The sequence below is a fragment of the Rhinoderma darwinii genome, chromosome 1 (assembly GCF_050947455.1).
Source record: "Rhinoderma darwinii isolate aRhiDar2 chromosome 1, aRhiDar2.hap1, whole genome shotgun sequence".
In the NCBI taxonomy this organism is placed as follows: domain Eukaryota; kingdom Metazoa; phylum Chordata; class Amphibia; order Anura; family Rhinodermatidae; genus Rhinoderma; species Rhinoderma darwinii.
In genome coordinates this window covers 435,433,231-435,577,409 of record NC_134687.1, presented here as the reverse complement: position 1 = coordinate 435,577,409, position 144,179 = coordinate 435,433,231, and positions in this window count along the sequence as shown.

Genomic DNA, 144,179 nt, shown 5'->3' with positions numbered 1-144,179 from the left:
ATGGTTCACAAGAGGTGCTGAGAACAGTCCCTATCATGTTACGTATATTATAGTAATCATTTAGTTTAATTGACACTAAATGAGGTTGCACATGTGTCATTTTAGGATAATTTTGTATACATCATAAGAACATATATCATTAAAAAAAAGTATCAATTGTAAATTTTAGAATGTTTTAAAAAAATGTCAATGTTGTATTTATCAAAGAGGAAACTTCATTCTATACTTTAGTACTGAACTTAGAATTGTCCCTATTGTTTTCTTCATTTTATTTGCTTATTACTCTGGTTCTAAAGAAACTATGTTTAATGTGTATATATTTGTTTAATACCTACTTGCTATGTAGAACCATGTAGAATAAAAAACGAACTCTAGTTAATTTATTAACGTTTTTGCTGCAGGTTTTTTCTGCAGCGTAGGCATGAGATTTTCAAAATCTCGCCCACTTTGCTCCTACTGTAAATGCTGCAGAATTTCTGTTAGAAACCAAGAGAAAAAGGAGTCATAGACTATAGGTACACAAGAAAATATGATTTTATTGTAACACTCAAAAAATACAAAAATATATAAAAACACAAGTACACAACGAGGTGTATAAAATTGAAAGTCGATAGGTGGATCAGATGTCAAAAACCCTCAACACGGGCATGCCATATGTACAACAGTATAAGCGGTTCCGTTAGTAAATAAGTATATGGGGGAGAGAGAGCACCTCACCGTCACATACAGACATTGCTGGTTCACTGCAACGGCAGTAGTGCAATCTCACCACCAGATAGTACATGCAAGTCAGCAGCAGATGAAAGTAACAACCAATGACTATTACCACAAGAGTTACGTCTAACTCTTCAATTGCATGGTCCCAGAAATAGGTCAAGGGAAAAGGAGCCGGCCTGCTAGAGCCTGGTGAACCAAACGTCCGTTTAACAGAACCACTGATGTAACAAAACTAAAAATGAAGGCTTACCCATGGAGGTGTTTTGGAAGTGAAGTGACCCACCGAGTGTTGAGGCACCCCGACGCGCGTTTCGCGAGCATCGCTTCCTCGGGGTGTGGATTGCTGTGTGTCCTGTCCGTATATATCGCCCCTAAATCTGTCTATGAATGTAATCAGCTGTGTCCCTTTCCTAGGTCCACGGCGCATGTGCGGAAGTGCTCGGGGTCACGCAACCTCCATCCCCCGTCGTCATACAAGCACCGCGCCTGCGCGTCTCCAAAGACGCATCTCCAGGGAGACAGCGCAGGCGCAGAGCCAGCGACCAGACGAAGGGAGACAGAGACGGGCACCCGGCATTCACGCTCCATGCGCAACCCCAGGGAAAGGGAATAGGGTAAGTGTTGCCGCCCATGTCTGTAGTCATTACGTTAGAGTCCTTTCCCTTGTACTGTGTCTGAGACCATATAATGTGAAGGATTGGATTGTAAAGGACTCAGCAAAAGTTGAAGAGCCCCTATATAAATATTATGTGTCTTACGAAGTGGAAAACAGGGGAATAGAGACAAGGAGAGAAAATAAATAACAAGAGAAAATAAGGCAATGAAAAGAGTATATACATATACAGTACATGTAACTAAAACATATATACATTCAAACACAAAACAGTGTATATCTGAAGGGATACAAACTAGCACATCCCTATGGAAGAATATGATATTAAATCAATCATATACAAAAGTGAGTACACATTCATAATAAATGAAAAATGAAAAAGTATATATAAAAAAATAGTGTATATATAAAAAATAATAAATAATAGATAAATAAATAAGTGCATAGTAATAAATAGTAATATTAATAATAATTCATAATAAATTACATAAATGGGTGAGTGCATAAAATGAAAAGTGTTGGAATACAGAATAGTGAAAAAACACATAAACATGTGACTAGCTGTCATCTCTACACATCAAAAAGCTTTTTGATAACAGAATAACAAGAGTCAATGATAGGGTGATACGTGGTAAAATGTACCATAGACCGCCAATTACAAATAGTAAAAAAGACGAACACATATAGTGAACAAACCAATGTTCATTCACTGGATCAGTACAACGAATTAAAGTACATGGGAAGGTCTCCACGAAAAGACCTATACACAACACAGCGATGTTACAATGATGTTAATAAAATACAATAGTCAGATGACTAGATAAAGGATCTCCCTTCTCCGGTGTCCAACATAGATGATCAATTAAACATTCATCAGGATACTATTGTTCACATCTTCCCTGAACATCCATGAGGTCAATGTGATACGAAGATAATTCAGCAACTAAACTCAAAAGCATCAAAAAAACATAGTTAATATCAGATACAGGACAGAAAAAACACATTTTTTAGCCTCTATATGATAAAAAGTTACTTAAAAACTTATGGTGGGTAGATAGAATATTATAAGAAGGCGGAGAAACTCAACTGTTCATTTAATCCAAACGGAGTCAGGGTGCCTAGCGTGGTAATCCACCTACACTCTTTCTGTTCCAGGATCTTCTTTGCATTACCACCTCTGACACCACAATGCACCATATCTATCCCCCAGGCCATAAAGGTTTTGGGATCACAGCCATGGTGTACTTTGAAGTGTTTAGGGATAGTTTTTAGTAGTGACAGATCGTCAATATCTTTTGCAGCCCTAATGTCTCTAACATGCTCCCTAATCCGAATTCTCAGTTGTCTTGAGGTTAAACCAACATAAATCTTTGGGCATCCACATTTTGCATAGTATACCACATGAGTCGAACTACATGAGATATAGTGTAAAATTTTAAAGAGACGTCCATTGACGGAATTAAAGGTTGTTGTCCGTGCTATATTGGCACATGCTACACAGTCCCCGCACGGATAGCAACCCTGAATAGGTCCACGTTTTGTGAAGGGATTTGGTTGTACAGGTGTATAATGGCTTTTTACCAGAATATCTTTGAGGTTTTTGCTCCTCCTGGCCGTCATCTGAGGTTTAACGGGTAAAACGGTCGCTAGAGCAGATTCTGTGTTTAGGATAGGCCAATGTTTTTCTAATATCGATCTCATGACTTGCCACTGGTTGTTATAAGTGGAGATAAATCGGATTTTATTATTGGCTGGACTGTTCTTATTTATTCCCGTCGAGTGTAGGAGTTGTTTTCGTTCTGTTTTTCTGGCCCTATTATATCCCTGTTTAATACTTCTCTGACTATAACCCCTATCAAGGAATCTATCTTTGAGATCTCGGGACTGATGTTCAAATTTCTCATCAGATGAGCAGATCCGCTTCATCCTTAGGAACTGACCAACTGGGACAGCCTTTATCGTGGAGTATGGATGTGATGACGAGGCGTGTAGAAGGGAATTGACAGATGTCTTTTTTCTAAAGACGTCCGTCTGTAAAGTTCCCTCCTCATCTGCCTCAATGGACACGTCTAAGAAATCAACCTTTCGTTTATCAAGGATGTATGTCAATTTTATGTTAAATGAATTCACATTTAACTCCTGCATAAACTCAGTCAGCTGGGTTTCTGTCCCTTGCCAAATCATAAGTATATCGTCTATGTACCGTAGCCAGCACAGCACATGGTCGGCGGCGCAGGCGCCGCCACCCTGCAGAACCTGCCGCTCCCAGAAGCCGAGGAACAGGTTAGCGTATGACGGCGCGCACGCCGCGCCCATGGCCGTGCCTTGCCTCTGTACATAGAACACATCCTTAAAAACAAAATTCCGTTGAAAGTCAAAGGCTTTCTGCTGCAACAAAAACGCACAATTTACTGCAGTTTTTACAGCAGACAAATTGTGCGTAAATTGCTGCATTTTTTCCCAATGTTAGGAGATGGAGACATCTCCTCTGAAAAACGCAGCAATTCTGCACACTTTCCGTAGAAGGAATTGACATGCTGCGGTCCGAAAACAACGCACTGCAGGTCATTTTCGGCTCTGAAATTTTATGCAGCATGTGGATTCGATTTGTTAAATCTCATCCACTATTTTGCTACTGTATTCTGCTCGTTTTTTCCGTCCGAAAATTCTGGCCTGAAAAAACGTGGCAATTCCGTAGCGTGTGGACGAGCCCTAAAGGGGACAACTCTTGTGTAGATGACTCCTGCTGGTAAGGACTATTAGGAGTTCACATGGGGTGGATACGCTGCGCAAAAGAATGCAGTGTGTCCGCCCTGTGCGCCGCAGGGAATTCCGGGTGAAAAAACACACCAAACAGTGGCGCAGTTTTTCGGCTGGAATGTCTGCTGCAAAAAACTGCAGCATTAGTCTTAGGCCTCATTTACACGAGCATGTGCGTTTTGCGCAGGCAAAAAAACGCAGCGTTTTGCGTGCGCAAAAGGCACTTGACAGCTCCGTGTGTCATCGGTGTATGATGCGCGGCTGCGTGATTTTCGCGCAGCCGCCATCATAGAGATGAGGCTAGTCGACGTCAGTCACTGTCCAGGGTGCTGAAAGAGTTAACTGATCGGCAGTAACTCTTTCAGCACCCTCGACAGTGAATTCCGATCACCATATCGAGTAACCTGTTTAAAAAAAAAGAGGTTCGTACTTACCGAGAACTTCCCGGCCGTTGCTTTGGTGACGCGTCCTTGGTGACGCGTCCTTGGTGACGCGCCTCTCTTGACATCTGGCCCCACCTCCCTGGATGACGCGGCAGTCCATGTGACCGCTGCAGCCTGTGCTTGGCTTGTGATTGGCTGCAGCTGTCACTTGGACTGAATTGTCATCCCGGGAGGTCAGACTGGAGGAAGAAGCCGGGAGTTATCGGTAAGTCAGAACTTTTTTTTTTTTTTACACGTTCACGTATATTGGGATCGGAAGTCACTGTCTAGGGTGCTGAAACAGTTTAACTCTTTCAGCACCCTGGACAGTGACTGTCTCCTGCCGGGTTCGGTCATAACGAGTTCGGCCGAACCCGGTGAAGTTCGGTTCGGTCATCTCTAAGACACTCCGTTCGGATGTTTGTAAACAGAAAAGCACGTGGTTTTCACGCAGTTCGCACGGAAGTGCTTCCGTGCGACCTTTGTGGTTTTCACGCACCCATTGACTTCAATGGGTGTGTGATGCGCGAAAAACGCAGATTTTTAGAACATGTCGTGAGTTTTTTTCAGCGCACTCAAGCTGAGCAAAACTCATGGACTGTCTGCATGCCCCCATAGACTTGTATAGGTCCGTGCGACCCGCGTGAAAAGCACGCGAGTCTCATGGACGTATATCACATTCGTGTAAATGAGGCCTTAGGGTATGTTCACACGACAGCGTCCGTAACGGCTGAAATTACGGGGATGTTTTCAGGAGGAAACATCCCCGTAATTTCAGCCGTAACGGCATGTGCAGGCGGTTGAACGCCGCGTCCATTACGGACGTAATTGGCGCTGCTTTTCATTGGAGTCAATGCATAATGGCTCCAATTACGCCCAAAGAAGTGACAGGTCACTTCTTTGACGCGGGCGTCTATTTACGCGCCGTCATTTGACAGCGGCGCGTAATTATACGCCTCGTGTGAACAGACAAACATCAGCCCATTGCTTTCAATGGAAAACACTGAGAACAAAGGAGTCATAAACTATTAGGATAAATTTGCCAATGGCATAGAAAAATAAACTTTATTAGGACAATACAAATTACATACAATTTAAAATTTAGACTACAAAATCCAAGACCTGTACACCTCCCAAGTGGCAAAAACGAACACAGAGGAAACACCTCTTATAAATGCAGCTCCGGGAAGAAGGAGGTCATTATACCAAAATAAGCTAGGGCTCGAGCAACATATTATCAATTCAGTGTGATTGAATATCAGTTAAGGCAAAACAACGCCAGAATATGACATGTAAATGAAATTGTGTCATACATTCATCCAGACTCATAGTAGCATTATAAGTGAATCGTTATATGCTGGACTCAAAAAATGACAATGATTTGTTTACATAAGCCCACATCAGGCAAGATATATCTTCCCAGCAAGTAAAGCGACAAGAGGAAAGGCAGGTAGAAAAGGTATAAGGTAAAACCTATAGTGCTACTAACCCATATAGTTCCTGTAGTTCAGTGACTTCCCGAGTACGGAGGGACCTCTTGTCGCTTTACTTGCTGGGAAGATATATCTTGCCTGATGTGGGCTTATGTAAACAAATCATTGTCATTTTTTGAGTCCAGCATATAACGATTCACTTATAATGCTACTATGAGTCTGGATGAATGTATGACACAATTTCATTTACATGTCATATTCTGGCGTTGTTTTGCCTTAACTGATATTCAATCACACTGAATTGATAATATGTTGCTCGAGCCCTAGCTTATTTTGGTATAATGACCTCCTTCTTCCCGGAGCTGCATTTATAAGAGGTGTTTCCTCTGTGTTCGTTTTTGCCACTTGGGAGGTGTACAGGTCTTGGATTTTGTAGTCTAAATTTTAAATTGTATGTAATTTGTATTGTCCTAATAAAGTTTATTTTTCTATGCCATTGGCAAATTTATCCTAATAGTTTATGACTCCTTTGTTCTCAGTGTTTTCCATAGTTAGTTTGGAGTTTCTATTTCCACAGTAGGGAGGCCTGTATCCGCACTTGCTGGTGGTCTAACCCTGATAACCACTTTCCTGTTGAGACATATGTTGATATCATTGCTTTCAATGGGCAGATGTTTGTCAACGCTATTGAGGCGCATTTTTCAGACCTAATTCGGGGCAAAAACGCCCGAATTACGTCCGTAATTAGTGTGTGTGAACATACCCTTAGCATTGTGTTTGGCTGCAGCGGACACATGGGATGAAACTTCATCCCAGGAGGCTGGCCTGGAGGAAGAAACACAGACTCCTAAGTAAGTATTTTCTTTTCAGAGATTTGCGTTTTTGCGGCGGAATCACTGCGAACCTACCGCAAAAAATGCAACAACTGCTATTGTTTGTGGGTTTTACCTCCACATTGAATTCATTGGGGAAAAACCACAAGAAATAAGCAGCGTTTATGCAAATACAATTGACATGCTGCGGAATAAAATTCCACACTGCAGATCAATTTCTGAGCGGTTTTACCACTCAGCATTTACGCAGGGTGTGGATGAGATTTGTTTTATCTCGTCCACTTTGCTGCTACTGTATTTGCTGCAGATTTTCAGCAAAGAATTCTGTTGCGGAAAATCTGCAGTATTTACGCTACGTGTGAACTGACCCTTACACAACTGTATCTGTGCTACGTGCTTTCATATTCTTTCAGATTCCAGCAAGACAAATAAGGTTTTCATTAAGAAAAAGTTGACCTGAGTTCATCAGCAGGTATTAAACGGGGCTAGTTGCTAAAAACCCCTGGCACCCAGCTATTAAAAGTTGCTACCGCTATTCAAATTAGTAGTAGTTGGTGGGATATTAGCGGAGGTGGTACTAATATTAGAGAGAAGCAATTTGCAAGCAGAGCAATCATATGTCATCTGGACAATGCAGTTTTTCCACCGCAAAAAAGCTAAGCCACTGCAAAACACCATGTGTGAACTTGGCCTAAGGGCGTCATCAGTGAGAAAGAGGATGTGAATGGCATTAGCTTTCCAATCAACAATTGTGAATTTCATTCACTTACCTGAACTTCTATTAGTGGATTCTTGCACCAGAATATAAAGTATATTATTAACATAGCATTGGTGAGCATTTTACATTATATTAATATTAACCCTTAATATTTGAGAGATTAATAGTCAATTTGCATGTGTGTGAAAGGTTTTAGACTCAGTGAGGGTATGTTCACACGAGGTCATTACGTCCGTTACTGTAATCATGTTTTCAGTACGGGACAGTTGTCAGGCAGCGAGGCAGGGACTCCTAGCGTCGTACATAACTATGATGCTAGGAGCCCGGCTCCCTGCACTGTGTTCGGTCCGGTACTTGCGGCCGAAATACGTCAGTCAATTACGGACGTAATGACCTCGTGTGAACATACCCTAACTGCTATCTTAGAAATATTGGGCTGTTAGGCCTGATTCAGAGTGATTTAGTGAGCTTTCCATGTGGCGTCAGTGTTCCTGTTTTTATCATAATTTTTCTATAGCAATTGGGACGTCAAAACCACGGACAGCACACAGATGTCGTACGTGTGCTGTCCGTGTTTTTCACGCACCCATTGACATTAATGGACGACGTAGTATGCAAAATCAGACCAAAATAGGACATGACATGAGTTTCAGGCAACGTACACACGCTGCGTGAAAAATCACACGTGTGTGAATAGCCCCATTGATTTACATGGGTCTGTGTGCTGTCAGTTATTTCAACGGAAAGCACCTGGATGTAAATTACATTTGTCTGAATAAGCCCCAGTGTGTTCAAAATGGTGAACCTTGCAGCTCTGGTGACATAATCAGTCTCATAGTAATCACGTGATCTACAGTCAAATATAATTCTTGCCTCCTCAACATTGTGGTGCAGTTTTTTAGCTGGAATTTCAGCTGCGGTAAGCAGCGAAGAAATTAAAAAAAAAACTGCCCATACTTACCTCGGCTGTTGTCATGATGTTGCGTCCCTCCGTGGCTGTCCGGTTCGGCTTCCCTGGATGACGCTAAAGCTTATGTGACTGCTGCAGCCTGTGATTGGCTGCAGCAGTCACATGGGATGGAACGTCATCCCAGGATGCTGGACTGGAGGAAGAAGCAGGGAGTTCTGGATAAGTATGAATTATAATTTTTTTCTGAGTTGCGACTTTTGCAGCGGAATCGCTGCAATTCCGCCGGAAAAGTCGCAACACTAGGCTTTCTGCTGCGGGTTTTGCATCCCCATTGAATTCAATGGGGAAAATACACAACAGAAAAGCAACGAAAACACAGTATCAATTGACATGCTGCAGATTTAAACTCTGCGCCGCAAGTCAATTTTTTTTTTTTCCGCAGCGTGGGCATGAGATTTTCATAATCTCATACACTTTGCTGCTACTATATATGCTGCAGAATTTCTACACGGGAATTCCATTGCTCAACTTCCCCAGCATTTACGCTACGTGGGAACCCGGCCCTAGGGTGCAGTCACACGCGGCAAAATTTGTTGCAGAAATTTTCTTCAATGGAAAATCAGTTCCATCCATCTGAATGCGGTTATTTCTGGGGCATGGATTTCTGCAAGTACTATTCAGATAAATAAAACGGAGATATTTCTGCAACAAAATCTCAAAATTCTCAGAAACCTCTTTAATGGGTTTTATGTGGTTTGCAGCAACTTCTGTAAAATATGCAATAAGGTTAAAGAATTGGACCTTTAATCATAAATCAGTATATAAATATATATACATATATAATATGTAAAGTATACACTATAGGATGACCTCTGCACAGACAAAGGATTTTCTGATATATTTACAGCTGAAATTAGACCACTGCTCATATTCAGATTGACTCCAGATAGTGTTCGTTTTCCTTCCATTAGTTACAAATAGAACGGCATTGTGGAAAGGAGTAAAGTGAGCTAACATAACATCAGTAATCCAATCATGCTTTCATGGCACAGATGGATCTTCAGATTGATTGTTCAGGAGTGCTGAAATTCCTCATTACATGCACTGCCTGAGGCCTATTATAAAAGACTTCTCTGGGAGTGTCGACCCCTCTCTTTTGAGAGAGCTTCAATATAAAGTATAGGCATTATAAGGTAAGGAAAGCATTATTTTACTGTGCTATAGTATTGCTACATAATGTATTTGTAATTATATTTCAGGCATATTCATGCATTTGCCACTGTTTTCTGCAGGTTCAAAGATCAGTAGACATGTACATTAAAATACATTCCGCTGAAGCTCATTTTTCATTTGTACAGTGATGTGAATCAAGGCTTTCATTAGGAAGGGAGCAAGAAGCAATGTGTGAGCAATGGACACATAAGGTATATGACAAATGTTTGCATTAAAACAATAAATCTTTATAGGAAGAAATCCAGAGCTATTGCAATAACATATGATACCCCAGAAAGCACAGTAAAAAGTTTCCCTACATTACATATTAAAGAGGCTCTGTCACTAGATTTTGCAGCCCCTATCTGCTATTGCAGCAGATAGGCGCTGCAATGTAGATTACAGTAACGTTTTTATTTTAAAAAAACGAGCATTTTTGGCCAAGTTATGACCATTTTTGTAGTTATGCAAATGAGGCTTGCAAAAGTCCAAGTGGGTGTGTTTAAAAGTAAAAGTCCAAGTGGGCGTGTATTATGTGCGTACATCGGGGCGTTTTTAATACTTTTACTAGCTGTGCGTTCTGATAAGTATCATCCACTTCTCTTCAGAACGCACAGCTTCTGGCAGATCACGCTGTGACGTCACTCACAGGTCCTGCATCGTGTCAGACGAGCGAGGACACATCGGCACCAGAGGCTACAGTTGATTCTGCAGCAGCATCAGCGTTTGCAGGTAAGTAGCTACATCGACCTTAGTGACCTCCACCATTCACTAGAATGAAGGGGATACACAGTCTGTAAAAACACAGCAACCTATTTGGTTTCTTCACTAGACGGCACCAATTCCAACTCAGCGCTATGCAGATAAGAACTTGCCTGCTATTTAATTTACCAAATGCTAAAACCTGCAAATAACTTATAATGTAATTCTGGAATACAGACATATAATACCCACCACCATCTAACCTAGCCCACCTTATAACCGCGTTCTTCTCTTCTTCTTTTTTTTCCCCCATGCCATCCCTGACGTGCTTTAAAAAAGGAAGTAATCCATTTTCTGTTCACCATCTGGACTGTAGAAATAACTGTCTTTAGGCAGTAGAATTGGTCCATGATGCTTTTCCCAGGCATCACAATTGTAGGTGTTGCCATATCACATCTAGCAGACATATAGTCAAGCAGATTCTTCCAAAATGGGAGCAGGATGAGCTGAAGAGCTACAATTGGAGGTCTAAAGACAAGAGAGTCTGCAGACTGAGCACTGAAGTATCATGCATGTCACAAATTTCCAAAAACATTGAAGTTTCTCTGGGACTACAGTTTTTTTTGTCACTAAGGCCTTTATTGACATCCTGTTTTTGGTAATACATTTAGCGTATATGCCGGGAAAAGCTCCCAACGCATGTGTTAAACAGAGGCTGTAATGTATGCCTAAGGCTCTGTTCACACGGGGGAGATACGCTGCGTAATAGCATTCAGCGTATCCCTCCCTATGCGCTGCAGGGAATTCCGGGTGAAAAACCGCACCAAACTGTGGTGCAGTTTTTCGCCCCGAATGTCCACTGCGGAAAACTGCAGCACCTACCGGACTGCTAGCACGCTGGCCTCCTGGTTTGACGTTTAATCCCAGAAGAACGCTGCAGCCTGTCAGCAGCGGTCACGTGGGATGAAGCATTCTCCCAGGACGCTGGCCTTTTGACGTCCTACAGGCCGGCCTCCTGGGATGATGTTTCATCCCATGTGACCGCCACAACAGCCTGTGATTGACTGCGGCGGTCACATGGGATGAAAAGTCATCCCAGGAGGCCATGCTGGAGGGAGGAACACCGTATGTATGACATTTTTTTTTTTTTTTCTGAATTGCGTTTTTCGCGGCGGGATCACTGCGAACCCACTGCAAAAAACGTAACTGCTATTTGTTGCGGTATTTACCTCCCCAATTGAATTCAATGGGGAAAACCGGCACCATTTAAGCAGCACTTACACAAATAAAATTGAAATGCTGCGGAATAAAATGACGCACCGCAGGTCAATTCCTGAGCGTTTTTTCCGCTCAGTGTTTACGCAGTATGTGGATAAGATTTGTTTTATCTCATCCACTTTGCTGCTACTGTATTTTCTGCGTATTTTCCGCAACAAATTCCATTATGGAAAAACCGCAGTATTTACGCAACATGTGAACAGACCCTAAGGATACATTCCCACACACAGCATACGCTGCAGATTTTCTGCAACAGAAACTCTGCAGCAGAATCTCTAATTTTTAGATTTTTAATTCTGATTTTTACTGCGTTTCCGCTGCGTAAACACTGTTAAAACCGCAGCAACGTGAATCTGTTGCGGAATTTCTGCATCCCATTGAAGTCTATGGCCCAAACACGCAGCATCTCTGCACAGAACATGCAGCCTAAATTGACATGCTGCGGAATTGAAAAACGCACCGCAGAACACTTTCAGCACGACTTTTGTGCGTGTTTTTGTCCGCAGCGCGGTCATGGGATTTTTTTAAATCTCCATTCACTTTGCTGTTACTGTAAATGCTGCGGAATTTCCGCACAGAATTCCGTTGCGGAAATTACGCAGCGTTTTTGCTACGTGGGAACCCAGCCTAATAGTGGCATCTGTTTTAGGCAATTAAGACATCTGTTTCATGTATATGTCATAAAAAGCTCATGGTTTACACGTTAATTGGATGTCTGGGATGGATACCATACAGTGTCATTCGTAAGCCCATAGGTGTGCTAGGCTATTGCATACCTTTTTTATTTTTCCGGTATACTGGCCCCAAGGTGGCCAAAAGGACACAGATACAGTTTAATCCAATGCTAAACCATCAGCTTCCTGCTTCAGCATTCAACTATGGAGTCCCCGTCCAGAGCAACACAATTTCTCTGGCAGGGTACTCCTCTCTTGGGAAAGCCCTTGACGTCCCTATCCATACGTGTGCAGTGACGTCAGTGGCTCCTCCAGGGGTGGAATCCCTAGCCAGAGCGTCGCTATCTTCTAGGGGGAGGGGGGTGGCACTATCTATGTGGGCACTGTGGCACTATATAGGCACTATCTACAGGGGACACTGTGGCACGATCTACATGGGCACTGTGTGTGGCACTATCTACATAGATACTGTGGCACTTTATATGTGGGCACTGGTATGTTATATGTGGGCACATATCTGTATTATGTGGGCACTGGCACCATCTATGTGGGCACTATCTACAGGGGAATTGTGGCACCATGGTGGCAGCTATGGGGGCATCTGTGGGCATTATACTGTGTGGGGATTATACTGTATGCTGGCATCTAGGTAGGCATTATATTGTATTGCGCAGCTATGGGGATTATGCTGTATGGGGGCAGCCATGGGGCATTATACTGTATGGGGGCATCTGTGTTGGCTTTATACTTTATGGGGACATTATACTGTATGGGGCAGCTATGGGGCATTATACTGTGCAAGGGCAGCTATTTGGCATTATACTGTGTGGGAGGCACTATGGGGCATTATACTTAGTGGGGGGCAACTATAGTTGCATTAAACAGTGTGGGGGTTATATGGGGGCATTATACTGTGGGGAGGCACTATGGGAGCATGATACTGTGTGGGCTGGACTGCGTGTGTATGGGCAGTGATTGGGCGGGGTTAGAGGCATGGCTCAAAAGAAAAAAAAATGACCCGTCTGTTGTCCCTTTTTGCAATATTTGAAAGTTGGGAGGTATGCATTAAGTATTGTATTGTCCCAAAGATATATGTAAATTTAATGCACTTTCTGGAATATGCTTAGTCTAAAATTTCACACAAATTTGCTAAATAAATTAAAAGTCTCATCTGCAAAAATTATGTAAGAGCTAGTAAGACCAAGATCTGGAAGGTTAACTGTGGTTGTATTGTGTCATGACAAAAGATGGAAAGATCACTTGAATAACCTATCATAGCACCACATTTGTTGTCAAATGTTCCACATGGGTTCTCTCATCAAGAAAAGTGTTTTTACAAATGAAGCCAACCAGGCCATCAGATGATCGCTGCTGAAGCAAGTTGTATCTGGCCATATATTTCCCCTGTAGTGGCTACGTGTTTAGATACTGTAGCTGGGCCAAGTCCACCAGTGCGAAAGCCACTCTTTGTTAGCGTCTTTTAACTTTGGGTAGTCTGGATTTGTTCTCTCTTATTTTTGCTTGAATTTGGTTAAGGACTCCAATTTCTGATAAAACCATTTCAATACAATATCACGACATGCTTGTAAGACGCCTGACAGGCTCCAATTCCCATCACAACCACTCGGTGGCCAAACGTAGACACGTATAAAATAGATCTTGTGAAAACATGTTTTTTTTTTAAAAGCTGGTCATCTCGCACAACACATCTAAGGATATGTTGAGATTAGAGGAAAGGTTAGGAATAACTTATCTGTAGAGAGTGGTTGCAAGCGGGAGACTCCCTCTATAACGTCCATATTAGCTCATAGGGCATATGCAAAAGGCTCATCTTTTTCAGTTAGCCCCTTTAAGGTGCTATAACTATAGTTACAGGCATCAATGAACACCACTTATTAAAAACCTTACTTATACAATTTTAGGTGGTATTATTGAAGACCGTGCCAGCGCAACAACGTGTAGTTTTATCAGAATGGATAAAATGGATAGAAAAATAGATAAAAATACTCAATTATTGTCAAAACGCAGACAGTGATGGTAGCATTACACAATGATGGATGAACCACATGGGCAGAGGAATTGGTGCATTATTCCCCTTAACTGCAGCAAGGTATACTAGGGCAGATTTAGCAGCACAATCTATCATAATGTAGATAACGCAAGCTCCTTAAGGCCCTGCAGCAATTTTGATTACAAGTAATGGATTTAACAGCTTAATTTTTGTTTTAATTTTCCCATGGAGGGAAAATATGCAAATTTTATTACAAAATAATCCGCTAATATCCCCTTTAATGAGTTGATTATACAGAAAATGCTGCCTCGAAGTATGTATACATGCCCTGCATTCAAGGCATAGGTCTGGCCACCGTGATTACTGGAAGGTGATCTCTGCTATTATTCAATTAGTTGTGAATGTCGACGTGTGCAATAGGATGATGCTGAACAAAAATTAACCAGCATTAAACAGAAGTAAAATACATGCAATTTAAATCTAAGTATATTGAAGTCTGGAAAACAATATCACACCTTCGAATGATATTGCTTTGCTGATAAGATAGCTGGAATCTGATACTCTTAGTAGATATAGACAATAACAGGCCATTTCACTTGCCAGCATGAGGGAGAATAAAGGTTTGCTGATTTCTATAGACCTGGCAGTGGGTTTAATTATATAGCTGGAATCGGAGGTCTCCGTGCTGCACCTGCTCCCAACATCTCACTGCGTTCTGTTCAGCAAACCACAGCAGGTGTCCAGCAGCTAAGAAAGGCGCAGGATGAACAATGGATAAAGGATTGTGCCATGGGTCACATTACCTACTGTGGACAAATATACAGAGTCTGTAGAAATTGCAGAACTGAGCCATTATCTCTCAGAATTCGCAGCAAAGTAAGTCATGTGGCTTGGAAGCAAAACCTTCATTAGAGGGATAGATTACAATAATTATAACACAATACAAAATGTCACCTTGCACAAAATGGGATTTGATGCTGTGCTAAAATAACCAGGGCAAAATAAGCAAGGAATGGATAATACACATCGATAGAAGTGCTGCAGTATAATATTCTTCCCTATAGCTCTGTATCAATTGCAGTAAATTGTACTCTGCAACTATTCCAAGTCAACTATACGGGTTAGTTCACACGGGTGTATATGCTGTGTAAAGGTATACAGCTTATCCGGCCCGGTGGCCGCAGGGAAATCCAGGAAAAAAACCGCACCAAATTGTAGTGCAGTTTTTCACCTGGAATGTTCGCAGCGGAAAACAGTAGCTTTAGCAGTCTGGTCTCCTGGGATGACGTTTCATCCCAGGAGAGCGCTGCAGCCTTTGATTGGCTCCAGGGTCGGTCACATGGGATGAAATGTCACCCCAGGCGGCCGGCCTTCTGACGTCATCCAGGCCTGCAAAATGTCAGAGGTAGTATAAGGTGTTTTATTTGTTTTTACTAAGTTGCGATTTTTGTTGCGTAATCGCTGCGATTCCGCCGCAAAAGTCGCAACACTTGATTGTTTGTTGCGGGTTTTAGATCCCCATTGAATTCAATAGGGACAACCCGCAACAAAATACTGGCGATTCCGCAACCACAATTGACATGCTGCGGCTTAAAAAACTGCACCGCAGGTCAATTTGTGTGCGGAATGTCCGCATATCACGTACGCAGGGTGTGGATGAGATTTCTTAAAATCTCATCCACTCCTCTGCTACTGTATTATGCTACTGATTTTCCGCAGCATAATACATTGCGGAAAATCCGCAGTATTTATGCCACCTGTGGACGAGACCTACAGGTACTAGAACTTGGCTCAAATTTATTTTTCCCAATGCTACACCATAAAAATAACTCATTCTCATTTTAATGTAATTCTCTAATACAGACACATTATACCCACCACATATAACATAGAACACATTATAACAGTGTTCTTCAATTTTCCCCCATGCCATGCCTAACTTAAAATGGAATAATCCAGTTTCTGTCCATGATCTTGACTGTAGAAATAACGGTCTTCAGGCCATAGTACTTTTCCATAGTGTTTTGCCCAGGCATCACAATTTTAGGTGTTGCCGTATCACATCTAACAGTTGTAGGAAGTGCTTGCATAGAAAACGGTGAATTGCTCATGCTTTTAATATGCTGTTTTCTATCTGAGGCTCTGTTTACACTGGCATTACGTTCCATTCCATTGCTTTTTAATGGCAGAAAAGCATACAGTAGTCCGTCTAGTAAAAAAAACAAAAACGGAAATTTTACAGAACCACAATAAGATCGATGGGATTCATTATAGCCAGAGTCATAGTAGAGCCTTCACTTTCAATACAGCTGGAACATACAACAAATCATATACTGCACAGTATGTTTTTCTATAATGGAAGTCCTTACTGATATGTATTGTGTGTGTCATAATAGCAACAAAGTTACGATGCAATACGAACAATTCGGCTCTTAGAATCACTTCATCTGGTGTGCCCTAGAAACCCCAGTTTGACTGTGCTGGGCACATGTATAAAAACTAACACAAAAAAACAAACTAACAGTTTCTTGCGTATATAAGCGTGGCTGCCTTAAAGCAAAAGACGTTTACTTGCTCAATTCCAGCTCAATTCCAGCACATAACCCCACAACATTTAAGAAGGCCTTACTGGGTTCCAAATTGTTTAAGTGGGCTTTTTGGTTCCTTTTAGCCCTCCTCACCCTAACCTTGTTGGAGTATAAATGAAGCTGAAAAGGAATAAGACATCATAATTTTTTGTGTTTTCCTTTCACTTTGGGGATGTGGTCACGCCTTTTGCCAAAACAAGTAGTAGATTCAACTGCTAGTTTTTCAAAATTGCCACACAGGAGAAAAAAAAAAAAAATCCTAAAATCAACAGCATTGAGGAAAATAGACACCTCAAAATCCAAACTAATGTTTGGGATTACTGGTAATAGTCTTATATTTAAAAGAGAATAGAAACTAGCAGGGGATTATGATCTAAGTCTAAACATGCGTTTAAAATAAAAAAATTATTTAAGGTCCCAGGCAGTTCTGTTTATTAAGTACTTTGAAAATTATGTTAGAGAACTGCACTATGAGCAATTACCTAATATTATAGTATTATCAGTATCTGTCCATCACTATCAGAAGCAATTTATTCATCGTAAGTCTGCAGGACTACAGGAACTCCTTTTACAGAAAACCGGCTACTATAGATAGAACTCCTATTGTACTGATGGTGCCTGCATGGAAATTTCCCCCAAGCCTGGACGCTTATTTTATTTTGCATACCACATATGGCAAACAGTGTACAAATATATACCAAGACACTGCCTTAAAAAATATATTTGTGTCTTATGGACTACATTTGCATGTGTTGCATGTTGAGGACAGAAGCTTTTTCCGGTTCCTGTACAGTACACACAATGTAGAGTAAAAATAAAATGGAGCCGTCCTCACGTAATGTCCAAAGGAGATTAGTACTATAGCTCAAAGACTTGGTACCCTTCTGTAATACAGTGCCCACTCATTGGCTCTACTTGCCCTTAGTGTGATGTGCTGATTCACAGGCCTTTTACCAGCTAAATGCCCACATTGATTGGCTGAATGTTCCAACCATTCGCATGCACTTCAGATCAGCACTGTCTGTATGCTGAATTTGCTTTTAAGATACGATGGCCAAAGAAAGACCATTGTAAGTTGAAATATTGTAACTTGAGGACAATATAACTTGAGACCATTGTAAAAATATATAAACCCTATGCTAAAATAAAGGCATTCTTGACATATTGCACAAAAAAAACATATGCTAAAATTACACACTTTGGCCCCAAAAAATACTTTGGAAATTTTAAAGTATACATTTATGTAAAAAAATAAATAAAAATCCTTTTCAAAAGGATAGAAAAACATGGTATGTAATGGGCCTCACATTCTCTTGTAAAGGGAATTCCTCCATTAATAAATTCAGAGAAAATTGGTGATCTTCTTTTTTTTCACCAAACTAGGTACGACTTAGGTATGATTAGTGAATACAATCAGTTTTAGAGTAAACTGCTAGTGATAATACAAAAACATTATTTTGTGAGACCCATAAATGGAGTACCCGGAAGGTGAACAGATATATAAAACTACCAGCATATTACAAGAAATTAAAATATAAAGATAAAGGAACAAAGAAGAAAGAAAATGATTGTGAAAGCTTTTACAACATTTTTCTTCGGGAGGGTTTGTGGCTTCCAGTTTTGAGAAATCAAGCATCCTGCTGTGATTAAGAAATACATTTTTGCAATGGAGGTCTAGACTTAGGGAGCAGATTTCCCACTACACAAGGACATAACCAGACCAGTCATGCCGTTTAACAGGTCAGTGATATTTTTCTTTGCGTTGTGTGGTTTTGTTTACATTAAAAAAAAATGATGATGACCATTTCTGGTTTTGGCTAGAAACACATGTATGCAAAAACTGTGAAAAAACTGAATTGTTTGAACAAAGTCTTAGATGCGAACAAACTAATAATAATGCAATGTAACCTGTGTCTAAAGTAAAGAACCAGATAATGCAATGTAACCTGTGTCTAAAGTAAAGAACCAGAAAAGATCAGTTATACAATTTTGCTCCTCGTTTGGTTTTTAATTAGCTTTTTGTGGAAACTTAAAAAAAAAATGTTCATTGTGTTCATCGTTCCAACACAGTGCTGTAATATTACAACACTAACAGAAGTGTATTCCTGCAAGAATACATTCATCTAAGATTTGGGCAAATCTAAGCAAAAAGCATAGTGTCAAGTGAAAGGCTGTTTTGTGACAGCTGTAATATTCTTTACCATGAAAGGAATCGGACCATTATGGATGCAGCCGGGAGATGTATACCAAATATTTTGCTTTTGAAAGTTTTCCGAAAGTTTTCCAATATGATTCCGTTCTTGGCACAAAAAATGCCACTCCTTTATGATGCATATTACAGCCATCTACAAGCTGTCTATAGAGGGGAGACTAAAACGTATGCCAAAGAGCACCAGTCTTCATCAATTCCATTATAATCCGTTCTCCCTTTTTTAACATTGCGGTCAATAGGTGACGAATTGAAAAAAACAGATGGAAACTGGTGTCACTTTGTCTTCAGTTTTTCAATCATTTTACATCCATTGCAGAGCGGAAAAACATACTGTGAAAGTATAAACCAAGCCTTAAGCTATCTCCAAGCCAGATCACATGTACTGCAGAGAAATACACACTTCTATCTTCAGCAGCCATAAGCTGCTGGGAAAAAAGATTGCTGGGTGGTTATTCAAAATGACAGCGACTACTGCCACTAGTAACGTTCACAACTATGATTCTTACTTGTAAAAATAAAAGTTATTCTTAACAATATCTTAAAAGCATTTATTGCATTTAAAAAATCTGACAAATTCCCATTAAGTAAAAATCAAAATGCATTCGAGAAAAGAAGGAAAATGTAAGAACTGAAAAAAAATATGCTGCTGCTCGAGTTGACTTTTATAACTGGGGGCAGTATGATTCACAAGATGCATCAGGCAAAAACACATATGATTAATAAAATTAGGAATTTAACACCTTGCACTATATACTACCATACTAATATATATTGTCTTTCTGAAAGGCTTCTATTAAGCCCTTCCAGAGGCTTAATAGAAGCGGGGGGCGCAATGAGGTGTTAGAGGGTGTCGCCCCCTGTTTATAATGAGTAAAATGCCGTGGTCGCTATTGACTGTGGTATTTAATGGGTTAAACGAGCGCGATCCCACTTGTTACTGTGAACTATTAGCTGTAACATACAGCCAACACCTGCATTGTATGGAGCCTGTGAGCCCGCTCCATACTTCGCCTACCCAGCTATGACGTAGGGCTACGTCAAATGTCAGGAAGGGGTTAATATAATGGGCAAATTGTTGACTTAATAAACAAGAGGCCACTATGTCTACACCTATTAAATAAACAGGGTTGAACATACAGGTCTGCTTAACGATACCAGCCTTACAATCTTTAATTTAGTAAAATCAGAGTCAGGAATCTTTTCCAACTTATGCAATCATATGAAGAGTAAACTCCCCCAGTTTGACGTTTTCTTCTTTAAACTTCTTTACTTTATTGCTCAATAAAAAAATGGGTATAGACGGAGACTGTAACAGGCAACAGTTTCGAGAAGGCTTGAGAAAGCGTGTCTCCGCAAAACAGCTGTTGCCGGTTAGTCTCCGTCTATACCCGATTTTTATTGAGCAATACATAGAGCAAATAAAGAAGAAAACGTCAATCTGGGTGAGTGCCACCCGCTTTCTTTACTCTTCATATGCATTTGATGTCCTTGTGTCTTTGAGCTTAGCACCTCCCTTGACCTATACCGAATTGCTTGTCTGAGCTCCAAGGCAGAAATCTGCCATACGTCCAGAGGACCATTAACCATAGCAGTGCCGGCTCAGGCCTGTTTTTGCTGCATTTATGCAATTATATTTGAAGGATTTCTAAGAGTCCCACTCCTATCACATCATCAGTATCGTGGATTATAAGGAATAGTATATACAATAGAGACAGTCCATGCAGCTGTTATGACATCCATGAATAGAAAGGACAGTAGGTGAACCACAAGGCTCTCTTTCTCCAAAACATTAACAAACCAAGTATGAGGAAACCAGCCTAAGGTATTGGTGGTCCAGCATAATGGGGGTCCCATTGGACACATTACAGCTTCATACCAGTGCTTATCCCATCCTTGTCTTTAACTATAAGGTTTCTTCCTATATGGTTATGTGCTCAGAGCCTCATTAACATGTGATTGACTAAAAAGCTGCACATGAAGATTTGCAATACTCCTCACTGAGATATTTGCAAGCTTTACATTGGCACCGGAAAAACACAAAAAAAGAACCCTAGCATAGTCTACTGTAGATGATCAGCTTTCTTTTTTATGTTAGTTTCCTAGGGAAAAAAATGATGACCGATCCCCTGTAAATATTGCACTATTTAATAAGATTGTTTATCATTGGTTATACCAATGAAAAGACATTTGGATTATTCATATCCTGGCTTACAGTAAATCGAGTGGGGTTTTCGGTATTCAGTATACTTTGAATGAACAGTCTACCCAAGGACTTGATATTATGACACCCTGATGGGGTGAAGTAGTATCTGTTCCTTTTTATCTAAGGAACATCGTAGTTATCATAGTGGAAGATATGTAACTGAATAAAGCTTGTCAGTACTGAAAGATCAGGGGAGAAGCAAAGAAGAGATAAACTTTCCGTCTCTATTCACCTGTCTACATGCTCCGGATATCTCTATAGTTCTACTGATCTTTTACTACCAAGTTTAACTCTTAGCAAAACAAATCCATTTCATTCCCTCTTCACTAAAATGTTAGACTCCGCTATTGAATACAGCTAAGCCGCAACAACAAATGTCCTCTTAGTACTAACCTCTCATGGCCGGTAAATGTCAAAGGTTGTGACTGAAATGCCACTGTTCGTTTTCTACTCTAGTTAATAGAGGAATAGAGTAAGACTTGTGCGGTGGCTATACTTCAGCCATATCTAATTTCCTCATTGATTCAAAGGCAAGAACGAATCATCTGAGCAGAAATAAACAATTTTATATTCAGCAGAGGTGTTTGTGCCCTTTCTCTAGGCAGACCATTTTAGTGTGACTGAAAGTATTAGATACAGGGAATTCATTTATTTGAAACATATTTAAAGCCTATGGTAATATTCTAATATCTTTCGAAGTTATATGGTCAAATATTATTTTATGTATTTTGTACAAAATTTAAATACAATTATCTGTAAAACTGAAAGGAACTCTCAAGTATAGTAGGAAGGGAATGGTTAATGGGATCAGGTTGATGTTGGTTATTTCTCTGTGTTGCCATGTTTTCTATTACTAGACTAATGGGAAATGGCAGAAGTATTGGAAAGAGCACCAAAAGCCATATAGGCTAAAAAGGACTGCATGCACCATATTTTCGTCAGATAGTGGTCAGGGGGGTGAAAAGGGATAACCCCAGTCTCATACACAGCAACAAAACAAAGGTAAAGACAACATTGTATCCCCCCAGTTAGACAGTGAGCATTATATACTACTAGGCATCAACAAATGGGCAATTTTAAGCAATAATTAAATGATCTTCTGCGTAAAAAGTTATTTCATCTGAAGTATATCTATTATTTGAGTAAAAAAAAAAAAGGGTTATGAAAAAAAGTAGCTCAGCCTATCTCGATCTTCATGAATTATGTATAAAAATGAGAAAATATTTTACAGCATTCGCTATGCCTAAATCCAACTCTATGAATGAGTGATGAAGTGCACCCTGCGTCTATGAGGAAATACACCTTTGATGCATCATGCAATCTACTGCAGAACAGACTTGTAGAGCGCTCTTCTGCCAGGTTTTTCTTATAACAGCTGTGCAGTTCAGAAGGCTTAGTTGATGCTGGTAAGAGTGAAAGAAGAAACTCTCTTGAGAATGCAGTAGAATTCAATTTACAGTCTACAGCTACAACCAGGCTTGTTTCACTCCTGCCATTCTAATCACATCTTGCTGTTCGGTTGCTCTGGTTTTTCAAAAACATACGTTGATACAGAAGGTGTTATGAATTTTACTGCAATGGACACAGACTCTGAAAAAAAATTATCATTCACCGTTAGGATTATGTTAGATATGTGATATCAGATGCAGTATTAAAATAAATAATATTCATAGAGAAACAAGTCGCTATCTTGTCTGATCCTAATGTAAACTAAAATGAATCATGTATCCTAACAAGCAATAATATAAAGTGGGACAAGGACATACCGAGAATAACACAATGTCATCGACAGCTTATGCCAGTGTAAAGATCCAAAGAAGGTACCCATATATATATATATATAAAACAGAATGACACACGTCCATATATTACACAAAGTATGAATAAATGATTACCTACACGGACTATAAACTGCCATGATTTAAAGTGCTTCTCCAGTTTAGGAAACCCCTTTTAGTACACCCTATTATCGAATTCAGATTTTTGTAGAGTGGGTCCCGTGTTAAGGATTCTCATCACTTGGCCACAGTGGAGAGCAGATACATAGAGCGTGCGTCGCTCTGGAGGATAGATCCTTCATTACACAGACAGTCCAATTATTTCAATGCGTAATGCTTATGTACTCTGTGGTGGCGATGCAGGAAAATAAACACTGCTGGGTTTCCACACTAACGTGATTTTTGCAGCCGCAATTCCCCCAAAACTCCACGGGTGAATTAAGGTCCCATTAATTTCTATGGGCCCATGCACACTACCGTGGTTTCCACGGTCTGTTCATTGCCGCAGACCCTGGACCGCAAAAAGAACGGCCATGTCTTATTACAGCAGTATTTTGCGGTCCAGGCTCATAGAAAATAATGCACGCAGCCGTGTGCACGGCCCGCAATTTGCGGGCGGCTCACGGGTGAAACTCCGCTGCCGGCCGACACGAAAATCACAGCCGTGCACATGGCTACAGTGATGTGCATGAGGCCTTAATCTCTTTGCTATTTTTATGGGTAATGAGAAACTGAACAGGGATGTGATCTCCACGGGTGCTACAATATTGGCAAACAAGGGAGTAGATTAACGACACATACAGAGATGAAATACGGCACATACATCCCCATAGAGAAAGCGAACGGGAGCCGTTCCATTCACTATAGCGTAGGCCGTCTGTGTGGGAACGGCGCATTCGCCGCTCCCACACAGACCAAAAGGAGGGTCTTTGGCAGAGCGAAATCCGGCGCCATTTTCATGTGGACCGGAAGCCGCGACCGGACAGTAAGATGACTACTTCCGGTCGCGGCTTCGGGCTATATGTTCAAGGCAGCGAGGACACAAGGAATAGGAGCGGAGACGGCAGCGGCGGCAGGAGCAGGTAAGTTATGTTTATGTATGTGATGTGTGTTTTACGTTCGTGTATGTTTGTGTTATACTGTCTGATTACCACTGTATCTAATCCTCCTACAGTGTGCATTCGCTCAGAAAATGGCAGCACACAGTGTAGGAGGTTTGGAGATTCAACCCCCTCCTTCTCCTGGCACTAGCCAGGATAAGGGAGGGGGGATTGTGTGAGGATACTAGAGCGAGTGTCTCCAAATTTGCAGCATAAAGCAATGAGGTTGCTTTACCGCATTGCCAATGCTGCAATTTTGGGAATTGCTTCCTCTAGTGCCCATCACATGGAAATGTTATAAATTAGAATCAAATTTATAATATTTCCTGACTTGTGAAAAAAGAAATAAAAATTACAACAATGTTTAATCACTTACATAATAATTGTTTAACTAAAAAAAATGTTTTCAGGTACCAGTTCAAATCTGAAGTGGCTTTAAGGGCCTTATATATTAGAAAGTCCCCCATAAAACACCCCATTTCGTAAAGTGTTTTAACCATTTAGGCGTGTCACAGGAATTAAAGCAAAGTAGGGGTGAAAACTACAGATTAAATTTTTTTTTTGTAATACCTTTTTTTTTTTTTTTTTTTACCCGAGAAATGCAACTCCATATTTTATTGCTCAGATTCTGTCGTTGTTAGAAATATCCCACATGTGGCTCTAGTCTGGTAATGAACTGAAGCACAGGCCCCAGAAGCAAAAGAGCACCTAGTGGATTTTGGGCCTCCTTTTTTTTTTTTTTTTATATATTTTAGGCACCTTGTCAGGTTTGAAGAGGTCTTGTGGGGCTAAAAAAGTGGAAACACTGTAAAAGTTATGACATTTTGGAAACTACACCTCTCAAGGAATTTATCTAGGGGTATAGTTAGCATTTTGACCGCACAGGTTTTTCGCTAAATATATTGGAATTGGTCTGTAAAAATGGAAATCTTTAATATTTACAAGAAATAAAGAAGACAATTCACCCCAACATTTGTAAATCAATGTCTCCCGATTACGTCAATACCCCATGTGTGGTAATAAACTGCTAATTGGACCCACAGCAGAGCTCAGAAGGGAAGGAGCGCCATTTGGATTTTCTAGCACAGATTTTGCTGGAATGGTTTTCGGTGCCATGTTGCGTTTGCAACGCCCTGTAGGGACCAAAACCATGGAAACCCCCCCAAAAGTGACCCCATTTTAGAAACAACACCCCTCAAGGAAATTATCTAGGGGTAGAGTGAGCATTTAGACCCCACAGGTCTTTTGCAGGATTTATTAGAATTAGGCCAGGAAAATGAATATCAAAATTGTTTCCATTAAATGTTGAATTTTCTCACTTTGACAAGGGATAAAGGAGAAAAAACACCCCAACATTTGTAAAGCAGTTCCTCCAGAGTACGGAAATATCCCACATGTGGTCAAACATTTTTTTTCATTAGAAATGAATTAACCCTTTCAGGACTGATCCATTTTGGCTTTCTTATTTTTGCTTTTCACTCACCGTATTCCAAGAGCCATAACATTTTTCATTTTCCGTCAATAGAGTGGTGTGAGGCCTTATTTCTTGCTGGAGGAGTTGTAGTTTCTATTGACACCATTTAAAGTACCATAAAATGTACTGGGAAACGGGAAAAAAATTATTTGCGGGCTGAAATTGGAAAAAACTGATTCCTCAATCTTTTGGGGGGTTTCGTTTTTACGGCTTTTGTCGTGCAGTAAAAACTTTACTTTATTCTGCAGCTGATACCAAATTTTATATAGTTTATTTTTATATTTTTCTACTTTTACAAAGGAAAATCTATTTGTTAAAATAAAAAAATGTTTTGTTTCACCACATTCTGAGAGCCATAACTTTTTTTATGTTTCGGTCAATTGAGCAGTGTAAGGGCTTATTTTATGCAGGACGAGCTGTAGTTTTTATTGGTATCATAGAAAGCAATCAAAGTTGTATTCAATTTTTTTAACAGCTAAGGTGACAAAAAAAACGGCGATTTTGGCGGTTTAAAATTTTTATTTAATTTTTTACGATGTTCACCGTGCGAGTTAAATAATGGTATATTGTAATAGTTTGGACTTTTAGGAACATTGCGATACCAATTTTGTTTCTTTTTTTTACATTACCGTAGAAGAAAAATGGGAACTTTTTTTTTGTTTTTTTTAACTTTTTTTTAATTTATTTTTTTTCTCACTACTAATAACTTTAATTCTTTTACACATTTTATTAGTCCCCTTAGGGGACTTGAACCAGCGATCATTGGATCACTGGTACAATACACTGCAATACTAATGTATTGCAGTATATTGTCAATTTTACAGGCTTCTATAGCAGCTGTTCCTGTCTGTTAGTCCCAGGTGTCAGCTGTAGTACACAGCTGACATCGGCTGCGTATGGAGCAGGCTCCGCACGTGAGCCGGCTCCATACATCAACTCCCGCACCATGACGTGCAATTAAGTCATAGTGCGCAAAGGGGTTAATGCACATCGTATGGTTCAAAGTGAAAATTAAAATTTTCCACTGATATGCCATTTTAGCGCATAATATGTTGTGCCCAGTTTGTGCCACTGAAGACAAATACCTCATAGAACGTTAAGCGGGTACTCCAGGGTATGGTGATGCCATATATGTGGGTGCAAACTGCTGTTTGGGCATTCTGCAGGGCTCAGAAGGGAGGGAGCGTCATTTTGCTATTGGAGCGCAGATTTTGCCTGGCAGTAGTTGTTTGGGGTTTTACTTGTATTTCAGTTTATAATGTGGGGGCATATGTAATCTGAGGGCATAATAAGAGGGTATCGTAATGCAGTAAATAATAATTCATAGATATGTGGCCAGTGTCACACTGATAAATGGTGCTCAATCTTATCCGCTTTTGGACACTCTGCAAATTTTGCATCGCCGTATTCTTTCGTTTTCATTGGTACCATTTTGGGGTACATGCGTTTATTTTTATTTTTTTTATTTTATTTTTTATCACTTTTTGTTCAATTTTTTGCAAGCAAGGTGTCCAAAAACCAGCAATTCTGACAATGTTTTTTAGTTTATTTTTTTTTTTACAGCGTTCACCGTGCGCTATAAATTACATTTTACATGATCTTGTGGGCCCATACGATTACGGAGATACTGCATGTATATAGTTTTGTTCGTTTTTCAGCGTTTGCACAATAAAATCACTTTTTTATTAAAAAAAAAAAATTTTTGTGTCACCATATTCTGAGAGCTATAACTTTTTTTATTTTTAATTAAAAAAAGCTGTGTAAGGGCTTGTTTTTTTGCAGGAGGAGTTGTAGTTTTTATTGGTACTATTTTGGGGTACATGCGACTTTTTAATCACTTTTTATTCTCTATTTTTAGAGGTGTGACCAAAAAATAGCGATTCTGGCATCGACTTTAAAAAAAATAATTTTTGCGATGTTTATCGTGCGGGAAAAATAACATTATAGTTTTATAGTTTGGGTCGTTACGAATGCGGTGATACCAAATATGTGTACTTTTTTTTAACGTTCTAATTTTTTTCTTATAATAAGTGACTTATTTTAGGAAAAAAAAGCAGTTTGTAACATAAAACATTCATGAACCTATTTTTTTACTTTTTTTTTTTTTGTCCCACTTGGGGACTTGCAGCTTTGATCGCAGCTAGAATATATTACACTACCTAAATAGTGTAATGTATTCTAACGGTCATTGTGACGTGACCGTCACACTGACCGGAAGCCTACGAGGACCAGCCTCTGGCTGCTCCTCCTAGGCTTCCGTACATGGCAACTCGGAGGCTGCCGATATGCTTCAAACCCCTTAAATGCGGCAATCGCAATCGGTCGCCGCATTTAAGGGATTAATTGCCAAAATCCGCGGCGATGGTCCGCTGACTGGCAAGACTGGAGTGTTGGCTGTCGGGCACAGCTGACCTCCCGGTTGTCTGTTAGGACGGTGTTCCCCGGGACCTGCTTGGCAACTGTACGTCCTGGTGTGGGAAGCAACCCCTCTCCCAGGACGTACAATTGCGGCGTAGAGCGGGAAGAGGTTAAGGGACTGTGGTTTAGGCTGGCATTGGTAATGTTTGTTTCGTCAACTTTTTTTAAATTTTTACTATTTTATTTTTTCTATATTATTTTTGTTTGACAGAATATGTCCCACACAGTCATTCAATAACGTATTTTGTTTTTTTCCCCCTCTGGCTCTCTCTGTATGTACTTTTGTGGTACTTTTAACGGTTTTAAACTTGGTTTGTTAAGCGAAAAAAATATATTCCATTTTATCTCATTCTCTGTGTGCATGACTGCATTTTCTTACACACCATTGTTCTTTCTATACATTAGGAATGGTACATGTAAAAACTTGCAATTCAAAAAACAAGACCTCATATTGCATTGTTAAGCAAAAAAAGTTATTAGTTCCAGAATGCCGAGATAAGAAAAATGGGATTCTATTTGAATTACTTATATTAGACGTGTATAATTTTGTGTTTTTACACATTTTTTTATACCGCTGGATAAATACACTAGAAAGGTTTCAAAGGGCTATTTTAATCTTGTAGCAATTTGAACTATATGAATATATAGTTGTTGTTTTTTTAATTATATACAGTAGGTAACCATATATACCAATTTAAAGCGCAGACTTCAAAGTAGATTTCTAAATTTAGAGATATTCTAAGGAAAACATCTAATGGAGGCCACAAGAGGCAAGAGTAGCAGAGAAAAAAACACTTGACCATCTCCATTTACACCAATAAAAGGCACTCACTATCGTCCCCGAGGACGAAATTGATGGTACATTAAAATGCAATTGGCTTTCCAAGGGCATGACCATACTACATACATGCTTCTACAAACGGGTTTATATGTCCTTGTGGTTTGCTATAGTCAATCTCCCAGTCTTAGTCATATTTTCCACAGCTGTTAACTCTTTATACTTTCTTCTTAAATTGACTCAGTAATGTCTTATTTTACTGCCCAGTGATTTAATACTTTGACAGATGAACTGTATGGTTATGCACACAAGTGACAGGAATATCTACAACTTGTTTTTGTATCCTGGTTGCATTTTGCTATTATTGTAAATGTATCAATGACCAGAACTACTAGTAGTTTTTATTTAATGTATATATTTTATCAGTCATTGCTTGTTGGTAGGTTATTTCAAGTATTGAGTATTTTGCAAATTGGTTTATGTTGTCCATGTTTCATTTTTTTTTCTGTGTTTAGAAAATAAAGGCTGAATTTTAGTTCCTCTGGGTAACAGACACTTGCAAGATAGACATCTATACACCTTTCATCCATAATATTAAAACCACAGGTTGCTACAATAGCACATGTCAAGGCATGGGATATATTAGGCAATAAGTAAACAGTCAGTTCTTGAAGTCGATGTGTTGGAAGCAGAACAAATGGGCAAGCGTTAGGACCTAAGCGACTTTAACAAGGGCCGAACGACAGGTCTTTTTGGGGGGTTTTCAAAATGCAGTGGTCCAGGGAAAGACAACTTGTGAACTGGCGATCGGGTCATGGGAGTCCAAGGCTCACTGATGCGTGTGGGGCACAAAAACGAGTCCATCTGGTTCGATCCCACAGGAGAACTACTGTAGTCCTAATTGACTGTATGCAGGGGCGTAGCTAGGGGTGGGCAGGCGGGGCATGTCCCCCGGGCGCAACTAGGTGGTAGGGAAGGGGGGGGCGCCGAAGAGCAGCTGATCGCTGCTGATAGGCGCTCCATATGTCGGACACCTGCAGCAGCTTTAGGAAGAGCCAGGAATTGACGGCGTTCTGACTGGGGTCTGTGACGGCCAGGGAGTGGACCAGTCCAGTCACCTTACCTGTTACCTGACCTCACGTCAGTGACATGAGGTCAGATGACTCAGGTCAGGGGACTGGTCCACTCCCGTGCTGCAGCCTTCCAGCACTGCCTCTACTCTGTACTCTGCTGTTACACACGCCGAGAAGCAGAGAGAAAGCTCCGCCCACAGCCCGTCCTGACCTGTGATGCTGTCAGCAAGGAGACATGGTGAGTGTCTGTGTGTATATGTGTGTGTAGTTTGTATACAGTGTGTGTCTTTGTGTTTGTATGTCTATGTTACAGTGTGTGTGTGTGTGTGTGTGTGTGTGTGTGTGTGTGTGTCTGTCTGTGTCTCTGCATGTGTTTGTCTCTTACATCTACTACATTATCTGTACTCAGTTATCACTGTGTTATCTGTGGTGTTACATAGAACTGCAGGTAACACTACTATCTGTATTTAGAGAGTTATCACTGTGTTATCTGTGGTGTTACATAGGACTGCAGGTAACATCTACTACATTATCTGTGCTGTGTACATATGTGCCTGTGTGCGTATATATGGGTCTGTTTGTGAATGTGTCTTTGTGCTTGTATATTTGTGCCTTTTATATATTTGCATATGTTCCTGTCTGCGTAAATCTGCCGGTGTGTGTGTGTCTATAAATTTACCTGTATGTATTCCAGAATGTGTGTATGTATATTTGCCTGTATGTCTAAATATCTGTCTTTATGTATGTACATTCATATATGTTCCAGCGTGTCCATATATGTGGTTAATTTTTGGTTTGTGTAGGGGGCAGCAATAGAGAGTCCCGCACAGGGCGCCATCCAACCGAAGGCCGGCCCTGGTTGTCACCAACCCTAGTCAGAAGGAACTCCGCCGCTGCCTGCGCCGCATGACCTCCTCGGATCCTCCGGTAAGTCACACCAGGCAAAGTGGAGAGTGGTAGCGGTAGGCTACCGCTCACCGGTCTGTTCACAGTGTGGCGCTATTTACAAGGGGGGGAAAGAGTGGCACTATTTACAAGGGGGGGAGAGTGGCGCTATTTACAAGGGGGGGGAGTGTGGCACTATTTAAAAGGGGGGAATGTGGCACTATTTACAAGGGGGGGGGAGTGTGGCGCTATTTACAAAGGGGCAGCAGGCTGTGTGTGGCACCATCTACAAGGGGGGGGGGAGTGTGCCGCTATCTACTAGGGGGAAGCAGGCTGTGTGTGGCACTATTTATAAGGGGGGCTGTGTGGCGCTATTTATAAGGGGGGCTGTGTGTGCACGATCTACAAGAGAGGGGCTGTGTGTGGCACGATCTACAAGAGGGGCTGGGTGTGGCACTATCTACAGGGGACTGTTTGTGGCCTCTTTAATTTATTTTCTTTATTTTTATGTTAATTACATTATAGAACTATATCGCTTGTAAAATGTAGAAATACTTTTATACTCACGTTACATTAAAAAAATTGTGAAAAAAAAATTACACCTCATTGATTGGTAGGGAAAGCAAACATGGCGAGGGGGAAGGAGATGTCGGAAAAAATAAGTTGGGGGGGCACCAATCTGAATCTTTGCCCCGGATGCAGGAGAACCTAGCTACGTCTCTGCTGTATGCCAAGGTTTACTGATAAATTTGATTCCGCGGGGCCTTACTGCTGGGACCCCCACTGATCACTAGGACGGCCATGCGTCCTGATGTTTGATTCCTTGTCTATAGGACTTGGCTGTCTCCAACAGTCTCATAGACTTTGGATAGAGCGACACTGCACCTGCTTGTCGCCGCCCCATTAAAAGTTCTCCTCACTGAGGAGGTACAGGTTGCTTAGAACCCCCGTTCTAATGATTGGTGAAGTCCCAGCTTTTGGGCCCCCAGCGATCAGATACTTATCGCCTATTCTGTGAAAAGGCATCATTGTCAAATCTGGGAATATCCCTTCAACTGTAACATTCGTCTAATTAAAAGGTACAAAAATGAAAAAGGTAATTAAAACAGCTTTTTCATTTCACCCATATAAAAAGGCCTCATATACCTACATTAAGTAAAAAGGGTAAGCCTGTTGGAGTGTAGAGAGACAAAAAAAAAAAAATTCTTCTTGTTTTTAACCCCTTAAATGACCGCCGATAAGCCTTTTCACGGCGGTCATTAATGGGCTTTATTCTACAGCGCCGCCATTCCACTCTGAAGTAAACAGAGCAGGGAGCCGTAAAATCTCCCTGCTCTCAGCTGCCAGAGGTAGCTGAGGGCTGGGGGCGTCCCTGCTCGACTGGGTGAGATCGATATTCGTATCGATCTCACCCGTTAAACCCCACAGATGCGGTGCTCAATAGCGTGCACCGCATCTAAGTGGTTCTGGAGAGAGGGAGGGAGCTCCCTCTCATCCCACTGACACCCGGGGATAAAATTGCCAAGTGTCTGGGTCTCCGATGGCAGCCGTGGGCCTAATAAAGGCCCCCAGGTCTGCCTGTAGTAAATGCTTGCTAGGTCATGCCAGAGGCATGACCTAGCAGATGCCTGTCCGTTTTAAACGGACAGGCAGTAATACACTGCAATAAAAAAGTATTGCAGTGTATTATAATAGCAATCGGAGGATCGCATAGTGAAGTCCCCTAGTGGGACTAGTATAAAAGTAAAAAAAAGTTGAATAAAGTTAATAAAAAATGTGAAAAAAAATAATTAAAAACCCACTTTTTCCCCTTACAAAATGCTTTACTACTAAAAAAAAACCACAATAAAGCAAAAACATTACACATATTTGGTGTTGCCGCGTCCGTAACGACTCTGACTATAAAGCTGTTACATTATTTAACCCGCACGGTGAACGCCGTAAAAAATAAAATAAAAAAACAATGGAAAAATCTGTCAATCCTGACTTAAAAAAAATGTGATAAAAAGTGATCAAAAAGTCGCATCTACTCTCAAATGGTACCGATAAAAACTACAAGTCGTTTCGCAAAAAAAAAGCCCACATACAACTGCATCGGCGGAACAATAAAATAGTTATGGCTCTTCAAATATGGAGACACAAAAACAAATAATTTTGAAAAAAAGTGATTTTACTGTGTAAGTAGTAAAACATACAACATCTATACAAATTTAGTATCGTTGCAATCGTAACAACCCGCTGAATAAAGTTATTGTGTTATTTATACCACACGGTAAACGACGTAGATTTAGGGTGCAAAAAAAGAGTGGTGAAATTTCAGGTTTTCTTCTATCCCCCCCCCCAAAAAAAAGTTCATGAATAAATTATATGTACCCCAAAATGGTGCTATTAAAAAATACTACTTTTCCCACAAAAAACAAGACCTTAAACAGCTATGTCGACGCAAAAATAAAAAAGTTATAGCTCTTCGAATGTGACAATGGAAAAATGTAAAAAATGGCTTGGCCATTAGGGCCCAGAATGCAAGCAGGGGGAAGGGGTTAAAGGTTTTGTCTGCTTTAGACAAAATCTACTTGTGATAAGGGTTCCTTGAGAATAAGCTGATCACAAAGTGTCGACCTTCTTTGGACCCCAAGTGATCAGCTGTAATCTGTGGGGAAACCTGGCAATATGTGTTCTATTTCCCTGCAGCACCACCACAAGGCGAATAAAGCATTACACAGTGCTCATTCAAATACATTGGTTGCCTATCTAATACAGGACCGGTTCCCCAGAGCGAGAGATATTCTTTGTAGCTGCTCTCCACTCGGGCCAAGAAATGAGGATCCTGAACAGCGGATCCCCCTCTATTAAGTCAGACAACCCCTTTACGTCCTGAAGTAAAATACATGACTCATTGGGGCACATTTATAAAAAGAGTAATATTGCCAGTTTAATTTCTAGTCAGTTTGGGGGAATTCCTAGTCGGAAAGGGACAGGGCTTCCAATTTCCTGCGACTTGAATTTAACGAAGAGAGTGGTATGATACAGATGCCGAGTGTTTCGATGACTTCTTACCTTTTAATTTATATGTCCGACAGTTTGTATTTGTTAAGGTTCTATGAGTTGGGACACCAATTGTCTGTTAAAACAAAGTGCCTGAACCTTTCTGAGCACTTTCTTTCATTGAAGTCTATAGCTGGCCTAATAATATTAGCTGGGAGAGCACTGAGCTAAAAGCCAAAGGGGGACCGCTTTCAGAGGCTGGGTTTGTTCTAGTAATTTGTGGGGATCCAGGCTCTCAAACCTCTATAGTTGGAAACATCTAAACAATAGACACATTTTTTTTTTAATAATCCCCTTATAATATCATGTTGCCAAGTGATAAGCTTCAAGTATTTCAATCAAATTAAGCCAGTGCTATTCTTAGGGCTCTTGTGAATTTGTTTTATTATAATATAGCATTAGTAATGTTTTAAGTCAATAGCATCTTCTGCATATGAGGGCTTAGAAATGCATTTAAGCTGGCATGCTCAATTGTGGACTCTGTCAAAAACTGGTCTTGTACATATTACTTGCTATACTGTAAACTAAACTGAGTCATAGAGGGCATATGATAAAATAAACTCTTCTTAGGAAGGGTCTTCAAGTTCCACAGAGCATTCAGAAGGAAACTGTGTATGAATATTTTAATTAAATCAAATTGTAAATGTGATGTTCATTTGCATCAACTACTGCCCTATTTCAACCTTTATTAATGAACAGCTATTTGAATGCAGAACACTAGTAAAATATAAATGCCATCGCTTTTCTTCATTAATGACTTTACTTATTTATATACTTCTGTAAATCGGCTGAAAGAGCAAGTGTCACTGGGCACTCACACTTTGAAGAACATTAATGAAAGATAAGTTTGACCGTAGAAGCAAATTAAAACAACTGAAAGGTTCAGAAAAGATTATTAAAGGGGGGTTCTTGCTTTCTGTAAATAAGTTCACGATGGGGTAGGGGGTGACTCCATGTTCAAATAAAAAAGTAAAAATAAATATCAGATTATGCTCTACACTTTGACCTCTATGTATACTTACTTTTTGTGTCATATATTCTCTAGTGCATTTTGACTGTACATTTTTAATTATGGTCTTGAAAATTGGTAGTATACTAAATTATTCTATGCATGGGCATAATTATAAATACCTATAATGTTTCTCGGGCCTCCCACCCTTTGGATTTTTAATATAATCAATAAAGATTTTGTTATGTCTTGCAATTTGGGTTTACTACACCTTCTATGTATTTAGGGAACCGTTTGCCCAGTTTGGGAGCAGAATTAGGTGTTCTTTTATATTAATAAAGCATGAAGACATTGTCAAACCCTTATAACTACATCTTAACGCCTACTACGAGTCAGTAACTATACGTGCGGGAAGTAACCGTAGGACGTATATTTACTGAGTCATTCCCAGTACACACTGTGGGTGACAGTTACACCACCATGTTGCTGGTCAGCGGTCCATCGCCGCTGATTTCGGCAATTAACCCCTTAGATGCGGTGTACGATTGTGATTGCTGTATTAAGGGTTTTTTAGCAGATCGGCAGCCCCACAATACATTTTCGGGGGCTGTTGATGGTTGGCATGGCAACCGGAGGCCAGACAATGAACCAGGTCTGCCATGTACGGAAGCTTATGAGGATCAACCTCCGACACTGTCCATGTCATCTGACAGTTGGAATACATTCCACGAGGTAGTGTAATGTATTCTAGCAGCGATCAGAGCTGCAGGTCTTCAAGTCCCCTAGTGGGAAAAAAAAAAGCCAAAAATTAAAAAAAAAGTGTAAAAATGAAAGCTACAAGTTACAAAAACAAAAAATGCTTTTTTCCTATAAGTCTTCTATTATAGGACAAAAAAATGAAACCGTTAAAAAAAAGTCCACATATTTGGTATCAACGCATTCGTAACAACCCAAACTATAAACATATAATGTTGTTTTTCCTGCACGGTGAACACTGCAAGAAAAAAAAATTGCATAATCGCTATTTTTTGGTCCCCTCCCAAAATATAGAATAAAAAGTGATCAAAAAGTCGCATGTACCCCAACATAATACCAATAATAACTACAACCCGTCCAGCAAGAAACCAGCCTTACAGTCAAGCATTTGTGACTGAAAAATATTATTTAAATTTGATAAAGTGATTTTATTGAGCAAACGCTGCAAAACTAAATAAAACTATATACATATGGTATTGTCGTGATCGTATTGACTTGCAAAATAATATAAAATTGTCATTCATAGTATATGGTGAATGGCATAAAAAATAATTGAAACTGCCAATATCGCTGTTTTTTGGTCATCTTCGCTTTCAAATAAAATGTAATAAAAGTGATGAAAGAATTGTATGTACAAAAAATGGTATCCATAAAAACTACAGCTTGTCCCACCAAAAATAAGTCCTCACACTGCCGAATCTACCAAAAAATATAAGTTATGGCTCTCATAATGTGGTGAAACAAAACATTTTTTTTTAACACAGATCAAATGGTACTGTAAATGGTATCAATAGAAACTACAACTCCTCCTGCAAAAAATAAGCCCTCACACCACTTTGACGGAAAAATAAAAAAGTTATGGCTCTTGGAAGGCAGGGAGTGAAAAACTAAAATGGGAAAAGCAAAAAATGATCCGTCCTGAAAGGGTTAATTAATTTCTAATGAAAAAAATTTATGACCACATGGGGTATTGCCGTGCTCGGGAGAAATTGCTTTACAAATGTTAGGGTGCTTTTTCTTTTTTATCCCTTGTGAAAATGGAAAAATTAAACATTTTAGTGGAAAAAATGTTGATATTAGTTTTCACGGCCTAATTCCACTAAATTCTGCAAAAAAAACCTGTAGGGTCAAAATGCTCACTATACCCCTAAAAATATTCCTTGAGGGGTGTAGTTTCCAAAATGAATCACTGTCAATTAATATACCAAATTTTTACTTTAAAAAATTATTGTAAAACTTTACAAAAATAGTTTCCAAAATAGGGGTCACTTTTGGGGGGGGGGGGGTTTCGCTGTCTTGGCCCCACAAGACCCCTTCAAACCTTACATGGTGCCTAAAATATATTCTAATAAAAATGAGGCTCCAAAATCCACTGGGTGCTCTTTTGCTTCTTTGCCGATGCTTCAGTCCATTACCACATCAGGGCCACATGTGGGATATTCCTAAAAACTGCAGAATATGGGCAATACATATTGAGTTGCGTTTGTGTAACAGATTTTTTTTTATTACAAAGGAATTTTGGGGAGAAAAATAATTTGTAAATATCCCCTCTACATTGCTTTAATTCCTTTGAAAACCTAAAGGGTTAAGACATTTCAAAATGCTAATTTGAACACTTTGAGGGGTGCAGTTTTTAAAATGGGGTGATTTATGGGGGATTTCTAATATATAGGGCACTCCAAAACCACTTCAGGACTGAACTGGTCCATGAAAAAATAGCTTTTTAAAATTTTCTTGAAAATGTGAGCAATTGCTGCTAAAGTTAAAAGCCTTGTAATGTCCTAGAGAAATAAAAGAACGTTCAAAATATGATGCAAACATAAAGTAGACATGTGGGAGATGTTAACTAGTAACTGTTTTGTCTGTTTTATGTGGTATTACTATCTGTTTTACAAGCAGATAAATAAAAATGTATAAAAATGCAAATTTTTGCAAATTTTCTCAACATTTTGGTGTTTTTTACAAATAAATACTGAATTTATCGACCAAATTTTTCCACTAACATAGTACAATATGTCACGAGAAAATAATCTCAGAATCGCTTAGATAGATAAAACCATTGCAAAGTTATTATAACATAAATGGACACGTCAGATTTGAAAAAATCGCTTGTGTCCATAGGACCAAAACAGGCTGCGTCCTAAAGGGGTTAATGATACTTCGCATCTCTCTGGTCTGGCTCATAGAGTGGGTGTTCCAAGCTGGGTACCTCTTTATGACATGCATATGCCCTAATAGGGCATGGGACAGGGATTGTCCTGATGAGACCACTCCTTTAAAGAAAAACTCCAACAGACCCATGGAATCATTCCCACCATCCACCTAACCTTGCTCACATTACAGTATAAGGGTATGTTCACACGCAGGGGCGACATCAGGAATTTCAGGGCCCCCTACAGCTAAATTTTCTGGGCCCCCCTACCGTGGCACCGCCTGTTAACGGTACTCAGTCCAGCACTATATCATGGTACCCAGGGCCGCCATCAGGGGGGGTATTAGGGGTACTGATGTGAGAGGCCCGGCCAAACCTAATTGAAAGGGGGGCCCGGCAAACTGCCGCGACTTGCCTTTGGTAGAAAAAAAACAGGCCCCTGCAATGGGGCACGTTTTTTTCACCAAAAGAATGTCATGAGCTGCGGGCCCCCCTTTCAATTAGGTTTGGCCGGGCCTCTCACATCAGTACCCCTAATACCCCCCCTGATGGCGGCCCTGGGTAGCATGGGGGCCGTCAAACACCGCCGCCCGTGTGAGCAATCGCGCGCACCCGCAAACTCCCGCGCATGCGCACCGGCGACCGCCTGGAACCGCGCACCGAATTTTGAGGCAGATTTTGACCTGCCCACACTATCTTGCCGCGTTTTTTGCCCGCGGCGATTGAGGACAGCAGACAGAAAACGCAGCGAAAAATGCATTTTCTGCCTCCCATTGACTTCGATGGGAGGTCAGAGGCAGAACCGCGGCAAGAAAGGACGTGCTGCTTTTTCTTTTTTCCGCGACTGGCTCCCATTGATTTCAGATTAAATCAATGGGAGGCGGTTTTGGAAGTTGTTTGGTGCTGATTCTGACGCAGTGTCCGAGTCAATATCAAGGCCCAAAAACTCTGTGAACTGGGCCTTATTGTTAGGGCTTATTCAGACGAACGTGTAATACGTCCGTTCAACGTGCGTGATTTTCACGCGCCTCGCACGGACCTATGTTACTCTATGGGGCCGTGCAGACTGTCAGTGATTTTCACGCGCCTCGCACGGACCTATGTTAGTCTATGGGGCCGTGCAGACTGTCAGTGATTTTCACGCAGCGTGTGTCCGCTGCGTAAAACTCACGACATGTCCGATATTTGTGCATTGTTCGCGCATCACGCACGCATTGAAGTCAATGGGTGCGTGAAAATCACGCCCAGCACTTCCGCAGCCGTATAAACTATGAATGAAAACAGAAAAGCACCACGTGCTACAAGCATACAAACAGTGTCATAATGATGGCGGCTGCGCGAAAATCACGCAACCGCGCATCATACGCTGCTGCCACACGGAGCTGTTATGGACCTTTTGCATGCGCAAAACGCCACGTTTTTGCGCGCGAAAAAAGCACACGCTCGTGTAAATCCGACCTTAGGGTAGGAACACACTAGGCATGAACACTGCGGATTTTATGCAACACATTTTATTGTGGAAAATCTGCAGCTTATTACAGTCGCAGCAGAGTGGATGAGATTTGAACAAATCTCATTCACACGCTGCAAAAAAAAAATGGACCTGCAGTGTGGCTTTTGGCTTTTTAAGCCGCAGCGATTCAATGTATTCTGTGGGATTGCTGCTCCTCTGTTGCGGAAATGCTGCGGTTCTGCCGCAAAATCACAAATGAGAAAAAAAAAAAGGCACTTTTTTAAATTTATAAAAAAGTTTAGACTTTCCCCGGCCGTAGTCCTGGTGACGCGATCCTCTATTCTTAGCGCATCCCATGTGACCGCTGCAGCAGTCACATGGTCTACAGCGTCATCCCAGGAGGCGGGGCTACGTTCAGAAGAGAGAGACGCGTCGCCCTAAACTACGGCCGGGGCAAGTCTAAACTTTTTTTTCCCTGCAGGATTCCCGCAGCAGACATGCCTCACGAAACCTGCGCCACTATTTGGTGCGGTTTTGCTGTCGGAATTCCCTGCGGCTACCGGGGCGGATAAGCTGTGTAGTTTTACTCAGCATATCCGCCTAGTGTTTTCCTACCCTTATGATGTCGCTCCTGGAGCTGCTGCCGGTCTCTAAATAGGCAGTTGGTTCAGTAGAATTTGGAATTATTTTTTTTGTGAACCAGCTTAAAAAAATACAAAACTTTTGTGTTAGGGCCTGTTCACATCACCGTTCGCTTCCGTTCCGGGGTTCCGTCTGAGGTTTCTGTCGGGTGAACCCCGCAACGGAAAGTGAAAGTGACAGCACAGCTTCCGTTTCCGTCACCATTAGCGCAGTCGACTGCGCTATTGATTCCGTCCGAAAACCAGCCGGAATAGTGACGAACGGAAACCATTAGCGATGTTTCCGTCACCATTGAGATCAATGGTGACTGAAATGGAAGCTGTGCTGTCACTTTCACTTTCCGTTGCGGGGTTCACCCGACAGAAACCTCAGACGGAACCCCGGAACGGAAGCGAACAGTGATGTGAATAGGCCCTAACACAAAAGTTTTGTATTTTTTTAAGCTGGTTCACAAAAAAAATAATTCCAAATTCTACTGGACCAACTGCCTATTTAGAGACAGGCAGCAGCTCCAGGAGCGACATCATAAGGGTAGGAACACACTAGGCGGATAAGCTGAGTAAAACTACACCGCTTATCCGCCCCGGTAGCCGCAGGGAATTCTGCCAGCAAAACCGCACCAAATAGTGGCGCAGGTTTCGTGAGGCATGTCCGCTGCGGGAATCCTGTAGGGAAAAAAAGTTTAGACTTGCCCCGGCCGTAGTTTAGGGCGACGCGTCTCTCTCTTCTGAACGTAGCCCCGCCTCCTGGGATGACGCTGTAACCATGTGACTGCTGCAGCAGTCACATGGGATGGAACGTCATGACAGGAGGCCGGGCTGCGCTAAGAATAGAGGATCGCGCCACCTGGACTACGGCCGGGGTAAGTCTAAACTTTATCAATTTAAAAAAGTACCTCTCATTTAAAAAAGTAGTTCTCATTTGTGATTTTTGCGGCAGAACCGCAGCATTTCCGCAACAGAGGAGCAGCGATTACACAGAATAAATTGACATGCTGCGGCTTAAAAAGCCACACTGCAGGTCCATTTTTTTTGCAGCGTGCGGATGAGATTTGTTAAAATCTCATCCACTCTGCTGCGACTGTGATACGCTGCGGATTTTCCACAATAAAATGTGTTGCATAAAATCCGCAGTGTTCATGCCTAGTGTGTTCCTACCCTAAGGCCGGATTTACACGAGCGTGTGCTTTTTGCACGCGCAAAAAACGTGGCATTTTGCGCATGCAAAAGGTCCATAACAGCTCCGTGTGTCAGCAGCGTATGACGCGCGGCTGCATGATTTTCGCGCAGCCGCCATCATTATGACACTCTGTATGTTTGTTACACGTGGTGCTTTTCTGTTTTCTTTCATAGTTTATACTGCTGGGCGTGATTTTCACGCACCCATTGACTTCAATGGGTGCGTGATGCGCGAACAGCGCACAAATATAGGACATGTCATGAGTTTTACGCAGCGGACACACGCTGCGTGAAAATCACTGACAGTCTGCACGGCCCCATAGACTAACATAGGTCCGTGCGAGGCGCGTAAAAATCACGCGCGTTGCACGGACATATTACACGTTCGTCTGAATACGCCCTAACAATAAGGCCCAGTTCACAGAGTTTTTGGGCCTTGATAAAGACTCGGACACTGCGTCAGAATCAGCACCAAACAACTTCCAAAACCGCCTCCCATTGATTTAATCTGAAATCAATGGGAGCCAGTCGCGGAAAAAAGAAAAAGCAGCACGTCCTTTCTTGCCGTGGTTCCGCCTCTGACCTCCCATCGAAATCAATAGGAGGCAGAAAATGCATTTTTCGCTGCGTTTTTTGTCTGCTGTCCTCAATTGCCGCGGGCAAAAAACGCAGCAAAAAAACGCGGCAAGATAGTGTGGGCAGGTCAAAATCTCATTAAGGAATTTTGAGGCAGATTTTTTTTGCCTGCAAAATACTGTGTGAACAGGGCCATACATAAACAGCACTTTGAGATAATTTACTCACTGTGTCAGAAGAGCTGCTCCCACTCCAGTCCTCTTCCGGCGATGTCTTCCAGGCGAGGTCTTCTGTCCAGACGTCCAGTCCTTCGCCTCCAGCCAGGCTCCAGGTAAGTTTTGTCCATGTGTGTCCGCGGCTGCGCGCGCTTCGATCGCGGGTGCGCGCTTTCCGGGCTTTCGCGGGTGCGCGCTCGGGCGGTCTCGAGTGCGGCCGTTCGTGGGTGCGCGCTCGCGAGTGCGCACGCGCGGGAGTTTCCTTGTGCGCGCGATCGGGTGCGCGCGATCGGGCGGACGGTTTGATGGCCCCCCATGACGAGGGGAGGGGAGGGGGCCCACAGCAGCAGCAGCTCACGACATTCTTTTGGTGAAAAAAACGGGCCCCATTGCAGGGGCCCGTTTTTTCCTACCAAAAGAATGTCGCGGCAGTTCCCGGGCCCCCCTTTCAATTAGGTTTGGCCGGGCCCCTCACACCAGTACCCCTAATACCCCCCTGATGGCGGCCCTGTTCACACGCACTGTTTTCAGACGTAATTCAGGAGTATTACGCCTCGAATTACGCCTGAAAAAACGGCTCCATTACGCCTACAAACATCTGCCCATTGCTTTCAATGGGTTTTACGATGTTCTGTTCCCATGAGGTGTAATTTTACGCGTCGCTATCAAAAGACGGCGTGTAAAAAGACGCCCGCGAAAAAGAAGTGCATGTCACTTCTTTGGACGTTTTTGGAGCTGTTTTTCATTGACGCCGTGAAAAACGCGAGTTTCTACAAAAACGTCTGAAAATCAGGAGCTGTTTTCGCCTGAAAACAGCTCCGTATTTTCAGACGTATTTTGCTAAGCCGTGTGAACATACCCTTACAGTCGTCATCTATATTCTACCAATCTACCTAACTTGATTTTTAGAAGAGAATAGTCCCGCTTTTACTTTCCTATCCTGGCTACAGAAATCACAGTCTGCATGCAGTAACTGTGGTAACTAGATTTTCCATAAACTCTTGTCCAGGTATCAGATATCAAGATGTGGTCAAATCACATCCAGCCGAAGTTTTAGTTATATAGATTAGAGCTTCTCGACCTTTATCCATTACCGCTTCACGGGTCAGACAATGGTGGCATGGCAAAAAAAAAAAAAAATATTACTGGAGCTTCACTTATTAACAGTAAATCATGTTTGTCACTCCATTCTCTCATTCTCTGCTCATCGGTTTTATTAAAGAATGATGATACGTGGGCCTCACCAGTGGTCGAAGTCCATGCTAAAATAAAAATGTAATCTCAATTTATAATTCACTTGTTTCCAGAACCCTGTGTGTAACTAAGGGTATGTTCACACGGCTTATTTTCGGCAGTTTTTCGGGCCGTAAATGGACGAAAAATGTGAAGCAGAACGCTTCCAAACATCTGCCCATTGATTGCAATGAGAAAACGGCGTTCTGTTCCGACAGGCCGTTTTTTTACGCGTCCGTTTTGAAAAACGGGCGCGTAAAAAACCTGCCGTGAAAAAGAAGTGCATGTCACTTCTTGTGACGTTTTTGGATTTGTTTTTCATTGACGCTATTGAAAACCGCTCCAAAAATCTCTGCGAAAAACGCGAGTGGCTTAAAAAACTTCTGAAAATCAGGAGCTGTTTTCCCTTGAAAATAGCTCCATATTTTCAGACGTTTTTGGTTAAGCGTGTGAACATACCCTTAAAAGAAAAACTAAAGAAGTTGCTAGACCAGACATTAGTGCAACCTGAGAAGGGTTTTTGCAGCATATGGTCCCTAACCGTATCTTATTCATAAATGTTGGGTATTTGACCAGTTTGAGAAGCACGGATATTGATTATTCTAAATTGCGAGCAGGATACTGGTTGAGTAGAGGCTGCAGAGTGTTCCTATGCGGCAGCATGCATGTCACAGCGAGTGTGGGAACTCTAGCCTACTACAGGGAGGTGTAGAGATGACTGGTTGGATGTAACTTTACATCTACAGAAAACAGCCTGAAGGGAGTTCAGTGACGATGGTTTGCATTTGTTGCCTATTGCAAAAATATATATATATATATATATATATATATATATATTTTATTTTAAGGGTTGAATCGCAAGTGCCCCGATTTTGACTTATTTGACTCTGATGTCTTCTATGACTGTAAGGCTGGATTCAAACGAGCATGTTTGGTCCCTAAAGGATGGAACATATTTCGGCCGCAAGTCCCGGACCGAACACACTGCAGGGAGCCGGTCTCCTAGCATCATATTTATGTACGACGCTAGTAGTCCCTGCCTCTCCCTGGAACTACTGTCCTGTACTGAAAACATGATTACCGTACGAGACAGTTGTCCCGCAGCGAGGCAGGGACTCCTAGCGTCGTACATAACTATGATGCTAGGAGCCCGGCTCCTTGCACTGTGTTCGATCCTGTACTTGCGGCCGAATTGCGGCAAATTTATTTGTACTTTGGGGCTAATTTGGTAGAATTGGTCCCGACACGAAAATTCTCTCATCACTAATAATGATGTTATACAACTTTCTAATATACTTAGGCGGAGACTTTGTAAAAATAGTGCAAAGGTCAAGTGGAGTATTTGCTCATAGCAATTAAACAGATTTCAGTTTTCATTCTCCACAGGGTCTCAGGAAAATGAGAATTGAAAAATGATTGGTTGCTATAGGCAACTTCTCCACTTTTACTTTGCACTACTTTTGATAAACCTCCCCCTAGTCTTTCAATTTCTCACTAGTTTTAGGCTCTCTGCTTAGGCCCCATGCACACAAACGTGTTTTGCGGTTGAATTGCGGTCCCATTCATTTCTATGGGCCCATGTGATTTCCATGGTCCGTGCATTGCCCAGGAGCCTGGACCGCAAAAAGATAGGACATGTCTTATTACGGCTGTATATTGCGGTCCAAGCTCATTGAAATGAATATACACGGCCGGCGATTTGCGGGCGGCCAGCGGATGACACTCCGCGGCCGTCCGAGCCGCAAATCACGGGCCGTGCACACCACTACGGTCGTGTGGATAAGCCCCTAACCCCTTCCCGAACCCGCTCCATACGATGCCGGTGTCGGCTGTATGATACAGTCGACACTTCAGAGTAACGAGCGGCATCGAGCTCGAGCACGATCCCGCTCATTTAACTCGTTAAATGCTGCGGTCATTACCGACCGCAGAATTTAAATCGTTACAAATAAGTACAAATAGGGGGGTAACCCCCTCTAACAGCTCATCGTGCCCTCTGCAAAGCAATCGCGGGGGGGTTGATGGTTGCTATGGCTGCCTGGGGGCCACCATCTTGGTGCTCCTATTAAGTGCTGCCTCCAGCAGGGCTTAATACAAGCCTTTCAGAATCACGATATACTGCAATACATTAGTATTGCAGTATATCGTACAAGCGATCTGACGATCGCTGTTTGAATTTTCCTAGGGGGACTAATAAAGTAAAAATGAGTAAAATAAAGTTTTGTTTTTTTTTTTATGTACATTTTTTTTTATTTAATTAAAAAACCCTTTTCCATTTTACCCCTAGAGCAGGAGTCTCAAGCACGCGGCCCGCGGGACACATAGCCGCTAGTATCGGCTCTGCTCCGAGACTCTGGAATTCCCTGGCATCACTGTCCACATATGAACAGCGATGTCTGGGGCTTCCCCAGAGCCGGAGCCCCGTGCAGAGCGCTAGTATCGGCTCTGCTTCGGGACTCTGTGGAATTCCCTGACATCGCTGTCCATATATGGATAGTGTGTCAGGGTCTTCCCCAGAGCAGAGTCCCGAGCAGAGCGCTAGTACAGGCTCTGCTCCGGGACTCTATGGAATTCCCTGACATCGCTTTCCATATATGGACAGTGTGTCAGGGTCTTCCCCAGAATGGAGTCCCGGGCAGAGCGCTAGTACAGGCTCTGCTCCGGGACTCTGTGGAATTCCCTGACATCGCTGTCCATATATGGACAGTGTGTCGGGGTGTTCCCCAGAGCCGGAGTCCCGAGCAGTGCGCCAGTATCGGCTCTGCTCCGGGACTCTGTGGAATTCCCTGACATTGTTGTCGATATATGGACAGTGTGTCAGGGTCTTCCCCAGAGCGGAGTCCCGGGCAGAGCGCTAGTACAGGCTCTGCTCCAGGACTCTGTGCAATTCCGTGACATTGCTGTCCATATATGGACAGTGTGTCAGGGTCTCCCCCAGAATGGAGTCCTGGGCAGAGCACTAGTACAGGCTCTGCTCCAGGACTCTGTGGAATTCCCTGACATCGCTGTCCATATAAGTGCTAGAAGCGGCTCTGCTGCGGGACTCCAGCTCTGGGCAAGCCCCTGACATCACTGTGGCAGCATCCGCGAAGGGCACTGCGGCAGCATCCACGGAGGGCACTGCGGCAGCATCCACGGAGGGCACTGCGGCAGCATCCACGGAGGGCACTGCGGCAGCATCCACGGAGGGCACTGCGGCAGCATCCACGGAGGGCACTGTGGCACTATCTAAAAAAAGGGCTGCCCAATCTTGACATGTGTGCTAACTGAGCCGCCGGACTGCATTTAGCGACACGTAAACTGGAAAGCTGGATTGTTGAAATAAGCACGTGAAGAAATCTCTCAAATTTTAAAACTAGCGGTATTATTATAGTAATATAGTGTTAATTTTATAGTAATGTAGTATTATTATTATAGTAATATAGTGTTATAGTAGTTCAAATAAGTAATTTATTAACAATAATTTTTTATTGTATCAAATTTGAAAGTAATGCGGCCCGTCAACTTCCCTTTTTTTTATTCTATATGCGGCCCACTTACCCTGCCGAGTTTGAGACCCCTGCCCTAGAGCATAGTAAAAAAATAAATAAACATAATTGGTATCGCCGCGTCCGTAAAAGTCTGAACTATTACAATATAACATTATTTATCCCGCACAATAAACGCCGTAAAAACTAAATGTAAACGCCAGAATTTCTATATTTTGGTCAACTCATCTCCTACAAAAAATTAAATAAAAAGTTATCACAACATTGCATGTACACCAAAATGGTATTATTAAAAACGACAGCTTATCCCGCAAAAAATAAGCCCTCATCACAATTAATCGACAGAAAAATAAAAAAGTTATGGCTCTCGGAATTTGGCGACACAAAATAAATTTTCTTTTTTACACTTAGGTTTTTACTTGTAAAAGTAGTAAAATATATAAAAAAAACTATATATATTTAGTATCGCTGTAATCGTATTGACCCACAGAATAAAGTTAACAAGTTATTTTAATTGCACAGTGAATTCCGTAAAAACGACGCGCAAAAAACAATGGAGGAATCACAGTTTTTTTCATTTTCTACCCCACAAATAATTTTTTTCCTGTTTCCTAGTACATTATATGGCACAATAAATGGTGCTACAAAAAACGACAGCTTGTCCCGCAAAAATCAAGCCCTCTTAGGACTATATAGATGGAAAAATAAAGGAGTTATGGCTTTTTGAAGGTGGGGAGGAAAAAATGAAAATTTAAATCTGAAAGTTGTATACGAGGGGAAGGGGTTAAATTGTACATGTTCTTGTTTACATTTAGAGGCTGAAAACCTGTTTGAATAATGTCGAACTAGCACAGGCAGGAAAGAAATATTCGGCACACAAGGTGATGATTTTAGCAAATCTTTTGGTTTTATTTATAAAAAATTGATGCCAGAGGTTTAGTGTGACGTTTCAGTCGTATATTAGACCTTCATCAGGCACTTGTACCTCCTGCTGTCTGGTTCATCCAGACGTTGGCGCTGTGTATATCAGTAGCGGTTTACCGCTTTGTTATGGCGCTGTAAACCGCTACTAATATACGCAGCGCCAACGACTGGATGAACCAGACACCAGGAGGTACAAGTGCCTGATGAAGGTCTAATATATGACTGAAACGTTGCACTAAACCTCTGGCATCAATTTTTGATAAAATAAAACCGAAAGATTTGCTAAAATCATCACCTTGTGTGACAAATATTTCTTTACTACATAATTGGGTTGGACCCTATTCGTGCACCTACCGGATCTTATGCGCTCTGAACCACTACATATCACAGGCATGGTCGGCAGCCACTGTCCAATCACAGGACAAGTAGGTAGCTAATGTCCATTTACATAGAAAGAACGTAGCCACTGTCTAATTACATAAAATGGAATGATGTCATCAGGGCCGGCCTTAGGATAGATGGCGCCCCATGCGAAATTATCTTTCGGCGCCCCACCCCATCATAAAAAAATATAATTCCCCACCTCCTCCTTGTTGATCGTGCCATACAGCCCCCCACCTCCCCTTTGTAGGTAGTGCCCCCAAACAAAAAAAAATTGTACTCACCCAGGCCCCGTTTCCACGACGAACTGAGCTGCTCAATAACTGGATCCATGCGTAGGCCGGCGTGATCCTGTAGCCTAGTACAGGGTTTCCCGAACTTTTTGGACTCGAGGCACCACAACCAAAAATTTATTTAGAGAAAAACCGAAAATGGCTAAAAACAAGCAATACACTTGTAGGGTATGTTCACATAGTGTTTTTTGCAAGGCAAAAAAAATCTGCCTCAAAATTCCTTCAGGCATTTTGAGGCAGACTTTAAATTGACAGCGTTACTTGACCTTTTTTTTTTTTTTTTTAAGCCGTTGAAGCTAATGCAAAAGACGCAGGCAAAAAAAGCTCCAAACGAGCGCCGCAGGTATTTTCTGTATTCCCCACTCACAGTAAAATGACCATCAGCCCCCTCAATCACAGTAAAATGACCATCAGCACCCCACACACAGTAAAATAACCATCAGCCCCCCACTCACAGTAAAATGACCATCAGCCATCCAGTCACAGATTCCCCCTGGTAGGTAGTGCCACACAGCCCCCTGGTAGGTAGTGCCACACAGCCACCTGGTAAACAGTGCCACACAGTCGCCTGGTAGGTAGCACACCCCCGTTCCTGTAGATAGCGCCATTGCTGTAGCTCCCTGAAGGAGCGGAATCCCTGTGTGAGTGGGGATTCCGCTCCTGGAGCCCTCAGTTTGATGTCTCTGCCCATATATGGACAGCAACATCAGGGGCAACTCCTGAAGCGGAGTCCCCGTCCACAGCAATGCCGACGCTGTGACCGAGGATTCCACTCCAGGAGAAGCCCCTGTCGTCTGTGTCCATTTATGGACAGTGACGTCAAGGGCTTCTCCTGGAGTGGAATCCCCGGTCACAGAGTCTGCAACACTGTGGACGGGGATTCCACTCTTTCAGGGAGCTACAGTGGCGCTAGTAGATAGCAGAGCAGGAAGATACCTCCCTGCTCTGCTATAGTGGCGTTGCTACCGCTGTAGCGGCTATTAGCGGCGTCACCGGCCATGGGGGGGCATCCTGGTGGGCGGCATGGGCGACCTCATGCCCGGTGTCGCCGCTAGCAGCCGCTATGGCTTCTACATTGGTAGCGACGCCGCTGAGTGACGAAGTGCCCAGGTGCCAATGCGGCTGCTGAGGGAAAGGGAGCCAGCACAGTGCCCCCTTCCACCTGCTGGAGTGATGCGCCATGTTCAATGGCACAGGTCGCACACCCCTAACGCCGGCCCTGTCATTTTCTGATGATAGCTACAAATTTGTTATACTTTTCTTTTTTTGTAATTTTGACTACAATAGATACAGTAAGAGAAAAATGTTTGATGCAGTTAATCATAGTCTTCACATACAAAGAATACCTCATCACTGTAATTACTGGGGCCATATTGTATTTTTATTTTTTCTTTGCCACTTACTTCAGATCCACAAGCCTCATATAAATAATATAATAGTAACAGCAGACATAGTGAATAAAGCATGAGAACACTTACAATAAAGCTGAATCAGTCAAAAAACAAAGTGTTCTTCAATTCACATTGTTTTACAGAGTTGTCCGAGATTCAGTGAAATCCTCCTAATAGCACCAACCTGTTGGAAATAGTAAAATAGCAGAATATCTACTATAGTTACCATTAAAATTCTGTACCAGTCCACACCAAGATTTTCTGCCATTCCCCGTTAGGCCTGTGAATACATGAGAATTCAGTGCTTTGCTTCCATAATGATATAACGTCCCGCAGCTGCATCATCCATTTACTGCTGCAGGACATTATGTCACTAAGCACAAAATGTCAATGCAGCCTGCAGTGGTTGGCATAGGTCCACAGGGATGGGTAAGGTGAGCTGGCACAAGACCCGGGCAGAAATGTTGTTATTTTTTCATTTTTTACAGGCCCTTCTTCTTTGAATCCACATGTTTTCAGGTATATAGAAAGGAGTCAAAGAAATCTAAGGACTCGCTTAAATATTTTGTTCCTATCATTTTAGTAAAAACTAACAGACCCCAGCAGAGGGAAATGCTTCTTGTTCTTTTGGGGGATACTCTTGTTATTACAATAGATCCAAACATTAGCAATATCTGATTTTCAATCTTTTGTTAAAAATTCAAGAAAAAGGCTCCCCATCCACACAGTCCTTTTACCTAAAACTCATTTACATTAGCAGGAAATCGGTCAGTTCCGAATGCTAACAAGTGAGCGAGCACTTTAATTCATTTAAATAGGTAAAACTACTAAAAAGTCGCAAAGAAACGCTCGTTCATTGTGTGGATAATCATTTATGTGAACATAAAAATTATCGTTGATTGTTATGACATTATATAAACATAATGATGTATGTATACCTGAATTGATCGAAAGACGACAATTGAAATGACTGCAGTCACATGCGGCAGATTTTGAGGCAGATATTTCTGCGACTAAAAATCAGTTCCATTCATCTGAATGGGGTTGTTTCTGCAGCAGGTGCATGGATTTCTGCAAGTTCCATTTAAATTAATGGAACTTATTTTCAGTCGCAGAAATTTCTGCAACAAAATCTGTCACGTGTAAATCCACCCTTAGGCCGGGTACCTACGGGTTGGATATGCTGCGTAAAACTATGCAGCGCATCCAAACTAGAACCCGCAGCACATTGCGTCCAAAAAACCGCACCACTCTGTGGTGCAGTTTTTTGGGTGGAATTTCCGCTGTGGAAAGCAGCGCTAGAAAAAAAAAAAAACTTTCATACTTAACCTGGCCATAGACATGGCAACAAGTCCCTCCGTTGACATGTATTCCGGGTTCCCAGGATGACGCTGAAGCCCATGTGACCACTGCAGCCTGTGATTTGGAGCAGTCACATGCTACTGTAAATGCTGCGGCATTTCCGCACAGAATTGCGTTGTGGAAATTACACAGAGTTTTATGTGGGAACCCAGCCATAGGGTATGTTCCCACAGGCAGGATAAAGTGCAGATTTTCCACAGTGAAATTTTTGTAAAAAAACATATGTAAATAATTCACAAAAATCTGCAGCGAATGGTGTGTTTCCGCAGCAACATGGTCAGCAAAAATGCAATGTAGCTGCGGAAATAATTGTGGATTTTTCACAGCAGATTAACCTGCATGTTTAGTGTGAAACATTGAATACAGCAAACTTTATGTGCACCTACAAATTTCTAGTGGTTTTTGCAGCGGAACCGCAACAGCAACAAATCTCAACTTGCGTTTAGTGCAGGATTTATTTTCCATATTCAAGTCTATGGCCCAAACACGCTGCGTATTCAATCAGATTACGCAGCATAAATTGACATGCTGCAGATTTGAAAGCCACCATGCAGAACACTTTCCACCCAACTTTTCTTTGCTTTTTTTTTTCACAGCCTGTGGCTGAGGTTAGAAAAAATGCTGCTACTGTATATGCTGTGGAATTTTCGCATAGAATTCCGTTGAGCAAATTCCGCAGCATATCTTGCCTGTGTGAACATACTCTTAAAGAGGCTTGCTCTACCAATTACCTCTAAATACAGGTAGGGGCAGGGCCGAATCTAGCTTTTCTGCTGCCTAAGGCGAAAATTGAAATGGCGCCCCCAGATCTTGAGTGACATCCCCATGGCTGTTCTACATCACTAGCAGCCTCCCAAAAAAGAAAAAAAACATACTGCCCATTATCTCGCTGCAAATCATACAGTGACTACAGTACTGATTAGAGACAGAATAAACATGTACATTAAGTGACGTCTCCTTCCGGTCCAGACCTCTATGATGACTTCTCCCGGCCATAGCCCATTTCTGCAGTTTTCCGCTTAATGTGTTTAGCTTCTCACTTTTCAAACATTTCTGCACCTATGAACGAAGATAAAATTCTCACGGTGCCACACACAACGCCCCTAAATATAATAACGCCACACGTTGCACTTATAATTATAATAGAACCATACACTGTGTCCCTGATTATAATAGCACCATACACTGTGTCCCACACACACAGTGCCCCTTGTAGATATAGCCCCCTGTATATAGTGCTCCCAATCAAGCCCTCTGTAGACAGCGTCCCTATAGAGCCCTCTGCAGACAGCGTCCCTATAGAGCCCTCTGTAGACAGCGTCCCTATAGAGCCCTCTGTAGACAGCATCCCCATAGAGCCCTCTGTAGACAGTGCCCCATAGAGCCCTCTGTAGACAGTGCCCCATAGAGCCCTCTGTAGACAGTGCCCCATAGAGCCCTCTGTAGACAGTGCCCCATAGAGCCCTCTGTAGACAGTGCCCCATAGAGCCCTCTGTAGACAGTGCCCCATAGAGCCCTCTGTAGACAGTGCCCCATAGAGCCCTCTGTAGACAGTGCCCCATAGAGCCCTCTGTAGACAGTGCCCCATAGAGCCCTCTGTAGACAGTGCCCCATAGAGCCCTCTGTAGACAGTGCCCCATAGAGCCCTCTGTAGACAGTGCCCCACATAGAGCCCTCTGTAGACCGTGCCCCACATAGAGCCCTCTGTAGACCGTGCCCCACATAGAGCCCCCTGTAGACAGTGCCCCACATAGAGCCCCCTGTAGACAGTGCCCCATAGAGCCCTCTGTAGACAGTGCCCCATAGAGCCCTCTGTAGACAGTGCCCCATAGAGCCCTCTGTAGACAGTGCCCCATAGAGCCCTCTGTAGACAGTGCCCCATAGAGCCCTCTGTAGACAGTGCCCCACATAGAGCCCTCTGTAGACCGTGCCCCACATAGAGCCCTCTGTAGACCGTGCCCCACATAGAGCCCCCTGTAGACAGTGCCCCACATAGAGCCCCCTGTAGACAGTGCCCCACATAGAGCCCCCTGTAGACAGTGCCCCACATAGAGCCCCCTGTAGACCGTGCCCCGCATCGAGCCCCCTGTAGACAGTGCCCCGCATCGAGCCCCCTTTAGACAGTGCCCCGCATCGAGCCCCCTGTAGACAGTGCCCCGCATCGAGCCCCCACAGTGCCCCGCATCGAGCCCCCACAGTGCCCTGCATCGAGCCCCCTGTAGACAGTGCCCCGCATGGAGCCCCCTGTAGACAGTGCCCCGCATCGAGCCCCCTGTAGACAGTGCCCCGCATCGAGCCCCCTTTAGACAGTGCCCCGCATCGAGCCCCCTTTAGACAGTGCCCCGCATCGAGCCCCCTGTAGACAGTGCCCCGCATCGAGCCCCCACAGTGCCCTGCATCGAGCCCCCACAGTGCCCTGCATCGAGCCCCCTGTAGACAGTGCCCTGCATGGAGCCCCCTGTAGACAGTGCCCCACATGGAGCCCCCTGTAGACAGTGCCCCGCATCGAGCCCCCTGTAGACAGTGCCCCGCATCGAGCCCCCTGTAGACAGTGCCCTGCATCGAGCCCCCTGTAGACAGTGCCCTGCATCGAGCACCCTGTACATAGTGCCTCTAATAGATAGTGCCCTACATAGATCTTGCCCCCACATATGGCCCCCTGTAGAGAGTGCCCCACGAATAGCCCCCCTGTAGATAGTGCCCCTGCCCCACTTATAGCCCCCTGTAGATAGTGCCGCACATATAGCACCCCCTGTAGATAGTGCCCCACATATAGCCCCCTTGTAGATAGTGCTTCACATATAGCTCCCACATATAGCCCCCCTGTAGATAGTGATCCACATATATCCCCTCCCTGCTGTAGATAGCACTCCACATATAGCCCCTTCCCCCTTTAGATAGTGATCCACATATAGTCCCCGCCCCTGTATACATAGTGCTCCACATGTAGCCCCCACCACCTGTAGATAGTGCTCCACATGTAGCCCCCACCACCTGTAGATAGTGCTCCACATGTAGCCCCCACCACCTGTAGATAGTGCTCCACATGTAGCCCCCACCACCTGTAGATAGTGCTCCACATATAGCCCCTCACACTTTTAACAGGAAAAGAAAACTATACATACTCACCTAAACCCGTTCCCGTGACATCCTCTTGCATTGCAGGCTTGCTATCTTCTGAGCAGGTCTGCTGGGGCTGAACAATGCAATCTCACCGCTTCCATTGTTAAAAGGTGCTGAATGGCAGGGCAAGTCATAGCCATAGCAATTCAGCGCTTATGCATGTATCTGTATCAGCATCCTATAGACGCAGATACAATTATAGTGCAGGAGGGGGTGGTGACAGCTGGTTTCAGTGGCGCCACCGCCCACTCATACATGCAGCAGGCCGCCGCTTGAGGCGGGATGTTCATCTTGCCTCATGGATGGTGCGGCCCTGGGTAGGGGCATTGAGACAGCATATCTATAAGACTACGAACCCCTATACTACACCACTGGATAGAATTAGATACATTGTCTCAGCAGACAGTATCAAATATGATAATTGTCTCAGGAGACATGATCACACTATAGGCTTAGATACCTCGGCTCAGCAAACCGTATCATACATGATAGGCTTAGATACAGGGCCCAAGCCATCCGAATCATACAAGATAGGCTTAGATACATGGCGTCAGGAGACCGTATTACACATGATAGGCTTAGCTACAGGGTCCCAGCAGTCAGTATTACACATAATAGTTTAGATGCATAGCCCCAGCAGACTGTATCACACATGATACTGGGGGCCCTAATCAAAGGTCCCTGTAGAGAGTCACACACAGTGCCCCTGTGGATAGTGCCACACACAGTACCCCCTATAGATAGTGCCACACACAGTGCTCTATGTAAGTAGTGTCATACACAGTGCTCCCTGTAGTTAGTGACACACACACTGCCCCCCGTAGACCATGCCCATATTCGGTAATAGTAAAACTTATACTCGCCTAACCCTCCTCAGCCACCTTAGGCCTGCAGCCTATGAGACGTTGGGACAGGATTCCTGTGCAGGCCGACGCAATGATGTCACTGCATTGCGTTGGCCTGCACAGGGATCCTGCCCCAACATCTTATAGGCTGCAGGTCTAACGTGGCCTGTAGCCTAGTGAATAAAGGAGCAGGGAGCTATCTATTTGTTTTTAAATGAATCATGACAGGTTTCCAAACAGATCCTATTAATTTATATCGAACTAAGACTTCATTCACACCTGCGCTAAGTTTTGCTGCTCTTCTGTTCCATGATAGGAGCAGAAGAACCAAAAAATGGAAGTGTCTGAGCCATTGCATCACAGACACTAAAGGCACCTAACAGAACCTATTGACTTTAAAGGGTTTCGTTGGGTTTCCATAACTTTACCGGATGAAATACAGCATGCTGCGGTATTTAGTCCAGCTAACGGAGCCTACAACGCAGGTGTAAACAGGGCATTCAATTGATGCCAAAGGACATTAGTCTTCATCGGTACTGTCATGATCCGTTTTATACAGAATCAGTCATTTGTTTTTTTTTATCACTGAGGTCAATAGGTGGATGGGTTGAAAACAACTGATGGAAATTGATGGCCATTTATCATTAGTTTTTCAGTCAGTTTAGATAGGTTGCAGAGCAAATACACATACTGCAATAGTTTGATAAAACTGAAAAATAGCATCAAGAGGAACACTTTTTCTGACTGGTGATTTTCATAAATCAAAAAGAATTCAAATGAATATCCGGTGAAAAACTTAATAAAGGACCCGACTAATTTATTTGCTGACCCTAACCACTTGGCACACATTAAACAATTGCTATTTGACTATAAGTTTCCTCATTGATGGGCAGGAAAAACCTGCTCAAAAGGTATAACCCGCCTTAACTGTTCTACACAATGCAGATGACCCCTATCCCCCTATACCACGATGCGTCTTCATGTCTGTTAAGCATCTGTTTTCTAAATACCTATGGAAAAACAGGAACCCCAAGATAACATATACCCTACTAGCTCAGAAAAAAGATATGGGGCTAGAGCTACCGGATGTTCAGGCTTATTGGCCATATAACTCTCGAGGTGTGTAAATTGGTGGGCCTCTACTTTTCCTAGTCAAGTTTTAAATTAGATTTTGATTTTGCAGGTATCAATATTGCAAGCTGTCTCTGGTTGCCCCTAAAAAAATCATCAATTTTCAAAATGAACAAGTCTACAAATATTATGCCATTTACGTCACGACTTACATCGGTCTCACTACTCCCCGACCATTGTATTAGAGTGAAGCACAATAGGGCCTGAATGGTGGCAAGGCTTAGATAAACTTTGCATTAGGGACGTGATTCATGCACAGGCCATATCTAAAGCAGAGGAACTATCAAGTGCTTTAGAGGACGGCAAAATTATTTTCTTGCCCTTTACCAGTTTAAGGAGATGTGCAATCACTTTCGGAAACATTTTGGCACTACTAAATTTACAAACACTTTTGAAGCCGCCCTAAAAGATATCACATTTATATGATTTCCTATTGAGGTCCAATGCATCCAATTAAATCAAGCTATATTTCCTTTTGGGTAAAATAAATAAATGTTCAACTTTTGGACCAAGAGATTTCTCATATCTTTAGACAGGCATATGGCTTATCAAAATGCATACGATTGCAAGAAAATCTCTATAAATTATTGGCTAGGTAGTATAAATACCTGAGGCGATATATCGCTTGAATCTGTCCACCTTCAGGGAATGTTGGCTCTGTGGGACATAAACATGATCTTTTCATTCTATATGGTGGAATTGCTCCCTAATTCAAGTCTTTAGAAAGAACTTAAAAGCACTTCTAGAATTATGTGGGGAAAAAAGCCTTCACCTTGAACTGATTTGTCTCGGTCTAGGAAATAGTTCCTACAGGCCATCAAGACATAATTTTGCGACGTTTATAAAAGCAGCAGCCAAAACTTGATACCCTTGTTAGTGTTGCAAAAAAAAACTCCAACTATGGAAATACAGCATAACAAAATTCATCACAAATACAGGATACAGGAGATCTCTGACTGGGTAGACCATAGGCATGCTAAGTTTTTAGATTTGTGGACGCCCTGGACCACATACTCTACTATTTATATGTCCGTGGATATGAATCTGGTTCAATTCACTATTTTCTTCAATACAATGTTTGACCACAAAATGTACATGTGTGTTAGGGATTGATAAACTAGAACGTTCACTCAAATTCACTTTTTGAATTTCAAACTCGTGTGTTTGGTATTACATTTTTACCCACTCTATTTCCTTCTCCTCCCTTTTCCCCCTTACCTTTCCCTCCACTTTGTTATGCAATTGTCACTATCACTGTGTATAAGGAATTGTATACTGTAAGATTTAGCTTTTCACATGTGACTTTGTTTTTGTAAGGTTTTAAACATTGTTTAATAAAAAAAATTACAAAAAAAAAATCTTATTTTATCTGCATTTTGACATCGGTTTTGAACACTTAAAAATAATCTGTCACTGACTTCTCTTTCAATGTTCAAGGCTAGCGTAAACAACTTTTCTTTTTGGCATGTGAGCAGTCAAGACCTGGTTCCTGATTTCAAAGCGTACCTATCCTTAAAAAGGGGCAGTTATAGATTAATAGTAGATATGGTGCAGCCGAAATGTTGTGTGTAACCTGTATATTTTTGGTCTTTTTCCTTCCCTCTGCTGGCTTCTGTAAATGTACATTTGGTGTCAAGTAAGACCTGTGCTGTGTGCTCATAGCCAATCAGATGTTTCCCCCTGCTGCTCCACCTCCCCTCTCCGTGTTATGCTATTTTACCGAAACACAGAAGAATAAAAACTGCAGCTGCCTCCCCTTTCTCCCCTTCCTTTCTGTCTCTTTTACAATAGATTTTTTTTTTGGGGTGAGTGAGGAGGTTTGTGAACATTTGCCTTCAGGCATGGAGAGGGGAATTGGATGCTACTGGGAGGTGAGGAAGTTTACAATTTTCCCTAATTAGAGATATTACAAAGTTTTATGTATTCACATATGCCATCGATTTATGCCATAGATCATAATGATAAGTATGCTCTAATGATAGTGTTGCTAAAATTTCTACAATCACTATTATTATTACTATTGAAATTAATATTGTCCACCATAAACAAAAGTAAGAGTCAAAGAATCTACCACTGTTGGTAGGGACCATACAAATAATGATTGCGTTGCTTTCTGTTTTGTTTTGTTTTTTTTTCTAGTTTTTTTTACAAAACCAAGAAAATGTAAGAACAGGATTTTAATAAAAAGTCACAATGATTTACTTGAGTCTCTAGAAAGAAAATGTTTCAAATGTAATGTGTAAACCCAGCTTTAACCTCTTAATGACTAGGCCTATATTGGCCTTAACCTGTTAACGCCGAAGGACGGATATATCCGTCCTCAGCAGCTGCTAGTTTGCGCAGGAGGATGGATATATCCGTCCTGTGATGGCGCGGGTACTGACAGTGTACACATGCGATCAGCGGCAGCAGCACGGCTGTTATACACAGCCTTGCTCCTACTGCAACTGCCAGAATCGAAGCTCGCTCCGATTCCGGCAGTTTAACCCATTAAATGCCGCTGTCAATAGCGACAGCGACATCTAATGTGTTTGACAGAGGGAGGGAGCTCCCTCTGTCACCCCATGGGCACCCCCGCAAAGAAATCGCGGGGCGCCGTCGGGTTTCCATGGCAGCCGGGGGCCTAACAAAGACCCCCCAGGTCTGCCTTCAGCAAATGCCTGTTAGGCCATGCCGGAGGCATGACCTGATAGATTGCTTGTCAGTTTTACACTGACAGGCAATAATGCTTTGGTATACTAAGTATACCAAAGCATTATATATGCGATTAGCAGATCGCAAAGTGAAGTCCCCTGGTGGGACTAAAAAAAAAAATGTAAAGCAGTTAAATAAAGTTTGTGAAAAAAAATAAATAATCATTTACAGTGAAAATCAAATAAAACTACTTTTTTTGCCCAAAAAGTGGTTTTATTTAGTAAAAGTGGCAAAACAAATAACATACACACATATATGGTATCCCCGCGATCGTAACAACTTGAACACATTAATTAAACCGCCGGATGAACGGCGTACAAAAAAACCGCAAGAAAACAACGGCAAAATTCTCTCTTTTCTCCCATTCCCCCCATAAATTAAATAAAAGTTCATCTATAAGTCCTATGTACCCCAAAATAGTACTAATGAAAACTACACATTGGCCTGCAAAAATCAAGCCCACATACGGCCACATTGAAGGAAAAATAAAAAAATGACGGCTCTTGGAATGCGGCGATGCAAAAACAAGTAATTTTTTTCTAAAAGGGTTTTTATTGTGCAAATATAGGAAAACATATAAAACCTTTACATATTTGATATCCCCTTAATCGTGCCGACCCATAGAATAATGTTAACATGTTATTTACGCTGCATAGTAAGCGGCGAAAATTTATAAAGTGAAAATTAATGCTGGAATAGCTGCTTATTTTCAATTCTCTCCTAAAATAAAGTTAATAAAAGTTAATCGATATATTATTAGCATCTAAAAATGGTACAATTACAAAATACAACTCGTCCCGCAAAAAGCAAGCCCTTATACGGCTATGTCGACGGAATAAAAAAAAAGTTACGACTCTTGGAATGCGACCGTGAAAAAACAAAAAATAATCCTTGGACATTAACGCGCAAAATGGCCTGGTCAATAAGGGGTTAATTACAAGACTTTGTTTTGTTTTTTTCAACATTGCATTCCAAGGTCCCTGATTTTAAAATGTTTTCATTTACATAGCCATATAAGGTTGTTTGTTTTTGCGAGACTAGTTGTATTTATGACAGCACAATTTTTGGGTACCATTACGGCGATACCAAATATGTAGAGGTTATTCATGTTTAACTACTTTTGCACAATAAAAACACATCTAAATAAAACGTATTCGTTTATACATAGCCGCATTCCAAGAGCCACAACTTTTGCATTTTTCCATAGATGTACGACTTATTAATTAACTTTTATTATATTTTTCAGGGATAATTGGGAAAAAAAAGGAATTCAGTAAGAAATCATAGCTTCCGTTTGCGTTACCATTTATTCCAATGGTAATGCTTCTATTGCAAATGGTTTCCGTTTCTCTCCGTTCCGTAAGGTTTCAGTTTTTGGGGGAATTAATAGTGTTGTGGACTGCGCTATTCATTTCGCCCAAAAAAAACGGAACCCTTACGACACAGAATTTGCATTTCCGTAATGGGTTCTCCTGACAGAAAGATACGACAGAACCGTTTAACGGATGCCTGACGCAGATGTGAACGAAGCCTAATATTTCATCTGATATAGTGGTGAGATTTAATGACTATATGTATATAGATAATTTTTTTGTGTGAGAGGCGGGTGGCATATTCTTTGGGGCTTGCAACACCCCTGGATGTGCTAGAAATCAGCGATGCAGTTCTCTGCACATCGACTTCTGAATTGACTGCATTATTGATACAGTAATTCAGCATTTGGGGCCTCACACTTTGTCTAAAACCATCCCTGAGCACGGGACAAGGACCAGTGAGAAGCATCACTAGGAGTCGGCCTGAGGCAAAGAGGAGAGCTTGGTGACGTCTATTGATGTTGCCCAGTGGTCACAGTTCCGCACTTTGCTTAGTGAAGTGTACAGATGTGTCCTCCCTTAACTTATCTCTAAACCCAATATATCAATGTATGGCGTGAAATGTTAAACAACCGCTGATAAATATGTTTAAATATATACTTTTATTTTAAGGATGGCTGTGATGGATGCCTCTGATAAATGTTATCCATCAGCTATCCTTCCCACAAAGAAACCCATGTTAAAAAAAACTTTAACGTATACGTTTTTTTATTACTGGATGGTGCAAGATTGTATTGAACTGGTATCATGACAAATTGGATAACCATGCAATTCAAGAACAGCTCAAGGTGGACACATTTGTAGGAAGTGTATAATTGTGTCTTGAAGTTAGCTAAGAAAGTGTAACTCATGACGCTAGATGCATAGGATTAAAATAATAATAGCAGTTGCTGGGTGGGCAGCTGTGGTTCCCCGTGAGTGCAGTGGACCCCAGAATCTGCCTGGCATTACTGGGTGCTGATGCCAGACCTGGTTGTATGGAGCGGTAATATGTCCATGTGCATTGGCTTACACACATGACGGTATAACCGCTCCATACAACCTCTGAATTGTACTGAGCCATATTATGGTGCTTATGTAAGTGGGTGTCGAGCTTACTTAAATAGTTGTGCCTCTTTGAGTGGTATTGTTTTTTGCCGTATTTCTGTACATAGGGCACCCGACAAAGCTTATATGACAACACACACACGTAAGGCTCCGTACTATTCTGCTGTGTGCATAAGCTCTAACTCTAAGCATTCATGTTATCAGCTGAAATTCAGTAGCAAACCAACACAAAATGTTTGTGTATCTATATATATATATACATATATATATATATATATATATATAAAAAACAAATGCAAATTATATTTAATATCCAGATTTATATTTTGAATTTGTGGTAATGATGTATTGTACCTAACTACTGAACTACATTTCGAATTCCAATGAAATATTGCTAAAACATGTATTACTTCCCGTTACTTTATTTTTTTTTACTCGATTTTTCATGTTCCATGTTGTTATTTGAAAGAATCTGCCGAGTTTAACTTTGTATGATTTCCTATGAGACTTCATTAAGCTTCAGCTGCAGGACGGAACTGGCAGTGTTGTGGTGCAATATATTAAAGTTCATTCTGTCATTTTATTTGCAATGTATAATGTTCTTTCAAGGAAACTGAAAATTTTTATCAAAACTTCTATTTGATGTGGAATCCCATTTGTAATTATTTCTAGCCATTCTATTAGTGTTAAATGCAACTTGCTGCTTACAAGGAGGCCAGGTCTATATAAGAGCCCTAAACCTTACTTTAACTGTTTTTTCCCACAAATTACTTTTTGACATGTTAATGAGGTACATCTGACCTGTGCATGTCTAGCTAGTGGGACCCCCATCGATCACAAGAATGGGCCAGTGCTGGTACCAAGTATTAATGGAGAATAGAGAAGTAGTCACCCATGTGCACACCACACCTTCCATTAGAAAACGTAATATTTTTATTTCATGATATACTGTTACCCTTTCATTTTCCAAGCCATAACATGCTGTCATCCACTGGGCCGTACGGGGTAGCAGCTGGCCAACAAGGTACAAAACCATGTCTATAGTTTGGAACGGGTACCTGCGGCCATGTAGACAGTAGCGGAGGCACAACTTGACTTTGACAGCAGGTGGCACCGTGGGTCCAGCGGAAGACACGACTTGACTTTCTCAGTAGATACAATAGCACGGGATACAGGGTACAGACAGCAGGAACGGGTAAGACTGGGAACTGGAAAACACTCGGAGACCATTTGCAAGACAAACTTAGGTATACAACAACGCTCAGGCGAGGAACAAGTGGGCAGAGCCCCTTTTTATAGTCCAGCAGCCATTTGGGCTAATTATTGATGGGTGACAGCTGGATGCGTACTGGCCCATTATGGCCGTGCACGCGCGGGCTCGCGCGTCCTGCCGGGAAACAGTCCGAGGACCCGGAAGTGAGTGCCGATGTCTCCTTGGAGGGAGCTGACGCCGCAAAGACAGATGTCCATGGCCGGGACCGTCAGAGGGTATGTCTGAACGACGGACCCCGGCCATAGACGTTACACATGCCCTGTGTCAAAGAACCAAAGAAAGCAGACCTGGTCAATCTTGGAGACTTACCAGGCTCCTCCTTACTTAGGCTCATTTGCCTCGTAAGTTTCTTCTTTTTCTCACTGGTGGCTTAGCATTCTGTACTTTATAATCATTCAGCCTTGGCTGTAATAGATATCCGCTCTCTATGTACTGACTTCCTGTTGAGCTTGTAATGGAATTATATTTTATACACTGCAGCAAATCTTCCAAGAGGCAGTGCTGCTTTGTGTAGGAAGAGAATAGCAGCCTAAACCAATGATGAGATAGGAAAGGTGTCTAAGACTACCTCAGACCCCTGTAGGCATTGTAGCTAAGTTGTAGTCACAGATCACAGCTCTGCCTTAATGGAGCGTAGCTAAGAAGCAGCCAAGCATTAAGTGATGAGGAAAATAAACATCATGTAAGTAGCACCTAGAAGTAAAGACTTGCATGTAAGTTTTAAGGCTTATGACAAGACATCCACTTTGAACTTGAAAAACACTTGGACATTTCCATAAAGGACCATTGATTTTAATAACCTCAAGTGGTGTCATCACTGACACATCATAAAAGTCATATTTGGCACAGCTTCTTTAATGAGAATGCTCGTCCTGAGACGAAGGTTGTTGTCGCATTAGGACGAGCATTCTCGTCCTGCAGTTAAACTGTCACCACGTGTAAACACACGGTGACAGGGCAGTGACTTCAGCTGTCAGACAGCTGATCCTCATAGCCATCGGCGGAGGGACCAATCGCAGAGCTCCCCGCTCGGTGATCTCTGTGATTGGTCAGTCACTCCAGACTGACTAGTTACAGCAGAAAACTGAATTACCGCCTTCCCCAGTGACGATCACCTTATTTCTGTACAGTTGTGACGAGTTCTGAGGAGATCGGACCTGAGTGAATTTAGTGTGTTCTCTCACAACTGTAAAACCGCACACAAGCCTATTTTTTAACCCCATAAAGCTCCTTGATCCACACCCTCCCCCCTGTCCTTTTGGGGACATGTCAAAAGTTTTTTAACCCGTTAGCACTCCACGACGTACTATTCCGTTGTGATAAGGACATTGTTCATGCTCAGTGACTGAATAGTACGTCGCAGGAGGAACAGCCATTTCGGCCGTCCTCCCGACACATACAGGAGCTGTGATAGCTGCTGTCTCGTACAGCAGTTGCCGCAGCTCCTTCAGCGGGGACCGATCGGGGTGTCCTGCCTTTCTGAGCCCTGGCGTTTGTCCAACCAGCAGTTTATGACCACATTTGGGGTATTACCGTAATTGCTTTTTCTCCTTTATTTCTTGTCAAAATTAGACATTCGTACCTTTTATTGGAAAAATTAGATTTTCGATTGCACAGCCTAATTCCACAAAATGCAGCAAAAAAACCTGTGGGATCTAAATGCCCTCTATACCCCTCGATAAATTCCTTGAGGGGTATAGTTTGCCAAATAGGGTCACTTTTGGGGGATTTCTACTGTTTTGGCACCACAAGACCCTCAAACCGGACATGGTGCCTAATAAAAAGGATGCCTCAAAATCCACTATGTGCTCCTTTGCTTCTAATGCCGGTGCTTCAATCCAATAGCGCACTAGGGGGATATGTCGGATATTTATCAAAACTTAAGAATCTGGGCAATAAGAATTGAGCTGTAAAACCTTCTGTTTTACAGAAAAAAATGGAATAAAAATGGATTTTATGACAAAAGAATGAAATTTGTAAATTTCACCTCTACTTTGCTTTCAATTCCTGCGAAACGCCTAAAGGGTTAATAAACTTTCTGAATGCTGTTTTGAATACTTTGAGGGGTGTCTAGTTTCTAAAATGGGGTGTTTTTGGGGTTTTTAATATATAGGCCCCTCAAAGCCACTTCAGAACTGAACTGGTACCTGAAAAAAAAAAAGAGGCTTTTGAAATTTTATTCAAAATATGAGAAATTGCTGCTTATGTTCTAAGCCTTGTAACGTCGTAGGGAAAAAAAAAAGAATGTTCAAAAAATGATGCCGACATATAGTAGACCTATGGGAAATCGAACTAGTAACTATTTTGGGTGGTATAACCCTCTGTCTTACAAGCAGATGCATTTAAATTAAGAAAAATTCTATTTTTTTCAAATTGGCTCTAAATTTTTCTATTTTTCACAAATAAACACTGAATATATCAACAAAATTTTACAACTAACATAAAGCCCAAGGTCTCACAAGAAAACAAACTCTGAATCGCTTGGATAGGTTTAAGCATTCCGAAGTTATTACCACATAAAGTGAAATATGTCTGAACTAGGCTTTGTCCTTAAGGGGTTAATTTGTTTAAAAAATATATATATAAAAAAATATATAGGTAATAGCGTAGGATATATATATATGTTTGTACGGTTGAAAAAAGACACATGTCCATCAAGTTCAACCGCAGGGATGGGAAACGGGAAGTAAAACAATTCTACACATAGGAGCTAATATTTTTTTGTTCTAGGAAATTATCTAAGCCTTTTTTGAAGCCACCTACTGTCCCTGCTGTGACCAGCTCTTGCGGTAGACTATTCCACAGATTCACAGTGAAGAAGGCTTGTCGCCTCTGCAGGTTGAACCTTTCTTTTTCCAGACGGAGGTAGTGCCCCCTTGTTTTTTTAGGGGGTTTTACATAGAACAGGATTTCACCATATTTTTTGTATGTGCCATTCATATATTTATATAAGTTAATCATGTCCCCCCTTAGTCGTCTCTTTTCAAGGCTAAATAGGTTTAGTTCTTTTAATCTTTCCTCATAACTTAGATTCTCCATGCCCCTTATTAGCTTCGTTGCTCTTCTTTGTATTTTTTCCAACTCCAGGACATCCTTCCTATGAACTGGAGCCCAGAACTGAACTGCATATTCTAGATGGGGCCTCACTAATGCTTTGTAAAGTGGTAATATTATATCCCTGTCCCATGAGTCCATGCCTCTTTTACTACACAACAATATCTTGCTGGCCCTTGAAGCAGCTGATTGACACTGCATGCTGTTATTTAGTTTATGATTTACAAGTACACCCAGATCCTTCTCAACAAGTGACTCCCCCAGTGTAGCTCCCCCTAGGACATATGACACATGCAGGTTGTTGGTACCCAGGTGCATAACTTTAGATTTATCTACATTAAACTTCATTTGCCAAGTGGACGCCCAAACACTCAGTGCATACAAATCAGCTTGCAATTCACGAACATCTTTTATAGTCTGAACTATATTACATAGCTTGGTGTCCTCTGCAAAAATAGAAATAGTGCTATTAATCCCATCCTCTATATCATTAATAAATAAGTTGAATAATAGTGTTCCCAGCACTGAACCCTGTGGTACACCACTTATAACCGGGGACCATTCAGAGTAGGAATCATTTACCACAACTCTCTGGATACGGTCCTTGAGCCAATTCTCAATCCAATTACAATTTATACTATCTAAACCTATAGTCCTTAATTTACCTATTGTCAAATGCCTTTGCAAAGTCCAAAAACACTATATCCACAGCGGCCCCTCTGTCTAGGCTTCTGCTCACCTCTTCATAAAAACAAATCAGGTTGGTTTGACAGCTTCTGTCCTTAGTAAAACCGTGCTGGCTGTCACTTATAATACTATTAATTGTCACATAATTCTGTATATAGTCCCTCAATAGCCCCTCAAACATTTTCCCCACTATGGATGTTAAGCTTACTGGTCTATAATTACCCGGGGAAGACCTAGAGCCCTTTTTGAAAATAGGCACCACATTTGCCCTTGGCACTATACCAGTCACTAGAGAATCTCTAAATATTATGAAGAAGGGGACAGAAATAACTGAACTAAGCTCCTTAAGAACTTTAGGGTGTAGCCCATCTAGTCCCGGGGCCTTGTGTACGTTTATTTTATTTAATTTAGCTTGCACCATATCTACATTCATCCAATTCAGTATATCAACTGATATATTAACAGCACTGGCACCAGCTACATCAGCTGCTCTTTCTTCTGTTGTATATACAGAGCTGAAGAACCCATTTAGTAACTCTGCATTCTCTTGATCCCCTGTGACCAACTCCCCATTACCACTATCTAGGGGTCCTACATGTTCAGACCTTGGGTTTTTTGCATTTATATACTTGAAGAACTTTTTGGGATTTGTTTTACTATCCTTGGCCACCTGCCTTTCATTTTGTATTTTTGCTGATTTTATTACCTTTTTACAGATTTTATTAAGCTCTTTATATTTTACAAAGGCTACAGCTGTCCCCTCAGATTTGAATTTTCCAAATGCCCTTTTTTTGTCATATATTGCTCTTTTTACAGAAGGTGTAAGCCATGTGGGGTTTAATTTTAGTCGTTTATACTTGTTACCTATAGGAATAAATTTTGCACTATAATTACCCAAAGTAGATTTGAAAATCTCCCATTTATCATTTGTACCATTGTTTGACTTTAGTTCTTCCCAGTCTATATACTGTTTTGCAGCCCTCATCCTGGGGAAATTGGCTTTCTTAAAATTAAATGTTTTTGCCCTCCCAGCCTGCGTTTGTTTTTTACAGTATAGGTAAAATGTAACTATATTGTGATCACTGTTACCGAGGTTTTCACGAACATTGACGTTCCCAACAAGCTCTGCATTATTAGAAATGACCAGATCCAACAGAGCTTCACCTCTAGTTGGGTCTTCCACAAACTGGCCCATTGTCATGATGGGGGTAAGGAAACAGACAAGTGAGCCCTAATCTACCCACCACTCAGTCCCTGCCTACTTGCAACGACCCGCATTAGGTGACGGGGTACAACTGGGCGACAGTCCCTACGCTCAATAAGTGCATGACAGACAAACAGACAAGGGTACACAGAAGCAAGGGAAAAGGGGCAGTTGCCCACGGCAACACCGTGATCAACAAGAGTGGTGAACGAGCCGAGTCAAACCAGGAGTGTACGAGGTACCAAACGCAGAGCAAGGGAGTAGTGAACAAGCCGAGTCAATCCAGGACTGTACGGGGTACCAAACGCAGAGCAGGAGAGTAGTCAGTAAGCCAGGGTCAATATGAAGCAGGGTCAAATAGTTCAAGAAGCTGCAGCAGGGCCAGGAAACCAAACGAGAAGGATCACAAGCAAGGAGGAACAGGAAAGGCAGGTATAAATATGTGAAGGATGGAGTGGACAGAAGTTAATGTTTATAATAATTTTCTTTCTTTAATAAAATATAGACTATAGAGTTGTGTACATAATTGTGATGAAGCAATAGTAATAGGATTAGATAAGTATACGTGGCAAGATGGCCCCTGAACAGGGACTACGCACTAATAAAATAACAAGTCACTTCCTGGTATGAACGAACTATGAACTATGAAGACATATCTAAAGGACCAGATAAGGGTGAACCTATCCAAGGATGACACAAAGTAACAAGAGGCTTACAGTGATACGTGCTTTTATAAAAGTGTGATAACATGTACCCACCCCCAGGAGAAAGGGGATATAGAACAAATGTGTGTAATAAATCAGTGACGTCTCTCCTGATGCTGAGTGAGGAGTTTCGTACCAGACTCTGTGTGGTGTGATTCCTTTCGTACGAACTCAGCGTATTATCCCTGCCGGTTGAGACTGATTAGTACCCGAACAAATAGACAGAGGGCGGGAGCTAGCTCCGTCTGGCCAGGCTGTGATAGGCTCTCCCACTCCTAAGCCTGCCATCCTGAGTGGTGGAAGATGGAGTCAGTCTCACAGACATAGAAGCAGGTGCAAACTGATTACCTATGGGCGTAGATACAGAAGCTGTGCCTGTCAGATCCTTAACAATACCCCCCCTTTTATGAGGGGCCACCGGACCCTTTCTAGATGGACCTGGTTTATTGGGGAAACGAAGGTGGAACCTCCTGACCAATACCCCAGCGTGAACATCCCGGGCGGGTACCCAAGTCCTCTCCTCAGGCCCGTATCCTCTCCAATGGACCAGGTACTGGAGGGAGCCTTGGACCATCTTGCTGTCCACAATCTTGGCCACCTCGAATTCTACCCCCTCAGGGGTGAGAACGGGGACCGGAGGTTTCCTCGAGGGAGCCAAGGATGGGGAGCAGCATTTAAGGAGGGAGGCATGAAACAAGTCGTGTACTCGAAAAGATGGGGGCAACTCCAGTCGGAAGGAGACAGGATTGAGGACTTCAATGACCTTGTACGGCCCTATAAACCGGGGAGCAAACTTCTTGGACGGGACTTTAAGGCGCAAGTTCTTTGACGATAGCTACACCAGATCCCCGACCATAAACAAGGAGTTAGCAGAACGTCTTCTATCTGCCTGAGTTTTTTGTATGCTCTGGGACGCCTCTAGGTTCTTCTGAACCTGGGCCCAGACTGTGCACAGTTCCCGATGAACGACCTCTACCTCGGGATTGTTGGAACTACCAGGTGAAACGGAGGAGAACCGTGGATTAAACCCAAAATTACAGAAAAATGGGGAGACCCCTGACGAGTTACTGACCCGGTTATTAAGGGAAAATTCGGCGAGGGGAATGAATGAGACCCAATCATATTGACAGTCAGAGATAAAACAACTTAAATATTGTTCTAGAGACTGATTAGTCCTCTCAGTTTGGCCATTAGTTTCAGGATGGAAGGCAGAGGAGAAGGACAGATCAATCTCCAACTTTTTACAGAAGGCTCTCCAAAACAATGAAACAAATTGTACCCCTATGTCAGAAACAATATTGACAGGGACCCCATGGAGACGCAGGATGTGTTTGACAAACAAGGTAGCTAACGTCAAAGCATTGGGTAGTTTTTTGAGGGGCACAAAGTGGCACATCTTACTGAAGCGGTCTACTACAACCCACACCACCGACTTGCCTTGAGATGGAGGCAAATCGGTGATAAAATCCATGGAGATATGGGTCTAAGGTCTCTGGGGAATGGGCAAAGAACGTAGTAAGCCCGCTGGTCAGGACCTGGGAGTCTTGGACCTAGCACAAACCTCACAAGCGGCGACGTAGGCCTTAACGTCTTTAGGCAACCCAGGCCACCAATAGTTTCTGGCAATGAGGTGCTTGGTACCCAGGATGCCTGGATAACCAGATAGTGCGGAGTCATGATTTTCCCTAAGTACCCTTAGCCGGAATTGCAGGGGAACAAACAGCTTGTTCTCAGGAAGGTTCCCGGGAGCTGAACCTTGATCAGCAGCAATTTCAGAAACTAAATCAGAATCAATAGAGAAATGATTATACCTGGAGGCAAAATACAAGCAGGATCTTCCTCCGAAGGAGGGCTGGCCATGAAGCTACGCGACAGTGCATCAGCCTTAATATTTTTAGACCCAGCCCTATAGGTAACCAAAAAGTTGAATCTGGTAAAAAATAACGCCGATCGAGCTTGTCTCGGGTTTAGCCTCCGGGCAGATTCTAGGAAAACCAGATTCTTGTGGTCGGTAAGGACCGTTACCTGGTGCCTAGCCCCCTCCAGGAAGTGGCGCCACTCTTCAAATGCCCATTTAATGGCTAAGAGTTCGCGGTTGCCAATATCATAGTTAGTCTCAGTGGGCGAAAACTTCCTGGAGAAGTAGGCACAGGGACGGAGATGGGTGAGGGACCTGGTACCCTGGGACAAGACAGCCCCCACTCCCACCTCGGACGCGTCAACGTCCATGATAAATGGCTCCATTTGGTTGGGCTGAAACAACACCGGGGCCGAGATAAAGCACTTCTTAAGGATCTCAAAAGCCTGGACAGCCTCAGGAGGCCAGCGGAGGAGATCAGCACCCTTGCGAGTGAGATCCGTAAGAGGCTTAGCGATGACCGAGAAGTTAGCAATAAATCTCCTGTAATAATTAGCGAACCCCAAGAAGCACTGTAACGCCTTCAGGGAGGCAGGTTGGACCCATTCCGCCACAGCCTGGACCTTGGCGGGGGCCATGCGGAATTCGTGAGGAGTGAGGATTTGACCCAAAAATGGTATCTCCTGCACCCCAAACACACATTTTTCGGTCTTCGCAAACAGTTTGTTTTCCCGAAGGACCTAGAGCACCTTCCTGACATGCTTAATGTGGGAGGACCAGTCCTTGGAAAACACAAGTATGTCATCAAGGTACACTACAAGAAATACCCCCAGGTAATCTCTTAAAATCTCATTTATGAAATTCTGGAAGACCGCGGGAGCATTACACAACCCAAAGGGCATGACGAGGTATTCGAAATGACCTTCGGGCGTGTTAAACGTAGTCTTCCACTCATCCCCCTCTTTGATGCGGATAAGGTTATACGCCCCCCTTAGATCAAACTTAGAGAACCATTGGGCCCCCTGAACCTGATTAAAGAGATCAGGAATCAAAGGAAGGGGATACTGTTTCCTTAGAGTGACCTTATACAAGTTACGGTAGTCAATGCATGGCCTAAGACCACCATCCTTCTTCCCTACGAAGAAGAAGCCAGCACCTACCGGAGAAGTAGAGGGGCGAATGTAACCCTTGGCCAGGCATTCCTGGATATATTCTCTCATGGCTTTACGTTCGGGACAAGAGAGATTAAATATCCTACACTTAGGGAGCTTAGCTCCTGGTACCAAATCGATAGCGCAATCGTATTCTCTATGAGGAGGTAACACTTCGGAGGCCTCCTTAGAGAAAACATCAGCGAAGTCCTGAACAAACTCAGGTAGCGTGTTCACCTCCTCAGGGGGAGAAATAGAATTAACAGAAAAACATGACGTCAAGCATTCATTACCCCATTTGGTAAGATCCCCAGTATTCCAGTCAAACGTGGGATTATGCAACTGCAACCAGGGAAGGCCTAAAACCAAATCGGACGATAATCCCTGCATCAACAGTACAGAGCACTGCTCCAAATGCATGGAGCCAACAAGGAGTTCAAAAACAGGGGTATGCTGTGTAAAATAACCATTAGCAAGAGGAGTGGAGTCGATACCCACTACCAGGACAGGTTCAGGCAAATCAATCAAAGGCATAGCTATAGACATCGCAAATTCCACAGACATGATATTAGCAGACGACGTTGAATCCACGAAGGCACTGCCGGTAGCAGACCTACCACCAAAAGAGACCTGAAAGGGAAGCAAGATTTTATTACGTTTCATATTTACGGGAAATACCTGTGCGCCCAAGTGACCTCCCCGATGATCACTTAGGCGCGGAAGTTTTCCGGCTGCTTATACTTACGCCTAGGACAGGTGTTCACTTGATGCTGGTCATCCCCACAATAGAAGCAGAGACCATTCTTCCTGCGGAACTCTCTACGTTGTTGGGGGGACACGGAGGCCCCGAGTTGCATAGGTACCTCCGAGTCTTCCATGGAAGAACGAAGCAACGGAACCTCGGGAGTCAGAGGAGACAACACAAAAACGTTCACCTTGTCGTTCCCTGAGACGTCGGTCAAATCGTACCGCTAAAGCCATAACCTGGTCTAGGGAGTCAGAAGAGGGATAGCTAACTAGCAGGTCTTTCAGGGCGTTCGACAGACCCAACCTAAACTGGCACCTTAAGGCAGGGTCATTCCACCGAGAAGCTACGCACCACTTCCTAAAGTCAGAGCAATACTCCTCAACAGGTCTCTTACCCTGACGTAAGGTCACCCGCTGACTCTCGGCAAAGGCAGTCTTGTCAGACTCGTCATAAATGAGTCCGAGAGCAGAAAAGAAAAGATCAACGGAGGAAAGTTCAGGGGCGTCAGAAGCCAAGGAGAAGGCCCATTCTTGGGGCCCTTCCTGGAGCCGGGATATAATCATACCCACCCGCTGGCTCTCAGAACCTGAGGAGTGGGGCTTTAAGCGAAAATAGAGCCTACAACTCTCCCGAAATGAGAGAAAAGTCTTCCGGTCCCCTGAGAACCGGTCAGGCAACTTGAGGTGGGGTTCAAGAGGTGAGGTGAGGGGCACTACCATGGTAGCATCAGGCTGGTTGACCCTCTGAGCCAGGGCCTGGACCTGTAAGGAGAGACCCTGCATTTGCTGAGCCAGGGTCTCAAGGGGGTCCATAGTAGTGTGAGGGACCAGGGTAGACTAGGTATATGGGCTTGTGATTATGTAATGATGGGGGTAAGGAAACAGACAAGTGAGCCCTAGTCTACCCGCCACTCAGTCCCTGCCTGCTTGCAACGACCCGCCCTAGGCGACGGGGTACAACTGGGCGACAGTCCCTACGCTTAATAAGTGCACGACAGACAAACAGACAAGGGTACACAGAAGCAAGGGAAAAGGGGCAGTTGCCCACGGCAACACCATGAGCAGTGGTGAACGAGCCGACTCAAACCAGGAGTGTACGAGGTACCAAATGCAGAACAGGAGAGTAGTGAACAAGCCGAGTCAAACCAGGAGTGTACGAGGTACCAAACGCAGAGCAGGAGAGTAGTCAGTAAGCCAGGGTCAATATGAAGCAGGGTCAAATAGTTCAAGAAACTGCAGCAGGGCCAGGAAACCAAACGAGAAGAATCACAAGCAAGGAGGAACAGGAAAGGCAGGTATAAATAGACAGAGGGCGGGAGCTAGCTCCGTCTGGTCAGGCTGTGATAGGCTCTCCCACTCCTAAGCCTGCCATCCTGAGTGGTGGAAGATGGAGTCAGTCTCACAGACATAGAAGCAGGTGCAGACTGATTACCTATGGGCGTAGATACAGAAGCTGTGCCTGGCAGATCCTTAACACCCATAAAATTTTCCTGCAACAGGTTGAGGAAATGTCTCCCCTTTGCAGTTGAAGCCGAACCATGACGCCAATTAATTTCCCGGTAATTAAAATCTCCCATTATCACTACAGTACCAGACTGTGCAGCCCGCTCCATCTGTTTATATAGCTGACATTCCATCTCCTCAGTTATATTGGGGGGTCTATAGATTACACCAAAAGTAATTTTTTCAGTGTTTACCTCCCTTTGTAATTAAACCCACAAGGTTTCCGTGAAAAGGCTTATGCATCAGAATAAATCCCTTTAGTGGCTGCCGTGAAAAGGCATATTGGCGGTCAATAACGCGTTAATGCCTCTTCAAATGCTGAGTACCACAGTATAAAAAAGTCAAGATAAACGATCTTACCATTGTGTATTTAATGCGTTAAAAGTCAAGATAAAGACAGCTACATCTGTATGTGAGATAAGGCTGCAGGATGTTCTCTTCTATGTGTGCACTGTATAGAAGACATGATCACAGTTTTGCTCCGCCAACTAGCTTAGAAATAACTGAGAATTAGGGTATGTTCACACGGCCTATTTTCAGACGTAATTTGGGCGTTTTACGCCTCAAATTAGGCCTGAAAAAAATGCCCCTAATACGCCTACAAAGATCTGCCCATTGCTTTAATTGGGAATTACGATGTTCTGTTCCCACGAGCCTTTATTTTACGCGTCGCTGTCAAAATACGGCGCATAAAATTCCGGCTCGTCAGAAGTGCAGGACACTTCTTGGGACGTTTTTGGAGGCATTTTTCATTTTCCGTAAAAAACGCGAGTTGTTAAAAAAAGTCTGAAAATCACGAGCTGTTTTCGCCTGAAAACAGCTCCGTATTTTCAGACGTATTTTGCTAAGCCGTGTGAACATACCCTTAGAGATAGAACCTGCAGAAGAGAAAGCTGCTTAATAATGCAGGATACAAGTAATATAATAGCCAGAAATAGTGTTATTTCTCATGTACACACACATGACCGCTTAATCTGAAAAGTCACCTGAAATATTAGGTACACTTTAAATTTTGTATCAGAAGGAACCTTCAGTAGTATGACAGAACATCAAAAAATGAATCATGGAGTTTTGTATAACATTTATCTTCAACAAGAAAAATCTATATCTCTGTCTAGAAGCTCCCATCATTATATATACAATTTAAAAAAAAAAATTGCCATAAAAGCATCAGTACAATGAAATCCTAATCAAAATGTGTTTACTATATGGTCATCAGTACCATTATGAAATATTTGTCTACAAAGGGAATTGTTTCACTCCTTTATGTTTTGCAGCAAGAACATTAATAGTGCAAAAATATGGACTGAGTTATGATATAAAGTCGCACGTCCCATGAGGCAATGTGATATTTTCTTCTCAGGATGTACTGCTACCACCTCGTTTTCCACAGCCATAGCTTGCCTCGTGTCCTGTTATCCATTAATCATTCCTTGAATATTGATTACAGCCGAGAGTTTAGTGTGACAACAATCGATGACAGTCTGGTAACCACCAGTATAGAGCAAAAAAACACTAAGAAATAAAGGGATACAGCTGCATTTTTAAACAGGCAAACACCTATGTATTTGCCCTCAAGCACATACAGTGCAATGCATAGAGTAGAATAGTAAATGCAGAGATGTTTTGTGTAAAGGATCTTCAGCCATTACTACTCCTTAAGGGATTGTCCGCTTTGAAAAACAAGTCCCCAACGAGACAGCATGGGATTCTCTGCCCCTTCTTTCTGAACACAGAGATTTAATCCAGTGCTAATGCTATGTGTAGTGCCAAAATAATACTGGCATCCAGTGCATGTTTTTCCCATATAATAGTGCCATATGATGCCCAAATGCTGCTGCCACCAAGCAGTGTGCACATAATACCATTATATGTGTACAAATAATACCGGACAGTTTTGCATATAATACAGCCATACAGTGCTAAATTAGTAAATTAACCATGTCCGTATGCATTCAGATGTACCTCTGTACTGTAGAATTAACACCTCCAGTGTACCTATAGTAATGCCATACACAGTGTCCATACTTTACAACACCTACAGTATCTTCTCCACCCTCTTATGCTACTTGGGCAGCATGGTGGCTCTGGTTATTATTATTATTAATAATAATAATTATAATAATCTTTATACAGTGCCAACATATTGCGCAGCACTTTACAATTCAGAGGGAACATGTACAGACAATATCAGGCATTACCATGGCCGGCCTTGGATACGTTCGACCAGTGCGGTCGCACAGGGCGCCAGCCACCACACTGCAAGAGGGGCGCCAACGGATGTGTGTATCCCCGCGCCGTTGCAACTACCAGCGGGGATACACACACTAACTGCCTTTCCACAAGGGCGCTTCTTAACTTAGTGGCCGTCGCTACCGCTGTACCAGCCGTAGCATGAGGGCATGAGGGCGGTAGCGCTGCTACCAGCCGCTGCGGCTGTTATAGCGGTAGCGACGGCACTATAGCAGAGCAGAGAGGTATCTCCCTGCTCTGCTATCTACTAGCGCCACTGTAGCTCCCTGAAAGAGTGGAATCCCCATGTGGCCGGTGAATTCCGCTCCTGGAGCGCTGCTTGATGTCTCTGTCGATATATGGACAGTGACATCAGGGGAAACGCCTGAAGCTAAATCCCCGGTCACAGCATTGCAGACGCTATGACCGGGGATTCCACTCCAGGAGAAGCCAATGACATCATGGACACAGACGACAGGAGCTTCTCCTGGAGTGGAATCGACGGTCACAGCGTCAGCAATGCTGTGGACGGGGATTCTGCTTCAGGAGTTTCCTCTGATGTCACTGTCCATATATAGACAGAGACATCAAGCACCGCTCCAGGAGCGGAATCCCCGGCCACATGGGGATTCCGCTCCTTCAGGGAGCTACAGTGGCGCTATTTATACTGGAAGGGGTTGGGGGGGGGATTCTATCTACAAGGGGGTTGTGGGCTGTGTGGCACTACCTACAAAAAAGGACAACTAGGCAAGAGCACACAAAATACCCAGCTTTCCCAGCTATCAAATAAATGTGTGGAAATAAACTAAGATATAACTTATATTTAATCTAGCTAAAAGGCTTAATCCTTTAGCTAGACTAAATAAAAGTTATATCTTAGTTGTCCTTTTTTGAATGTCTATTGCCCGCCAGCTATCAGGGTCATTTCGTAGTCCTTGCACTACAAGGGGGCTGTGGGCTGTGTGGCACTACCAACCAGGTGACTGTGGACTGTGTGGCACTACCAACCAGGGAGCTGTGGGCTGTGTGGCACTACCAACCAGGGAGCTGTGGGCTGTGTGGCACTACCAACCAGGGGGCTGTGGGCTGTGTGGCACTACCAACCAGGGGGCTGTGAGCAGTGTGGCACTACCTACCAGGGGTTTGTGGGCTGTGTGGCACTATCAACCAGGGGACTGTGTGGCACTACCAACCAGGGGGCTGTGTGGCACTCTTTACAGTGGGCTGTGTGGTGCTATCTACAAGGGGGCTGTGTGGCGCTACCTACAAGGGGGCTGTGTGGCGTTACCTACAAGGGGGCTGTATGGCGCTACCTTCCAAGGGGGCTGTGTGGCGCTTCCTACAAGAGGGCTGTGTGGTGCTACCTACAAGGGGATGTGTGGTGCTACCCACAAGGGGGCTGTGTGGTGCTACCTACAGGGGGAATCTGTGAGTGGTGGGCTGATTGGCCTGTGATTGGCTGCAGCAGTCACATGTGATGAAACGTCATCCCGGGAGGCCGGCCTGGAGGAAGAAGAAGAAAAAGAGGAGTTCTGGGTAAGTTAACTTTTAATACTATTAACTCCAGCGATAGTAACTGTCCCGAGTGCTGAGAGTTACTGCCGATTAGTTAACTCTTTCAGCACCCTGGACAATGACTATCCCCTGACGTCGCCTAGCAATGCTCCCGTAATTACGGGTGCACACACGTAGCCACCCGTAATTACGGGAGCCCCATAGACTTCTATGGGCCTGCCCGTGCCGTTATTACGGCCTGAAATAGGAAATGTTCTATATTTTTCAACGGCACGGGCACCTTCCCGTATGCTTACCCATGGCCAATAGAAGTCTATGGGCCCGTAATTACAGGCCGTAAATACGGCTCGTAATTACGGGCGTTTTTACGTTCGTGTGCATGAGGCCTGACTGAGTGATTTTTTTATTTTCCCCAAATGTTGTGTATACAGGAAATATCATTTCAGTAGAAATGCTTGCTAAGATAAAATGGAAAAACGACCAGAAAAAGTGCGCTTGCAGATTCATATCTGCTGTTACGTTCTATATTTCCATGTTTAAAAAGATGAAATCAGAAGTCTGTGGTTACATGTAAATAGGCAATCAGAAAGCTCCGTTCTCACCGGTTACAGCATAGCTTTCTTGTTTGCACACATTAAATAAATGTTCCATTTAGCTAGTTTGAAAATCCTTAACACCAAGAGACAGGCTGTTCATTCTTTAATATTCTGGCCTTCTGGATGCTCTTTATTTTGAATTAAACCTATAAAAGAAAGTAAGCTAAAGACTGTATAAAATATGCCATGGGAGGAAAAAACGGAAGGCTGTTTGACATAAATTGTTAAATATGACAAAATAAGCTGCTCTAGGCTGTTAATTTTATACTGTGGTACTCAGCATTTGAAGAGGTATAATAAAAAGGCTGTTTCAGCCTAAATTAATTTTCTTTACTTTTATGAAACATTTATGACAGGGAAAGTTTTTTCGGTTTGTTTTTATTTTGTAAAATATTAGGTTTTGTTTGTAATGGTTTTCAATTACATGCAGAATATGTTTTTAATTAAATAAAAAACTTCAAATTGTAAAAGTAGATGTAGTTATTCTGTGTTTTGGGGTAAAATGCTATGGAAACATTTGGCCTTATCTATCACAACTGACTAACAGATAAACTGGTCTTTTCACCTAAAGCAACCAATCACAGCACACCTTTTATTTTTCCTGAGCAGTGTAAGAAATGAAAGCTAAACTATGATTAGTTGCTGAGCAACAAGGACAGTTTTGCTGGTTTGATAAATGAGGCTCATTGTTTTTAATTAACATTATCATATGACATTTGAATGTAATTCATTTAAAATGGCAAAGTGACACTAAATGCAAAAAGAATAATAGATATTAAATAAAAAAGAATACTGATACAAGTGCAGGTTAAAATACCAGTTCCCAGACCCAAAGCTCTTATTACTCTCCAATGTGCATGGTCCCCTTTAATACAGGATACCTTCTAGTTGTATTTCTGAACCTGGCATAATTTAACTACTGGTGTAGCCGTCTTTATCTTGACTTTTAACGCATTAAACAAACAGTAGCAAGATCCTTTATTTCGAGATTTTCAAATGGCTTTTGTGTGATATCACGCTGTAGTAAGTTATCAGAGTCAAGATAAAGATGGCTACATCCGTACACTACATTCCTCTGGAACCAATGGCTCCCTTATAAATACCAATGTTCCTTTACTCCCAATTACAGATAACCTCACATTCCCATTGGATACCTCATCCAATTCTTTCTTGGGTTACACAAAAATATGCCCCCTGAGGTTCACTCAAGTCCTATCAGAAGATTACTTTCCCTTTCCTCCGTTCTTCGTGACCAAACTCCTACAGCCCATACCTTTTTTGGAAATGCCGAACTCCAAGATTTTTACTCTACTACTAACCAAAATGCTAACCTTCCCCCGGTCCTTGATGGCCTTTACACATATGTGTTTCTCTTGACCCTGCCCTAGCACGTAATCTCATCAATATATAAATTATTGATCTTCCACCGAACTAGACATCCACCTGCTTTCTGCAGAGCCTGCAAAAATTAACACAATTCACTACTACCCAATGGGCAAAGTGTTTTTACTTATCACATAAGGCAGTCATTGCCACTAAAGCTCAAGAAACGACTTGCAAAATTCTATCACATTTTTACCATGTTTCCATGAATCCCCAGGTGAGCGCCACTTACTGTGGCAGAGCCATTGGCTCCCCTCCCACTTACTCTTGTAAGCCATGGCCTGTTTTAGGCCTGTGACCTCCTGGAGGCTAGGAAGACGCTAAAGACGTTAGCCTGACGTCCCTTTGCAGGAGGCACAATCACGTCATTGCTGCTTCCCTGAACCTGGAATCGGGCAACAGGCAGAAAACCCAGCTCGTTGTGGAAATGGGAATAAGTGAGATTGATTTATTTTTTATTGTGCAAACTACTATATGATGGCACCAAATTAGTATTAGGGGGGTACCTAACTAATATATGGGTGAAGCTTTCTAATATATGGGAGGACATAACCACTCTATGTGGGAACCTAACTTCTATATGGGGGCTTAACTACTTTAGGGTGGCTTAACTACTATATGGAGGACCTCACTATTATATGGGGTACCTAACTACTATATGTTGGTAAAAATAGGACAACTACTATATGGGGGCACAATATATGACTACTACTGTGTGAGGGCACAAAGAACGACATTACTACGGTGTGGGGGATCTTTTAGTGTTTGGGGCATAAATGTGGCACTATTACTGTTTTCAGGGACACTATTACTCTGTGGGGCACTTCAAGGAGCACTTTTATTGTGCAGACCCTAAATGGGGCACTGTTACTGTGTGGAGCACAAAAGGGGGGTACTATTACTATGTGTGAGCACCATGGATGGGAAGTTTGTGTAGAGGGTTGGGCATAGGTGGGAAGTTTGATGGAAAATCAAGTAGTCAAAGATGTTTGTGCTGCAGAGATGAGTCATGGCTGTAAGAAGTCTTTATGTCCGGTCTGGGCTCAGATGAAGCAGAAAAGGGGAAATAAAGGACTCCAATTGTCTCCTGTGTGACACTAGATATTATTGTGCTGTATGCACTAACAGTATATGGTCTGCAGAGCCCTTGTCCAGAACTGGTATCTACCATTATATGGTAGTAATATTGGTCTTTGTATAGTGGTTTTCATTTAGTAACAGTAGGGTGGTATAATCCAGGCACTATGTCATAGTATTATGTGTGTATGGTGTGGCAGAATTGTTTGTTCCTTGTATACTAGTATCATTGGTAATATTGGCCTTGGTATTTGTTTAGTAGCAGTATGGTGAAATTTGCTTATAGCATAGTAGACTGCAGTATTTGGTAAATTTATGACCTTATAAGTTAGAGATATATTATCATAAATTGTCTTATAGCTACTTTGACTTTGAGACTAGCAATGCTACTGGAGTGCATGCATCCAAGCAAGAAGCGGAAGGGGAAAGCCCAGGTGCAAAATTTGCCCTGGGGCCCATAGAACTCCATTTACACTCCTGCTTTGTACTAGATGTCTGCTGGCGCTGTAGCACAGCAGAAGGAACAATGTCTCATGTCTAGTGGAGCTATCCCTCCTTGAAATTATTTTTTGATGCTGTCCTTCAAATGATACATGAAGTAATAGGCGTCACAATCCCCAACACCCCTGAGGCCACTCATATTTATGTCCCAATACACTTCACTTAGATTCGATTTTTTTACAAGCCATAAAAACAATTATTTTGCTTCACTAGAAGTCCATTGACACTACAGCTCTGGAGGATTAATATAGAGAACTAGCATAAACTAATTGTTTAAAAAAGGATCTGTCCCCTCTCCTTACAAGTCTGTTTTGTATTCCCCATAATTCTGAAGCATCTTTTCTTAGAACTGTACGTTGTGACATTCCTCCTAGAAATGTATGAAAAAATTGACAACTGGGTGTTACCAGTTGTGTAATGTCGGGGTAGGGAAACAGACAAGTGAGCCCTAATCTACCCGCCACTCAGTCCCTGCCTACTTGCAACGACCCGCCCTAGGCGACGGGGTACAACTGGGTGACGGTCCCTACACTCAATAGGTGCACGACAGATAAACAGACAAGGGTACAAAGAAGCCAGGGAAATGGGGAAGTTGCCCACGGGAACACCGTGCGCAACAAGCGAGGTGAACGAGCCAAGTCAAACCAGGAGATGAGCGACGTACAAAAACGCAGAGCAGAAGAGTAGTCAGAAAAGCCAAGGTCAATCGCAAGCAGAGGATCAGTAGTTCAAGAAGCTGCAGCAGGGCCAGGTAACCAACAGAAAAGAATCACAAGCAAAGGAGAAACAGGAAAGGCAGGTATAAATAGACAGAGGGCGGGAGCTAGCTCCGTCTGGCCAGGCTGTGATAGGCTCTCCCACTCCTAAGCCTGCCATCCCGGGTGGTGGAAGATGGAGTCAGTCTCACAGACATAGAAGCAGGTGCAGACTGATTACCTATGGGCCTCGACACAGAAGTTGTGTCTGGCAGATCCTTTACAGTACCCCCCCTTTTATGAGGGGCCACCGGACCCTTTCTAGGTGGACCTGGTTTATTGGGGAAACGAAGGTGCAACCTCCTGAGCAATACCCCAGCGTGAATATCCCGGGCGGGTACCCAAGTCCTCTCCTCAGGCCCGTATCCCCTCCAATGGACCAGGTACTGGAGGGAGCCTTGGACCATCCTGCTGTCCACAATCTTGGCCACCTCGAATTCTACCCCCTCAGGGGTGAGAACAGGGACCGGAGGTTTCCTCGAGGGAGCCAAGGACGGGGAGCAGCGTTTAAGGAGGGAGGCATGAAACACGTCGTGTACTCGAAAAGACGGGGGCAACTCCAGTCGGAAGGAGACGGGGTTAAGGACTTCAATGACGTTGTATGGCCCTATAAACCGGGGAGCAAACTTCTTGGGCGGGACTTTAAAGCGCAAATTTTTTGACGATAGCCACACCAAATCCCCGACCACAAACAAGGGGTTAGCAGAACGTCTTCTCTCTGCCTGAGTCTTTTGTATGCTCTGGGACGCCTCTAGGTTCTTCTGAACCTGGGCCTAGACTGTGCACAGTCCCCGATGAACGACATCTACCTCGGGATTGTTGGAACCACCAGGTGAAACGGAGGAGAACATTGGATAAAACCCAAAATTACAGAAAAAGGGGGAGACCCCTGACGAGTTACTGACCCGGTTATTAAGGGAAAATTCGGCGAGGGGAATGAATGAGACCCAATCATATTGACAGTCAGAGATAAAACACCTTAAATATTGTTCTAGAGACTGATTAGTCCTCTCAGTTTGGCCATTAGTTTCAGGATGGAAGGCAGAGGAGAAGGACAGATCAATCTCCAACTTTTTACAGAAGGCTCTCCAAAACAATGAAACAAATTGTACCCCTCTGTCAGAAACAATATTGACGGGGAACCCCATGGAGACGCAGGATGTGTTTGACAAACAAGGTAGCTAACGTCTTAGCATTGGGTAGTTTCTTGAGGGGCACAAAGTAGAACATTTTACTGAAGCGGTCGCCTACAACCCACACCACCGACTTGCCTTGAGAAGGAGGCAAATCGGTGATGAAATCCATGGAGATATTGGTCCAAGGTCTCTGGGGAACGGGCAAAGAACATAGTAAGCCCGCTGGTCGGGACCTGGGAGTCTTGGACCTAGCACAAACTTCACAAGCGGCGACGTAGGCCTTAACGTCTTTGAGCAACCCAGGCCACCAATAGTTTCTGGCAATGAGGTGCTTGTTACCCAGGATGCCTGGATGGCCAGATAGTGCAGAGTCATGATTTTCCCTAAGTACCCTTAGCCGGAATTGCAGGGGAACAAACAGATTGTTCTCAGGAAGGTTCCCGGGAGCTGAACCTTGATTAGCCGCAATTTCAGAGACTAAATCAGAATCAATAGAGGAAATGATTATACCTGGAGGCAAAACACAAGCAGGATCTTCCTCCGAAGGAGGGCTGGCCATGAAGCTACGCGACAGTGCATCAGCCTTAATAATTTTAGACCCAGCCCTATAGGTGACCAAAAAGTTGAATCTGGTAAAAAATAACGCCCATCGAGCTTGTCTCGGGTTTAGCTTCCGGGCAGATTCTAGGAAAACCAGATTCTTGTGGTCGGTAAGGACCGTTACCTGGTGCCTAGCCCCCTCCAGGAAGTGGCGCCACTCTTCAAATGCCCATTTAATGGCTAAGAGTTCGCAGTTGCCAATATCATAGTTACTCTCAGTGGGCGAAAACTTCCTGGAGAAGTAGGCACAGGGGCGGAGATGGGTGAGGGACCTGGTACCCTGGGACAAGACAGCCCCCACTCCCACCTCGGACGCGTCAACCTCCACGATAAATGGCTCCATTTGGTTGGGCTGAACCAGCACTGGGGCCGAGATAAAGGACTTATTAAGGATCACAAAAGCCTGGACAGCCTCAGGAGGCCAGTGGAGGAGATCAGCACCTTTGCGAGTGAGATCCGTAAGAGATTTAGCGATGACCGAGAAGTTAGCAATAAATCTCCTGTAATAATTAGCGAACCCCAAGAAGCACTGTAACGCCTTTAGGGAGGCAGGTTGGACCCATTCCGCCACAGCCTGGACCTTGGCGGAGTCCATGCGGAATTCATGAGGAGTGAGGATTTGACCCAAAAACTGTATCTCCTGCACACCAAACACACATTTTTCGGTCTTAGCAAACAGTTTGTTTTCCCGAAGGGCCTGGAGCACCTTCCTGACATGCTCAATGTGGGAGGACCAGTCCTTGGAAAACACAAGTATGTCATCAAGGTACACTACAAGAAATACCCCCAGATAGTCTCTTAAAACCTCATTTATGAAATTCTGGAAGACCACGGGAGCATTACACAACCCAAAGGGCATGATAAGGTATTCGAAATGACCTTCGGGCGTGTTAAACGCAGTCTTCCACTCATCCCCCTCTTTGATGCGGATAAGGTTATACGCCCCCCGTAGATCAAACTTAGAGAACCATTGGGCCCCTGAACCTGATTAAAGAGATCAGGAATCAAAGGAAGGGGACACTGGTTCCTTACAGTGACCTTATTCAAGTTTCGGTAGTCAATGCATGGCCTAAGACCACCATCCTTCTTCCCTACGAAGAAGAAGCCAGCACCTACCAGAGAAGTAGAGGGGCGAATGTAACCCTTGGCCAGGTATTCCTGGATATACTCTCTCATGGCTTCACGTTCGGGACAAGAGAGATTAAATATCTTACCCTTAGGGAACTTAGCTCCTGGTACCAAATCAATTGCGCAATCGTATTCTCTATGAGGTGGTAACACTTCGGAGGCCTCTTTAGAGAAAACATCAGCGAAGTCATGAACAAACTCAGGTAGAGTGTTCACCTCCTCAGTGAGAGAAATAGAATTAACAGGAAAACATGACGTCATGCAATCATTACCCCATTTGGTAAGATCCCCAGTATTCCAGTCAAAAGTGGGATTATGCAACTGCAGCCAGGGAAGGCCTAAAACCAAATCGGACGATAATCCCTGCATCACCAGTACAGAGCACTGCTTCAAATGCATGGAGCCCACAAGGAGTTCAAAAACAGGGGTATGCTGTGTAAAATAACCATTAGCAAGAGGAGTGGAGTCGATACCCACTACCGGGACAGGTTTAGGCAAATCAATCAATGGCATAGCTAGAGACATAGCAAATTCCACAGACATAATATTAGCAGAAGACCCTGAATCCACGAAGGCACTGCCGGTAGCAGACCTACCACCAAAAGAGACCTGAAAGGGAAGCAATATTTTATTACGTTTCATTTTTACGGGAAATACCTGTGCGCCCAAGTGACCTCCCCGATGGTCACTTAGGCGCGGAAGTTCTTCCGGCTGTTTATTCTTACGCCTGCGGAACTCTCTACGTTGTTGGGGGGACACAGAGGCCCCAAGTTGCATAGGTACCTCCGAGTCTTCCGTGGAAGAACGAAGCAACATAACCCCGGGAGGCATCATGGGGGAGTCAGAGGAGAAAACACAAACACGTTCAAGTCGTCGTTCCCTGAGACGTCGGTCAGATCGTACCGCTAAAGCCATAACCTGATCTAAGGAGTCAGAACAGGGATAGCTAACTAGCAGGTCTTTCAGGGCGTTCGACAGACCCAATCTAAACTGGCACCTTAAGGCAGGGTCATTCCACCGATAACCTACGCACCACTTCCTAAAGTCAGAACAATACTCCTCAACAGGTCTCTTACCCTGACGTAAGGTCACCAGCTGACTCTCGGCAAAGGCAGTCTTGTCAGTCTCGTCATAAATGAGCCCGAGAGCAGAAAAGAAAAGATCAACGGAGGAAAGTTCAGGGGCATCAGGAGCCAAGGAGAAGGCCCATTCTTGGGGCCCGTCCTGGAGCCGGGACATAATTATGCCCACCCGCTGGCTCTCAGAACCAGAGGAGTGGGGCTTTAAGCAAAAATAGAGCCTACAACTCTCCCGAAAGGAGAAAAGTCTTCCGGTCCCCTGAGAACCGGTCAGGCAACTTGAGGTGGGGTTCAAGAGGTGAGGTGAGGGGCACTACCAGGGTAGCATCAGGCTGGTTGTCCCTCTGAGCCAGGGCCTGGACCTGTAGGGAGAGGCCCTGCATTTGCTGAGCCAGGGTCTCAAGGGGGTCCATAGTAGTGTCAGGGACCAGGGTAGACTAGGTATATGGGCTTGTGATTATGTAGTGTCGGGGTAGGGAAACAGACAAGTGAGCCCTAATCTACCCGCCACTCAGTCCCTGCCTACTTGCAACGAACCCCCCTAGGCGACGGGGTACAACTGGGCGACGGTCCCTACACTCAATAGGTGCACGACAGACAAGGGTACAAAGAAGCCAGGGAAATGGGGAAGTTGCCCACGGGAACACCGTGAGCAACAAGCGAGGTGAACGAGCCAAGTCAAACTAGGAGATGAGCGAGGTACAAAAACGCAGAGCAGAAGAGTGGTCAGAAAAGCCAAGGTCAATCACAAGCAGAGGATCAGTAGTTCAAGAAGCTGCAGCAGGGCCAGGAAACCAACAGAGAAGAATCACAAGCAAAGGAGGAACAGGAAAGGCAGGTATAAATAGACAGAGGGCGGGAGCTAGCTCCGTCTGGCCAGGCTGTGATAGGCTCTCCCACTCCTAAGCCTGCCATCCTGGGTGGTGGAAGATGGAGTCAGTCTCACAGACATAGAAGCAGGTGCAGACTGATTACCTATGGGCGTTGACACAGAAGTTGTGTCTGGCAGATCCTTTACAAGTTGAGTGTGCGTCCCTACACGGACTGACAATGTCCAATCACTGCCTAGAGAGTAAGACTGTTTAGGGGCACGCCACTTATTCATACATTTCTAGGAGGAATAACAGAAGAATTGTGCAATGCAAAGTTCTAAGAAAATATGTTTTAGAATGATTATTTCATGGGGAATACAAGTATTTACTAAAATAGACATGTCAGGAGTGGTGATCCTCCATTTTAATCCTCTCACACTTATGGGCTGAATTTGCCCCTTGATTAAAATTCCCCATCGAGTATCCATCACTAACGTCTCACCTTTGCAGTACCTGTTGATGTCCTCATGATTTAGCTGAACCAAAAAGGGTTTTTCCCCATCCTCTCCGCTCCCCTTTCTGTGCCTGTGGTTTTTCCCCCTGTAGGTGTTACATTATACCGCTCCAAGCACTTTGCTACATTTTTAAGACATTAACCCGGTCAACCATGTTTACAACCAGATTTTAGTGAACTTCATACATCTAGTTCCTATTATTTCATCCCTTAGGAATATCAATTATGTACCTTATCTCTCTTGTTATCACTTCAGTACACATGAACAGATTTTTTCAAGTGTCCTTGAGATATTTCTTGGTTGTATTGTACTTTCTTTTCTAGGTTTTATATAATTAAAAAAAAAAAACAACTGTTCCCAGCAGAATTCAGACAAGCCCGATTATAATATGGAGGGAGGTAGCACAGATGCAAAATACAGTCACTCACACACCTACCATTCAGGAGGGGGTGTATGGATGCTTATTATGTACAGAGAATTCTATAAGTTTACAGTCATCTGTTTATGTGTAGTGCTTCACGTCTAGTAGCCCCTAATAGTATTAGATCAGGTAGGCTGATCAGCACTTTCTAAGTGTATCACACAAAGTACTACCACCCATCCCACCCTCAAAATCACAAGGCCAGACTGCATCCTGCATTAATGATAGAAATGAGGTAGTTGATAGTTTGGACAAAATAGCAAGCTCATAACCCTCGCCAAATGTCCTCACTGTCTTGCAAGTCTCAACACTAACCTTACAAATACATTTTCTGTGATATGTGTAGAGGAAATTTAGTCTGGAGTAATAGGAAAAAGTTAAATATGTTGTCTTTTGAGACAAAGTTGACCTTGTCTGAACAATTTCTTTATATAGATTAGTTACCTTCCTTTCTTTACCCTGTACATGTGAAAAGAATGAGGCCTTACTTTCCTCTCTCGGCCTTGAAACGTTCTCATTCATAAATACTGTATGTAATAAACTTGTCGAATAAACGTCATTAGACAAAGGGATCTTTTCTACGAATATGGTAGGATGCAACCTAGGCTGTCTTTTAGTCATGATCTGGTGTTCTTTAATGAGGACCTGTCACTAGTTCATATAAGTTAAACTGGTTTACTGACCCGAATAGCGCTGTCTCCCTGATTCCAGTGCTATTTTTTTTTCCTAGACCTCCCCCATTCCAGAGATATGGCCCACGGTTGTATTGGCTACCTATATTCTAGTTTGCTGTAGTTAGACAAAAGGGCGTGAACTACCCTCAAGCTGCCTCACGCTGATTGTTCAGTAACAGAGGCAGGGAAACAAGCTCCTCCCCATTGACTAACTACAGCAAATTAGTATATAGGGAGCCAACACAACAGTGGGCAATATCTAATTTTTTGGTCCAGGAAAAAAAAAAACAGCGCTGGAATCAGCGAGACAGCACAATTCAGGTGAGTTAAACAGTTCAACTTATATGACCTAGTGACAGGTCCTCTTTAAAGTTGTGCTACTTAATTATTATTGCTTAATCAAGGGGTGTGAGCCTCTATTGTTATACCACTGGATACCTGTAATGGCAGGGGTAGGGAGACAGACAGGTGAGCCCTAATCTACCCGCCACTCAGTCCCTGCATACTTGCACGACCCGTCCTAGGTGACGGTGTAAAACTGGGTGGCGGTCCCTACGCTCAATACGTGAACAACAGACAAACAGACAAGGGTACACAGAAGCTAAGGGAAATGGGGCAGTTGCCCACTGCAACACCGTGAGCAACAAGAGTAATGAACAGGCTAAGTCAAACCAGGAGTGAACGAGGTACCAAACACAGAGCAGGAGCGTAGTCAGTAAAGCCAGGGTCAATCTAAAGCAGAGGTCAATAGTACTAGCAGAACAGCAGAGCCAGGAAACAAGACATAATCACAGGCAAAGGAGGAGCAGGAAATGAAGGTATAAATAGACAGAGGGCGAGAGCTAGAACCGTCTGGCCATGCTGCGATAGGTTCTCCCACTTCTCAGCCAACCAGCCTGAGTGGTAGAATATCGAGTCACTCTATCAGACCTAGGCGCAGATGCAAACTGATTAACTAGGGGCGTCGACACAGAAGCTGTGTCTGGCAAATCCTTTACAATACCAATGCTTTTCTATGTTATTAATAAAATCAATTCTGTTTCGTAAATAAATTTAGATCAGTACAGAACCTTCAGGGTGTCTGGTCTGCTGTCGCAAGTTAAGGAAACTCACACCTAAATAATCTTGATAATTTTGTTATCGGATGAATTCTATGACAATATGAAGTTATTTTGATCAAATTTTCTGGCAATTTGAGAAACCAAATATGATTGATAAAGATATAGTAATATAGTAAAGGAATCATAAAAATACAAGTAATATTTAGTGAAAGTCAAGCATCACAAGACCACTTTTTTCCAAAGATCCCCTTAATCAATTTCCAGTTCTATTTTTTCTTGTGTATACTGGCCTGCTTTGATAATACCACCCAACTTCCCAACCAAAGGTTACCATGTGTTTATCCCTTCCTGACTTTGACCCCCTTTTGATTCAACCAGTAGTCTGCACCTGAATATTCACTATGGTGTGTGTGTGTCTTGTGGTTCTGTTTTCTTGAAGTGCTGAAACACATTAACCAATGGTTTAAGTTCACATGTGTGGTGCACCATAACATGTTACCATTATAAAGAACATAAAAACCTGTACTGTACTGTATTGTATTTAAAAGTATCTTCCCCTAGTTTCTCTGCTGATCTACTTTAAAGTACAGAAGGCTGGTAGTGGATGTTTATCTCAAATCACAGTACTAAAAAACCTTGTACAATAGAATAATACAGTACAGTACAGTACAGTACAGTGACTCCAACTATTGTGAAGAAAAACTCCCAGCATGTCCTAAAAGTTTCTGGTAGGATGTGCTAGGAGATGAAATTTTACAAACTCTGGAGAGCCATAGATTACAGACCATTGCTTTAGATTATAATGAAAAGAGGGAGGAGGGAACCGAAGGGAGGGAGGAAATGGGCGGAGGGAATAGGGAATACACAGAGGATAACCACTGGTAAATAGGCACTCGGCTCAGCATTTTTATAAAAGTATCAATATGTATTAACAATTTGTTAAAATGTGACAGAGGTAGCACTAAATGCGTTCCAGTGTCTATATGACAAAGTAAACACAACACAACAATACATACAATAAACAAACAAACAAGGATAGACATCACAGGCCCAGCCGGGTCACTAACTAATAGCTCACATAAATCATCCATACCATTCATTTATAATGATCGTACAAAAATATAGCATATAATTAGAGAATCTAGTATATGAATGTGGTGAGCTATAAATAGACCCGTTGAGTAAAGAATAGTATGCGAACCATCCAATCAATCAGTCGGTGTGTTCCACATAAAAATTGGGAATTATATCAACTGTAGATATGAGGTGAATATAACCTCTTAGTGCACAATATAATGGTATTAATATATATATATATATATATATATATATATATAAACCATAAGCCTTATTGCATGGAGATGCGATTGGTTACATAAACGTAACAGACAAATTTAGAACCACCTGAAATTATTCAATGACGCGTATCAAATCATATACTCATCGCCAGATGATATGGCTTTTGGAGTGTGAATCAACGTGTAGTCACTAGGTTCCATATATGATGTCGATCTACTGGCTTGCAGGCATTATGTTTTTCCAGCAATCCGTATCGTGGCTGACAGCCAGGACAGAGCCAGGAGAGAACCCAGAAGGGAAAAAGATCGTCCATCCCAGTAGCAGGTTCCTTAATGGACCGTGTGGTATATAGAATAAATTTGAAGCCAAAAAGGGTAGAGCGAGCCGCATATGTGTCAGCTAAAACCCTCAGTTCATCTAGGTCTCATTGGCATAGACGTAATGCAAATAGATCGTGCATGTGCAGCAAGTGAATCCACAGATGAGTCCGCACACTACTCGGCGTGTGACGTCAGAGAGGAGTGCGTAAGCTGATGCGTTTCATCACCACGTAGCTTCCACAGAGCGTAACAACACTATCATTAGTCACCTATTTCCATAGACTAACAACCAATCTGAAGTTGGTATCAACGTATCAAAGAAACATATGGAACTTAATGTCCTAAATGTTTCTGGTAGGATGTGCTAGGAGTTAAAATTTTACAAACTCTGGAGAGCCATAGATTACAGACCATTGCTTTAGATTGTTTGAAAGGGAGATTGGCAGTTTACCTGTTACAGAAGGTTGGAGTTTTCAAGATGAAATGCAGTAAACTGTATGTAAACAATACAACATTATTACTTTTTTTTCATAGTTTTTATTCTTACAAAAAGACCACATCCAAAGAAAAAGAAAAAGAGATTTAAATTTAACATTTTACCCCCCCCCCCCTGATATGCCCTTCCCCCTCCCCAAGCCTGGCACATATTATTTAACGGCTCAAGCCATGGGATACAAATGGCTACAAATGTGTTCATGTTGTTTAAAGAGGCAAAATAAAATGTTTCCATTTGGGCAATTATGCCCAAATGAGTCACCATTGTGATATCTTGTGAGAGCTACAAAAGGGCAAAATAGTCTTCCTAGACGCTAATAATGACCTACATATACCCAATACGACGTTACTGCTTTCACTATGGGTAAAAGTATAACCGAGAATACAAAATTTGAGAAAATCAAATAATATATCTGTCTTATAGAGTTATTAAATCCTCAGAATAATACAAGACTAGTAACGTCTTAATTTTAGACAATTCCAAAGTAAATGAATCGAATCATTGTTCCTGGGTAAGTTTACCATTTAGGGTACAGAGGCTAAACTATATTTTCAAATTTAGTCTATACTGTTAGAGACAGTAAAGCTTGGTAAAGCAAAAATAGATTTGAGTATCGATAAGAATCTATTGTAGATAAAGAGTAGGACATCCTCAATATCCTTAACCATTTCTCATCCAAAATGGGACCACAATCACCTTCCCTTTTTCTTATCAGTTCTAAAAGATTTTTGTCATTACTTATTTGAATTAGATAATTCTAACATTTTAAATACCCCCTCTCTGATATTTATGTTTTTGTGATTATGTTCAAATTCTTAAATAATTGAAAAATAGTTTTTTATTTTACATTTTATTTTAATACTGCCAACTTCAATTGGAAATATTTATAAAAGATTTATTTTTAAGATTAAATTCTACTTTAAGGTGTTCAAAAGAGTTAAAATAATTTCCAATATACAATTAAGATAATAATATGATGAATATGATAAATACTATAGGAGTAATTGTTAGGCTTTTTCTTAAGTAGATTTTAAACATATTGGATCATCGATATATAGTAGTTGGACATAATTTGGACATAATCCCAGCCTCTAGACCTTGTAAAATGTCAGATTCACCGCTCATGTGACATAAAAATGGACTGGATCATGGGCCTTACTACACTCCCAACACCACAAGTAACTCAATTGAGTAGTAATAAAATAATGTTTGGGGATGGGAACTCTAAAGCCGCAGTTAAGTTTTTGTCTTTGTAGATTTTAAAGAATAATTCTAGGGTTTTTTCAATATAATATTAAAAAATATTTCCCAAAACTATTATGGATACTTTTATTCATTTATATTTTATTATTTGATTTTTCACCAAATGTTATTAACAATGGATTTATATTTACGTTAAAAAAGCCAGACACATCTTTTGATAAATTCCTAAATATTGAAAACAATTTTGACAAGTAGTTAATAGAGAATTAACTTGAGGAGAGGGGTCCAAAGGTAATAAACAAGATTTCTCATAGTTCACTTGAATTCCAGAAAATTAGCTGTAATGGGTTAATGCTTCAATAGTACTTGTTAATGAGTTAATAGTATCTCCAAGAAAAATTAGAACTTTATCCCCATATAGGATTATTTTCTCAGTATTCGCCCCAAAGTTGAAGCCATGTGTTTCATCATCCTTTCCAATTGCTATTGCTATCAATTCGACAATAAGTGCATACAACAGAGGTGATCAAGGACACCATGTCTGGTTACTCTATTTATTCTAAATCTCTCTGTTTCCTGGTTAAACAAGATGGAGGCAGATGAACTCATATAAAAGGCAAATCCAGTTAATAAAAGCAGTGCCAAAACGGTATTGTTCCAGAATATCAGATAGAAAGGACCATTCCGCAAAAAGGCTCTTGTTGCATCGACTGACAGCAGTTCCTGTTACAAGCAGTATCAGATTTCGATACGATATTTCAAAATAACCTTCTGATATCAATAGAAATTGTTTTGTTCGGCGTAAAGCCTGACTGATCAGGATTCACAATCTCCTCAATTACCAATGATAAACAATTGGCCATTATTTTTGCCAAGACTTTGAAGTCTGAGTTCAACAATGCAATCGGTCTATAAAAGGTCCATTGCCATCGCATCTTTCCATGGTAAAAGACTTTAGTAAAAAAAAATATTTTAGCTGTGTATTTATGAAGTAAACATGCTTACTCACTGCACTAACATTTTGGGTAGTCCTCACAAAGCGGTTTCACTGTATGTTTATACGAAAAGAAACACACTAGCAGCGTTTGCTGTGAACTGTAAAATGATCATTACAATCACAATAACATGCACAAACTCCTCCAGCTTAACCCCTTAATGACCGCCGATACGTCTTTTTACGGCGGTCATTAGTGGGCTTTATTCTAGAGCGCCGCCAAACTACGTCGGCGCTTTAGAATGAGATTGCGCTGCAATCAGCGCGTATATCTCCAAGCCTCCGCTGTTAGCTGACAGCGGAGGCTTGGAGACAATGTTAGGGGAACCTCTGATAGGAGGAGGTGACCGCTGTGAACAGCCTATCACAGCGATCACCACCCGCTGTTAGTGTAAACAGCGGGCTCTCTCCTCTGCTCTCCGTCTGTCCTCTCAGTTGTGGTTTTGTGACAGGAGAGACAGAGACCTGTGAAATCGAAACGAACAAATCGTTACAGTCAAGAAACATCACATTATATTGTAACAACTCCCCCCCCTGTTTTTTTAGTTACTTTTATTTAAATTTTTATAGTAAAACTCATAAAAAGCAAAAAAAAAAAAAAATTATAATTATAGAAAAAAAAAAAATATTTTGTTACAAAAAAACTGTTACTATTAGAGAGGAAACCTATTAGAATGGCGCGCAAACTTTATAGCGCAGAGCAAGCTTATGCTATTTTGTGCCCTGATTCAAGCAGTGACACAGGAACCGCATCAGAAGGGGAAATATGCTATGATGAAACTACAAGTACTGCTTCGGACGCTTCCGCAACAACTCCCCCTATGGAAGATGCCGCTGTTGCCGAATCCACAGGCGCAACTGCGGGAACTAGTAATCCAATAGTACCGCAAATTTTTTGGGATCCTGCAGCAAACTTTATCCCTCAGGTGCCCCAATTTATGTCAACTCCGGGCATAAACCTTGACACCACGAATTTTGCCCCACACAATTTTTTTCATATTTTTTTTACGGATGAGCTGTTACAATTAATTGTGGACCAGACGAACCTTTTTGCAAGGCAGTTTTTGACGGAAAAGCCTGCATGTGGTTATGCAAGGGTCTGGGTTCCTACCAATGTCCGCGAGATAAAAAAATTTTAGGGCTCATTCTGAATATGGGCATTGTAAAAAAACCGTTCACCCGTTCTTACTGGGCAGCAAGTCCTATTCATGTAACCCCAGATTTTTCATCAATAATGTCCCGGAGCAGGTATGAGGTATTAATGCGTTTCCTGCATTTTAGTAATAATTTAGAAAGCCTCCCAAGAAGTGATCCCGGGCACGATCGCCTTCACAAGCTGAGGCCCTTTATTACTGCGCTAAAAGACTCATTCCTAAAATCCTACACTCCTGACATGAACTTGAGTGTGGATGAATCCCTAGTAAATTTTAAGGGGAGATTGTGTTTCAGGCAATACATACCATCAAAGAGAGCGAGATATGGCGTAAAGCTATATAAAATATGCGAGAGTAAGACCGGTTACACATGCGGCTTCAATATATATGAGGGCAGAGACCGTGAAATAAATCCCCCAGGATGCCCACAAAACCTTGGTGTCAGTGGAAAAATCGTCTATGACCTTATGCAGCCGTTCCTTCAAAAAGGCTACAGAGTATACACGGACAATTTTTATTCTAGTGTGCCACTTTTCAAAAGTCTTCACGCTGACAAAACAGGGGCCTGTGGGACGGTTCGCAGAAACCGCAAAGGATTGCCACCACAACTTCTCTCAATGCGCCTGGCAAAGGGGGAATCCATTGCTTTCGCAAGTGATGAACTTCTTGCACTTAAGTGCAATGATCGGAGAGAGGTTTTTATGCTGAGCACTATACACACTGACACCAAGGTCACTATCAGAGAGAGAGGCGCTACTGCGAACAGACAGAAACCGCTCTGTATTACAGAGTACAACAAGTACATGGGTGGCGTCGACCTTTCAGACCAGGCTCTCCAACCTTATTTGATCAAAAGGAAAACTAGAGCCTGGTACAAGAAAGTGGCAATTTATCTGATGCAGGTTTCTACGTTCAATTCCTATATGATATTCAAAAAGGCCCAGGGAACCATGACCTGTCTGGAATTCCAAGAAAAAATTATTGAACATCTTTTATTTGAAGGAGGGGAAGTAGGACACCATGAATCAGAAGATGTCAAGATACTCATGGAGCGTCACTTCTTACATCCTATCCCTGCCACTGAGACGCAAAAGTATCGGCAGAAGAGATGCAAAGTTTGCCAAAAACATGGCCGAAGAAGAGATTCTCGTTTTTATTGCCCCTTTTGCCCTTCAAAACCAGGACTGTGTAATTACCCATGCTTTGAGACCTACCATACAGTAGCACATTACTGAATTACCAAAAGCCAAAATAGGGAGGGATTCCTTATGCGAAAGTGAAACTGTCAATGATAATTCTGGGTGGGGGGGTCTTTATATCTGTGGGGTCTTCTTTCCCAGATTGGGTAATTTTTACGTATATTTTTATTTTCCGACACCACAGGGCCTCTGCAAAGACTCTCTGGTGCCTAAAAATCAGCTTTGGAAACAGTCATCCTTAGGCCAAATTGGACACCTTTAGTTTGAGGCCTTGCCAAGTGCCCGTGAGATAACAAACACCAACATATTTGGTATCCAAGCAACCAGAACAAACTCAGAAATAAATCTAGAGGCATGCAAAAGTAAAAACATTATTTATTTAAAAAATTTTACACAATAAATTGAAGAAAACATATTTTTTGTCTACATTTTTTTGCATTTTTGTAAAATTTAAAAAAAAAAACAAAGAAGAAAACCTATAGTATAAACCACCAAAAGAAAGCCCTGTTTCTGCTGAAAAAAACCATACCAAATTTGTAGGGATACATTTGATTCCTACAACGTTATAACCAATTAAATAAAGACCTAGTGAAACTGCTAATTTTGCTTTGGTCATTAAGGCCCAGAATGCATGCAGGGGGAAGGGGTTAAACGAAAAATCACAGAAACATCTTTGACACTGGTCAGAAGTACCCCATTTGGTCTGCCAACCATTTGCATATTCAAACTGGACTATGCCCCTTCCTTTTCCCAATGAGCTAAAAGAAAACCAATATCAGAATTCTCATTCTTCGGATCGGGACGAGTGTGGTGTTTACATTTAAGACCAGCTTGGCTGGACTGCTGTCCTCTCTGGATATCAAGAACATTTACATAAAGTAGTTCATCTCCTGATTAATGTCTAACCATATAACTCCTTCGCCAAAATTAAAGAAGCTTAAAAAAGCAATGTAAGGTGTAGCCATAAGTATAGCGAACTGATCATTATTTTTGAACTCTTAGGTAAATTTCTTGGAGGGATCATGTGACTATACCATTAAAATCTATGGACTGTATTCACTTCTTTCACGTGCTTTGTGTTTGACACTGAACCAGCCTTCCAATCATTAGTGCTTTAAACTTATAGACAATGGCAGAATAAGCAAAAAAACTAACCCCTCATCAAAGGCTTTCACTTTCTATGTACTGTATCCAGCATTCTGAAAAGTCTAAACAGTTTTTTTCCAAATATTTTTAGGTTCTGTGTTTTATAGGAATTAAGGAAGCCTTCATTATTTTAGCCATTAATTACCAAGATCTTTTAGATGCTTTACTAGTTAGGAGACAAAGTTAAGGAACAGCTGGAGTGCTCCATGTTGCCCATTCTTGGCATTCAGCTTTACAGTCTAATGCTAATCTCTTCAGGTGCTCCAGCAATGGTCGTGTTAACCTGAGAAATTCAGGAAGAAGGAAAGCTTTTTGGGAATACAGATTGTTAATTATTGCTATTTATCAAAGGTAATGTAGAATAGCCAAATTTTGCATTTGCAAAGGGACCAGAAGAGATGAACCCCCCCCCCCCCTAGGAACTGTCCAGCTTGTTAATTGTGCTAATTTATAAAGTGAGATTCTAAGTGAAATATGCATGAGATTTCATTAAACTTTGATGGCAATATTTCACTTAGGATCAAATTAGGCCCCTGGTGATTGCAGAGGAAAAATGTGCATTACGAATCTGAGAATAATGAGCAAATAAAGAATTTATAATTCAAGTCAGGTACAGTTCCACTAAAAGATTTATAAGCTACAGGACAAGTTCTTTCTTAAAGGAACAGTGTCATCACAAATATTTTATTTATATGTTAAAGATGTTAGTGCCTTAATATAAACGTTTATTTTCATTTGTGTGTTTGTGTTTTACTGTTTCTTTTTTTCACACTTTTTCTTCCCTATGGGGGCTGCCATTTTTTGTTCCATTTCTGTGTGTGTCGATTAACGACACACACAGACATGGAATACGGCAGCCACAGTCCCATAGGGACTGCGAACGGCTCCCGTCCCATTGACTGCCGTGTACGGCGTCTGTGTGGGAACTGCGCATGCGCCGCTCCCACACAGTCCTATTCGAAATTGGCGCCGTCCGGCGCCATTTTCCTGTGGACCGGAAGTCGCGGCCGGACAGTGATATTACTACTTCCGGTCGCGGCTTCCGGACAAGTGCACATGGGACAGCGGCAGCAAAGGGAGCGGACGGGCCGCGGCGGCAGGAGCAGGTAAGCGATTTCAATGTATGTTAGTGTTTGTGTGTGTTTACTACTGCATGTAAACCTACTACACTGTGAGTTACCTCAAAAAATGGCGACACACAGTGTAGCAGGTTAAACCTTTCAAACCCCTCGTTTATCCCGGCACTAGCCAGGATAAAGGAGGGGGGGATGCTGAGCGCTCACTAGAGCGATAGCTTTTAACCCAATGTTGCAATGCTGCAATTTTGGGAACTAGCTCCAAACAGCTCCATCTAGTGACCAAAAATGGGTAGTATTATAAATTTTGAAAAATTTGAAAAAATTTATAATATTTCCTGACTCGCGAAAAAAATAAAAAAAATTTGAACTATGTTTAATCACCCACACACTAAATGTTTAAATTTAAAAAAAAAAACATGTTTTTGGGGCGACACCATGCCTTTAAGTTCCTTATTCCTACTTCTCCATCAATTTTTCCACATATATCTTTGTGCAGATTGCTGCACCTTAAAAGGATTTCAAATAAGCTGTTATTTTTTAATAACCTATTTTGCCCAAACTATAGTTAGAAATCTAATGAATAAATGAGTTCAACAGTATCCAAAGTTAGAAGATAAAATAATGGTTTCCACCTCTAATTTCCAAATTCTAAAGCTCTAAGTACGCAGGTGTGAATTTGAGAATACTATGCCAGCATTGCAAACTATTGTGAACCTGCATTATCAGAGGCAGTAAAGATGTATTGTATCATGTTATCCAGAAATAAATATGTAGGTAACAAAGCAGCAATTTGTTGTCTAGGTGATACCATTTAAAAGCTACCTGAAATTTTGTAGAAGGCATACTTGTTGAGCGCAAAGCCCTTCCTAAAGCTAATTCATAAATCTTAAGTCTAGTTTTTGCATTTTACAACCCTGGGGTTTTCCGGATAAATAGGGCAGGAAACTCTAATTAGCTTAAAATAACAAAATACCTTTTAAATTATCTTCTGCGACTATGCCGCAAATTTATCAAATTGACGTTAGTTAGTATGGGATGTCCCAGCTACAGTCTTATATTGTCTGTGGAGTCATGTAATGGAGAACCAATACGTCATTGAAAACCTCTACTACAATAAACAAAAAATAAAGAAAACAAAAATATTTTCCCTAGTAGGTAGCAGGTAAATTTTATGACAAAACACAATTTGTTTATAAGGCTACTAACCCTATTTTCCACACTATTAACAGAAGGTATTGAATTGTTCTATTCACATAATTCCTAATAATGAAAATAACCTTTATTAAAGGCATGAAGCATATATTCTAAAAATAGCCCATGAGCCCATTAAACGCTGTAACGTCTATGGCCGTGGCTTGTCGTTCTGACTTAGCCCTCGGCGGCCATGGACATTTGAGTTCCTTGCAGCATCGTCCCCCTGTGAGGCTGCCGGCACTCACTTCCTGGTATCAGGACTGTCTCCAGAGGGCGCGCGCGCTCGCGCACGGTCTTAAAGGGCCAGTGCGCGCATAATTGTAGGAAGTCTGCAATCAAGCCCAGAATGCCACTGGACTATAAAAAGCCTTGGAAGACCTTTTGCGTGAACAAATCACTGAATCACCAGGTACGTTTCCATCTACAGTTGTGCCTAGATCTGTTAGATTTCCCCCTTTGTCACTTTGTCCACAGATAGAGATCTTCACTAAAATGGTTGTAGCCGATTTTAAGAAACTATCTACATTTAGGACAAATGATAACATATCGAGAGATGAAAGAAATGCCCTTAGGGAATTACAAACTTGGGATGATGTTGTCTTCAAAGCCGCTGACAAAGGGGTAAATATAGTAATCTGGCCAACGGTCAAATATGAGAAAGAAGTATTTCGACAACTGCGCGATAGACAGACCTATTTAAAATTACCTTCAAACCCACTATCTCGCTTCACACGGGAACTACAGACAATTCTTGACCTGGCTCTCGAACGAGGCATCATTCCAAAAAAGATCTATTACGGTTTGATGACTGTGGATCCAAAGGTCCCCACACTATATCTCTTACCAAAGATACATAAAGATCCCATTGACCCCCCGGGACGTCCGATCGTGTCCGGGATTGATGGACTATGTGATCCGATTTGTAAATTCATTGATTATTACTTAAAAACTTTGGTAAATGATTTACCCTCTTTTGTTAAGGACACGACGGACGTCCTGTGTAGGATCAATGGGATCCAAGTGGAATCTGATATGTATTTAGTTTCAGCTGATGTGGAGTCACTCTATACAAACATCAGACATCATGATGGAATAGAGGCGGTCCGTTTTTTCCTTGGGACTGGCAACCGGGATGGTTCCTTATGTGATTTGATTTTGGAACTACTTAAATTTATCCTTGGTCACAATTTCTTTGTGTTTAGGGATTGTTATTATTTACAACAACAAGGCACAGCCATGGGCGCGGCATGTGCGCCATCCTATGCAAATCTGTTTCTTGGCTTTTGGGAGAGACAGGTTTTCCACGGGGATGGCGCCCATGCCGCGGACCATGTACATCTATGGCTACGATACATAGATGATATATTTTTCATCTGGCAAGGATCGGAGTCTGGGCTGATGGATTTCATGCAGCAATTGAATATAAATCCATATAACATCAAATTGACTTATAAATACCCTCAACAGAGGATTGAATTCTTGGATATACAAATATTCACTGACGACTCTGGCTTCTTGCATACTGATGTATACCGCAAACCCACGGCAGTTAATTCTTTGCTGCATGCTTCATCAGCTCACACCCCATCCACTATTAGGGCCATCCCGGTTGGACAGCTTCTTAGGATCAGGCGGATCTGCTCATCCAATACCCTATTTGAAAAACAATCTAACGACTTAAAAACTAGATTCAGAGAGAGAGGGTATAGTAATAGAGTGATTAAAACAAGATATGGGAGAGCAAGCAATACATCACGAAACGAGCTCTTGAGACCCAAACCCTATCAACAAAATGATTCTGAAATTAGATTCATCTCTACATATAATAGACAATGGAATCAGATGAGGGCAATACTGGATAGACACTGGCCAATCTTAAAATCTGAGCCAGTATTAGCTCGAACCTTGCCAGAAAGACCAATGATGACGGCAAAGAGGGCTAAGAACTTGAGGGACTTTTTAGTTAAAAGCCATTACATACCCCGTCAGATATGCCCATTCGGTTCCCGTGGACCTAAAAAGGACTGCTATCCTTGTGGTGACTGCAAGGCATGTAGCAATATATGCCGAGCAACTAACTTTATGTCAGCTGATGGACTCAAACAATTCGAGATCAGGGACTATATCTCGTGCAGCAGCACACATGTGGTGTATTATGCCACATGTGGCTGCCATAAAATCTACATTGGACTCACATCCAGGGAATTAAGAACCCGGACCAGGGAGCATGTACGGGATATTGTCAAAGCAGCTGAAGTCGATGACCCGTTGAACCTCAAAACTTTACCTAGGCACTTCAAAAAGTACCATAATTGCAACCCCAAAACTCTATCGATACGTGGCATCGACAAGATACACTGTGGCATCAGAGGGGGCAACGTGAAGAAAATTCTGTCACAAAGAGAATGCAAATGGATCGTGGTCTGTCCCTATGCAGTTTTTAATTATTTTAACTTTGTTTGTTTGTATTATTACTAACTGTCTGCTTTTATTTAGGTTTCCAAATAATGTTCCTGTTTGTCTTTTTGCCCGAAGACTGTTTCTGATGTCCCTAATTCCTTCTCCTTACTCAGAACATCTGAACAACAAGAATGCCCAACTCATTGTACTGTATAATAGGATGGCACAACATAGGGACATCTTATGTTGCTAATTTTCCCCGATGTATGTTAATCTGACCCTGTTGTCATAATTACGATTAGATGGTGGGGTAAGAGGAAATTGATGTCTTTTATATTCCCAAATATGTGAAGGTCTGAAAGATCTTCCAGTACTTTCCATACCAACTTTGACTACTATATGTAGTGGGTATATTTTTACAAATGTATATAATGGTTCTTTAATGATCATAACTGTTTGAGACAATATTCCTATTTATCATTGGCATATGCACCATAATCACACTCTATAGATTGATATTGTAAAATATATTTTTTTCTATACACTTCCATGTATGTTGCTGAATATTTAACATGTATCATAGGACCGATGTACCAGTCTACCTGGATATACTCTGTTCTGTTATGAAATATATAAATTTACCGTATTATGGCCACTGTATATCAATAGCTTTTGCTATTGTCTTGTTCTATCTATTTTTTGTAGGCACTTGTGTGAACACCTTTTCCTTGAGTTTTTTGTTATGTCAGTAAATGACTACTGTTTTTATTTATTATTTATGGCGATCAGTCTGGGAGCACGGCACTGAACATCCTTATTTATGTTGATCAAACACCGAGTCTAGTAAGACTTCCCTTATTTAGATATATATAAACATTTTGTTTAGAGGAAGGGGGAAAAAACCCCACTCCGCATATTTGTTTAAAATATGGTCGATCATATCCCTCACCTTAATAATTGCTTTGCAATATCACATGCTTTATTTACATTACACTGTCACTTCGTGTCATAATACTTTATGTCCTTTCCGTTATATTCACATATCATAATGCAACATACTATGACATTTTCACTGTTCTTTATATATAAAGAACAGATTATGTATACATACACATGAGACATCATATTTCAGATGAACATCATCTCACTTACATTCAATCTGGTGGTACGATGTGTGCGCATGCCCTGATCCGACCTGAGTTGCGACGCTGTCCCCGCTCCGTCTCCTTTGATGCACTGCGCATGTCCGGAAATCCCGCTACGCGTCGGGTATCCGGATGTGCGCTCCAGCATTTGGGGGCGGAAGTGGGGCATTCCTCGCTTCCGGTCGCGGCTCCGGGCATGCGCCGCTAATCATCGTTCACCTCTGTCTGTGACACACAGTATAAAAGGGCCCTAAGACACAGGACATATATACACATCTCCCCCTGAGGAAGCAATATTTTGAGCGAAACGCGCATTGGGGCTTTTGTGCTGGAGCACCTATCGGACTATCACGGCAACGTAACATGGGTAAGCTTTGTCCAGCACACTCTCTCCCATACTAACCATGCTAGGATAATACCTGATCTGGATGTTACATTTAGCTTCTAGATATCTATAAAACATGTCCCTCTGTACTGGGCTCTTTGTAACCTGACTTGGCTGTCTGTAATTTTGATTAAGCCCTATAAGAGGGAGTGTGTTCTACTTTATTTGAGAGATCCTGTCTTTGCAACATTGTAGCTTGCCCAGAGTTGCATATTGTTACTACCGATATTTGCTCCCTGAAACTTTCTAGAGTCTTGTCCTTTAATATATGGTATTGTATACATATTTTTTATTTAAATGTATTTTCATATATGTTACCAATAAATTTTGTATGTTTAAATATATCTTTGGCTACAAACTCTCTTCTTTTGTTTTCAATATAGCTAAATAGAGTTGCCTATCTGACTATATATGGGAGGTCGGTCTTTGACCTAGACCTAGCCCACAGTACTAATGCGTTTAAGAGTGCATGTTTTGGTGGACTATAAAAAGGGCTCTGCCCTCTTGTTCTTTGCCGGAGAATTGTTCGTTACCCAAAGTTTGTCTTGCTAATGGTCCCCTAGTTTCTTCCAGTTCCCAAGTGTTACCTGTATCCTGTATCCCGTGCTGTCCTGGTCTAGTGCTGTTCTGAAGCTGTTGTCATGTTCTGCTACTCCACGCCAGATGTCTACCTGCTGCCTGGTCCCAGCCAAGCCTGCCTTGCTACTGTCAGAGTTGCCACAGGTATCCTTTCTGGACTATAGCCTCTGTACTATACCTGTTTGGCCAGCTGCCATCCTGCTACGCGGTACGGCCCAGTGGGTCCACATCCCGCATCGTGACCGTATGCTCAGGCCATGGACCCCGCTGGTCAATTCAAGGGCATGTCACCTTCCCAAGCCACGCAGGCGGACCTGCAGGATCTCCGAGCAAGACAGGATCAACTTCTTGTGGCAGTGGACTCTATTGCACAGCAGCTAGGGACGCTGGCAGCTTCCCTTCCGGCTCCTATGCAAGCTCCCTTGTTCGACCCTCCTGCTACACTTCCTGGCAGCTCCTGTTCGGATCCTCGGTTCTCGCTGCCATTGCCTTCTCGGTTCCATGGAGATGCAAGTACGTGCAGAGGGTTTCTGAACTAATGCCATATCCATTTTACCATGCCCGCCCAAGAATTTCTGTCGGATGGAGCCATGATCGCCTTCATCGTGTCTCTGCTTGCTGGAAAGGCCCTGGCATTGGCGAACCCAATCTGGGAACCTCAAGGACCCGAGACCCAAAATTTCCAGGGGTTCGTGCGGTTGTTCCATACTGTTCTTGAGGAGCCAGGACGAGTCTCGTCGACAGCCACTGCTATCTTTAACCTTCACCAGGGGAACACCTCCGTGGACGAATACACCATCCAGTTCCGGACCCTGGCAGGAGAACTATCCTGGAACAATGAGGCCTTGATAGCGTCCTTCTCGCATGGCCTATCGCCCAAGATCAAGGACGAACTTGCTCCTCGAGATCTACCACCTGCCTTGGACGACCTGATTCTACTTGCCACTCGAGTGGACAGAAGGCTCAATGAAAGATCTCAAGAGGTTCGACAAGAGAGCCGGCTTCCTAGACTAGCGCCCAACTTCTTTCAACCACTCTTGCCATCTCCTACTGCTTTGCCCGAGGTTCCGATGCAGGTGGATCAGCTAAAATTGTTCGTTCAAGAGAAACAGCACAGGCACACCTCTGGCCTCTGTTTATATTGCGGCCTCACTGGTCATGTTGTGCGTCTGTGTCCTCAGAAGCCAAAAGACCCCAACGCCTACGTTTGGTTGGAGAGACGACCCTGGGCACTACTGCATTTAATTGAGAACTCTCCTCCAAACTGTTCATTCCTGTGACCATCATTGCTGGGGAGAGGCCCCATCCGGTCTCTGCTTTTCTGGACTCTGGCTCTGATGCCAATTTTATCTGCCAAGACCTTGTGGATCTTCTTAAGTTGCCCACTGTCCTGCTGGAAAGACCGTTGATCGTTACCTAGGTAGATGGACTGCCTTTGCCTGACCCAGTTTTGTCCGTGACCAAGCCATTGAGACTTCAAGTGGGAGCTCTTCACTCTGAGCTCATCTCCCTGTTTGTCCTGCCCAAGGTCGTCAACCCCGTGCTGCTGGGTTTGCCTTAGCTTAGTTTGCATGCCCCAGTCCTGGATTGGAACTCTGGAGAGGTTCACCAGTTGTGGTTCCAAGTGTCTCGACCGCTCTCTGGGTCATATCCATCCACCACAGTCTTCTCTGCATCAGTCACTGGCAGGGTTGCCTTCTTGTTACTCTATATTCTCTGATGTCTTTGATAAGAAGGAAGCAGAAACCTTGCCGACTCATCGAGCATATGATTGTCCCATCGTCTTGGTTCCTGGTTCGTCTCCTCCTTGCGGTAGAGTGTACCTTCTCTCCTTGCCTGAGACCCAGTCCAAGTCTGCCTACATTAAGGAGAATCTGGAGAGGGGCTTCATTCGTAAATCCTCATTGCCGGCCGGGGCTGGGTTTTTCTTTGTCAAGAAGAATAATGGATCCCTCCGACCCTGCATTGACTACAAAGGCCTCAACCAGATCACGGTGAAGAACAGGTACCTACTGTCTTTGATTTCGGAACTGTTTGATCGCATATGGGGGGCAAAAAAAAATTCTAAACTGGACCTGTGGGGGGCTTACAATCTGATCCAGATTTGTCAAGGTGACGAGTGGAAGACTGCATTTAATACACGTGATGGGCACTATGAATACCTAGTTATGTCCTTCGGCCTTTGTAACGCTCCCGCGGTGTTTCAGGAATTTGTCAATTACATTTTTCGTGATCTCCTCTATGTCTGTGTTGTGGTGTATCTCGATGATATCTTGATTTTTTTTCCCAGATCCAGTAACTCATCAGAATCATGTCCGCCAGGTGTTGCTTTGTCTAAGGGAGAATCATCTTTTATGCCAAGCTGGAGAAGTGTGTGTTTGAGAAAAAGTCTCTTCCCTTCCTGGGCTATATCATCTCCGATATGGGGCAGATGGACCCTGAGAAGGTAAAGGTTGTCCTGGAATGGCCACGTCCCCAAGGCTTAAGGGCCATACAACGCTTCATAGGATTCGCCAACTTCTACTGGCTGTTCATTCCCAACTTCTCGTCTTTGACAGCTCCCATCTCTACCCTCACTAAAAAGGTCATGAATGTCAAGGTGTGGACTCCGGAGGCAGAAGCCACATTTGAATCCTTAAAAAAGCCTTCGCGTCTGCCTCCATTCTTCACCACCCTGATGTGTCATACAGTTTTCTTTAGAGGTGGACACTTCCTCTGTTGGTGCTTGTGCACTGTTCCAGAAAGGTTCAAAAGGCAAGACTGTTATGTGGCTACTATTCCAAGCTGTTTTCTTCCGCAGAGCGCAACTACTCGATTGGGGATCGGAAGTTACTGACCATTCAGCTGGCTCTGCAGGAGTGGAGACACCTGCTGGAAGGCGCAGTCCATCTTATCCTGGTCTTCACGGATCACAAGAACCTGACCTATCTACAGACGGCTCAGCGGTTGAATCTTCGTCAAGCCAGGTGTTTGTTGTTCTTTGCTCGGTTCCAGTTCGAATTCCACTACGGTCCTGCAGACAAGAATGCGAGGGCCGATGCCTTGTCTAGGTCATTTGAGACAGAGGACACTGTGGAGTCCCCACAGAATATTATTGATCCTTCCTGCATCTTCTCTGTGAACCCTCTGCAAGTTAGAGACATTCCTCTGGAAAGGACTTTTGTACGTCTGGCAGACAGAGGAAGAATCCTCCGCTGGGGTCACAGTTCCAAGCTGGCAGGTCACGCGGGTGCTCGTAAGACCCAAGATCTAATCGTCCGTCAGTTCTGGTGGCCCACGCTGCCCAAAGACGTCATGGACTTTGTCTCCTCATGTACAGTATGTGCTGCAAATAAAGTTGCCCGCTCCAGACCGGCTAGTCTGCTCCAGCCGCTGCCTGTGCCCGTTGCTCCCTGGCAGCATGTCGCAATGGACTTTGTCACGGATCTCCCTCTCTCTGTGGGTTGCAGTGTGACCTGGGTGGTGGTAGATTGATTTTATAAAATGGCTCATTTTGTTCCCTTGACTGGTCTGCCTTCTGCTGCGCGATTGGCCGACCTCTTCATTCAACACATCTTCCGTCTGCACGGCTTGCCTCTGCATATTGTTTCGGATCGAGGGGTCCAGTTCACCTCAAAGTTTTGGAGAGCATTCTGCGGTCTCCTAGGTGTAAAGTTGGACTTCTCTTCGGCCTATCATCCCCAATCCAATGGGCAAGTCGAGAGGGTTAACCAGATTATGGAGAACTATCTACGTCACTTTGTTTCCAGACGACATGATGGCTGGGTGCAGCTGCTCCCATGGGCAGAGTTCTCCTATAATAACCACACTAGTGAGTCCACCACCTCCAGTCCGTTCTTCATCGTCTACACCCTCGAATACCTCTTCCTGTCTCTACTATGTTCCAGGTGCCTGCTGCTGACTCTACCTTCAGGGACTTTCTGCAGATATGGCAACAGACCCGATCTTCTATCCTACTGGCGGTGGCCTGCATGAAAAGAAAGGCAGATACTAGAAGATGGGATCCTCCTCAGTTTCTGCCAGGTACTAAGGTCTGGTTGTTTTCAAAGAATATCCGGCTAAGGGTGCCGTCCTGCAAATTTGCTCCAAGGTTCCTCGGACCCTTCTAGATCCTGCTACAGATTAACCCGGTGTCTTACAAGCTGCGGCTGCCTTTTACCCTCAAGATACCTAACTCCTTCCGTGTCTCCTTGCTGAAGCCCGTGGTCCTGAACTGCTATTCCAGGACTCCTAGTTCCGCAGTGGTCCCTGGCAGATCGTCTGGGACTTTTGAAGTAAAGCAGATTCTGGCCACCAAGAAGGTAGGAGGAAGGACGTTTTATTTGGTGGATTGGAAGGGATTCGGTCCAAAAGAAAGGTCTTGGGAGCCAGAGGAGAACATTGATGCCCCTATCCTCGTGAGGAAGTTTCTCTCCCGCTCTGGTTCCAAGAAGAGGGGGCGTAAGAGTGGGGATACTGTAACACAGCCCGTCATTCTGACTTACCCCTCGACGGCCGTGGCCATGGACATGTGAGTTCCCTGCAGCGTCATCCTCCTGTGAGGTGCCGGCACTCACTTCCTGGTATCGAGACTGTCTCTAGAGGGTGCGCGCCCACGCGTGCATGGTCTTAAAGGGCCAGTGCGTGCATAATTGCAGGAAGTCTGCAATCAAGCCCAGAATGCCACTGGACTATAAAAAGGGCTCTACCCTCTTGTTCTTTGCCTGAGCATTGTTCATTACCGAAAGTTAGCTTGCTAATGGTCCCCTAGTGTCTTCCAGTTCCCAAGTGTATACTGTATCCCGTGCTGTCCTGGTGTAGTGCCATTCTGAAGCTGTAGTCATGTTCTACTACTCCACGCCAGACGTCTACCTGCTGCCTGGTCCCAGCCGAGCCTGCCTTGCTACTGTCCGAGATGCCACAGGTACCCTTTCTGGACTATAGACTCTGTACTATACCTGTTTGGCCAGCTGCTATCCCGCTATGCGGTACGGCCCAGTGGGTCCACATCCTGCATCGTGACAAATGTCACATATAGATATAACGGTCAGCAGTAGAATTAATATACTGTTTATACTAGAGGAAAATGTCTAGCAGACCACTATTCCAGAATTGATTCTGAGCTGATGGTATGATAAAAACATTCAACAAAGCCCCTCCAACATGTTTAGCTGAGATGGCGTCCCCAGGGGTACAATGGGGCAATGGCGACAGAAACAGCAAGTCTGAGGCTTATAAAACCTCATAGAATGTCACTAGAGGAGGGCCAGTGCACAGGAGCCAATCAGGTGACTTGTTGTATCGTCGGTCATTCAGACACATTTGATAAAGCAGCTGATCTGCTAATAAGAGAGCTGCACAGAGATCTCTATAGCAGCAGTAGCTGAAATACAAGAGATTCATATGGAGGAACTCCTAGAGCAGCTGCTCATGTTGCATCAGTTCCTGACACACACCTTGTGACAAGGAGGGTACCGGTCCCAACTTGGAACTAAAATATTTAAACATAATATTTTTTGAAAAAATATAAAAAAATATAAAAATAAAAACCAGGAAAATTCTAAAATAAATTATAAATACTAGAGTGTGATGGTATTAACCATTTAAATCTCATCCTTGTCCTATCTGAACTTATTACATATGTCAATGTAAAGTGCGCAAGCGCTAGTGAACGAACTTTATGGATACAATTGTATCACTATCTTAAATTGCTAAAAAGTGAAATAAATCTCACATTAAAGGTTAGGCTCTAACCCAAAAAATTCCCATTGGTATTCATCCAGTGAAACAGAACATGCTCAGTTGCACCAAAACACACAGAGTCTAAGTATGGGTTACTGTAGACTACGTATGCGTCCGGACTTTACGCTACATTTATTATATTTTTAAAGACGCCAAATGCTCAGATTTATTGCCATCAGATAATGCTGCCAGATAATAGTACAAGAGAAAGCATGGATATCTATTCTGTTGGATAGGGTATACAGTTATGAATAGACACTTCCTACAAGCAGTAGCCCAGGACCCATATACTGGAATAAGTAATAACTGTTAGCATTAAATAGAGCTGTTGTCTCTCCCAGGGGCATAGCTGGGGGGGGGCAGGCGGGGCATGTGTCCCGGGTGCAACTAGGCGGTAAGGAAGGGGAGGGTGCCGCAGGGCATCTGATCTCTGCTAATAGGTTCCCTGTATGTCGGACACCTGCAGCAGCGATCAGCTTTAGGAAGAGCCATTTTCCCTCAAGTACAAAGTAAAAAAATAAATAAATTAACATAACTGGTATTGATCCGTCCGTAAAAGTCTGAACTGTTACAATATATCATTATTTAGTTCGCACTGTGTGCGCCGTAAAAAATAAAAAATGTAATACGTCAGAATTGCTGTTTTGTGGTCACTTCATCTACCACAAAAAATGAAATAAAAAGTGATCAAAAAGTCTCATGTACCAATATAAACTACAGCTCGTCCCAAAAAATAAATTCCCTCATACTGCTAAATAAACGGAAAAAAAAAAGGTTATGGCTCTCAGAATATAGGCGACAAAAATCTATTTTTATTTTTAACAATCACTTTTTTCCTTGTAAAAGTAGTAAAACATAAAAAAAAACGATATAAATTTAGTATTGCCGTAATCGGATTGACCAGCAGAATAAAGTTAACATGCCGTTTTTACCGCATGGGGAATGCCGTAAAACCAAACCACACAAAATATTGGGGAATTGCTGTTTTTTTTTTTTTCCTATTCCACCCCACAAATATTTTTTTTCCAGTTTCCCACTACAGTATATGGTACAATAAATAGTTCTGAAAAATCTACAACTCGTCCCGCAAAAAACAAGCCTTCATGAGGCAATATTGATGGAAAAATAAAAAAGTTATGGCTTTTGGAATGTGGGAGGGAAACAACTGAAGTGAAAATCCGAAAAATATCTGCGGCGGGAAGGGGTTAACATACCTTCTGCTCAGAATCAATTCTGGGATAGCGATCTGCAGACGCTTCCCTCGAGTATAGACAGTATGTTAATGCTACTGCTGTCAGGAGAGACTGAGCATTACATATACAGTATATGAGTGATAACGTTTCTGGGCTCATGGGTTGTTTTTAGAATATAGGCTTTGCGCCTTTAATAAAGGTTATTTTCATTATTAGGAACTATGTGATTAGAGCAATTCAATACCTTCTGTTAGTAGTGTGGATAATAGGGTTAGTAGCCTTATAAACAAATTGTGTTTTGTCAAGACGTCATTGATGCACAGAAGTAAACAATAGCCAGCATGGGGTGGGAAACATGCAGAGCAGGCACAATGGGCTCTTTAACCCGTTAGTGACCGCCAATATGCCTTTTCACGGCGGCCACTAATGGGCTTTATTCTGATGCATACGCCTTTTCACAGCGCTGCATCAGAATAAATAAACAGAGCAGGGAGACGTTAAATCTCCCTGATCTCAGCTACCAGATGTAGCTGAGGGCTGGGGGCATCCCTGCTCGAACAGGTGAGATCGATATCAGTATCGATCTCACCCGTTTAACCCCTCAGATGCGGCGCTCAATAGCAAGCGCTGTATCTGAGTTGTTTTGTAAAGAGTGAGGGAGCTCCCTCTCATCCCACCGGCACCCAGAGATAACATCGCGAGTGTCTGTGGCTCCTATGGCAGCCGGGGGCCTAATAAAGGCCCCCAGGTCTGCCTGTAGTGTATGCCTGCTAGGTCATGTCAGAGGAATGGCCTAGCAGATGCCTGTTCGTTTTAAACGGACAGGCACTAATACACTGCAATAGAGAAGTATGAGATCGGAGGATGGCATAGTGAAGTCCCCTAGTGGGACTAGTAAAATGTTAAAAAAAAGTTTAATAAAGTTAATAAAAATAAATAAATGAAAGAATTAATTGAAAAACACACCTTTTCCCCATACAAAATGCTTTATTATTAAAAAAACAATAAAAAGTAAAGAAAGTTACACATACACTACCGTTCAAAAGTTTAGGGTCACTTAGAAATTTCCTTATTTTTGAAAGAAAAGCACAGTTTTTTTCAATGAAGATAACATTAAATTAATCAGAAATACACTCTATACATTGTTAATGTGCTAAATAACTATTCTAGCTGCAAACGTATGGTTTTTAATGCAATATCTACATAGGTGTATAGAGGCCCATTTCCAGCAACCATCACTCCAGTGTTCTAATGGTACATTGTCTTTGCTAACTAAGTTAGAAGGCTAATGGATTATTAGAAAACACTTGAAAACCCTTGTGCAATTATGTTAGCACCGCTGTAAACAGTTTTGCTGTTTAGAGGAGATATAAAACTGATCTTCCTTTGAGCTAGTTGAGAATCTGGAGCATTACATTTGTGGGTTCGATTTAAACTCTCAAAATGGCTAGAAAAAGAGAGATTTCATGTGAAACTCGACAGTCTATTCTTGTTCTTAGAAATGAAGGCTATTCCATGCGAGAAATTGCCAAGAAACTGAAGCTTTCCTACAACGGTGTGTACTACGCCCTTCAGAGGACAGCACAAACAAGCTCTAACCAGAGTAGAAAGAGAAGTGGGAGGCCCCGCTGCACAACTGAGCAACAAGACAAGTACATTAGAGTCTCTAGTTTGAGAAATAGATGCCTCACAGGTCCTTAACTGGCAGCTTCATTAAATAGTACCCAAAAAACGCCAGTGTCAACGTCTACAGTGAAGAGGTGACTCCGGGATGCTGGCCTTCAGGGCAGAGTGGCAAAGAAAAAGCCATATCTGAGACTGGCTAATAAAAGGAAAAGATTAATATGGGCAAAAGCACACAAACATTGGACAGAGGAAGATTGGAAAAAAGTGTTATGGACAGAATATGGTGAAATCCTGTTCCATGTAAAACCCCCTCAAAAAAAAGGGGGCACTCCCTCCGTCTAGAGAAAAAAGGTTCAACCTGCAGAGGCGACAAGCCTTCTTTACTGTGAGAACTGTGAATCTATGGAATAGCCTACCGCAGGAGCTGGTCGCAGCAGGGACAGTAGATGGCTTTAAAAAAGGCTTAGATAATTTCCTAGAACAAAAAAATATTAACTGCTATGTGTGACTTCCCCTTTCCCATCCCACTTCCCCTTTCCCATCCCTTGGTTGAACTTGATGGACATGTGTCTTTTTTCAACCGTACAAACTATGTAACTATGTAACAGACGAATCGAAGTTTGAGGTGTTTGGATCACACAGAAGAACATTTGTGAGACGCAGAACAACTGAAAAGATGCTGGAAGAGTGCCTGACGCCATCTGTCAAGCATGGTGGAGGTAATGTGATGGTCTGGGGTTGCTTTGGTTCTGGTAAAGTGGGAGATTTGTACAAGGTAAAAGGGATTTTGAATAAGGAAGGCTATCACTCCATTTTGCAACGCCATGCCATACACTGTGGACAGCGCTTGATTGCAGCCAATTTCATCCTACAACAGGACAATGACCCAAAGCACACCTCCAAATTATGCAAGAACTATTTTGGGAAGAAGCAGGCAGCTGGTATTCTATCTGTAATGGAGTGGCCAGCACAGTCACCAGATCTCAACCCCATAGAGCTGTTGTGGGAGCAGCTTGACCGTATGGTACGCAAGAAGTGCCCATCAAGCCAATCCAACTTGTGGGAGGGCCTTCTGGAAGCATGGGGTGAATTTTCTCCCGATTACCTCAGCAAATTAACAGCTAGAATGCCAAAGGTCTGCAATGCTGTAATTGCTGCAAATGGAGCATTCTTTGACGAAAACAAAGTTTGAAGGAGAAAATTATTATTTCAAATAAAAATCATTATTTCTAACCTTGTCAATGTCTTGACTATATTTTCTAGCCATTTTGCAACTCATTTGATAAATATAAGTGTGAGTTTTCATGGAAAACACAAAATTGTCTGGGTGACCCCAAACTTTTGAGCGGTAGTGTATCTGATATTGCCGCATTCGTAACGACCCGTACTATAAAGTTATTACACTATTTAACCCGCACGGTAAATGCCGTAAAAAAATGAAATAAAAAACAATGCAAAAATTGCTGTTTTCTGTGAATCCTGCCTTAATAAAAAATGTGATAAAAAGTGATCAAAAAGTCGCACCTACTCCAAAATGGTACCAATAAAAACTACAAGTCGTCCCGCAAAAAAATACAACTGCATCGGCAGAAAAATAAAAAAGTTATGGCTCTTTAAATATGGAGACAAAAAAAAAAAAATTAATGTGGGAAATAGGAAAACATGTCAAATTATTATTTAAATTTAATATGTTGGCCACCAGAGGGAGCACTTCCCAGAATCACATCAATTTGAATCAGGCAAAACGACTTGACTTGCTTTTGCCATAAATGTGGGAGCAACACTTTGATGTATCTGCTGAGTGTTTTATGCGCCAAAGCATCAACCTAACTTTTTTTTTTTACGCAGCGCGCTTTTTAAATACGCTCGCGTAAAAAAATGTGTTGTGTGTATATAAAACAGGGTGCTTTCCCATTGATTTCAATGGGAAGCTTAATCAGGCATTTTTTTAAAAAAAATGTTGCATATTTTATTTGGCTGGTTATGAAAAATAGATATTGTATATGGCTGGTTATGTAAAATGGGGGGACCCCACATCATTTTTGTCAATTATTTATAAAAAAAATGTTTAAAAAGACTATTTGGGTTCCCCTCATTTTTCCTAACCAGCCAGATACAATAAAGCAGCTGCAGGCCTAGCATTACAAGTTTTTGGTTTTTGACCCTTCCCAGCCTCATAATACTAGCCTGCGGCCACCCCAGTGCCCAACCTTCACTCCAGATGGTCGGGTACTGGATTGTACCCAGCTCTTCTTGGTACCTCTAGTGGCGGTGGGTACCGGGGTAATAATGGGGGGTTACTGCTAGTTTTTTTACTGGCTAACACTAAGCCGAACCTTAGTAATGGATTCTGTCAAACAGGCAACTGCCATTACTAAGGCGCTAATAAAGTGTTAAAAAAAACAGAGGCATAAGATCAAAAATGTTATTGAAATAAAAACTCCCCCACAAGACCATCATTAACCATTTTATTTAAAAAAAAACATAAAAATATAGATCTTCACAGTAGTCCACCGAATCTACGACGCAGTCCAACGAATTTACGACATAGTCCAATCGGTTCAGTGGAATCTGTAAAAGAACCAAAAAGTTAGTAGTATGGAAAATAAAAAATCTTATACTCAGCTACAGCAGACTTCTGTCTTCTCCCCTGTGCCGCAATAGAAACTAGAGGTCAATGAACTCTAGTTTCTATTGTGGTGCATGGGACCTAGAGATGCACCAGAAATATTAATACTTATTAATAATACTGGAGCATCATGTTGCTCCCACCACAAATCTCCCCACACATACAACTGCTCCGCAAACCCCCCCACAGGCACACCCCCTGCACATACAGACTCTCCGCAAACCCCCCCCCCACACCACCACATGCACCCCCCCCCACACAAACCACCCCACACACAAACCCACAAACAAACTCCCCCCACATACACAAACCCCCCAAAAAATGCAGCCATGCCACAGAGAAAACCCCCATACACAACCCCCCAAACAAGCAAAACACACACCCCTATACCCCCACAACACACACACACACACACACGCACACACACCCATACGCACGCACACATACTGTCACTTTGAGTTCGTGGACCCACTGGGCCGTACAGTCTTGGCGGTAAGGCAGCTGGCCAACAGGACGCAGGTAAAAGTCTATAGTTCGTATAGGGTACCTGTGGCAGCTTGGACCGTAGCAAGGCAGGCTTGGCAGGAACTTGGCAGCAGGTGGACGTCAGGCGTGGAGAAGCAGGACAGGCGTGGTATGTATAGCACGACTACAGCTCAGCACGGCACTAGATCAGGATACAAGATACAGGAACAGGAACACTGGGAGCAGGAAACATTAGGGGGCCATATGCAAGACAGACTAGGAATACACAACAAAACTCAGGCGTGGGAGGATGGGCTGGAACCTTCTTATAGCCCAGGGTACTCTGGACCAATTAGCTCAATCACAAACATGCTTGCGCTCTGGCTTCTCAAGTCTGGACTGAGCTTGTGACCGCACCCTTGTGGTCACTGTGGAGTAGGATGGCCGTATGTGCAAACATCTCTTGAGAGAAGAGCGTCGATTGGATGGAAGGAGTTTGTGGTCAGTGACCACGGACGTTACACATACACTGATGCTGTGCTGCCGGTCTTCAACAAAATGGCGCAGGCTTTCCCCCTACAAACCAGCTTCTTTGCAGAGCATGCCACAGTTCGCAGTTCACGGCTGAAGCATACGAGATAGGGTTGGATCCCGTCCCCACTCTCCTATGCCCTATAGCTTCCGTATAGCAGCTGTGTGTGTGTCGTGAAGAGACACATACACAGATGCAATAAAAAATGTCAGCCCACTGTAAAATAAAATAGTGTTAATAAAAATGATAAAAAACATTTTATGGGAAAAAATAAATACATTAACTTTAATATTTAAATAAATAAAAATATAAAATAATGATAAAAAAAATGTCAGGACACCTTTCCTTTACGAAGCTTTGGAACCTTCTGTCTTGTTTTATAAAAGATCGAACAACTCATTCACATTGACCAGTAAAGGAATCCCTGTAGAAATAATTTTCTCCTGCTAAGCAAATATAATATTCAAAGTAAAAATAGGTGGAAATAACATCAGGGCTGCCAACACATCTCTTCAGAGTGTAGCTTCTAACAACACAGTCTAATCTAGTACACCATTTACCTAATGTCTGCAGTACATCTGTCTAATGGTGCTATAAATAGAAAGTTTAAGAAAGCCTTTTTATAGTACAGCCCCCATAAGCCAAATAAAAGTCCTTTATCTGCCTGACAGAATTATGCCCAGTGCAACCATGGTGTCATTTACCCCAGCACTGCCACTGCTGGGTGATTTTTATGGTATGACTTGCTTTCTAAAATGTGACTTTATTACATCTAAATGCATAATGTATGATTAATTCTGTCTTTATTTTACTTTTATTTTCCACATTTGTTTATAGGTCTGTGTGCATGTATTTTCCGGAATACCCACCGAGAATATGATAAAATGTTGTTTGTATTGCGAAGCACAATGCTCGGCCATTAAACACTGAAAGCCTTCCTCGTAGACAATTGCCTTTGAAAAGACATCTGACAACAATATTGTTTGTGCAGCAATTTGCTGACGTGAAAACTATTTAAGCCAAGTCATTACTAAGCTATTGCTTTGTACTTATTTCCTGATAGTTATTTATTAGTTCCAAATGTATTTCGATGAAGATGATTTTACCTTCTGAAAGGAACTGTAGCCATCCAACAATTACAATCAATGCTCGGCTTCTTGATATAATAGGACATGTTCCTCAAATGATTGTCTAGCCTGGGTTAATGAGCTGTGTTGAAAATGCTCCCGAAGTGTTAACATTAGTCAAGAAGAAGGCAAACAGAAGATTATCAAACAAGAAAATATATTTTCTACCATCAGCATCTTTAACTGCTGGCAAGTAGAGACATCTGGTGCACCCACTTCTCAATACATAGTGTCAATAATACGTTCACCATAAAATAACACAAATGCATTACTCTAATTTGTTTTTCCAAAAAGCATGAAACGGCTCAATGATTCTCTAGGATGTTCTAAGATGTCTCTTATGGCGTCTATGGTATTTAAGTCACAGTATTTGCAATAAAGTGGGGCTTTAATTAAGAGATCATGCTGTTTCTAATTCTGTCACTGTAAAATTATATTAAAAAAAAAAATCAATTAAACAGCAGGGAGCATTCAGAAGTTCTAATTTTGATTAAGTTCAAAGAGCAGCCGATATCTGTGTTAAATTGTAAAATTAGAAAGTTCTCTTTAATGGTATTAGTCATACTGGTGATGGGAAATACATTTGGATGTACTGTGTTGTCAGGTCTGATAATATTTAATTAAAGTGTCCTTATATCAGAAGACTAAATAAATATTGTCCAATACAAACCATAAGATAGTTAAGATTATGCCGTAAAAAGGATGCACCATCTCGCCAATTACATATTGTATCCAATAAGACATTTTTGGGTAAATTTATTAGAGAATCTGAGGACTTTACATATTTTGCTACTGGGACCCAGTCAATTAGTGCAACCAGGTGACTACTGATGTGAAGACTAAACAACATTGAAGAACCTTCTTACATTAATTAAGACATTTTTGTTTTATGAAGCAAATAATAAATTCACTATATAATTGGTCTGTTCATCCAGCATTCAGTATTTTTTTCATCAATTATTAAAATAACCTTACCGACTGTTGTTGTATTTGTGACAATATGCAGGTAATACATTTCTAAGGCTCTGTTCACATCTGCGTTGGGGTCCCGTTCTGACGTTTTGCGCTATTGCTTCCAGGAAAACAACGGGTCTAGTGCACAACAGAGACAATCGGAAACCATGGGCAACGGATCCGTCATCATTGAAATCATTGAAATTTGTAGTTGGTCAGTTTGTGTCTGTTCAGGGTCCCGTTCTGACGGAAAGCTCTGACGGAACGTCAGAACGGGACCCCAACGCAGATGTGAATAGAGCCTAACATACACATACATACAAATCAACATACCATGCATTGTGTAAGAGAACAATGCAAAATGCCAATACAATCCATTTAAGATATGATCCGAGACGAGGGAGCACATTTTCTAGTTTTTTTTTGTTAGTAGCACACTACAATTATATGATATATATATATATATATATATATATATAGCAGAAAAAGAATGGTGACAGCACACTGCGACACTAATGCCACCTAAACCACTAAATATAAATAAATATGCACTAAAGCTAAATCTACTTATAATAGGGAGATTCTTAGTGCACATTTTGATCAAAAAGTGTTTGCCCACCTGCCACGACAAGGCAACCTTTGTAAGGTGGGAAACTACGCTGCACATACACCCAGAACTGGGACTAAGCCTACATATATACCTGGGGATGGTAGGATCCAGCATTGAACTAATTAAAATCACCCAGGGCAGAATGGGAGGAGTGCAAGAACAAAAATGGAGGCAGTCACTAACCCCACATATATGGATCACATAAACAACAAAAATTTGAACAGCACATTCCAACTAAATGATATAAAATGTGTATGCAGGTGCAGGACACCTGTGACTGCAAATATACAGCAGAAAAAGAATGGCGACAGCACACTGCGACACTAATGCCACCTAAACCACTAAATATAAATAAATATGCACTAAAGCTAAATCTACTTATAATAGGGAGGTTCTTAGTGCACATTTTGATCAAAAAGTGTTTGCCCACCTGCCACGACAAGGCGACCTCTGTAAAATGTGCACTAAGAACCTCCCTATTATAAGTAGATTTAGCTTTAGTGCATATTTAGTGCATCCATTTTTGTTCTTGCACTCCTCCCATTCTGCTCTGGGTGATTTTAACTAGTTCAATGCTGGATCCTACCATCCCCAGGTATATATGTAGGCTTAGTCCCAGTTCTGGGTGTATGTGCAGTGTAGGTTCCCACTTTACAGAGGTCGCCTTGTCGTGGCAGGTGGGCAAACACTTTTTGATCAAAATGTGCACTAAGAACCTCCCTATTACAAGTAGATTTAGCTTTAGTGCATATTTATTTATATTTAGTGGTTTAGGTGGCATTAGTGTCGCAGTGTGCTGTCGCCATTCTTTTTCTGCTGTATATTTGCAGTCACAGGTGTCCTGCACCTGCATACACATTTTATATCATTTAGTTGGAATGTGCTGTTCAAATTTTTGTTGTTTATGTGATCCATATATATATATATATATATATATATATATATATATATATATATATATGTGTGTGTATATATATATGCAAAAGATTGTCCCTATTACTTTAATACTTTGGCCTCTCAAAGGAACAATAAACCTGAAAAGTACACAAAAGAAATATAAAAAATCCCAGCAATTCCTCCTTTAATCTCCTCTTTTCCTTTGATCCTGTTTTGTCTCATATTACAATTAATACTGAGAAAAATATAAAGAAAGTGTTCCAGGAGATCAGGCATGTCCCTGTATGACAACTAGCTGCAGCAGGAATGGGGGAGTCTGCAGTAGGGCATACAGATCGTTAAGCCCCACCCCTTTCCTAAGCCCCACACGTTTACAATTCACCAGCTAAAAATGGACCAGACCAGCAGGAAATTCACCCCTGTGTTCTCTGCAAGATTTGTTTTACAAGACTGCATGTTTGAGAAACATGCAGAAAATTCAAAGATCTCTACTAAAGCAGTTGTTCTATCCCACGGGTCTATAATAATGTGTTCGAGTTAAGTTATGTCTAAATTTGTAGTTGGTTATAGGGGTTGTCCGCTTTGGACAATTCATGTTCGTTAAATGGGTCTCTTGACAATAAGCTGTCCTCTTGCTAAAATCCCCAGCGATAAGCTGTAATTTGTGGGAAAACTTGGTAGTAATTATTCAACTTTTTTGCAGTACCACCACAGGGAAATAAGGCATTACACAGTGCCCATTCAAATCAATGGGTCGTCTGTGTAATGCAAGGCAGAACGGGTCCTCAGGAGCAGGGCCAGCCTTAGGATAGATGGCGCCCCGTGCGAAATGATCTTTTGGCACCCCACCCCATCATTAAAAAAAATGCCCCATAAAAAAAATTGTAATGCCCTTTTAATGCCCCCATACAGTATAATAATATTTTAGAATATAATATATTACAACCCCTTCAAGGATACAGTATTTTGTCCACTAATTGTGCCCACAGTATTATGCCCCCTGTAGTACCCCTACACAGTATAATGTCCGCTTAATGGCTCCCACACAGTATAGTACCACCCTGTAGATTTTGCCATATAGCCTCTCTGTAGACAGTGCCATAATCCCCCACCTCCTCCTTGTAGATCGTGCCATGCAGCAACTCCCACCTCCCCCTTGTAGACAGTGCCCCCAAACAAAAACAAAAATTGTAGTCACCTAGGCCACGACGAACTGAGCTGCTCCATGACGGGATCCTGTAACCTAGTACAGAGTTGCCCAACCTTTTCGGACTCGAGACAGCACTGGAAATATAAAATCTCCTCAGGGAACCCATACCAAAATTGTTTAGAGAAAGACCGAAAACGGCAAAAAAAAAAAAAAGCATTAGACTCGTAGAGTATGTTTACACATGTGTTTTGTAAGGCAAAAAAAATCTGCCTCAAAATTCCTTCAGGAACTGACAGCGTTGTTTCACCTTTTTTTTGTGTTTTTTCTTAAGCCGTTGAGCTAATGCAAAAGACGCAGGAAAAAAGGCCCCAAACGGGCACCGCAGGTAATTTCTGCCTCCTATTAATTTCAATTGGAGGTCAGGGGCGGAAACCACTTGAAGACCATCAGTCCCCCACTCACAGTAAAATGACCATCAGCCCCCACTCACAGATTCTCCCTGTAGGTAGTGCCAAACAGCCCCTTGTAGGTAGCGCCACACAGCCCCCTTGTAGGTAGCGCCACACAGCCCCCTTGTATGTAGTGCCACACAGCCCCCTTGTAGATAGCGCCACACAGCCCCCTTGTAGATAGCACCACACAGCCCCCTGTAGAGATTGCCATACAGCCCCCAGTAGAGAGTGCCACACAGCCCCCTGTAGAGAGTGCCACACAGCCCCCTTGTAGGGAGTGCCACACAGCCCCCTGGTAGGGAGTGCCACACAGCCCACAGCCACCTTGTAGGTAGTGCCACTGTAAAGGATCTGCCAGACACAGCTACTGTGTCGACACCCGCGGTTAGTCAGTCTGCACCTGCTCCTAAGGGGGGATTCACACGAGCGTGTATTCGGTCCGTGCGGGCCGCGTGGTTTTCACGCGGCACGCATGGACCAATACAAGTCTATGGGGCAGTACAGACAGTCCGTGCTTTTTGCGCAGCGTTTGTGTGCTGCGCAAAAAGCGCGACAGGTTCAATAACTCTGCGTATTTCGCGCATCACGCACCCATTGAAGTCAATGGGTGCGTGAAAATCACGCGCACCACACGGAAGCACTTCCGTGGGACGAGCGTGATTCGCGCAACAGCAGTGAAAAGGATGAATGAAAACCGAAAAGCACCTCGTGCTTTTCTGTTTCCGAACATCCAAACGGAGTGTCTTTGCGATGAGCGAAGCCGGACAAGCGTACCGAACTTCACCGGGTTCGGCCAAACTCGTTTTGGCCGATCCCGGCAAAAAAATTATCGGTACGCGACGTCAGGAGATAGTCACTGTCCATGGTGCTGAAAGAGTTAAACTGTTTCAGCACCATGGACAGTGACTTGCGATCCCAAAATACATTAACCTGTAAAAAAAAAACGAAGTTCTAACTTACCGATTACTCCTGTCTCCTTCCTGCAGTCCGACCTCCCGGGATGACACTTCAGTTCAAGTGACAGCTCCAGCCAATCACAGGCCAAGCACAGGCTGCAGCGGTCACTTGGACTGCTGCGTCATCCAGGGAGGTGGGGCCCGATGTCAAGAGAGGCGCGTCACCAAGGACGCGTCACCAAGGCAACGGCCGGGAAGTTCTCGGTAAGTAGGAACTTTATCTTTTTTTTTTACAGGTTTTTCGCTGTTGTGTTCGGCATTCACTGTCGAGGGTGCTGAAAGATTTAGCTCTTTCAGCACCTTGGACAGTGACGGGCGTTGACAAGCCTCATCTCTATGATGCCGGCTGCGCGAAAATCACGCAGCCGCGCATCAGACACGCATGACACACGCAGCTGTCAAATGGTTTTTGCGCTCGCAAAACGCTGCGTTGTTTGCGCGCGCAAAAACGCAACGTTCGTGTGAATCTGGCCTAAGTCTGATCGAGTGACCCCTCCTTCTACCAATCTGGCTGGTAGGCTGAGGAGTGGGAGAGCCTATCACAGCCTGGCCAGACGGAGCTAGCTCCTGCCCTCTGTCTATTTATACCTTCACTTCCTGCTCCTCCTTTGCCTGTGATTCTCCTGTTTCCTGGCTCTGCTGCTGCTGCTTGAACTATTTGTCCCTGCTTCATTATTGAGCATAGGGACCGTCGCCCAGTTGTACGCCGTCGCCTAGGATGGGCGGTTGCAAGTAGGCAGGGACTGAGTGGCGGGTAGATTAGGGCTCACCTGTCTGTCTCCCTTCCCCGTCATTACAGCCACACAGCCCACAGCCCCCTTGTAGGTAGTGCCACACAGCCCATAGCCCCATTGTAGATAGCAAACCCCCCCTTCCTGTAGATAAAGCCACTGTAGCTCCCTGAAGGAGCAGAATCCCCGTGTGGCCAGGGACTAGAGCGCTCCTTGTTGACTCTGTCCATATATGGACAGAGACATCAGGGGAAACGCCTGAAGCGGAATCCTCGTCCACAGTGTTGCTTACGATTTGACCTGGAATTCCACTCCAGGAGAAGCTCCTGTCGTCTGTGTCCATTTATGGACAGTGACTTCTACTGGAGTGGAATCCCCGGTCACAGCGTTTGCAACCTCCCTGCTCTGCTATAATGCTGTCGATATCGCTGTAGCAGCCGCAGCGGCTGCTAGCGGCGCCACCACCCTCATGCCTGGTGTCACCGCTAGCAGACACTAAGGCTGCTACAGCGGTAGCGACGGCCACTAAGTGAATAAGCGCCTGGGTGGAAAGGCGATTGCTGAGTGGCTGGGCCTCGGCACTTCGGAAACAAGCAAGGGAAGGGAACCAGCGCAGCGCCCCCTTCCACCTGCTGGAGTGATGCGCCCTGTGTGAAGGCACAGGTCACACACCCCTAAGGCCGGCCCTGCTCAAGAGCGAGAAACGCTCTGTAACTACTCTCCACTCTAGACAAGAGATGAGAAAACCTGAACAGATTATCTCCTCTAACTCAGAACTCCCTAATGGGGTATATAAAAATGTTTTGTTTTTTAAACTAAACAACCCCTTAAACTAATTGAGGTGCTTTCAGGTTTTTAAATTCAAGGCACACTCTTCTCTATTTCCCAGTTTATTTTTTTCATGAAATAAGACATATATTTATTTATTTATAAGTTACTTATATGGAGCCAACTTATTTTGCAGTGCTGTACAGAGGTACTCACTGTCCCCTTTGGGGCTCATAATCTAAATCATAAACTCACTATCGGAATGTTTTTGGGATGTGGGACGAAACCGGAGGAAACCCTCGCAAACAGGGGAAGAACATACAAACTCCATGCAGATGTCCTTGGTTGGATTTGAACCCTGGACTCCAGCGCTGCAAGGTGCTAACTACTGAGCCACAATGCTTCCTGAATATAGTCTACGTAGCAAATAAAATAAAAAAAGTAAAGGTGCAGCACTTTGTGAAGAAATCTTTTCATTTTACTAGATAGTCTACATACCAGAGTTTTCTTGAGCTAAGGGTTTTTATAATCGAATATATATATATATATATATATATATATATATATATATATATATATATTGTATTTTGCAGTATATCAGGGTGTGTAAGGCAGAGAGGGGCATTTCTCTGAGATTTAGGTTAAGTCCAAAACCCAGAATAAGGGCCTTGTTTTCTAAAGTAGGGGGAGTGATGGGTGGGCTCCTGCTCTATCCTGACAGTCCGTGCTTTAGGCTGTCTAATAAGCCTTATTAGCTGTGAGCTGTGAGGTCTCCTTTAAGAAAGGCATGATCTACTCACACAGTGCTCCAAGCCTGGGGGAGATGGGTATTGCCATATTGTGGGAGTTCTGTTAAGAAGAAATGTTTGCTTGAGCACCTAGGCAGTAGGCTTTTTACCCAGTTTTAAAACAAATTCACGGTGTTGGAGTGAGATTTTCTAGTCTGCCAGCCATCTTACGCCAGAGATGGCGATCCCGTAAACTAACTTACCCCCAAATTATCACTATATATATATATGTGTGTGTGTGTGTGTTTGTGTGTGTGTGTGTGTGTGTGTGTGTGTGTGTGCGTGCGTGTCGGCGCTCATTTAAATACCCTTTACATGGGCCATTGTAAACTGTATGGGGTCAACGGATTGTTAATTTGATCGTTCGGTCCCCATACAGCTTACATAATGTCTGTTGTACATGCCCTGTTTCCATGGGGAGATGTGCTGCCGACAACGATGATTTTCAAAGCAGCAAAAAAGATTAAATTAGCCGATGAACGAGTATTTGATCATTTGTCTTGCGATCGCTGCCTTGTTTACACAGGGCAATGATCGGGAACGCTCGTTTGCCCGATTATTAGCCTGTGTAAATGGGCATTAACTGAGCTACAGTCTTTTCACAGGGCATTCACATCTGACTTCTGACTAAATTAGACAGGTTTAGATAAGGACTATGAGGATGGAGTGGGGGCCACCCTTTTCTTTCAACTCCAGCAACCAGGCCCTATTACCAGGTTTCAAACAAAACATAATGCAGAGAAAAATCGTTTTTTCTACTGCACCTACTCCCTGGTTGCTTTACATAGATGAAACCATAATTCTTGGGGAAATATAGACCCCCATCCAACACTTCTCCACACGGTCTGTCACATTTCTTCCCACCTGTTTCAGACTAGTGGCTGGAAACTTTCTAGTGACAAAGCAATGATCTTGGGGAAAAAGCATCTGCGTTTTTTATTTGGATCCTTGACCTGTGTTTTACAGTACATCTGTAGTTCTGTAAGGCTAACAACCATTTGTGACCCTCGTATTTTTCTCTTTATTTGCACACAACTACCTAAGCAAGACATATCTCTGACCAATTCAAAGTGACAACAAAGAAGGTAATATTGGAGTGCCTCCAGTGCACACTTAATAACAATTTTTCATGGTCGTTCAGTTTACTACTCTATTATAGTACGGGATTTTCTTCACCATTTCGGGCATGTGAAAGTACTGCCCCCAGACCAACATCAGATGACTCAGAAATCCTTGTTCAGCATCTGGTGTCGACACAACCATGACTGAGTCTTACACTTTGGTCAGGTTTGTGAAAAGGTCCGCAAGGAAGGCAAAATTTTATATAAATCTTCAAGAGTAACCTGTAATCCCCATGAAAGCACAAGCGTGCTTCTTGTTTACCAAATGAGGCCAACCTTGGATGGCTCATTCTTATTTATTTGGGGCTTTTACAAGACCATGCCCTATTGTATATTCTAGTTGACTTCCTTCAATCAAATTGTAAATTTTGGGGATTTTAGGCAGTAAATCCTGCCTCAGCAAGGGAATCAATAACAGATGATAATTGATTGTCATCAAGATATGCTGCTGCATAACACCTATGGGGTCTTGAAATTGGATCAATAACTTTCTGGAAAGTTGCTGGTGCAAAATGTACACAAAGGGCAAGACAACAAAGTGAAACAAACCATTAGGATTGGCAAAATGATTTTTTTTTTTCATTAGCTTTTCCAGTAAGAAGTATTTGCAAGTCCCCTCTAGTTAAGGCCAGATTCACACGAGCGTGTTCAGTCCGGGATATACAGTCCGTATGTTGGCAGTATTTCCCGGACTGAACACACTGCAGGGAGCTGGGCTCTTATCGTCATCGTTATCTATGACGCTAGGAGTCGCTGCCTCGCTGCGGGAAAACTGTGCCGTACTGAAAACATGTTTTCAGGATGGGACAGTAGTTCCATGGAGAGGCAGGGACTCCTAGCGTCATAGATAACGACAATGCTAGGAGCCCGGCTCCCTGCACTGTGTTCGGTCCGGGAAATGCGGCTGACCTGCGGACCGTATATCACGGACTAAACACGCTCGTGTGAATCCTGCCTAAGTCTAAGGTTGCTATATACCATGCATTTTCTAGCCTATCAATGAGTTGTGTCAACAATGGCTTCTTAGAACCCACATGTTCATGTCGAGATGAGGTGTCTGCAGCAAGGCAGTGTCTCCCATTCCATGGTTTTATTAGATTAATATGATGCACTTGCTCTGGGTTTTTTTTCCCTGGCTGACGAATTTTGTAATTCACCTAATTTTTTTTTACCACCTCAAAAGGGCCTTTACACTTAGCCATAAATGCACTGGGTATGAGAACAAGAACCTTGTCACCAGGTGCAAAAGTACATACTCTGGAACTGCGGTTATACACTCTTTGTTGTGCCTCCTGAGCCTAAACCATATATTCTATTACAATGGGAATTACTGCTGAGATTCAATCCTATATTTGTGAAATGTGTTCAATGACACTTCCATAGGGTGTAGCTTCTCCATCTCCGGTTTCTTTTGCTATATCTTAAAGCCCTCTGGGATGTTGACCATCTAGCAATCGTCTGTGAAAGACTAAGGAACCTCACGGACTGCAAACATGAGATAAGGAATAATAATGTCCCAGATTTTCCCATCTTTATCCACAAATTTCTTTAGCATTGCTTTTAGCATTTTATTAAAACTCTCAACCAATTTACCAGGCTGTGGGTGGTAGACAGATGTACGCAGTTGTGTGATTCACAACATAAAAGGAATACCCTGGTTTTTAAGGATCTCATTTGGTATTCCCATTCTCCTGAACACCTGTACCAACTCTAACATCAACATATGTCTCTCAGGAACAAAACAGTGATAGGGCTAGGTCACCAACAGTGTGAATCTTGACCTCCCAGTATTGAAATAGAAACTCCACCATACATTTGAAACACATCGAAAAAAGGAGTCATATACTATCTTGATTTATACTGCACTTTTCTGAGCGATATGCGTTAGTTAAACTTTCTACTCACTCATCTCTTTGCTATTTATGAAATTCATATTACAGCCTGGGACTATTTAGTTCCACTTGAGACTTAGAGACGCCGAGTATATACACTGGTGCCTTTTAGATGTGAGTGGTAAGAATATTATAGATTGAAATTACAACTTACCTCTTCCTCCACAGACATTATCACGGTATATATTCTGTCTATGTTGGATCTTATTGTGTGATGTAACTCTGCATATTGTTCTTGTTTGACATATACTACTGTCATTTGTATGGCTACTTTAGATATGGCTTTTTAGCCGTCTTTTAGAGCCAACACTTTTTGACACCTATGTGCTCTTTTGTCCTATGTGAAACTTATATACAGTTGTCCGATTTGAGTTCTCGATTTTAACTATTTGTATTTTGTACAGTTTAATAAAGTTTATACATTTTCTATGGCGTTGGCATTTATAAATCAAGATAGTATATGACTTCTTTTTTCGATGTGTTTCACCTGTACCAACTCTAGCAGTTTCAGGATAACGAGTAGCATAATCCATAATTACTAAATATGTTTGTGGGCACAGGCCGATTTTACAGAAGATTTCACCAGAACCATTGCTATTCACTTAATGGCACTTCAATAATTGGTAGAGACACGAAGGGAGTATCATAGTGTGGCCTATGAGCCATAACCTAACAATCAGGGCATAAATAACAATCATTTTTTTACATATTTTTGTACCCCAGGCCAAAAGAATCTTCCTAGGATTCTATCAGTAGTTTTTCAACTCCCAAATGCCCCCCCCCCCCCCCTGTAATGTGACCATGAGCAAGATCTAGCACAGTTCTTCTACAGTATATGCTTTAGGGACCACTAATTGTGGCAAAAGATTCTCTCCCCTTTTTACCACCTATTTGCAGGAAGAAAAAAATTGGTGGACCATAAACGGTAATAAAGGTAGAAGCAGTTCCAGTGTTTTGAAATACAAAAATAAATAATTTATTGTAAAAGACTACGTGTTTCAACGCTGAACGAGTGTCTTCATCAGGCCAAGTGTGCAGTACCATAAAACAGTCATCTTATATAGTCAGTCTGGTCACATGCATAAGAGGTTTGAGAAAACTGCTAAGTCATAGGTCAAAGTTCAACTCTGACATCACAAGGGGTCATGGTGATGCAACTGCAGTTCAGAAAAAAACTTCACTCAATGCAAAATAGACAACAATTAATATTTAAAATGTTAATACTTCAAACAAATAAAAGTGCAAATACACTAAATGAGATCATTAAGAGCCAAAAAGGCACATAGAGTATACAAAATAAAATAAAACGTATGCCTAAGATCTGGCACAAGGGCATTGGTGGCCCACTGATAGAACTCTCGCCTGCCACGCGGGTGGCCTAGGCTTGACTCCCGTCCATTGTAACACAGCAAAATTTAACAATGGTCAACATAATGAAGAAGTTGCTAAAGAAATGGATAAAAGTATAAATAAAGCAATGCTGCATAATTTACCACCTGGTACAACAAGTCTCTTTTTAAAAGAAAGTCTGGTCAGTTTCTTCTCAATAACCTTCACATTTTCCCAGTTTATCCTCAATAAATTCACATTTTCCCTGGCTCTAATTAGGTTAGAATCTAAGATCAGGCATATTGTCAGCCAGAGGTTCTTCCCTATCTTTATTGCTTTAACTATATGTAGGAACCATATCACTACGGTCAACTTCCTGTGACTCTCGAGCGTCTGAGGTCATCATATACAGGCAATGTAATAGTAACTCTTTTTTTTCCCGCAACTTTTAAGAATTTTGGAAACATTTTCCCCACAATAACATCATGCATTAACAATGGCACTAAACCAACTTTATTTCATCAAACTGAGGATTTATGTCCACCATAGGAGTGTGGTATTTACAGATATCCCCATGGATGCAAATTACATTGTTGGTCCTAACGTGGCAATTTCTGGGGTTTACTTAATCAGATCTTAAACCAGACTGACTGCATCTAATAAGGCATTTACATCTTTACCTTCCACAGCAATAGTGGACCACATAAACCACATTAGACAATGCAGCACTTGCTAGCCAAGCATGTAGAGACAAACAACGGTTTATATATGTAGTATCACATTGCAAAAAGATAGGACATGTCTTATTACGACTGTATTTTGCGGTCCAGGCTCATTGAAATGAATGCACATGGCAATATGCATGGGCCATGATTTGCAGGCGGCCGCGGGTGGCACTCCGCGGCCGTCCGAGCTGAAAATCACGGCCTGTGCACACCACTCCGGTCGTGTGCATGAGGCCTTACTCACAGTCTTTTTGAAATCTTCTTTTTAATCTAGTCATAATACATGGCATCCGGAGTATCTAAGTCACTGAGGGCAGCATAAGGTAGTGACAGATACGCTGATTTCAGTTAGTATGGTTGATAAAAGACATATGTCCATCATGAGCTGCAAACACTACCCCTCTCTTCCCTCATTCATAAATGTCTCCCTATGCACAGAAATAGGGAGATATCTGTCAATCAGCGGAGAGTGGTTGGAACTACCATAGCAGCAGCTCATATATACAACAGACTTATCTCGGGTGATGCTGCCCGAGCTCTGCATTTAAGTTCTCAGAAATGGCTTCACTTAAGAATATAAGTGATAGACCACTGAATTTACTCTCTGGTTGCATTAGATAGAAGAAACCATAAATCTTGGGAAAATATAGACCCCATCCAACACTTCTCTACACAGTCTGTCAAAATAAATTAGGTAAAACATTCTGTTTTACCTACAGCACTTCTGCAAATCAAAAAAAGTAAAAAACAACTTGATAAAATATAGTGCTCTAGCTACTCTCAACACTTCCCAAAACAATATACTTGGTCGAATGATAGTAGGCATGACTACTCATGCAGAAAATAAATACATTACAATATTACAACCTTGGCTAGTTTTTCAGCCCAATAAATGGAAATACTATGCATTTAGTAATATAATTATCATAGCGCATTAAGACCATATAGTTCATTATGAGGATATTTCACTTGCAGTTGGGTCTTTACTAAGCATATGAACTCATACTATAAGAAGAAGATATATCTGATGTACTACAAACATGGGAAATCCATTACATGATATTCATTGATTCTTGCAGATTTCCAAATAGTGGAAAACTCCATAAACTTCTTTGAAAAACTTTAAGACATTCTGGATTGTTTTCATAAAGTTGGTCCTAGATGTTTAGTTTCTGCCTTTTGGTATTAGTGAGTGAATAGAGCAAATGTTAGATTACCAAGTATTCATTAAAGTAATAAAACGCTTTTTATATGAAAAGTGGATTGATCAGATCATGACTGTGATCACATTAGCATCAACATGGGACAAGGTGGACAACCTCTATCAGCAAGACTTAAGCCAAGCAGAAACTTTGCAGTAGACCGGAGTTTCCAGTGCTGTCCAAGTTCTAAAAACTAAAAAAAGAAGTCAAAAGTTTGGTTGAATGCTGGAAAAACTTTTGAGTGTATCATCACAAAGAAAAGTATTTATAAAATATTTATTATATGGCACAAAATTCCTTACCAACTTCTTAAAATCATCCTTAAAGTGGTTATCCGGTTTCAGCAAATTAATGTAATTTTTTTGTATTATAAAAAGTTATACAATTTTCCAATATACTTTTGCGGTTCTCAAGATCTCTGCTTGTTGTTATTCAGTAGAAACATTCATTGTTTACTTCCAGTGGATATATTTCTTTCCATGGTCATGTGATGCATACACAGGTGCATATGTACTGTATTGTGACATTTCCCACTATCCCTATCCTTATATCTTTTCATTCTTCCATCCTCTTTTATTGGCCCCAATAGCTTGTATATTTCTATTATTTCTTCTGTTTTTCCTATATTTAAGACATAGTACTTTGTAAATAGATTCTCCTCAATGGGGTTTAATTAGGACTGGCTGGTTGTTAGAAGAATTTTCCATTCTTATCAATATTATTTCAAGGATTCACCTGAATAAGGGCTTAATTTTTATTCTTGCGGCAAGGAGACAAGTAGCAGATCAGCAGTTGTCTAAACTTCATCACATAAACTCTGGTTTATATAGGCTTTAACCACAACCAGGTGACATTTTGCACATGACAGTGAGTATCTTACACAAAATACTAGTCTAATGCAGTTCTGCTTCATATAGAATATTTTTACACTTACATCTGAAACTAGGATAAATTCCATCTGACTTTATTGAGAAATTTCAACTGTCCCAAATTTGAAAGCAAAGCATATTTTTTTTTAAATCAGATATTTTTTATTGAAGTTTCAAGATTAAACAATACAAAACATAACATACAAACCCTTTCCCTAACCCTCCCCCCAGGCACCATCAGATATTACAGAAATTAAAGACATATGTGGTGAGACACATATTCCAAACATCGAATAAACAATTCACCTGATAGCAAGTACAATACAGATGTGAGACAGACATAGGACTCACTTAATCCCCCCCTCTCATCTCTTCCAGTATAGAAATTGAATCCACATACAATACGGAAGGTTTCACCCAGAAAAAGTCCATGGGCACAGTTTATGATACAGATTCCGATATACAAAACCATGATCCCCATATGGAATCAAATTTTTTAAGCGCTTTACGTACACAGCTTTTTCCATCACAATAATTTTATTCACTTTAGCAATGAATTCACTCCTAGTCGGCGGGGCGCCTTGTATCCAGTGTAATGCAATAAGTTTTCTAGCTATGTATAGCAGTCTTGCAATAGCAAGCCGCTCCAGGACAGAAGTCTGAATATGTGTAACACACCCCAAAACGCACTCCATAGGAGTCTCCTGAAGCGTAAGCCCAAAAGCATCCTGAATCAGCTTCAGCACGTCTGACTACTATGAAGTTAAATGCGGACATGACCACAACATATGCAGATGATCCGCCCCATCTTCCGAGCATCTTGGACAAGTAGAGTCACCCCGTACGCCAATGTTGAAAATAAATTTAGGGGTCTTATATACTCTATGGATAATGTATAATTGAGAGAGGCGCCCAGCCTCACTAAGAGAAATATTCGGAACTGCTTTCATGATATCTGACCATTGTTCTTCAGAGATGGGACCCATATCCCGCTCCCACTTTCGAGAAGCAATCAAGGTACCTATCCAAAAATTTACTGAGCAACAGCTGATAAATGTTCGAGATAACCCCCGAAGTACTACTCCCAGTATGTAAGACAGCCAGCACCCCATCTGTATGTACATTCAAATCTACAACCTTCTTTTGGGCATCATATGCATGTCTTATCTGTAGATATTGGTAAAAGGCATTTCGAGGCAACCCAAATTCCTCCTGAAGCTGTTGATAAGTTTTAAATATATCATCCTGGAGCAGAAGTGATACACGGGAGATGCCCCTCGATTGCCAACCCTCAAATCCTTCAAGAGAGAAGAACTCCTGGAGTGCCCTTTTGCCCCATATAGGCGTAAAAGCTGTGCATACCCCGATATCTCTAATGGACCGGACCTTATCCCAAACTTTACGCATTAGCGAATATGTGGGCATATTCCTACCCGACAGCAGAGAATGACCCGCTTCCAAAACTGTCAATAAAGCGGATGAACCAAACTGTAACTGCAAAACCGCACCATTAGATCCACTTGGTATAATTTCCCCCCACCCCTTAAAATGCTGATACTGGGAACCAAGGAAGTATAACCAAAGATTGGGTAGGGCCAGGCCGCTGTCATGCTTTGCACGTTGTAGAGTTTCTAATTTAAGTCTGGGGTGACCCTTACGCCATATTAGATCTCTAAAAAGTGCATTAACATAATAAAAGTCGCGCAAAGGAATCCATACAGGGGAGTTATGCAAAATGTACAATAATTGTGGCATTAGGATCATCTTGATAAGATTAACCCTACCTACAACCGACAAATATAACTTACACCAGGCCGATATTTTCATTTTGAATTTGACCAAGAGGGGTTGTAGATTAAGGGCAATATAATCAGAAGGAATTGCCGAAACCACTATGCCCAAATATTTAAAGTGTTCAACACACCCCACAGACGCATCATGAACCCTTGGTGAAGAGCACATTGGGTCCACAGGGAGCAAGTGGGACTTATCCCAATTTATTTTGAAGCCAGATAATGCACTAAAATTCTCAATTAGCGATATTGTTTCTGCCAGTGATCTACCTACATCCCCCAAATAGAGAAGCATGTCGTCTGCATAAAGCGCCGCTTTTTCCTGCACAGAGCCATATGAAAATCCCTTAATATCATCGGACAAACGTATGCGCGCTGCTAGGGGCTCCACTGCCACAGCAAACAGGAGGGGCGATAATGGGCATCCCTGTCTAGTTCCTCTTTCAAGAGCAAACCGAGCAGGTAGTCCACCATTTGCCCTTATTCGGGCTGTAGGACAAGAATACAAGACCTTGATCCATGATATAAAGGACGATCCAAAACCCATAGCCTCCAAGGTGCACCAAAGATATTGCCATTCCACGCTATCAAACGCTTTAGCAGCGTCCAATGAAAGAATAGCTCTTTCCCCTACATTATCCGCCTTCAGCTGAAGATTTAAGAATAAGCGTCTCAACTTCATAGCTGTGGACCTAGCAGGCATAAAGCCGGTCTGATCCGGGGGTATAATGGTAGAAATCACTTTATTCAACCTCAGAGCTAAGGCCTTCGCCAGAATCTTGACATCAGTTGTCAGTAACGAAATCGGTCGGTAAGAATCAGCTAATTGAGGATCCTTCCCGGGTTACGGCAAGACCACAATAATGGCCTCTTACATAGAAGCCGGCAAAGAGCCATGTGACAGGGAATGGTGAAACACTTCCAATAATTTGGGTAAAAGCACCTCAAAGTATTTTTTATAAATTTCAACAGGCAACCCATCCGCCCCAGGCGCCTTATCGTTAGCCATCTGTTTGACCGCTTCTTCCAATTCCTCTAGCGTGAGTGGAGAGTCCAAAAGTGCCTTGGCCTCCCCTGACAATTCAGAGAGTTGTGCTTTAGCTAAGAATGAGCAAATATCATTTGTGGATGGATGTACCTTAGAGGCATATAGATCAGAATAAAAGTCCCCCAAAACAAGCAAAGCATATTTAACATTTTATCGGCTAAAACATTTCCTGAGAAGCTGTGTATAACTCAGTGTATATTTAATTTCATTGCATCAAATAAGCATAAATTTAAAATTTTCCTAACATTCCCCCTGGTTGTAAATGTATCAAGAAATGTTCTGTGAGACATCCAGGACAGGTTCTCTTCTTTTGCTTTGTAACTGAGGTCTCAATTAAACTTTGGATCAATCCTCTTATACAGGGTATAATTTATTTTGGAGTTTTCCGCAAGCTCTTCGGACAGGGAATTGAGTCCTTCCAATGCCCTGGTAATACTGCCATCAGGAGCTGTTTTATTGGGAATAAAAGTACAACAGAATATACCAAACATTTAACAAATATACCAAACATTTTGCAGACACCCCCTTTTTCTGCTTGTAACATATCCAGGACCATTCTATTTCACCATGTCATTAAAGATATAGGTCCCAGCTTATCTGCAATGCCCTTTATTGCATCCCTGGTATAATTAACAAATCTCTGTTGATTGTGATAAATATAATTAATCCAGTCGACATTCTTATTTATCGTAGACCACCAGCAAAATACAGACTCGAAGCCTGATGCAATCTGATTTTGGGCATTAAACTCATTTGTCACCCCTCGGGGGAATCTCCTATTTCATCTATGCATATTCTATGGTCAAAGGAACCTCCAGGGATAGACCACTTATAGCAATTCAGATAGTCTCCGGGGCTTTTTCTCATTGTCTGAAACTCAGGGGCTGAAAACAAGTGGATGTCATCAGAAGCTGAACCAGAGTACAGCTTCCCTGCCACTTGGCCTTCCTGTCTCCACATAGCCACTAGAGATCAATCCTTGCCCTTGTCTGGTTGGTAAACCAATTCTCATTATCGGTACCAATATCTCTTCAGTGAGGTTCCCTACTTTCTTACCTTGCCTATTCCTCAGAAAGCAGGTGTAGTTGCCTGGGTAAGCAACTACTAAGGGAGGGATTTCATCTCTCCCCACAGGTGGGTACAATAAAGAGAATGTCTTACATAATTTATCACCTGGATTATATGATGCATTATATAAAGATAATACGCATTGCAGACCTTGTGGGTTCTCCTTATCTGATAGCCTGAAAGGTATAGTACCCAGATGTGGCCTAGTTTTTGCATAAGCGATACAGTTAGTTCTATTATTTTGGATTGCAGTGTATCCTATCCAGGCTAACCATTCATTTGTATCACTGTAACCTGTTTCTAATCTCATTTTATCTTCATTAATGAAGTTGACCAGATAGACTATAGACGGAAGGTATATCTTCGGGGCTAATGAACTTTAAGTTGCATCCCTTTTCTTAACCCCTTCCCTCTTTGGCCACTTTTGACCTTCCCGACAGCCTCATTTTTCAAATCTGATGTTTCACTTTATGTGGTAATAACTCCGGAATGCTTGTACCTATCCAAGCGATTCTGAGATTCTTTTCTCGTGACTTATTGGACTTTATGTTACTGGCAAAATTTGGCTGATAAATTCAGTATTTTATTGTGAACATTTTTTTTCATTTCCACAAGGACTAAAGGAGAAAAAGCACTGCAAAATTTGTAAAGCAATTTCTGCCGAGTAAAACAGTACCCCACATGTGGTAATAAACGGCTGTTTGGACACACAGCGAGGCTGAGAAGGGGAAGAGTGCCATTTGGCTTTTGGAACTCAAATTTATCAGGAATGGTTTGCGGTGGCCATGTCGCATTTGCAAAGCCCCTTAGGGGACAAAACAGTGGAAACCCCCAACAAGCGACCTCATTTTGGAAACTACACCCCTTGAGGAAATTATCTAGGGGTACAGTGAGCATTTTGACCCCACAGGTGTTTTACAGAACTTATTGGAAGTAGGCCGTAAAAATGAAAATCTACATTTCTTCAAAGAAAATGTAGGTTTATCTAATTTTTTTTTTTCGTTTCCACAAGGACTGAAGGAGAAAAAGCACCGCAACATTTGTAACACAATTTCTCCCGAGTAAAAGAATACTCCACATGTGGTCATAAACGTCTGTTTGGACACACGGTAGGGCTCAGAATGGAAGGAGCACCATTTGGATTTTGGAATGGTTTCTGGGCGCAATGTCACATTTGCTGAGCCCCTGTAGTACTAGTACAGTGGAAACACCCCAAAAGTGACTCCATTTTGGAAACTGCACCCCCTGAGGAATCATCTAGGGGTATAGTGACAATTTTGATCCCAAAGATTTTTTGCTGAATTAATTAGAATTAAGCCATGAAAATGAAAAAAATATTTTTTTTCCAATAAGATGTAGTTTTAGATCAACATTTTTCATTTTTACAAGGAATAGAGAAGAAAAAGCACACCACCATTTGTAAAGCAATTTCTCTCGAGTACGGTAACACCCCATATGTGGTTATAATCATCTGTTTACATATATGGGAGCATTCAGAAGAAAAGGAGCGTTATTTATCTTTTGGAGCGTAGATTTTGCTGGAATGGTTTGCGGACAGCATGTTGCATTTGCAAAACCCCTGATGTACCAAACAAAAGTGACCCCATTTTAGAAACTACACCCCTAAAGGCATTTATCAAGGGGTGTAGTGAGAATTTAGACTCCACAGGTGTTTTTCAGAAATTAATACGCAGTGGATGGTGCAAAGTGAAAATTGCAATTTTTCCACTGATATGCCTATTCACCGCACAATATGTTGTGCCCCTGGAGAATCTTACCCCATAAATTGTTAAGCGGGTTCTCCCATACCATAGTAATGCCTTACTTGTGGACATAAATTGCTGTTTGGGCACACTGTAGGGCTAAGAAGGGAAAGACCGCCATTTTGAGCATGGATTTTGCTTGGTAGTTTTGTTTGAGTTTTGCTGGTATTTCAGTTTATAATGTGGGGGTATATGTAATCAGTGAGGAGTACATCAGGGCATAATAAGAGGGTATAATAATGGGGTAAATGATACAATTATCCATACGTGTGTGTCACGCTGTGAAGCGATCCATTATGAACAGGCCTGTGTCGCACTGATAAACAGTTTTCTTTCTTATCCCACTTTTGTAGCACTCTGCACCTTTTGGGGAATTTTTCTCCTTCGTAGTTTGGAAAAGTTTTGCACTGGTATAATACGGGCACCCTCACTTCCAGTGGATGTGCTATGTCCCTTCCCTTTCCTAGTTCCTAAATACTAGGGCCCTGAAACTGAAGGAATGTTCCACTCTGGCCTGCGCATTGAGATGTTTTTTCATCACCGCATTTCTAGTGCCATAACTTTTTTATTTTTTAGTTGATTGAGCGATGTGCGGGCTTGTTTTTTGCGAGACGGGCTGTAGATTTTATTGGTACCATTTTGGAACACATACAACTTCTTGATCACATTTTATTTCTTTTTTTGGTAAAGGAAATTACCAAAAACAAGCAATTCTGGAATCGTTTTTTATTGGGTTTTTTTCGGCATCCACAGTGCTCCATAAATAACATGTTAACTTTATTCTGTGGGTTGATACGATTACGGCGATACCAAATTTATATAGTTTTTTTTATGTATTGCAGCTTTTGCACAATAAAATCACTTTTTTTTATAAAATCATTTGTTTTCTGTGTCGCCATATTCTAAGACCCATAACTTTTTTATTTTTGCGTGGACAAAGCTGTGTCAGGGATTATTTTTTGCGGGACGGATTTTCATTTTTATTGGTACTATTTTGGAGTAAATGTAACTTTTTGATAATTTTTTATAGCATTTTTTGGGAGGAAATGTCACCTAAAAAGAAAGATTCTGGCGTTGTTTTTCATGTGGTTTTTTTTCGGCGTTCACCGTGCGGGATAATTTACATAATAGTTTTGTAGTTTGGGTTGTTACGGACGCGGCGATACCAATTATGTATAGTTTTTTTTAATTTTTTACGGTTTTTCCCATAATAAAAGACTTACTATGGGAAAAAATGGCAAAAAGGCAGTTTAGCTTTTTATTTTTACTTGAAACTTGTGTGTTTTTATTGTTTTACGACATTTTTCTTAACTCTTTTTTACTTTTTTTACTTGTCCCACTAGGGCACTTGAGGGCCTGATGCCCCGATCGCTACTCTAATACACTGCACTACATACGTAGAGCAGTGTATTAGCGCTGTCAGTTATTCGCAATAATAATTAATAACATTTTACCCTGTCTCCTCCCTGGCTCTGGATGTTTTCTTCGCTGAAGTTTGAGACCAGCCACTTCTAACAAATGATCACCCTTTGTAATCAGTCTTTTATAGCCTAGGAGGATAGTGGCAATTCCCTAAGTGTATCCAAGTGTATTCAGCTATCTTTATGGCCGTAGGTGTGGTAAGCAGAACCTGATATGGTCTTTCTCAACTAAAATAATAGCCAATTTCCTGGCTTCACAGGTTCAGGTTCAGGTACAGGGTCTCCTGGAATACAATTAGAGATAGAAGCTTCCTTGTTGGTTAGCATTTTTGCCATATATTCAGCAAGTCTAAAATCAAACTCTTCATCCATCCTAGAGAATGGATTTAACTGTGGTATTACAAATGGTCTACCCATTTGGTAAATGCATCAATAATCACTAAGCAATATTTCTTCCCTTTGAGTTTCGCATGAGAACCAAGGTCAAAAATAACTAATTTTAATAACATGCGAAATTAGCATTAATATACTTGTCTTAACAGAACAATGTCTTTCTTATTCACTACATAAGAACAAGATAGGGTCTCCAGACAAGATAGCTGCTGCACAAAATGAATTCATTTAAGCATTATTTTAACCCCTTTCACATTTCCCACCTTTTGTTTATTTGAGGACATTTTGTACCCAAGCCTGGTACTTAAAAGAGGGCTTATCCCCCTTACGGACTTTATTTTCTTAGCTTGCTCTACAGTTATACTTGTCCTGCATAATGCCAAAAAGGTCTATAAAATGGCAACAGGTTGGGACAACTACTTGGCAAATGCCCCCTTGGGCAGCATTCAAAACATCAAACACATAATCTGTAAGTGTCCAATCCGTTGGCCACTTACTCTATATTATGAGCGTTCTTTACTGCTAAACCTACTAATATTGGCAATAATCCAAACGTCTCCTGCCATGGTACATATTGGTCATAATTGTGTCGCACTGTCACTTACTGTCCTAATGGGACTTTTACCCCTGCAGATATAACATGTCGTGGGCAGCATCTTTCTCAAACCAAAAGACACCCAGGTAACATAACCTCCAGGCTCTCATTGCTGCCATGTACTTCTTACTTATGAGTGACAACAACCAATGACCTTCACCTCATAACTCCACATAAAACACCTCAAGTTGTTATTATAAACCTCAGACAATAGGGTCTCAACTAATAAAATAATTATATCACCAATCTCATGCTATTACCCCTCAGGCTTGGGTCCCATCAATTCATTGACAACTCCTGTGCATCAAATAAAACAAACAAACAAACAAACAAACAAACAAACATCTTTATATAAGAAAAACTTCTCTGTCCCTCTGGACAGGGCACATAGAAATGTGTAGTTACTGGGCACATTTTATGTCACACTTGTTGCTACTCTTTTCAGCAGGATTTGTACCTTGATCTGAGCTGATTACCTGTAACAGCTCCTACCCACAAAAATATTTACAGATACCATATGTTTTATCTAACAAGTGTCTCAAACCAAATTTTTTCTTACCTATTCTGAGATTCAAATTAACACCCTTATACATATACCTAATATCTTAGGAAGCTAAAAACAACTTGTTTAATTCAATGAAATCCATACAAATGTGTTGGAATGAATATTGTGGATTTGGGAACTGTCCTCTCTTTGGTCTTACATTCCCCTGTGGATTATGTTTGGCGCATGTTAAACAAGTTAAAAAATTATTTTAGAGTAGTTAGTAAAGCCATATGCCGTGAACACTTTGATATAATTTCTGCCATCCCCCCTGTTGAGACATGGCTTGTCCCATGGCTTAATATAGCTGCATATCTGAATAAGTTGCTGTGTAGGATGTATTTGTCCTTACAAGATCCATCTACAAACAGTATGAGAACACTATTTGGTAGTGGAGTATCTTTAATATCTGATCTTGGTAACACTCTTTCTGCTATGGAGGATAGGAAATTATATGGTTCGCTATCCTCCGCAGTAGACATCAAGGTCGAAGAATTTAAAGTGGTACATCTTTCTATCATAAATAAGACTAATGTGGCGGAAGCTCTTATATTTTCTGCAGTGGCTACAACTGATTGAACACGGGGAGGTAAGGCTCTAGCTACTGGGTCGAGTTTTGATAAGTAGCAAACTAGAGGTGTATCCTTTCCTCCATACTTCTGTGCTAGCACAAAAGTCAAGTATCCATTTTTACAATCTACAGTTTGAATAAAGGTTTTTTTTTTTCTTTTTGTTTTTTTTTTTAATAATCAGGTAGTCCAAGCACTGAAGATCCTCCTCATAAATCAAAGACATTAATGGTCCCGTATAAGCAGCCTAATTGGCGATCTAACTTCTGTAGAAGTTGGTCATACCCAAAAAGGACATAATTTGTCTTTTTGTCAGAGGTTTCTATGCTTGGAGTATTGTTGACTTTCTTCCTTCATCTAGATGTTTGCCTTCTTGGGTAATATGGTGTATGGAATGGCTGTGTAATGCTGAGGCTAGTAAGTATATGTCCTAGTACTTCTCCTGTGAAATGGGTTCCTCTGTTATTCTCAATTACTTCAGGACCCCATATCGGCATACTACTTCACTGAGTATTTTCCTAGCAGTGTTTTTAGCTGTGTTTTTGGTTACTGGCCATGCCTCAGGCCAGTTTGAAAACAAGTCAGTATATATAAGGACATATTCATATACACCTACCTTGGGTAGCTGTATGTAGTCCACCTGCAGTCGCTGGAAGTTGTAATCAGGGCAAGGCATGTGCTTACTGGGTGTTTTTGTCATTTTACCGGGGTTATGTCCGGCGCATGTCAGGCAACCCTCTACATGTCGAGCAGCTGCGTTCTGAAATTCAGGGGCAAATCAGTGTTGTATTGGTTTGCCTGCTGAAGTCAGAAAGCCTCTTGCGTGCCATATTGTGTCATAATCGTGTGCGACTGCAAAGGTGTACCTTGAGTCTGTATAACTGTTCACCCTTTTACCTGTGCCCAACTTACATGCTGCTGCGAGTGCCATGAGTTCTGCCTCTGTGACAGAGCTGCTGGAGGGCAGTGACTTTTGCAGCACTGTCTTACCTTTCTGGACTACTGCATACCCAGTGGTGAAATGTCCTGCCTGCTTATTCCAGTATCTGGATCCTTATACAAAATACTGAACATCATAGTTAGTCAAAGGTATATCAGTGACACCTGGTAACCCTTGGGCTTAAAATTGCATTAAACTGTGAAAATCAGGCTCATGTTCCATATCAAACAAGTCATTGTCATTTGCAAATTCGTACATTAAGGGTCTGGCATCCCCCCTTTCTCTACAACCATAGGCATAGTGATGGTTGTGTGGGACTGGGTGGTCTTGGTTAGCAGTAAACCTATATAGGAAAATTACAATAATAATGAGACTGTTTTCTGAGCACATATGTCAACAGAGATACAACACAAAAGCAAATTATAAACATATTGCTATAGATAAGTGGTGGAGTGTTTGGGGGACCACTTGTCCAACAGCTCTTTCAATGCACAGATGACAATATCAGGCACATTTTCTGCACCCTGGGGAAGCACCATCCAGGCATATTGTTTGCCTCTATGTGTGAAGGCAAAATATTGGCAACAATAGAGAGACAGTGGGATAGAGAAAAGTACATAATTATCAATTTATTTTCTAATAAATTAGCACTATCTTTTATATAGACTGTGCTTGTTGTAATATTTCACTTGAGGGAAAGATGTACTTCCTTCTAACATTCTAACACACTGCTCCCCCCTGCCTTTTACCTCTTCCCTTTTCTTATAGAACTTCAGGAAGCCAAAATGCTGAAAGGAAACTGCTGTATTTATAACTCTAAAACCTGACTTTACACAACTAACTTTAATGACTCAAACCTTATAGCTTAGGTAGTTTAAAAAGCCAGTTTATTTACACAACCTTGTACTTCAGTTCAATGTTCTAGGACTTTATACACAATATTTTTTACATATAATAACAATAATTTAAAGTTCAATTAATTCAGTATCAACATATATTGACACACTGTTCTATAGTTCTGCTTTTCCGATCATTTTAACATTCTGTCAGAACCTTCTCCCTTGTTGCCTTTTCTGAGATTCTTCCAACCGTCGTCTTACACAATCAAGACCATACTTTCTTCTCTTTTTCTCATCACACTTTTCAATTTCCTTCACTAAATTATAACATTCAATTACACTCAAATTCCCTTTAAATCCAAATTTATGATACCACTTCACTATCACTATCATCATCATCATTTTACATTCAATACATCTAATTTGTGCATATACTTAACATCCCCTTCTAAAGGAATATTTTTATTTTATTTATTTTTTAATAACACAAACAACCACATCCTAAAGCTTTTCCTTATATGTTACCCATGTTACAAGCAGTGTCCAAAAAGGACGTCTAATTTAGCCATTTCAGTATATGTCTCGGGTTCCTCTCTATTTAATGGCCACCTAAATGGGGCGTCTTCTAGGGATATATAGTTTGCCTCCTTCTAGGTCCGTTAATAATGTGGCAATAGTTTTTTCTAGAGTAGGAGTCTTCTGTATATTTAATCTAAAAAAATTTAATGTGGAAAGATTTGATTAACTTCGTATCCTTTATCAATTATTTTGACTATTCTCCAACCTTCAGTAGAAATAGCCAACATTAATCCAAACATACACTCAGGACAAGACATTTAAAACAATCAGGTGTGCCTTCGTCCTTTTCTAATATTTTTAAGTATCTTAATCATCACAAATATAGTAAATAATAAAAGACCAACCAAACTTAATGAGAAGCCTTCGGGACAATAGATGTTAATCCACTTTTTTGCTACCTCACAATTTGGCTTACTATTGTTCATTTATCCCTTTATTCTATTATTTGATCTTGGTTCTATGATCTGACTCTAATTTGATCTCATTCAAAGAGTCTTGTAGAATTTTGATTGTCAGTAGGGAATGTTGAATAACAGTGTTCGCTGCACCTTATAAATAAGGCCGCTTACCAAAACGTTATTCTCCCTGGACTGTAGTACTCGCTGGACTCTAGACGCCTCAAGCCGCTTACCTAAACACAGTCCCAAGACAGTAATGTCGCTCACACAAGGTGACCACGACGAGGAAATGTGAAACACTGTCTTAACTTAACATTTTCCACATTTAGACAAGACAATACACATGATTAGCGATTAACATACAAACAAATTCGATATGATTAACAAAACCTACTATCATATTCTATATTTCTGTATAACTCGTATATCTTGACCACAAGGTATTTTCACCAAAGTCAAAGTACACACACAAAACAATGTTCAAATGTATTATGTTGATCATTCATATACTTAATGTTCCTGGGTGTTTTAACAGTATTTTTCCTACTGATTTGTCCTTGTAACAATTTTACGTAGGACCATTCCTAATTGGACTCCCTTATACAAACAAGGTTTTATTTATTTAATCCTCATACATTCAATCTTCACAGTCAAGGAGTCCCATATATGTTTAATCTATAACAATATTTTTTTTCAACTGCACCAAAGAAATACTTGATTACCTTAAAACTTCTGGTGTCAGGGGCGTCCAGAGACAATAAGAGGCTGGTCAAACCAGCAGCAGATGTTCTGGATGTGTCTTTACACCACAGTTTGAAAGTCTTTATCTTTCTTTAATTTTGGATTTTGTTTATCTCAATCATTCAATACTTTTAGTCACAATCTTAAACTCTATAAAACAAATAATTCTAATACTCTAAAACAAATAATTCTATAAGAGATCCTCCAAATCTCCAAGTACTTTATCTTTTACATGCTGCACGGAGTTATTTATTACCTGTAGCCTTCTCACACAGGCTATGGACTACTAACCTCGAGAACCGTATTCTTAGGTTTTTATATTAAGACCTGTGCTTAATAACATAAATCTGCTCAGATTCATTTAATTGTGGGTGATATGATATACAAACAACAAGGAATACTGACCGAATGTATGCCAAAAGGACACTCCTTTGGCATACATCTGATTA